Source organism: Cetorhinus maximus, unplaced genomic scaffold (genome assembly GCF_964194155.1).
Source record: "Cetorhinus maximus unplaced genomic scaffold, sCetMax3.hap1.1 HAP1_SCAFFOLD_1060, whole genome shotgun sequence".
Classification (NCBI taxonomy): domain Eukaryota; kingdom Metazoa; phylum Chordata; class Chondrichthyes; order Lamniformes; family Cetorhinidae; genus Cetorhinus; species Cetorhinus maximus.
Genome location: NW_027597002.1, coordinates 1 through 114,763, shown reverse-complemented (window position 1 = coordinate 114,763; position 114,763 = coordinate 1). Strand labels below are relative to the sequence as shown.

General features: G+C 44.7%; 2 protein-coding genes and 3 non-coding genes across 5 annotated transcripts; 2 read left to right on the top strand and 3 right to left on the bottom strand.

Moving 5' to 3' along the window:
* Window positions 1–24,205: 24,205 nt before the first annotated feature.
* Window positions 24,206–24,287, bottom strand: trnaf-aaa (transfer RNA phenylalanine (anticodon AAA)). Its single transcript has one exon. It is a non-coding gene; the product is annotated as a tRNA-Phe (tRNA).
* A 3,137-nt stretch (window positions 24,288–27,424) lies between these two features.
* On the top strand, window positions 27,425–27,496 carry trnae-cuc (transfer RNA glutamic acid (anticodon CUC)). The gene has a single exon. It is a non-coding gene; the product is annotated as a tRNA-Glu (tRNA).
* A 1,138-nt stretch (window positions 27,497–28,634) lies between these two features.
* On the bottom strand, window positions 28,635–28,707 carry trnak-cuu (transfer RNA lysine (anticodon CUU)). Its single transcript has one exon. It is a non-coding gene; the product is annotated as a tRNA-Lys (tRNA).
* Window positions 28,708–38,128: 9,421 nt separating this feature from the next.
* On the top strand, window positions 38,129–110,091 carry LOC144675623 (uncharacterized). Its single transcript, XM_078536269.1, has 6 exons — window positions 38,129–38,221; window positions 45,737–46,103; window positions 46,188–46,486; window positions 59,720–60,741; window positions 109,080–109,787; window positions 109,872–110,091. Exons 1-6 carry the CDS (start codon window positions 38,129–38,131, stop codon window positions 110,089–110,091), a joined length of 2,709 nt encoding a protein of 902 aa, XP_078392395.1.
* On the bottom strand, window positions 83,888–86,035 carry LOC144675622 (uncharacterized). Its single transcript, XM_078536268.1, has 2 exons — window positions 85,972–86,035; window positions 83,888–85,412 (listed from the first exon to the last, which is right to left on the bottom strand). Exon 2 carries the CDS (start codon window positions 85,307–85,309, stop codon window positions 83,930–83,932), a length of 1,380 nt encoding a protein of 459 aa, XP_078392394.1. The 5' UTR covers window positions 85,310–85,412; window positions 85,972–86,035; the 3' UTR covers window positions 83,888–83,929.
* Window positions 110,092–114,763: the final 4,672 nt, after the last annotated feature.

Below are 114,763 nucleotides of genomic sequence, written 5' to 3'. Positions count from 1 at the left end.
TTCCTTGCCTCACTCAATAGCCTGGGATACATGTCATCCGGGCCTGGAGATTTATCCACTTTTAAGCCTGCCAGACCACTTAGAGCCTCCTCCCTTTCTATGTTAATTTCTTTAATTATATCACAGTCCCTCCGCCTGATTTCCATATCAACGTCATCCCTCTCACTTGTGAACACCGACACAAAGTATTCAGTTAAAACCCTACCTACGTCTTCCGGCTCAACACACAAATTACCACTATGGTCCGTAATGGGCCCTAATGTTTCTCTAGTTATCCTCTTACTCTTAATGCACTTGTAAAATAACTTTGGATTTGCCTTTATTTTACCAGCCAATGTTCACTTATGCTCCTTTTTGCTCTCCTAATTTCCTTTTTAAGTCCCCCCTACACATTCTCTACTCCACTAGGGCTTCTTTTGTTTTGAGCCCTCGGTCTCTGCCATTAGACACCCTTTTTCGCTTTATCTAATCCCGTATATCCCTCAACATCCAGGGTACCCTGGATTTGTTCGTCCCAATCTTTGTCTTTACTGGAAGACGTTGGCCTGTTCTCTCCCTATTTCCTTCTTGAATGAGCCCCACTGCTCTGACGCAGACTTACCTAAAAGTAGCTGCTCCCAGTCCACTCTGGCCAAATCATACCTGACCTTATTAAAATCGGCCTTCCCCCAATTTAGAACTCTGCTTTCTGGCCTATCCTTGTCCTTTTCCATAACAACGTTGAATCTAACGGAGTTATGATTACAATCTGCAAAACGCTTCCTCACTGACACCTCTACCACTTGTCCAGCTTCATTCCCTAAAACTAAGTCCAGGACGGCTCCCTCTCTTACTGAGCTTTCTATGTACTGGCTTAAGAAGCTCTTCTGGATGCGTTTTCAGAATTGCGCTCCCTCTCATCCTATCACACTATCAGTAACCCAATTAATGGTGGTGAAGTTGAAATAACCCACTATTACCATCCTATTATTTTTACACTTCTCTGAAATATGCCAACATATCTGCTCTTCTATTTCTTTCTAGCCGATTGGCTGCCTAAAGTACACTCCCAGCAGTGTGATTGCTCCTTTTTTGTTTTTCAGTTCTACCCATATGGCTTCATCTGAGGAGCCTTCTAAGATGCCATCCTTCCTTACTGCTGTAATTGATTCCCTGATCAATTTTACGATGCCCCATCCACATTTGCTCCCTTCCCTGTCTCGCCTGAAGACCCTATATTCTGGAATATTGAACTGCCAATCCCGCCCCTCTTTCAACCATGTCTCTGTGACAGCAATGACACCACACTTCCATGTGTTAATTTTTGCCCTCAACTCATCTGCCTTATTTGTCAGGCTCCTTACACTAAAATAAAAACCATTCAACTTTGCCAAACTCCCTTATGCCTTAACTGGCCTATAAATTCTATGTCTTTCAGACTCACTTGCTCTCTATTCTAATTTTGGGTGTACACCTCCCCCCGCTGAACCACCTCTCAGGATCCCGTCCCCCTGCCAAGTTAATTTAAACCCGCCCAAACTGCACTAGCAAACATGCCCGCAAGGAAGTTGATCACATTCCGGTTCAGGTGCAACACGTCCGCCTTGTACAGATTCCACTGCCCCCAGAAACGGTCCCAATGTCCCAAAAATCTAATGCCTTCCCTCCTGCACCATCTCTCCAGCCACGCATTCATCTGGGCTAGCCTCCTATTTCTATATTCACTAGCGTGTGACACCGGAAGTAATCCAGAGATTACTACCTTTGAGGTGCTATTTTTCAATCTGCTTCCTAGCTCCCTAAATTCTGATTGCAGGACCTCATCCCTCTTTCTACCTGTCGTTGGTGCCAATATGCACCACCATCTCTTCCTGTTTGCCCTCCCCCTTTAGAATGCCCTGCAGCCATTCAGTGACATCATTGACTTTGACACCAGGGAGGCAACATACCTTCCCGGAGAGACGTCTCCGGCCACAGAAACGCCAATCTGTTTCCCTTATTATCGACTCTCTTACCCCTATTGCTCTTCCACTCTTTTTCCTCCCCCGCCCCCCCACCCCTCTCCCCCACCCCTCCCTCCCGTGAAGCTGAGCCACTCACAGCGCCATGAGCGTGGCTGCACTCCCCAGAGGACCGTCACTCTTACCGTTTTCCAACACAGAGAAACGGCTCTCGAGCGAGATGCAGCCTCGGGATTTCCTGACTACCTGCCTGACACCTTTCTTCTGACTGATGGTCACCCATTCCCTCTGTGTCTGCACTTCCATAAGCTGTGCTGTGACCACGTCTAAAAACGTGCGATCTACGAAATTCTCAGCCTCACGGATGTACCTCAGTGCCTCCAGCTGTCGCACAAGCTCCAAAACTCGGAGCTGAAGTAGCTGCAGCTGGTGGCACTTCCTGCACACCTGGCCGATCAGAGCGCAAGAAGCGTCGAGGACTTTCCACATTTTGCAGGCGATACATATCACGCGACTGAGCTGCCTTCCCATTCCTCTAGTTGAAAAAAACCCTTACTTTAAGTTAAATGCAGCAAAAAAAGTTAAATTATTTATGTATTTTAAATGAAAACTAGAACACTTACTTTTCGTTAGCTTAATCAATTTTAACCTGGAGAAGAAAAAAAACAGGAGAAAAACACTTACCCACTACTCACCAATCAACTCTCACCTTTGTGCTGACATCACTTTTTGAAATGACTGCTTCACCGTGATGCTGACTGCAGGACGCTCTTCCCAGACTGCTTCACCGCAATGCTGACTGCAGAACACTTCTCCAGCACTTTCCAGGGGAACTATGCTTCCATCTTTCTAAACATTTTTCCTGCTTGTTCCAATTCATACTCCTTCTTTAACAAATGCACATATTCCATATTGAACACCGCTTTGAGTAAGTATTGAGGGTGGCAATGGTGCAGAATGTATTCTGGGTGAGGGACGTAAATGTCCAACACCAAGGGGGGCTCGGTATCACCACTGTTGACCGATCTGGCCAAGTCCTAAAGGACATAGCTGCTAGACTGCGTCTGCAGCAGTTGGTGAGGGAACCAAGAAGAGGGAAAAACATACTTGTCCTCATCCTCACCAACCTTCCAGTTGCAGGTGCATCTGTCCATGACAGTATTATTAGGAGTAACCACTGCACAGTCGTTGTTGAGACGAAGTCCTGGCTTCACATTGAAGATACCCTCCATCGTGTTTGGGGACACTAACACCGTGCTAAATTGGACAACTTTCGAACAGGTCGAGCAACTAAAGACTGGGCATCCATGAGGCGCTGTGGACCAACAGAAAAAGCAGAATTGCACTCGAACATAATCTGTAACGTCATGGCCCGCCATAGCGCCCATTCTACTATGAACATCCAGCTAGCAGATCAACCCTGGTTCTATAAAGAGTGCAGGAGGGCATGCCAGGAGCAACAGCAGGCACAACTAAAAATCACGTGTCAAGCTGGTGAAGCTATACCTCAGGATTAGTTGCGTGCCAAACAGCATAAGCAGCAAGTGATGGGCAAATCTATGCGATCCCACAACCAATGGATCAGATCTATGCTTCACAGTCCTGCCACATCCAGTTGTGAATGGTGGCGGGCTATTAAACAACTCACTGGATGAGGAGGGTCCACAAATATCCCCTCCTCTATGATGGGGGAGCCCAGTGCATCAGTGCAAAAGATAAGGCTGAAGCATTTGCTAGCTTCTTCAGCCGGAAGTGACGATTGGATGGTCCAACTCGGCCTCCACCGATGTTCTCCAACGTCACAGATGTGAGTCTTCAACCAATTCGATTCACTCCGCGTGATATAAAGAAACAGATGAAGGCAATGCGATACTGCAAAAGCTATGGGCGCCGACAATATTCCAGCTGCAGTGCTGAAGACTTGTGCTCAAGAACTTGCCGTGCACCTAACCAAGTTGCTCCAGTACAGCGACAACACTGGCATCTACCCGGCTATGTGGAAAATTGCCCAGGTGTGTCCTGTACACAAAAATCAGGACAAATAAAATCTGACCAATTACTTCCCGATCAAGTACTCTCGGTCGTCAGTAAAGGAAGGGGTCATATACAGTGTTATTAAGCGGTGCTTGCTTAGCAACAACGGCGCACTGGCGCCCAATTTGTGTTCTGCCAGGGCCACTCAACTCCTGACTTCATTCCGGCCTTGGGTCATACATGGACAAAAAGAGCTGAACTCCCGAGGTGAGGTGAGAGTGACTGCCCTTAACATCAAGGCAGCATTCGAAAGAGTGTGGAATCAAGGACCACTTGCAAAACCGGAATCAAAGGGAATCAGGGGGGAAACTCGCCGCTGGTTGGAGTCACACCTGAGACAATGGAAAACGGTTGTGGTTGTTGGAGGCCAGTCAGCTCAGCTCCAGGACATCACTGCACGAGATCCTCAGGGTAGTGTCCTTGGCCCCACCATCTTCAGCTGCTTCATCAATAACCTTCCTTCCATCATAAGGTCAGAAGTGGGGATGTTGGCTGATGATTGCACAATGTTCAGCACCATTCACAACTCCTCAGATACTGAAGAAGTCTATGTCCAAATGCAGCAACGCCTGGGAAATACCCAGGCTTGGGCTGACAAGTGGAAAGTAACATTCGAACCACACATGTGTCAGGCAATGGCCATCTCCGTCAAGAGAGAACCTAACCATCGCCCCTTGATATTCAATATCATTACCATCAATGAATCCACCACTATCAATGTGCTGGGGATTACCATTGACCAGAAACTGGACTGGACCAGCCATATAAATACTGTGGTTACAAGAGCCAATCAGAGGCTAGGAATACTGCAACGAGAAATCCATCTTCTGGCTCCCCAAAACCTGTCCACCATCTGCAAGGCACAAGTCATGAATGTGATGGAATACTCCCCACTTGCCTGGATGAGTGCAGCCTCCACAAAATTCAAGAAGCTTGACACCATCCAGGACAAAGCAGCCCACTTGATTTACACCACATCCACAAACATTCACTTCTCCACCAATGACGCACAGTAGCAGCAGCGTGTACCACCTACAAAATGCACTGCCGGAATTCAACAATTCGCCTGAGACAGCAGCTTCCAAACGCATGACGACTACCATTTCGGGGGACAAGCGCAGATGTTAGATAGGAACACAAACATCCAGAAGTTCCCCTCCAAGTCCCTCACCATTCATATTTGGAAATATATCGCTGTTCCTTCACTGTCGCTGGGTCAAAATCCTGGAACCCCCTTCCTAACAGCACTGCGGGTGCACTTACAACACATGGACTGCAACGGTTCAAGAAGGCAACGAGTAATGGCCAAAAAATGCAGGCCCAGGCAGCGAAGTCTTAATCCCATGAATGATTAATATTTTTTTAAAAATCAGTTGTGACTGTGCTAATGTCAAACTGTCTCTCTTTCCTCCTCTCAACATGTCTGCAGCCTTTGACATGGCGACCACAATGAAATCTTAAGATTTTCATGCCCTGAATCTCCTCCTAAACATGTCGCCCTCGCCATAACCTTCTCTTCCTTTAAGAAATTTCTTAAAATGCATTTTTTCTGTTGTTCCACCTATTCCAGCATTCTTTGACCGGGTTTCCATTCCCTTCTTGCATGATTTATCTTTCTGTTGAAGCTGGTGCCTGAAGCCAGTTGCTGTGAAATTGATACTGACTATCATTAACCCGGATCTCTCGGTGCCAACAATAATGATTATTGAAATGTCCGCCGCTGTTTGCATCGGAACCAATCAGAAGTCATGACACAGGCGCTGGCGTGGTAATTAACCGAGATGTTGAAACTCCTGATGGGCGGATTTATGCTTCCCGGGCTCTCTGACAATGACTCCGACACTGACCTCAGTTTTAGACTCTTGGTCCTGTTGTGTGCCACTTACCCAAACACTTAGCCCAGTATTTACCTGCTGTTAATTTCGAACATGCGCCAGTGAATAACAGTCGAACACAGCCCATGGGCGCCCAACCCCACACACAGGCCTCCCACATTCAATCCACAACCAAGCACCCACAGTGCTCCCATCTACTCACCCCCAAATACCTGCTGTCCGACTGCCATCCTTTCGACCCACCTGAACACCCCTCTCCAGCCATCGCCCATCCACTCACTCCCCGACCCGACTGAAACCCATACTGTCTTCCCACCCAACCCCAACCCAACTATTCACCACCCCACCATCTACACACCTCACGCCCATCTCACCTCCCCCATCCACCTTCGCGCCTCACACGCATTAAAACGCATAAGCTCTTTGAATACTTACCTGTGGCATCTCTGCTGCTCCTCTTCACCCTTGTTCTTACTGAATGGCTGCACCCAGGAATCAATACTACAGCTGGGACAAGAGGAACCGGGTGTAAGGATGGGAAAAAGGCAGGGATGTAATTATCTTCACAATCAGCGCTGATCACCCCAGTGTCACCACTGATTGGGAGACCGGGGACATTATGTGTATGAATTACCTCAAGGATTACTTTACACACATTCCACTGTCCTGTGTTAATGTTGTAACCGTATTTTCAGTTTCCCTGAGAGGGTAACACAGACGTATTTCACTCTATCCTGATCCAACATTCCACGAAGTGAGAAACTGGTAAATATTGTAAATTTTCATAATTTGGATGCTTGGGTACACACACCAGAGGAAACTAACATGCAAGTCAACAGGATAATATATGGTACTGTTCCCTCTATTCGAGTAAGGAACTATTGATAGAATAATACAGGTGATTGGTGATAAAACATCTGGATTAATGTGTATAGTTTCGGTCTACTTGCCTAAGGAACATTATTTGACAAAATAATTAATCAATCAAATTAGACAAGCACCTTCTTAAATTTAGAGGGTGGGGTGGAGGCCTCATCAAATCGGATGAAATTATTAAAGGGCTTCACAAGGTAGATGCTGGGAGAATGTTTCCCCGAGACGGGGAGCCCAGAACTAGCGTCCACAACCTGAGAATAAAGGGTGGGCCATTTAGGATTGAGATGAGGAGAATCTTCTTCACTCAGACAGTGGTGAAACTTTATTATTATCAACTCTAGCGGGCTTTTGTACGAAATATATTCAAGAAAGCGATCAATTTATTTTTGGGGTCTAAGACAGTCAAGGAAAATAGGGATAGTGTTGGAAAGTAGAGGTCGAAGAATGGCTATGGTCTTATTGAACAGTAGAGTAGGCCAGAGGGAATATATGGCTTTCTCTTGCTCGTAGTTCTTGCATTTTTATTACATTTATTACATTTTAACACATTCAAGTCCTGTAAACTGGCTTATTCACTTCCTTATCCAAAACACACGACCCATCCATTGGTAAATTCCCTCCTGCTCTCTCAGCCTGATTTTTAGGGTGCCACTCACTCTGCTCTGTTCCTTTCCGTCGTCAGTATCCAGCTCCGATTGAGTCTCCATTTTATTTTCTTCAATTCAGCGGACCATTTCCTAACCTGTTCTTTTGACATGATAGAATGTCTGGTTGTCCCTGCCGTAAAGTCTAAAAGGTTTTGTGCTTTTGGCAACAACCACCATTATCAGGAAAGCGCTTCAGGATATTTTGATCTGAAAGGCAATTTATGAATACATATCTGTACTTGTTTGTTTCCACAACCTTCAAATCCCACTCAAATGACTTGTCAGAAAAATGAACGATTTCCCTTCGGTCCAAATCACAGCCCATCCTGAATATGGATTTCCAAGGCCCATGTGTGCAATTTGCAGCATGTTCATGGGGTGAATGATTTTCACTCCGAATTCAATGAATAATGTCAGGGAATGGCGCTGGGACCTGCTGCTGGTTTTGGTTTCCTGCTACAACAGCATGATGTTTAACTCGAAACCCTCCCTCCAGCGGCAAGTCCAGACACTGGTAATGTAATTAGATTCTGACCCTGGGTAACGCTGTACAAATTTTACCCTATCAGTCTGCAACTGTTGCTCTCAGTTAAACAATAAATTCCCGTCTTTCTCTTCCTTAAAGCAAATTACTGACGATTGTGACCCTGTCTCGGGGAAGGTGCGGTCTCTCAAAATGTGTTACCCGTTACCTGGTATCCATGGCAACCGCGGATCTATTGGTCGTTATCATTGACCTCATATTTAGGCAGATTCCTATTCGTTATTGGGATCAGTTTCAGTTCATGTGGAGGATTAAAGTCTGTAATATACATGCAGTCCTGCTTTATGCAGCCACAGATTGTTCTGTCTGGTTCACAGTCTCTTTCACTTTTGATCGATTCCTGGCCATTTGTTTCCAGAAGTTGAAAACAAAATATTGCACGGACCGTGCGGCGGCTGTGGTTCTCGGAACAGTGGGTCTGCTGTTCTGTGTGAAGAACACTTTCTGGTATTTTATGTATGAAGGTAGATATTGGATTTCCAATAATCCTTGGCTTTGCACATTAGTGCAGGATGCTGAACTTTCATCGATGTGGGCAGCAATCGAATTCTTTCATTATCTTTTAACCTCCTTTGTTCCAATTGTTTTTATTTTGGTGTTGAATGCTTTAATTGTCAGATATATTTTAGTGTTGAGCAGAGCCCGCAGGAGACTCCGGGCTCACTGCAGTGGGGAGAATCCCAGTGACCCAGAGATGGAGAAACGTAGGAAATCCATCATTTTACTGTTTGGTATATCAGGGAATTTTATCCTGTTGTGGGCGATCTTTCTGATATATTCTATTTGTAACAGGCTGTATCTATTAGGATTTTTTCCTCTATATCTTCCTACATTTGTACAGGAACTGGGATTTATGTTTCAGCTCCTGAGTTGTTGCACCAACACGGCTATTTATGCAGTGACCCAGACTAAATTCAGAGAGGAGCTGAAGAATGTGGTGAAATATCCCTTTTCTGTAATTGTTAAATTTATTAAACAGTGAGAAGAATTTCTATCATCAATACATGTTAATCTGGTGTTTTTCTCAACGCTTTCAGTTCGGTGATGTGCACAGGATGAGTCCAGTTCCCATCCTTCACCGCTAGGTTTTAGTGACTAACTGAACCGGTGAGGTTGGGAAGTAAGTGTACCTCAGTCCTGTTTGCTGCTGCAAGTTTTCGGGCCATTCTAGCTCTCTGGTGCGCCTTGGCTCTAGGATATGAAGCTCCCACCCACCAGGCTCGAGTCTCATGTCATTACAGAAAGGGAGCGCGGAGGAAAAGTTCATCCTGGCAGGTTATAGCCCAAGAGCGGAGGGGCTTCCGTCTCCACCATTAAGGGGGATCTTGTCTAAAAATCTCAGATGCAGATGTGAGGGGAGCTTTGAAAGGTACAACGGCCAGAGATTTCTGCCTTTCAAAATCTCTTCATGCATTTCTTGGAATGGTTTCAAATCCAACCTGGGAAGCGATGGGGAGTTGGGGAGGGTGTGAGGGAGGCGGGCTGGTGATGATGCCATTTTTACAATTTAAGGATTCTCCTGTCAGACGGATAATGGACCAGCGAAATTCATCTCATGAAATCTCTCTCTGAGATCAGCCGTAAAAAATAACTTCAGGGGATGTGTGGGAGCGGAGTCAGTGTTCTTGGAACAGAAATGAAACAAAAATTCCTGGAATATTCAGCAGGCTCGGCAACATTTGTGAAGCGAGAGACAGAGTTAAGTTTGAAGAGCTTTCATCAGTGTCCTGGCACCTTCAGATGATCCAAAGGCCTTCAGCCGCTTTCAGCAGGATCTGAAGCTTGTCATTCCACAGTTTTTAGGTGTGGGGTGAGAGGGGCTGGCGGGAAAGGAAAGGAATTTCAGATTGAAATATAAAACTTTAAAAATGGCGTGATCGGTTTGGATCTTTTAAAAAATTCTTTCATGGGATGTGGGTATCGCTGGCTCGGCGGGCACTTGTTCCCCATCCCTGATTATCCTTGAGAAGTTGGTTGGTGAGGCATCTTTTTGAACAGCTGCAGTCCACCTGCAGGGGTTTGGTCCAACTCTCTGAGTGGCTTGAGAAGCCATTTCCAAGGGCAATTAAAAAACACCCGCATTGCTGGCACAGATTTCATACATCTGAACAAGATGCTTTTACAGAAAACCAACAGTCTACAACTCAAAATGCATTAACCAAGATAATTTATCTCCAACCAGTTGCTGTGGTGAGATTTGAAGCTGTGTTGCCAGATTATGAGTGTTGGTCTTAATGGAGCAACGTAGGCACTTTGCCAGGGTTTCCCAGTCACCTGCCAGCGGGAACAGCTTTGCGGGACTGGGCAGAGAAACTTGCCAGGGATACCAGGAATCCACAAGGACACATATCAGGGAAGGATTGACAGGGCGCGTCGCTTATTTTCCTTGAACAAGAAGGTTCAAGGGGACCAAATAAAGATCCTTAAAGTGATGGAAGTTTCTCATCGAGTGAATGCAGAAATATTGTTTTGTAATGTGGGGCAGGGTGTGATTCTAGATCAGAAATATAAGACAGTCAGCAAGAAACCCAATCGGAAATTCAGATAAACATCTTCTTCACCCAGAGAGTGGTGGGAATGTGAGACCCGATTTCACAGGGAGTGGTTGAAGTGAATAGTACAGATACATTTAAGTAGAAACTAGGTAAGCATTTGAGGTGGAAGGGAATAGATAGTTACAATTGTAGATATAAATGAAGAAAGATTGGAGGAGGTTCAAGTGGAACATAAGCCGCGGAGCGGACTGGTTGGACCAAATTCCCATTTCTGTTTCCTCCATCTTGTGAGAATAATACCAGATTCTGCCCCTATCCCCGTGATTGAAACAGCTTACCCCTGACACTGTTCATGTGAATACTGCCTGTATCCTCTCCAAAGACTTGACATCTTTCCCAAAGTGTGAGGACAATATTTCAGCCCAGGTTCAATAAATGGTTTACAAAGATTCAGCATAATCAGTTTGCTTTTGAACTCCAAGCCTCCATTACTGAAGCCAAGGACCACATGAGCAAAAAGATCAGCCATGATCATATTGAATGGCGGAGCAGCCACGAGGGGCCAAATGATCTACTCCAGTTCCTTTTTCTTGAGTTCATATGTAATTACAGACCCGTATGACGGGCTCTGAATGATATTGAGGAATGGGTGGAGTTAATGCCTAAACTCTGTCTCTGACCAATCCCTGTCCCACCCCCAACGCCGCTCCCATTCCAGACACCCCGCTTCCCTAATCTGCATTGACCTTTAATCACCGCTGTTGTGCTTCCCGGTTTCTCTGTCCTTTCCCCAGGCTCTGAGAGGCGCACGGACCCTTTGAGTTGGTAAGGACTCACTCCCTCGGGGTCACAGCCCTGAGATAGGAGTCGCAGGCGGCACAAGCTTCACCACTGAGCGGAGGCTGGAGGCGGCTCCTAACAGTCACCCATTCCCCAATGCGCGTAACAACCAATCGTGCTGCAGTGACGTGAAAGAATTCTGCTGTCATCCAATGCAGCGCCAATAGGCGACTCCATGTTAGTGTGACGTCATATGCTGCTCATACCTGCCTTTTATCGTAAAGAGAAGTTCGACTGAAAAGAACTTCATTTCTCATGGAAACGTCCATTCAATGTCAACACTAGTTGGGCCATGAATCCGACAGTTCACTATCTTAGTCTCCCTTCCAAAACACACTCAAATTATGGAAAGGCCTTCGTCCCAAATACACCATAGTGTGCGTTACAGCGTTGTGACGCTTTGGCAGGTAGAAGAATAAAACAGAGTATTACTTAAATGGAGAACGGCTGCATAATTCAGCAGTGCAGAAGATTCTTGGTGTTCTAGTACATGAGTTAGAAAAAGTTAGGCTGCAGGTACAGCAAGCAATTAAGAAGGCTAATGGAGTGCTATCCTTTATTACGAGAGGGGTTGAACATAAAAGTAAAGAGTTATGCTTCAGTTGTACAGAGCATTTGTGAGTCCGTGTCTCGAATACTGTGCTCAGTTTTGGTCTCCTTATTTAAGGAAGGATGTAAATGCATTGGCGGCGGTTCAAATGAGGCTTAGCAGATTGATACCTGGAATGAGTGGGTTGTCTAATGAGGAAAGGTTGGACAGACTGGGCTTGTTTCCACTGCAGTTTAGAAGAGTGAGGGGTGATTTGGTTGAAATATAAAAGATCCTGAACACCCTTCACAAGTGTCAAAGTTTCCAGGAAAAAGGGCGAATTTCCGGCTTTTGAAACTTTGATCAGAGATGAAGTGCCCGAGGGCCATCTAGTGGAATCTTATCTGCGAAGCATCGACTGTAAATTAAATTATTTCCAAATATTGCGGCGTGATTTTTTTGGAGTGTTATTACAGCAGACTGATAGAATTAGTATTACTTTATTTGTTCTATTGATGTAGCTTTTGTGCTGAACAAACTTTGCTCTTGTGTTTTGCTTCTGTGATTATTTGTCTCAATTTTCTACAACAATACTAGTTGCATAAACTAGCCGGGTTTCAATTTAATAATTCGGTACTTTTGTAAGAATGAACCTTCTTGCAACAACTCTAATCACAAAGGGGAGCTTCAACAAAATTTAATCAGTCCATTAGGGCTAGATACACATGCAATCAACACGCCTCTAAATCGATCAAATTGGATACAACGCAGGGAAGATTTAAAACAAAGCTCCCTCTGCACTTCCCAGATTTCATGCTGCACTGTCCCATAATCCCTGCGAGGGCAGATACATTTTGAAGCAGCGAAAAAGGAAAGTTCACTTGAAATTGTACTTTCAAGGTTTTCTACGTTAGGTGCCGAATAGGATAAGATACAGATACGATTTGGATATATCTAGGAAATAGTGCGTATAAGTGTGAATATGCGTGTATATTGACTTACCTATCTTAACCACACTCATGTACCTAGGTATGTGAGAGGCAGAACTCTTCACCTTCCTAAAACGTATCCTGCATGTTCTGCATCTAAACATAGGAAATCCTAATTTATGATCCTGATTTTCCGGCCCAAATACACTATTTGAAGGCCACAATAGCACCACAACTTCCCGAGGGCCAACTTACAGTGGAAGGCGGAACTTGCATTTTACCAGAAATGGCTCCTTGTGAGCCCGCGCTGATGGTTCCGTTGGGGCCCGGCAGCGTGCAGACCTGGGTTACTTGCCGGATACTACACTCACTTTTTCACTGACTTATTTAAGGTTGTTCCTAGCAGGTGTACAGCCTGTTCCAGGAGCGCATCCCTTTAACTCAGTATCAGTGTCACAAACATAGGGCAGGACCTCCGGCACCTCAGCCCCCTTACATATGGCTCTGTTGACAATACCCATCCTTCCGGCATCCACGCACCTGGGCGGCTGCGGCACCGTGGTATTATCACTGCATTCGGTAATGCCCTGGAGACAAAGGTTCGCCATTGCAGATGGTGAAATTGGAATACAATATAAATATGTAATTTAAAAACCTGATGATGACCATGAAACCATTGTCGATTGTTGTAAAAACCCATCTGGTTCACTGACGTTCTTTCGGGAAGGAAATCTTCCGTCCTTACCTGGTTTGGCCTGCATGTGCCTCCAGACCAACGGCAATGTGTTTAACTCTTAAATTTCCCCTGAAAAAGGGCAAAAGGGGAAGGGAAATTAATGCTAGCCTAGCCAGCGACGCCGACATCCCATGAACGAATAAAAAAAAACATCCACGGATCCTCAGTCTGACTGATTTCACTGGGAATGAGGTGGGGCGGGGTGAGCAAAGACTGGGTAGAGAGGGAGCAGAGACAAACATTCAGGGGTCGAGGGCTGAATAGAATCCGGGTTGTGAGTGAGTGTGTGAGGGGTGGGTGAGGGTGGCCTGCAATTAAAAATTTGAATAAAGAAAACGTTCAAATAACGTCAACACATTTACTAGCGCGTGTAATCTCTTGCTAACACCTGTAAACATTGAAAACCCCTTTAAATGCACTAATGCAAACATTTGGATAAACTAGATACATTACAGCTCAGAGGAACATTTCTGAACACTGGCAAGCTCTTAAAATCATCTGCGTGCACCCGGGAGCACCTGAAACCACATTGAATATAACGACACTGGCCCGGACAAGTCGGCACTGAATGTAATCATGAAGAACCGGGTCTGTGCACAGTACCATCCCTGCTATGGCCTATGTAAATAACCCCAATATTACGATTCCAATACTGTCGAACGCTGAGGAGTTCGCCACTATTAATTAGTCGCAGCTGCCAACGTACCAACATGCACAGACTTAATGTGCAACAGGAATTTTCGGACGACAGGAATGTTCTCCTCCGAAGGTGGCCCTGCTGGGTCGCCTCAAAAGCGGCTGGAAATGTCATTAAACAATTCAAATTGATGGCTCAGCAGGTGCTAAATTTGAAGGACTGAGAGCTGAGATCAGCTAAAAGCCTGCTCAGGGGGGCAGCCACGAATAGGAAGCAGCCTTAGTAACCCCCACATTGATGGCTTCGACCGTCGTGTTGGAACTGCATTTTTAAAATCAACTTAACTATACATTTTCAGTGCAAATTTGAAACAAAAATGCAACTCTTTAAAATATTGAGGATTTCAGCTGAAAACGTGTTGCAAACTCCGTTTTAAAATCCACTTCTTACTTTTGTATTTACATCATTGGAAAAAATGTATAAGCACATTTGGAAATCAATTGTTATCCAGATTCGTGTTCCAGCAAAGTGGCGCACTAGCCACTTCTCCCATCGATGCAGAGAAGCCTTCATTCGGGGAGCCGTTACAAACTGAAGACACTCTTTCAGAGAATTCTTATGCATTAAAACAAATCACCCGGAGAGTCACACTGGTGCGGAAGGAAGGTTAAAACAAAAAATCTCATCAAAGATCGCGGTGCAGAGCTGGTTCACCCTATTGTAAACACAAGGCTATGAAAAGAAAACTCTGAAGCCGCGTGGCCTTTTTTGTGTGAAAATTGCGGTAAGGTAATGCAATTTTTTATTCGTTCACGGGATGTGGGCTTCGCTGGCTGGGCCAGCATTTATTTCCCATCCCTAATTGCACTTGAGAAGGTGGTTAATGCAATAGTCATTGAGAAGGTGGTTCATGCAATAGTCATTGAGAAGGTGGTTCATGCTATAGTCATTGAGAAGATGGTCAATGCAATAGTCATTGAGAAGGTGGTTAATGCAATAGTCATTGAGAAGGTGGTTAATGCAGTTCATACAGTGACTGCACAATGATCTTTAGGCTGCTGTAAATACTCGCATTACAATTTTTAACGTTAACCAAGCATATTAACATCGAATGTCACGTGATAATCCAGCAGCCTCCATAATCATTTCCTGTCCTGTTTGAAAATTCCTGCCTCGGGTCGTGTTCTACTTCTGCATCATTGACATTTAAAAGCATTTAAACGCTTTTATAAATATTTTTCAAATATTTGAAAAGTGTTTTCAAGTATTTAAAAATGTTTAAAAATCTTGGAAAGTTTTAAGGCGCTGAGAAGTATGTAAACTCGTATGAAAACCCACACCTGCCTTTCAGCTGAAAACGGAGCCCATGGGGCGAGCGTTCGTCTCGTGACATCATGAGGGCCGCGGCTTCACCGGAAACTCACGCCTCTGCTGCGTTTCACAGATCCTTTTGTCCCTGGGCCTGGCGGCAGCCAATGAACTAGTCAAATTCGCATTTCTCGGAGCAGTCTGTGTCAAGTTCCTGTGATTCACCCCTGACCAAAAAATCCATGACTGTGTCTTTCTTTATGGAAATCAACTTGTATCATGCTACAATCTCCTGTCAGTCCTGTCAGGCCCCTTGAAAAAAACATTATATTCCACAAACATGAACAGCAGTCCTGACGCAGCTGGTTTAATCTGTTTTTTTGCAACTAATGTAAAGGATCAAACCACCTAATTATTTCCCAGGAGCTTGATATCGGTTATAAATGTGAGGATCTTTCAGTGCATTGCAGAACGCGCTCTGAGCTCTCGCTGGAAATGCACGGATCACCGAAAGGCCTGGTGTTTGCCATTTATTACCCCGTCCTCGCAGCTATCGGGGTTCCAGGTAAAGTGTTGTAGTTAAATATTGGATACGGGAATCATTGCATCACTTCTATCATTTAAAAGTGCAGCATTTCCACGATGCACATATCCTTTCTCCCATTTAATGGAATGTTGTCCCCCTTCACCTGTGTAATTCAACCCATTAACGGGTCAATTTCCCTCTTTTAACTGGCATAACTTCTTCCCTTTTGCAGCATTTTTTTCGACTTTAACGGTTTAAAGCCCACATTTTATCTGCAGAATATGTTCTCTTCACTGGCAAATTTTCTACTTGTTAGTGGTATAATATTACAACGTTAAGTGTGTAATTTCTCTCTGTTGCTGGTATAATATTACCCTGTTAAGGGTCTAATTCCTCGCTGTTAGTTGTATAATGTTACCCTGTTGAAAGTGTAATTTCTCTTTATTAGTGGTATAACATTACCCTCTTAAGTGTGCAATTTCTCGTGCCTGGCGATATAATATGACCATGCAATTTTAATTTTACCATCACAGTTTCTTCACAGCAACTATATAACTTCTTCCATTTAACTGTATACTGTCATCATATAGTCCAATACCATTTTGTCCCTTTAATATTATAATTTCTTCCAGTTACCGCTAGCATATCATGGCATAGATGCAGTTCAATTGCGTTGTTGATATGATTACTGTGGGTCAATTGTCAAACTATTATCGCGGTGTAAATGTAGTTCTGTTGATTTATTGACACCGTTACCATGAGTGAGTTACCATACTGTTATCACAGTGCAAATGCATTCCTATTGTGTTCTCGGCATCGTTACCAGGGGCAAATCACGGTGTAAATGCAATCATTTTGTTACTGACGGCCTAACAGTGTTTGAGTTATCACACTGTCATCATGATGTAAATCTATTGCGTTCTTCATAAAGATAGCGCAGAATAATTTCCACAAATAGTTCATTAATCAAGAGAATTGAACAATTGATCAATTCCCGACTTTATTTACTGAAGGCATTTGTTGAAAGGACACCACGAGGCACTGGGTTTTGACAGATATATAAACACTGTAACAGAGGCCTTTTGAAGAATGCTTGGTATTTGCACCAAACTCACAGAGCAGTGTTTCTGCTCTCAGCCTGTTTCTCCTCTTCTACATGACCTACAGCTGACGTTCTACTTTGACCACTATTGACTCTGGAATTTCCGTCTGCACATTGCACCTAGCAATGGCCCAGACTGTTCCCGTCTTCACTATTTTCTCCACATTGAGTGAGGCTGCCTAATTCATGGAAACTCTCGCATCTGAGTCACAAAGATCTAATTAAAAATATCCACTAAAGGACAAAATTGGTCATTCTTTCATGCCAGCTCCATGACTCAGATCGACGCCCATCTTCCAGTGAGTAGTCAGTGAGGATCTGGGAGTTATCTTTATCTGTTCACCAACATTCCACCTGCAAATTCCGGAAACGCTCATTGTGTCTCCACTCCTCGCTGTTTGATGATATTTCTGAGCAAGTTGATGCTCAAAATTTCCAACAGTGAACGATATACAGTAATTAATTGGAAGAGAACGTTTTTGATCCTCAGCGTGATATAAGCTGTGTTCTTGTTAGTTTCCTCATTTCTTATTGGATGTATTGTTATAATGCAATCTAAATGTTTTCTGTAATGTTTCGCTGATGTGTTTCCCTTGTCTATTCAGCGCTGCTCTGTTTATTTCTCTGTTGTTTTGGTGCCTTTTTGTTCTCTGTTAGTTTGCATGATATTATTTTACATTCTCATATAATTGACCTGCCTTATTAATCTAGATGACCATTTTTAACACAAAAACAATTAACGTTAGAAATTGTCCAACTCGGAGCAACACCTGAAAAGCAAACATTTCATGCAGAATCCTGTAAAACTGCTAATTTTGTTTGGAGTTGGAGCTTTAAATTTCTTGCTCTTGTATCATCACAAATTCACGCACAGCCTCAGTCTCTATCCTGTCTCTCTCTCTGTTGCAGCTAACATGGTGGTGATTGTGATGCTGTCCCGGGAAAGATGTGGTCTCTCCAAATGTATAACTCATTACTTGGTATCGATGGCAGTGACAGATCTGTTGGTTATTATCACCGCTGTGTTATTGAACCGGATTTCCAGTATTTATTTCCCATTCAGTTTCCTCTCCATCACACCAGCATGTAGTGCCCGCATTGCACTAATATATTCAGCGATAGACAGTTCTGCCTGGTTAACTGTGGCTTTCACTTTTGATCGATTTATAGCCATTTGTTGCCAGAAAGTCAAATTAAAATATTGTTCCAAAAAAACGGCGACGCGGGTGATTGGTACTATCTGCACAATTAGCTGTCTTAAAAACACTTTCTTGTATTTTATATATGAACCTTTGTACATAATTAACAATGTACCCTGGTTCTGCGACATAAAGTTAATATTTTATACCTCACCTGCATGGATTGCATATGACTGGATTCATCACATTTTAACTCCTTGTCTCCCATTCGTTCTGATTTTACTGCTCAATGTCCTGACCGTCAGACACATTCTAGCCGCCAATAAAGCCCGCAGGAGACTACGGGCCCAGAACAATGGAGAGAATCAGCGTGACCCAGAGATGGAGAAGCGGAGAAAGTCCATTGTTTTACTCTTCTGTGTATCGGGAAGTTTTATTCTGCTATATTTATTACTTCTTGTGACTTTCCTCTATGTTCAAATTACGAACGTTACTTACTTCTCAGGTTCCGATATTGTTGAATCAACCTTTATTCTGGAGGAAAATGGATACATGCTTCAACTTTTGAGTTCCTGCATCAACCCGTTTATTTATGCAGTGACCCAGAGTAAATTCAGAGAAGAGTTAAAGAATGGGGCTAAATATCCATTGCATCTCATTGTTAAATTTGTTAAATGATAAAGGCATTAATATCCAGAATGAATTGTACCCCAGATTTTTCCTTTCCTCTTCTTGTCCATGTCATTCATGACCTTCCATCCTAGGTACACAGTCAAACAGTTTGAGGGCCATTTTCACTGTGTGAATTTAAGAATGTTTAAGGTGCAACATATCAGATCACAATAAAGTATAGAAAGCTGTTCTCAGCTAGTGTCCAGTCCAGAACTACTGAAATGAAGGCAGGATAACTAATGTGCACCAGACAACATGTTCATACGTTATCCAGAAAACAGAAGTTTCACTGCTGCAAAATGAACCCTGCCCCAGTGCCTCTTAACGGCCTTGCCAGCTTAATACCAGGCAATGTAATGTTGAGAAGCTCTGCTGTTGTAGACCATATGGAGGTACTTTGGCTTGTGTGTTTAGTGGTGGGGGCGGGGGGCGGTTGGCCTTATGATGAGTTTCTGAATTTCTCACAATGTCTTGCATCATCCTGCAGCTCCCTCCCTAACAGCACCCTGGGTGTAGATACACCACGTGGACTGCAGTTGTTCAAGAAGGCAGCTGACTACTATCTTCTCAAGGGCAATTAGGGATGGGCAATAAGTGCTGACATAGCCAGCGACGCCCACACCGAATGAATATTTTTTTCTAAATCCTCAGAGGAAGAGAATTGGACCAGGTGACATGTCCAAGGGAAAAATTGCAACAGGGCCAGTGGTTGCAATGCTTCTAGTCTGCACCACTACAGCTGAAGCAGGGAAACCTGCATAATGCATTCTGTGAAATTGGAGCCAGACTCCTTGACGGTGGCAGGAGTTGATTTTACTTTGCAGGGGTCAATATCAATTGTTTCCTTGTGTCTCTCCGAAATCTGCCCAAAAAATCGATCACTCAATGAATTATTGGCCAGGGTTTTGTGGTCTGAATGTTGCTGATTGCTGACAAGTTTAGGTGGGTCTCAATGGATTCCGGAGAATAGCAACATGACGGTGCTGCAATGTCGCTTTGTGATGCAGCAGAAACAATTTGGGAGAATTGGCCAGAAGTTGCGTTCGTGTCCATTTACACCTGTTACAAGCGGACTCAGATCCTGCTCAGGAGCTCGTTCGTCCTCATAACAAATTTGAAGAATTTATTTTTCGGGTTGCATCTTTTTAATTACATCAATTTAAGTATACATATTCATTTGAAAAGAAGATCACTTTTTTTTAGATTCTGCATTTCAAACTGGATTAAAGAATAATACATACAACAGGAAGCAATATTCATTTCCAAAGCAGTAATAAAAATATCTTTAAACTATGCAACATTTTTCACCTAAAAACATTTGATGTTAATTAAACACATTGACATTGGAAATCTCGCTATAATCCAGTAGCCTCCCTACAAATTCACTTCAGAGACATTTCCTGTGCTGTATGAAAATCATTGCTGCATTTTATCCAGTCAGCCTCACAGCGGCGCCATGTGAACGTCTAGTGAGCAAAATCAGGGCCAAATTTCATGGTGACTTGGAAATACATGGGCTCATGCATGACAGCCAACACAGGTTTATAAAAGACAAAACAGACAAATTTGATTAAGCACTACGAGGAAGTAGTAGAGAGGGTGGTAATAGCGGTTTACGGTTGTTTTTCTTAGTGGAATGAAGTGTACAGTGGTATTCCTCGAGTATAGGCATTAAGACCATTGCCAGTTGTGATATCTGTTTATTAATTGGACTCAGGAACACAGGTTAAGATTATGACTCACGTTTCATAAAACACTACTACCGAATTTCGGGGCCTTGGGCCGCTCGGCCACATACCTACGGGGCAAACCGAAGCACCGTAACCATCGCCTAGAGTGGTGTCAGCGCTGAATTAGATCATAACAAATAGGAGTAGGAATTGTGCCATTTTGCCCCTGGAGCCCCTCTTAATGTCACAGAATGAGAGCTAATGTTACACCACAGATAGAGGCCATTCGGCCGGGGTCATTGGAATATAGGATTTATCAGCAGGAGGAGGCCATTCGGCCCTTTGCGACTGCTCCACCATTCAATAAGCTCATGGCTGATCAGGTTGTTGGCTCAACTCCACTTTCCTGTCTGCGCCCAACCCCCATAACCCCTTCTCGATCAAAAATCTGTCTAATTCTGCCTTGAATAATTCAATGACCCAGCCTCCACTGCTTTCTGGGGAAAATAATTCCACAGATTAACCACCCTCGGCGGGAGAAAAAATCTCCTCATCTCCGTCTGAAAAGGGAGGCCTCTTACTCTTCTGGAAACTAACTCAATTGGTCCCACTCCCCCGCCTTTTCCCCGGAGACCTGCATTTTCTGTCCAATTCTCCTTTGAAATCCGCGATTGAATCTGCCTCTCGCACACTCTCAGGTAGTGAATTCCTGATTCTAACCACTTGCTGTGTAACAGAGAATTGTAGAATTGTACACTTTGTTTGATGTTGCCTCTCTTCATTTTTTCAAACAACATGAATCACTCAATGCTTCCTGACGTTAAATTCCAGGTTCGTTTTCACAGTTCACTAGAGGAATTCCTGTGCATTCTGACAGTTCATACAGCGGTAAGAAATAAGGTTTCCCCTGACTGGGAATTGAACCTGGGCTGCGGTGGTGAAAGCACGAAACCCTCTGCACAGAACTCTCCGACTTCCAGTGAAGCCGAGGGCAGTGTTCGCTCAGAAACCAGCGGCTGTGACATTAACAAAGTGGGATGGAAAGAGACTCAGTTTGAGCGGTGACACTGCCGGAGGAATGGAGAACTGGGGATCACCCATGAAAACAGAAAAGCTTTAAAAACAGGCAGCGCCCGAAGCCACCACCCTGAGATGTACAGTCTCATGCGCTATGGACTGAGATAGCCGGGTATAATGGCTCCCTATGCAAACATTCAGGGAGATAAATGTTGTTTTCCACCTGGACCCTCAGCTTGCTCTGAATTTCAAAGTGTAGATGGTGATCGACCTACAAAAGCCCCAAAGTTGTCATGCATTCCTCTCAATCATCAATAACATCATTCACATCTTCCTCTTCTTAGCTGCACCTCCTTCCAAAAATTGCGGACTCCACTTGCATCATTCATACTGATATTTTTCTCTTTGACATTTTAATATGAAGCTGCACATCTAATGTGAGTTAAGTTTGTGATGGTGAATATGTGTTGGCCCGTCGGGGAAATGAACCACATTGGCACACACAGAGATATACACTGAGACTGACAGAGGCCAGAGGGGAGTCAAACACCCAGAAAGCAAAGATGTCACCAACTTGGCCAATTATTGTTCCATTTCAGGGGCCAAATGTAGTGAATGTTTGCAGATGAACAGAAGTAAGAAACACCGGGGTATTTCGGTGATTTTCTTTTTCATTTGACTGATAATTTATTCTGCAGACAGTTTGTGTTAATCAAGATTGAGAAGAAGGTGAGTTGGCAGGATTCGAACCACGTGGAAAAACGCCTGAACCACTCGGCCAGGACAACTGGGTAAAGGCTGCATGTTGTTTGTTAAAAATAATAGAATGAATACAGGAAGTTCCAGTGAAAGAAGGCCTTCCAGTCCGTGCCATAGCCCCACCTTTTCCCAGTCTCCCTGGGATTTACACTGTCTCTCCTCATTCTTCCAACTGAAATACAACACCGCACAGCTTAGCTGCTCCTTCACCGCACGGAGAATCTTTTGGAAGCGCCTGAAATAACAAACCACCAGAAAGTTTGGCAGCGGCGGGAGTAAAGCCCAAATCACCAGAGAGATCGAAACCTGAACCAGCGGCTGATCCCGCTCGGCCTCACTACCACATTCAGATTAGACACAAACATTGTCTTCACCAACATTGACACTGAATTAGAATATAAAAAATTATGGTCAGGAATTGGCCATTCGGTCCCTCGAGCATTCCCAGCTACTTAATAAGATCATCTGAAAACTTCAATCATCCTCCACTTTGTAACATCCAGAAGTTTAGTTACTGAACAGTCTCCACTCAAAATAAAGAGAGAAATGTCCTGTTAACTGCTTTTTTTTTTGCTGATATGAAGTCAGAGAACTAACATGGATTATGATTGGGTGGTGAAAATGGGAAACTAAACCACATTGACACACACAGAAAATCACAAATATGCACTTTGTTAAGATTTGAAATTGTGCTTATTTTCACATTGTCTTTCAATGTGCAGAAAGTGGAGCTGTGATCAGCTTATAGCTCAGAAGATGTACAGCAAGAATGTACATAACAGGCTGATGCTCACGGTGCCTGTTTGGACTAGGTGAGCTGTATCTAATGATTGAGACCATTTAATTGTCGTTCAATGAGTCTGGTTCCAAATCCTGTGCTAGAAATGATAAGAAAACTCGATAAATTTGCCTATTGTCTTGAATTCAAAGCATCACATGGAAGATAAGAAAGTTCATCTTAACCGTGGTGTTAGGAAACATAAAATGACAGAAAGTTACAGCAACGAAAGAGGCCATTCGGCCATGTGTGCTGCTTCCAAAGAGCAGTGTGATTGGTTGATCTGAATATTCAAAGGTATTCGTCATTTAGGAAGAATGGGCAAAAATGGAAACGAGGCGGGGTCGCACTGTTAATAAGGAACGAGACCGGTACATTAGTGAGAGAGGATCTTAGATTGAAGGATCAAGATGCAGAATCAGTTTGGGTGGAGCTAAGAAACAGCAAGAGGCAGAAAACATTGGCGGGAGTTGTTGATAGGCCGCCAAACTGTAGTGGAGTTTACTTTTACAAACTTCACCAAAGACAAGTGGTCTTTTTGACCAAATGGTCTATGTCGTTTGAAAACGAGTGTCCTCTTCAGCCAATGAGAAGAACCATTGCTGTTCGCTGGAACATGAAATCGATATTTTTCTCCTTTGCGACAGTTCTTAAAGCCTCTCCCTTTGACCGAGCTTTTAGTCATCTGACCGAATATGTGGCTCAGTGTCACACTTTGTGATAAAATGCTCCTGGGGAACGCCTTGTGACGTTTCATTAGGAAAAATGAGCTTTATAAATATAAGTTGCTGTTGTAGTCCATACATAGAAAGAGACAAACTACTCTTGTCTCTTTCATCCTGATATTTTTCACTGTAACATTATAATGTGAACTTGCACCACTAATGTGAATACAGTTTGTGCTCGTAAAAATGTGTTCACCTCCTCAGGGAACTGAACCACATTGACCCACACAGAGGAACACAGACAGGTATACACCGAGACTGACAGAGGCCTAAGGAGAGACAAATGCCAGAGTGAAATCATGTCACCAAATTGGCTCCGTTTTGTTTTCCATTTCCGACTGGAGATTTGCAGAAGGCTGACAAATGAACGGAAACAAGAGAACACGGGTGTGTTTGGATCGCTTTCCCTCGATTCAAACGATAATTCGCTCTGTCTGTGCGACGATTAAACCCAAAATAATTAAAAACGTAGTTGGCAGGATTCGAACCTGCGCGGGGTAACCCCAATGAATTTTTAATCCATCGCCTCAACCACTTGGCCACTACTACAGAAGCCTGTTTCCTCCTACTATTATTTGTATGAAATCATGCAATGGTTACAGCGGAGAAAGCGGTCTTTCTGCCCGTCCTGTCACTGCCATTACCTGATCTTTTCCCTGGAACCCTGAAATTTACACTGTCTCTCCTCGTTCCCCCGATCAAACTGGGAAAGAAAGAGTGAGGATGATCCAACCCGGCCAATTACCGCTCCATCAGTCTCCTCTCCATCATCAGTAAAGTAATGGAAGGGGTCATCAATAGTGCTATCAAGTGGCACTGACTTAGCAATAACCTGTTCACTGATGCGCAGTCTGAGTTCCGTAAGGACCACTCAGCTCCTGACCTCATTGCAGCCTTGGTTCATATACAAACAAAAGAGCTGAACTCCCGAGATGAGGTGACATCAAGTCAGCATTTGATCGAGTGTGGTATCAAGGTGCCCGAACACAACTGGTGTCAATGGGAATCAGGGGGAAACTCTCCGCTTGTTGGTGTCATACCTAGCACAAAGGAAGATGGTTGTGGTTGCTGGAGGTCAGTCATCTTAGCTCCAGGACATCACTGCAGGAGTTCCTTAGGATAGTGTCCTCGGCCCGACCATCTTCAGCAATGAACTTCCATCCATCATAAGGTCAGAAGTGGCGAAGTTAGCTGATGATTGCACAATGTTCAGCACCATACCCGACTCCTCAGATACTGAAGCAGTCCATGTCCAAATGCAGCAAGATCTGGGCAATATCCAGGCTTGGGCTGACAAGTGGCAAGTAACAATTGCACCCCACAAGTGACAGGCAATGACCATCTCCAACACGAGAGAATCCAACCATCGCCTCTTGATGTTCAATGGCATCACCATCACTGAATCCCTCACTATCAACATCCTGGGGGTTCCCATTGATCAGGAACTGAACTGGACTATCCATATAAATACGGTGGCTACAAGAGCAGGTCAGAGGTTAGGAATCGTGCAACGTGTAACTCACCTCCTGACTCCCAAAATCCTGTCTCCCATCTACAAGGCACAAGTTAGGAGTGTAATAGAATACTCCTCACTTGCTTGGATGAGTGCAGCCCCCGCAACACTGAAGAAGCTGGACACCGTCCAGGGCAAAGCAGTCCACTTGGCTGGCACCACATCCACATTCACTCCCTTCACCACCGATGCACAGAAGCAGCAGTGTGCACCGTCTACAAGATGCACTGCAGCAATTCACCAAGGCTACTAAGACATTAGCGTCCAAACCCACTCCCATTCCGAGTTAGAAGGACAAGGGCAGCAGATAGATAGGAACACCATCACCTTCAATTCACTCACCATCCTGACTTGAAAATATATCGCCGTTCCTTCACTGTCACTGGGTCAAAATCCTGGACCTCCCTTCCTAACAGCACAGTGTAAGTACCTACACAACATGGACTGCAGCGGTTCAAGAAGGCAGACCACCTTCCCAAGGGCAATTAGGGATGGACAATAAATGCTGGCCCGGACAGCGAAGCCCACATCATGTGAATGAATAAAAAAACAAGATACAGGTTAGCCTACAAATTATATTGCCTTGAACTTCTGACCAAAGTAAAGCACTGCAAACGTCAGTCCCTGGAGCAAGGATGACGTATTTGCTCAGGTGAGGAACCAGCTGAAGCTTTTAATATTGGTTTTCTTAACATCGATTTCCAAATGGGAATTGTTCAATGGCTTGAAAGCGAAAAAAACAGGGCTAAGGAGAAAGAGAAGGAAATTGTCATTAATTATTAAGCTCTTTGTACAAAACTGACATAGACACGATGGGTGTAAGGGCCTCTTACTGAGCTGTGCCATTTGATGAGGACATTGTTGATCAGTCTGTCTCCAGCATTCCTAATGAGAACAGCCGAATTCCATTTCTTCAAAACAAAGACCCAAAGTGCTCCTGCATGACGTCACCGCTTAACATTCCAGACAGCTCCATTGGGATCTTTACAGCGCAGGGTTTATAGAGGCGAGTGGGATCATATTCGCATCACATATGATGAAGCTGCGGTTTGAAACCTGGCAAGAGCATTATCCTGGCTTGTTTATTCGAGTAAGTGAAAGTTCGATAATTTACGTTTGTTGTAAATATGAAAACGACGGTTGGCATCCTGCTGACTAAAGTTTTCACCATTTGTGATTTTAACCAAGTTAATTATCAATTAATTAGAAGGAAACCGATTCAAATATGTCCGTATTTTCTGATTTCCATTCATTTGTCAGCATTCAGGAAATTTGCTTTCGGAAATGGAACAAACACTGAGCCAAGTTGGTGACAGCCTTGCTTTCTGGGTGTGTGTCTCTCCTTAGGCCTCTGTCACTCTCGGTGTATATCTCTCTGTGTCTGTTCCTCTGCGATTGTCAATGTGGTTCAGTTCCCTGAGGGGGTTAAAACTTATTTTAACGTCGCAAACTTGATTCACATTAGCTCAAGTTAAAATGTCGATGAGAAAACTATCAGCGTCAAAGATAAAGCAGGAGACTGGCCCTTTCTATGTATATCCTATAACAGCAGCAATTTGTATGTATAAAGCACCTTTAACCTGTTGAAACGTCACAATGCGTTCCCCAGGATCATTATATAACAAAGTGTGACACCGAGCCACATATTCGTTCAGGTGACTAAAAGCTCGGTCAAAGGGGGAGGCTTTAAGAACTGTTTTAAAGGAGGAAAGTATCGATTTCATGTTCCAGCTAACAGCATTGGTTCTAATCATTGGTGAAGAAATCACTTGTGTTCAACCTAAACAGACCATTTGGTCGGAGAAAGTTGTCTCTGGTGAAGGAGATCGGGAATGAAAAAAAAAGGTCAAAAGTTGCCTCCATAATCCAAATGTCAAGCCTTAATGGCAGTTTCCCTGATGTCCAGTGACTCTGGATTGGGGCTTCCATTGGACGAACAGCGAATAGGGTGGAGGGTTTTGGAAATTGAAAGTTTCACATGGACAGCTTGTGGGACTATTTCACCTCACTGTCAATTTCATGTTCCAGCTCACAGCAACTGTTGTTTTCATTGGCTGAAGAAGTCGTTTATCTTGAACCTGAACAGGCAGTTTTGTGGTGAAAGAGATCGGAACTGAAAAACAATAGGCAAAAGCAGCGTAGATAAGCCGAATCGAAACAAACTAGTGCAACTTCCCTGGTGGTCTAGTGGTCAGGATTCGGCGCTCTCACCGCCGTGGCCCGGGTTCGATTCCCTGTCAGGGAATGTAGATTTATTGAATTTGTTGAAACGAGTGTTGATTACTCATTGATTAGAAACGTTTACAAACTCCACCAGAATCAAAGGAGTGAGAGTTTAAGTTTCGCCTCAGATCTGGAAAACATCATATTCTTGAGTGGCAGTGAAGGAAGAGGAGAGGAGAAGGGCTGGTTGCAAAGCACTGACTATAGAAATGTTGGTGTGAGGCAAAATATGGCTGGGAGAAGTAGAAATCTTGCTGCCTCCTGTTTGCACTGGCACAAATATCACTCCTGATGGATCAACCAATCACAACTGCTCTTTGAAAGCAGCACGCCCGGCCCAATGGCCACTTTCTGTGCTGTAACTTTCTATAATTTTATGTTTCCCAACAGCCATTTTCTAACCCACTCGAGCGAGATGCACTTTCTTACCTTGTATTCAGCTCTTTTGAAACCAAAACACGGAGCAAATTCAGTGAACTTTCTTGTCATTTCCAGCACGAGATTTGTCACGAAACTGATTGAGCGACACATTAATGGTGCCAATCCTTCCCTGGAGCTCACCGCATCCAAAGAGCACTGTTATCATCAGCCTGTTATGCACCTTCTTGCAGTATATCTGCTGAACAATATAAGCTTATCACAGCACTGCTTTCTTCACATTGAAATCCAGTGTGAAAATCAATTAAAAAGCTGAACAACTGGGAGGAGAGTGACTGTGGATAATAGGCACTGTGCACCTTCCTGTAATCAGCATCTGGGAGAATCAGGAAGATGAGATCCAGGTGTCTCTTTACCCACGAGTTTTACCCATTCCCACGAACTGGCTGTGTCTTCATCGAGCAGCTAATTGACCTGGGAGCTGGACGGGCAGAGGGAGCTGGCGGCGATACAGGGACAGAAGCAGGAAGAGATGCGACAATAAAGTGCTTTGAATTTGACATGTGTCAGTTGCTTTCCGTGATGAAAGTTTCACAGGAGCCGCAGTGATTGGTTGGTGTTTTTTTTAAAGCAACAAGATTTAGAAGTAAAAAGATAAAACAAATTACTGCAAATCTGAATCAAACACAGGAAATGCTGGAAAAACTCAGCAGCTGGAGGGAGAAACAGGGTCAATGTTTCCAGACCGTACGACTCTTAAACAGGTTTTTAAAATATTACATCGCCCAACGTGGGGCTCGAACCCACGACCCTGAGATTAAGAGTCTCGTGCTCTACCAACTGAGCTAGCCAGGAATGTGAAAGACTGCTTCGTATCCCAACATACATGGATAAACCTGTTGCTTTCCACCTGATACCTCAGCTTGGTCTGAATTTTAAAGTGTGGGATGTAATCGGCCTACAAAAGCCCCAAGGTTGCAATGCATTCCTCTCAATCATCAATAACATCATTCACATCTTCCACTTCTTAGCTGCACCTCCTTCCAAATACTGTGATCCATTTTCCTCAGGATTTTCTCCTGCATTTAATATTTACCTGCTTTCCACCCTCATTTTGAAATCAGGTTCATTTCATTATCCAACACAAATTGAATTGCAAACCTGACGGACAAACAATGGTAAACAAGTCACTCGTAACACAAATCCCACGGTGCTCATTTTCAGATTCACAACAGTCAGCTTTTCCATAAAATAAAGGAATTTTACAGTGAAAAGAATTAGAAAGTTTGTGTGACTTTTATTTGTGCCTCACGCACTCGGGTAATCTGTAAATGCTGCTCAGAGGTTTAGTGACCGGGATATATTGTACCTGCATTTTCCTGAGCCTGTGCTCGGTGTATTGGTAGGTGTGGCCCGGGTTGGAGTATCTCTCGTCCCAGGGATGGCCAGTAACCCGTTGACTGAAGCTGCAGTCGCTGCTTTCTGCTGGCAGCGGGTGATTGGACAGTGCGGGGCCGGAATATTTCTGCTTTTCCATGTCTCACTCACTGTGAAGCTGAAGAAGAGAGAATAATCGATGGGTTCGTTTGATTCCAACAATTTCATGAATTTCTGATGGGTTAAATGAAGGTACATAGTGGGTCCAAATCTTTTCTCATTGTATTTGACAGAAAACGTAATTTTAAAAAAGAAGCTGTTTTTGTGGGAGCTCACTGGACAACAAAAGACCTGCCACCGTTTTGGGGATATCCTGCAGCCCAAGTACCCAATGACAATCCGGAACTGTGTGACAATGATTGGTGAAGAGGGGGAAAAACAATAAAAATCTTCACCCCCTGGGTGGTCTTGAAAGACCAACCTTTCAGTTAACAGGCTAAACACGCTGACCCATTGCACCACAGACAATTACACAAACCCAACTGACATGGAATCCTAACCAGGGTGTCAGTGAGTCCAATCTTCAGATTGCCGCTACCCAGATAGCTATTGCGCTCTACCAGTTTTACTCTTCCAAAATAAAGGGTGGGACATTCATTCCAGATACATGGAAACAGTCTGATCCCACCCACTGCAGACACATCCATGTCACCGGGAACCAGCTCTCCTACAACCGGTGCCAATTCCCTTCGATCCTTTCATTGTCTTGTCTGATACCAAGCATTCTGATTGTCCCGAAGCCGATATTAGGTTCGAATTCCTGATGTGCAGTAACGAGAATCCTTTCAATGTCTCAAATCAGTTAATTTCACTGATAACATTAGACTCACTGTTCCAGCGTCTTAAAGAAGGGAAAGGTGCCTTGACTTTCTCTGGTCAGTAGGGCAGTTCACCCTTCATTCGCATTGGATTCCATTCCTCAAAAGGGATTTTCACTTCCTTCTTGAGTTCCCTTACTACATCTGGCAGCATCTTTGGTTTGAGAGGCATGATTAACATTTCAGATGCAGTACAATCTGATGAAAGGTTACAGACCTGAAATGAAAACTATGCCTCTCTCCACAGTCACTACCAGATCTGCTGAGAATTCCAGCATTTTCTGTTTTTATTTCAGATAACCAGCATCTGCAGTATTTTTGCTTTACTTTACCTGATCAGCGAAACATATAAGATCCTCGCGGTACTTGACAGGGCGGATTTGGAGAGGATGTTACCTCTTGGGAGCTAATCTAGAACTCAGAATCGCTGTTTAATAACAAGGGGTCACCCATTTAAAATGGAGATGAGGCGATTTTTTTTCTTTCAGAGGGTCGTGAAACTTTGGAACGCTGTTCCTGAAAAGGCTGTAGAAGCAAAGTTTTTGAATATTTTTAAGGCAGAGGTCGATATATCCTTGGGAAGCAAGGGGGTGATAGGTTATCAGTGATAGGTGGGATACAGATTTCAGGTGACTATCAGGTCAGCCATGATCTTATTAAACGGCGGAGCGGGCTTGAGTGGCCGAATGGCCTACTCCTCCTCCTTTTTCCTATGTAGTGGTAAGAATATGGAACCCATTACCAGTCGATTTCGAGATCCATTACTGAGCTGAAAATGTGTAGGTAAACTCACACTGTAAACAGATTGTTCACCAGTTAAAATTGGAAAGGGATTCACTCTCATCCCATTTACTGACACAGCAACACAGTCTTGCTGGTGGGAGACCATTCAGATACTTCACATGTGCAAAGGGCTTTATTCAGTTTGCCCACATGTTAACACTCCAACTTTAAAAGTTCAAAAAATTTGATCCACAATCAGAGTAGAGATGCTGGAAAGACACGGTTTAAATGTTCCATGTATCGGGGGAAATGTTACTAGCTCACACCATCTGCTGAGACTACACTGAGTTCAGGTCTAACTGTCGGGGTTTGTTCTGCATCCAGGCGAGAATTGCGGTGGACCCCGGAGCAATTTGGCCACTGCATCATTGATTCAACAATTTTATGTCTTTCCCTCTATGGCACTCATCGTATTCTGATTACAGGACAGAGGTTTCTGTTCTACAACGGGATCTTTCAATGGCGGAGTGGCCACCCAGCATTCCCTGCGGGGCAGAATATGCCCTATCTTCACAACAGCCTGCGCAGAGCTGAGTGGTGGGGCATGCGCATTGCGGTCGGATCCATCAGCAAGCGCAGTGCTGGTCTGTGACTGAAGCTGCTCAGAGCGGGTGAGAGAATGTCGAGTGGAGCAAACTAACAGAGTTAGTGGGTGTGTGAGGAGGAATGGAGCCAGCGGAGTGGGAAGAGAGACTTCATAAAGACAAAGTGCAGGCCGCAGACCCCAAATAACAAGGTACCGGTCTTGTGTTTGCAGAGAACGGGCCGAAAAATTCTGGATTTCTCCCTTCGCCAGGCCCGGGGTAACGTCCGCCATCTTTATAGGGGGCCATGTGCAGCAGGGCGCATGCGCGGTCATCCTGGTCCAGGTAGCAGGAGGAGAGAATATTGTGCATTTCTACCCTGGACTGACAGGGATGGATTTTGGAAACTCCTTTTGCAGGGCGTTAGAAGGGGATGATTTACACACAGCAAACTCAAACCAAGAGAAACGTTTGTTCTTTCTGAATTTCAATCCTGGATTGACCGTGATCGATTTTTTGAATTCCATTTACAGGATGTTAGAAGAGGAGGAACTCAAGGGATACTTGAGGGAGATGAGAAACTGAAACCAAACATCACGACAAAATCTGAAAGTCACTTGATTCACCAGGACCTGAATAGTACCAGCCTTTGAATGTAAGCATTGAGGTCATTTTCAGTTACTGGGTAAAAAATCTCTTCCTCATATTGTGGATCTTACCTAAAATCTTAAATCCCTGTCCCTTAATCCTTTCATAATCAGCTAATGGGAACAGCTTTAATTTAACTACCTTTCATAATCCTGTACACCTCTATCAAATCTCCCCTCAAGCTCCATTACTCCAAGGAGAACAACCTTAGTTTCTTGAATTTAATCTTACAATTAAAATCCCTCGACCCATTCTGATAAATCTCCTCTGCCCCCTCTCAAGGACCCTCACATCCTTCATAATGTGTGGTGATCACTGGTTTGCACAGACCCAGATGTTCTGTGTCTGTGACATCATCACACATCGACAATTACACTGTGACATCATCACACATCAACAATTACACGGTGACATCACCCCGCTCCCCGGGTATTTCCTCAACTGGGAGATTCTGTTGAAGGGTCCTGAGGACTCGAAACGTCAACTGTGCTCTACTCCGCCGGTGCTGCCAGACCTGCTGTTCTTAGTCTTTCAGGCAATCTTATCAGAGGGTCAAACTGGGTCTTTGTCAAAATATCTTTACTTTACCCCCACTGCATTGGTCTGCAGTAGTGGCCAGAATATCAAATACATCCACAAAACAGTTCATAAACAACGATACAAATATCTCCAGAAGGTATCAAGTTAAGAGCCTCCACTACACTTTCGATTCCCGAGAACGGACAGTGATACCAGCTTGATATATTCCATTCAACTACACCAAAGGTGAAGGAAAATAGGAAGTGTGGGAAATTGTGAAGAGGACTGTGAGTGATTCAGTGTGAACACACAGGTTAGTAAATGGGGCAGGTAGATGTCAGATTGAATTCAACACAGCCAAATGAACATTTTGTAAGTTACAGTAAAATAAAATATACACCATACAATGAGTACAGCAGCAGGACTGGGACATCCTGTCTCCAAACACATCCCACCCTGTTCACACTGAGAATTCCAGGGTGGAGAACTGGGACATCCTGTCTCCAAACACATCCCACCCTGTTGACACTGAGAATCCAAGGGTGGAGATCTGGGACATCCTGTCTCCAAACACATCCCACCCTATTCACACTGAGAATGCCAGGGTGGAGATCTGGGACATCCTGTCTCCAAACACATCCCACCCTATTCACACTGAGAATCCCAGGGTGGAGAACTGGGACATCCTGTCTCCAAACACATCCCACCCTGTTCACACTGAGAATCCCAGGGTGGAGAATTGGGACATCCTGTCTTCAAACACATCCCACCCTGTTGACACTGAGAATCCAAGGGTGGAGATCTGGGACATCCTGTCTCCAAACACATCCCACCCTATTCACACTGAGAATCCCAGGATGGAGATCTGGGACATCCTGTCTCCAAACACATCCCACCCTGTTCACACTGAGAATCGCAGTATTTGGGAGGTGACAGCATGTTGAAACAGTGTGGCGAGGAGAGGGAAGTTGGAGGTGGGGCAGTAATTTGCAAGGATGGTGGGGTCAAAGGTTTGTTTTTTGGCGGGGTGGGGTGGTGAGAATGACAGATTTTAAGTAGAGAGGGACAGTACCTGAGAGAAAGAACTGTTAACAATCTCAGTGAACATGGGGAAGTTGGGTGATCAGCAGTTTAGTGGGAATAGGGTCAATGGAGCAGGAGGTGGTTCTCATGGACAAGATGAACACTGAGAGAGCAGGAGGGGAGATGGGAGAGAAACTAAAGGAAGATGTGGGTTCAGGGCTCAGACAGTTTAGAGACTTGAGAGGAACTTTAGAGACAGTTTGTCCCGGTGGGTTAGTGGAAGGGAGGGAAGCAGCAGAGGCAGCAGATCGGATTGTCTCAATGTCAGTGACAAAGAAGCTCCATAAGCCCCTTACACTTGCTGTTGGAGATGAGGATGGAGGAGAGCGGGGAGTGGGGGAGAACTTCAAAAGGAACTAACTTGTTTTGGAGATAATACAAAGATTCGACAAACTGTGTGTTGAGCACAAAGCTGATTCATTTGACTTTTGTCCAAAATATGAACCCCTATAACTGGACTGGAGTTTATTAACATCAGCAGAAACAGACCCCAATGAACATGGCTCAGTCCTGGATGTGATTAACAACAAAATCCAATCACTGTAATTACTTGCGAACTCGCTGGTGTCTCAGCAGGGCAGATGACTGAGTGAATCCCTTGCCACACTTGGAGCAGGTGAATGGTCTCTCCGCAGTGTGAATACGCTCATGCCTCAGCAGATTGGATGATTGAGTAAATCTCTTTCCACACTCAGAGCAGGTGAACGGCCTCTCCCCAGTGTGAGTGCGCCGGTGTACAGTGAGTTCAGATGATGTTTTGAACCCAGTACCACAGTGAGAGCACCAGTACGGTCTCTCGTCAGTGTGAATATGTGGATGACGAATCAGGTTCCCAGAACTTTTAAAGCCCTTCCCGCAGTCTGGGCATTTATAAGGTCTCGCAACAGTGTGAACTCGCTGGTGTATCAGCAGCTGGGTTGAATCAGTAAATCCCTTCCCACACTCGGAGCAGGTGAATGGCCTCTCCCAAGTGTTACTGTGCTGATGAGCTTCCAGCTCACACGGGTAACGGAATCCCTTCCCACACTCTCCACATTTCCACGGTTTCTCCCCAGTGTGACTCTGCTTGTGTCTTGAAAGGCTAGATGGTTGACTGAAGCCTCGTCCACACACGGAACACGCGTATGGTTTCTCCCCAGTGTGACCGGTGCTTTTTCCTTTCATGTTCAAAATCCAGTGATATTCAGGTTACAATAAATTGGGTGACTCCATCAGATCCTGATGTAATGTTTGGTTTCGGTTTCCCGGCTGCAAATCCTCCCCTTCTAATGCCCTGTGAAATTGATTTAAAACAGAAAAAATTGAGTGAGAGAGAACCCACAAAAACACAAAGGCAGGTTGTGAAATTGAGCTGAATGAATCTGGGAATTTGTGGGGCTGGCACTAGGAATAAGTGACCATGAAAACTGCTGGATTGTCATAAAAACCCAACTGGTTCACTCGTGTCCTTCAGGGAAGGGCTTGAGGGAATAATGGTCAAATAATATGGAAGTAATACAGGAATCTTTTGTTGAAGGTTACTCTGGGTAAATTCACAGTGAAACATAATTTAACAGAGGTCAAAACTAGTTCGTAAAAGTAGCGAGGTTAAATCCCCTCACAACAAAGGTGAGTTTACTGATGAGAAATATACACACCTAAAAAAATGGGATTTCATGGTTCTTGCTATGACACTGACACAAGCTAAAATACTGGCTCTGATAATTAAAACCCCAAAACAGAGAAATGAAATACTCAGCCCCAATTTTCATTATCTCAATACCTTGACTCAGCAACATTGACCAACAAGACTTTTACAGGAAGTCCAGTTTTCAGGAATTATTTCAAAATAACATTTCCTAGAAATTGAATGGGCACCCTCATTATAATAGGTGGTCCTTTCACCAAATATAGAATACTAATTAGAGGTGGTCTGTTAGTGATCAAATGGGCATCTTATATCATTAACTATACAACCCCAAAATTCATTATAAATATCTCAACCCAAACTTGAATCTTTAGATTTGTCAGGGGGATTCATCAGGTTCTCGTCGATTGACTTCAGAACTGTTCTGAACGGAGTGAATCTCACATTCTGGAGGTTAAGGAAATATTACTTTCATTTTTGATGGATATCCTTACTGACTGTAGAATTCTTATATCCATAACAAGGAAATTTTAAACTTTGGATTCTCATATAGAGATCAGAACGAGTTATCTTTTTGGGATTTATTTAGCTTTGCAAATTATACTCTTTATATACTCACAAGATCGCATGTTTTCTTATAATAACAGCCGTTTCATCAATGACCTTCCTTCCATCATAAGGTCAGAAGTGGGGATGTTCGCTGATGATTGCACAATGTTCAGCACCATTCGTAACTCCTCAGATACTGAAGCAGCCCATGTCCAAATGCAACAAGACCTGGGCAATATCCAGGCTTGGGCTGACAAGTGGCAAGTTACATTTGCACCACACAAGTGTCAGGCAATGACCATCTCCAACTCGAGAGAATCCAACCATCGCTTGACATTCAATGGCATTACCATCACTGAATCCCCGACTATCAACATCCTGGGGGTTACCATTGACCAGAAACTGAACTGGACTAGCCATATAAATACTGTGGCTACAAGAGCAGATCAGAGGCTAGGAATCACGCGATGAGCAACTCACCTCCTGACTCCCCAAAGCCTGTCCACCATCCTCAAGGTACAAGTCAGGAGTGTGTTGGAATATTCTCCACTTGCCTGAATGAGTGCAGTTCCCATAACACTCAAGAAGCTTGACACCATTCCAGACAAAGCAGCCTGCTTGATTGGCACCACATCCACAAACATTCACTCCCTCTACCACCTTCGCACAGTAGCAGAAGTGTGTACCATCTGCTAGATGCACTGCAGGAATTCAACGAAGCTCCTTAGACAGCAACTTTCACACCCACGACCACTACCATCTAGAAGGACAAGAGCAGCAGATAGATGGGAACACCACCGCCTGGAAATTCCCCTCCAATTCACTCACCACCCTGACTTGGAGACATATCACCATTCCTTTACTGTTGCTGGGCCAAAATCCTGGAACTCCCTTCCTAAGTGCACTGTGGGTGTACCTACACCACATGGACTGCAGTGGTTCAAGAAGGCAGCTCACCAACAGCTTCTCAAGTGCAACTGGGGATGGGCAAGAAATGCTGGCCCAGCCAGTGAAGCCCACATCCATCCCACTGCAGGATCCATCGTTCCCTCCTAAACGAATAAAAAAAAAGAGAGATACAGAGAGAGAGAGAGAGAAAGATGGAAGGGGAAACATTTCAAACATCTGCAACACAACCAGAGCATTGACAGAATCTCCCAAACCTTCAACCTCTACCCCTGAGAAGGACCAGGGTAGCAGGTGTATGTGAACACCATCACCTCCAAGTTGCTCTCCAAGTCACATACCGTCCTGACTTGTCTGACATCCAGTACTGGATGAACAGTAATTTCCTGCAGTTAAATGTTGGGAAGACTGAAGCCATTGTCTTCAGTCCCCACTACAAACTCCACTCCCGATCCACTGACTCCATCCCTCTCCCTGACAACTGTCTGAGACTGAACCAGACTGTTCACAACCATGGTGAAATATTTCACCCCAAGATGAGCTTCCAGCTACATATCCACATCATCACCAAGACCACCTATTTCCACCTCAGTAACATCTGCTGACTCCACCCCAGTATCAGCTCATCTGCTGCTGAAACTCTCATCCATTTCTTTGTTACCTCTAGACTTTACTATCCTAATGCACTCCTGGCCGGCTGGCCTCCTACATTCAATCTCCCTGTAATCTTCAAGTCATCCAAAACTCTGCTGCCCATGTGCTTACTTGCACCAAGTCTTGTTCACCAATCACCTCTGTGCTCACTGACCTACAAAGATCCCTGTTTTAGAAGCACCTTTTCGAATTCTCATCCTTGTTTTCCTCCATGGCTGTAATCATCTCTATCTCTGTAACCCCCTCCAGCCACACACTCCTCCGAGATATCGACACTTATCTAATTCCAGCCTCTTGAACATACCTGATTTTAATCGCTCCACCATTGGTGACCGTTCTTTAATTTGTCTAGGCCTCAAGCTCTGGAATTTCTTCTTTAAACTTCTCCACCTCACTTTCTCCCCTTTAAGATACTCCTTAAAACCTACCTCTCTGACCAAGCCTTTGGTCACCTGCCCTAATATCTCCTTATGTGGCTCAGTGTCAACATTTCTGTGAAATGCCTTGTGAAGTTTTATTATGTTACAGGCACATTGTAAATTATTGTTACTGACTTGGACATATACCGTTGTTCCGCCTCAACAATAAGACATTGTAACTCAAAGCGTGAAGCAGTTTGATGGACAAGTTGTTCTCATTGTGTCATCATTGAAAAGATTCCAAAAACATTGCCCCCTACAAAGATGGCGGCCGCGCATGCGCCCTGATGTACATTGCCTCCAACAAAGATGGCGACCACCTGCCCCGCGTCGGTAACTGTGAAAAAGCTGCGGCCTCGCTCGCTACAAACAGGTGACGGTCTCCCTGTCATCATTCTCGGGGTTTGCTGCTTATACAACATATTTGCGAAGCCTCTCCGCCCACCTGGCGGACCCATCGCTCCCTCCGCCCCGCCATTCACCCACTCACAGCTTGTGGTTCACAGAAAGATCCATCTCTCAATCGCCATTACTCATACTGCGCATGCTTCACTCCCAGCCCGGCCCCGCCCCTCATTCACTCCGATTGGTTGGAGGACCAGCCGCTCCCATTCGGTCCTCCGGCTCTTTCTATTGGTCCGGAGCTTCCTTCAATCAGCCGGGCATTGTGACGGTTTCAAATGGTGAGAGCGGCCGCAGACTCAGCCTGACTTGCTGATTCTTGGCAGCATTTTCTGTTTGGGAATTAGAGCTAGAGATGGATGGTCAGTTCCCCTCTGTCCGGGGGGGATTCACACTCATTTCCCTAGTGCACTGATTATCACCTTTACTTTACATGAGAAAGTCCCCGGTTCAATCCCAGCTGGAAGCTTTGTGTTTACAATTGTTACGGAGGAGGAATTAACAGTGAGTTTAGTTTCATGTCGAACAGGGGGACAGTTATTGTCTCATTCTTCAAAAGCTCCTTCTTCACCTCTAAACAGGGAACGATAATTCAGAAAACTGATCCACTGTGATCCAAAAAGAAGATACTGCAGATACTGGAAATCCGACCTCAAAACAGAAAACATTGGAAACACTCAGCAGGGCAACAGCTTCTATGGAGATAGAAACAGAGTGAATGTTTCAGGCTGGTGACATTTTAACCAAACTGGAAGAATTTAGAGATTCAATAGTTTACAAACAAATACAGAGTCAGTAAAAAGAAAGAGCGAGAGGGGGAAAGAACAAACGGTCTTGTGATAGGATGGAAGGCTGGGGCGATTAAATGACAAACGGGAGGATAATGCAAGGCAACATCAGAGACAAGGAAATCGACTAATGGGACAAGAGGAGAAACAAAAAATAGGCCCAGAGGAAGTACAAATGGTGACAGCAGAATCATCACCAGCACCTACTGTATGAAAAAAATGGGAGTGGTAGTTATGATCTGAAATTGTTGAAATGAATGTTGAGCCTGGAAGGTTGTAAAGTCTCTAATCAAAGATGAGCTGCTGTTCCACCAGCTTCCATTAAGATTCATTGGAATAATGCAGGAGGCTGAGGACAGAGAGGTCAGATAGGGAGTGGGTGGAGAATGTAACTGGTAAATGGCTTGAAGCTCAGGATCCATAGAGCAGTCACCCAATCGGTATTTGGTCTCCACAGTGTAGAGTAGGTCACATCGTGAGCAGTGAGTACGTATCACTAGATACCAAGAAGTACAAGAAAATCACTTTGCCACCTGGAAAGTGTGTTTGGGGACATGGAATGTTGGTAGGGAGGAGGTGAAAGGGTGGGTGCTGAATCGGCCGTGCTTGATTGGAAATGATTCACAGTGTTGATCAAAAGAACACCAGAAATAAGAGCAGGGGTAGACAGTCCATCCCCTTGAGCCTGCTCCAACATTGAATGATCTTCCACCTCTACTCTACTTCCCCTCCCCCACCCCCCTCCCGTTCCATATCCATTGATTCGCTGAAAGTCCAAATATTAATGGATTTCCATCTTGAATACGCTTATGATGGAGAACAATAAATTCAACTGAATTTTAATCTGGAAAATGTACAAACAAGGTGCTCTTGAATTGCAAATTCACTTCCTCACTCCTTGGCAATCATGTTAACTGTACTTTCCACTGGCCCCGTGCAGAAATCTAGTCATTCTCTGACTTTTTAAAAATAAGAGGTCGCCTATTTAAACAGAGGTGAGGCTGAGTTGTTTTCTCTCAAAGGATGGTGAGTCTTTGGAACTCTCTTCCTGAAAAGGTGGTGAAAGCAGAGTCTTTGAATACTTTTAAGGCAGAGGTGGATGGATTCATCATAAGCAAAGAGGTGATAGGTTATTAGATGCAGATCTGCGTTTACTATCAGATCAGCCATGGTCTTATTAAATGATGGATCAGGCTCGAGGGGCCGAATTGCTTACTCCTGCTCCTTGTTCGGATGTTACTGACAAGACAGAGTTTAAATGTTCTGTGTATGGAAAGAAAAATCATTTGTTCACATCGCCTGCTGAAACTCCAGTGAGTTCACCTCTAACTATAGGGAGTCATTCTGCAGTTATTTACACCCAGGACAGAACTATGGCAGAGGGCGTGTTCACTTTGTTTGTCACATCAATTTACTTCATGATGTTATATCTTGGCTCTGGGCTTCAATCGTCATCGGGTCACAAAACACAATTTTCAGTTCATAAAACTGGCTTTTCAGTGGCGGCGCAACTACCCAGCATTCAAATGGGAGCAGAATGTGCCCTATCCTCACTTTAGCAGCTCCCTGTACATGCGCATCAGAGTGAGAGCGCAATGCGCATGCGCCTTCCGTCCAGATACATGAGCATGCGTAGTGCTGGTCTGTGGCCGAAGGTGCTCAGAGCGAGTGAGACAATTTCGAGTGGAGGAAACGAACAGAGTTAGTGAGTGTGTGAGGAGGAATGGAGCCAGCGGAGTGGGCAGGGAGGCTTCATAAAAACACAGTGCAGGCCGCAGACCCCAAATAACAAGGTTCCGGTCTTGTGTTTGCAGAAAACGGGCCGCAGAATTCTGGATTTCTCCCTTCGCGTGGCCCGGGGTAACGGCCGCCATCTTTATAGGGGACAATGTGCAGCAGGGCGCATGCGCGGCTATCCTGGTCCAAGTAGCAGGAGGAGAGAATGTTGTTGATTTCCAAGATAAAAGCAAAATACTGCGGATGCTGGAAATCTAGAACAAAAACAAAAATACCTGGAAAAACTCAGCAGGTCTGACAGCATCTGCAGAGAGGAATACAGTTAACGTTTTGAGTCTGAATGAGTCTTCATCAGAACTAAGGAAAAATAGTCAAGAGGTGAAATATCAGCTGGTTTAAGGGGGGTGCGTGGGACAGCTAGAGCTGGATACAGGGCCAGTGATAGGTGGAGATTGCCAAAAGATGTCATAGACAAATGGACAAAGGTGTTGAGGGTGGTGATATTAGCTAAGAAATGTGATCATGGGGACATTAAGGGTAGAAAGCAGGACGAGCAAGGGACAGATAGTCCTAGTGGGGGTGGGGTGTGGTGGGGGGAAGGGATCGAAATAGGCTAAAAGGTAGAGATAAAACAACACCTGCCCCTTTACTTCCCCCTCCTCACCGTCCAAAGGCCCAAACACTCCTTTCAAGTGAAGCAGCATTTCACTTGCACTTCCCTCAATTTAGTTTACTGCATTCGCTGCTCCCAATGCGGTTTCCTCTACATTGGAGAAACCAAACACAGACTGGGTGTACGCTTTGCCAAACACCTTCGGTCTGTCCGCAAGCATGACCCAGACCTCCCTGTTGCTTGCCATTTCGACACACCACCCTGCTCATGCCCACATGTCTGTCCTTGGCCTGCTGCATTGTTCCAGTGAAGCTCAATGCAAACTGGAGGAACAACACCTCATCTTCCGACTAGGCACTTTACAGCCTTCTGGACGGAATATTGAGTTCAACAATTTTAGATCATGAACTCTCTCCTCCATTCCCACCCCCTTTCCAATCCCCCTTTTTTTCCAATAATTTATATAGATTTTTCTTTTCCCAACTATTTCCATTATTTTTAAATGTATTTCCATTCATTGTTTTATCTCTACCTTTTAGCCCATTTCGATCCCTTCCCTTCACCCCAACCCACCCCCACTAGGGCTATCTGTACCATGCTTGTCCTGCATTCTACCCTTAATTAGCACATTCCTTAGATAATATCACAACCTTCAACACCTCTTTGACTTTTGTCTATGACATTTTGCAGCAATCTCCACCTATCACTGGCCCACTATCCAGCTCTACCTGTCCCCCCCGCCGCCGCCCCCCCCCCCCCCCCCCCCCCCCCCCGCCTTAAACCAGCTTATATTTCACCTCTTTTCTATTTTTTACTTAGTTCTGTTGAAGAGTCATACGGACTCAAAACGTTAACTGTGTTCCTCTCCGCAGATGCTGCCAGACCTGCTGAGTTTTTCCAGGTATTTTTATATTTGTTTTGGATTTCCAGCATCCACAGTTTTTTGCTTTTATCTGTAATAATGGCGGCTGATCCTACCCAGGATGTTCCGCGGGTTCGAATACGGTCTATCTCCATCAGCAGGGACACAACCCGCATTAGCTCCACTGTTTTGAATCTAATTTTCAATTTATCCGTGAAGTCTGCAAATCTGTTGTCTTCCTGTTTATGCCTGCAGTTCTTCACCTCCTTAACTCTCTCTGCGCCATTGTTGCCACCTGCACATTGCGACAACTGATCTTCAATAAGAAAATTAACAACTTTTCGATAGAGCGTTTTCTGGGGCGCATGGCATTGTGGGAGAGCTGGCCGCCATTACTCATCTGCTGTCGCTGAGAGTTTTCATGCAATCCGAAGGCCAATCTTAATCTGTTTCTTAATCGGGTAATGCCGCCTGACCTGCTAGGTATTTAAAGTATTTTATCTCTTAATTTCAGACCCAGCCTTGAAGAGTTTTGCTTTCATTTTATTGATTTTTTAGAACCGAGCCAAAAACGCAGACAGACCAATTCGGAGCTGGTTTGAATTTGGTGGGTGTTGGATGGGGGTCTTTATTTGTTGCATCAGTTTGGGCTGGAATGTATTTCACCCCGAGGATTTTGGAACACAGTCAATTTCCAACGTGAGACTGTCAAGGGAGGTAGATTCTGGGGGAGATTCGGTTGCTAAACAGACACTATCAATTCATTTAAGAACATTCTCTTAGTAACAAATATTTCTACGGTGCCTTTTGATCCGAGATTTTTTTGTTAACTCCATTCTTGGTATTTGGGTAACAAGACGAGCAAATGTTGTCAATTCCCAGTTGTCTGTTGGTCAGATGTTGGTGGGCCATCTTCCTGAACAGCTGCAGCCACTGTGGTTAAGGTGCTGTTTGGTAAGAGTTACATAATTTTCACTCAGTGATGATATATGTCCAAACCAACAACAACAAGTTGTATTTATATAGCACGCTGGATATTATAAAATATTCCAAAGTATTTCACAGGAATATTACATTCCAATAATTGACACTGAGGGACATAAGGAGACGTCAGGGCAGATGATCAGAAGTTTGGTCAAAGGGATAGTTTTATGGAGAGTCTTAAAGGATGAGAGAGAGGCAGAGAGGTCTAAGGAGTGAATTCCAGAGCTTCTGGCCTGGGCAGCTGAAGGCACGGTCACCAATGGTGGGTCAGTTAAAATCAGGGATGCTCAATAGGCCAGAATCGGATGACCACAGATATCTTGGAGCGATGTAGGATATTATTGAAATAGTGAGGGGCGAGGTCCTTGATGGATTTGAAAACAAGGATGAGAATTTAAACATTTCAGGTTCTGCTTAACCAGGAGCCTATGTAGCTCAGTGAGCACAGGGGTGTTGGATGAACGAGAATTAGTGTGAGTAAGGCCACGGGAAGCAAAGTTTTAAATCACTCCATCTTTATGTGGGCAGCTAGGAATAGTCCGGTTTAGAGGGAACAAAGGAATGGATGAGTTTCAGCAGTAGATGAGCCAAGGTAGGCAATGTTCCTTCACTCACACCTTTACCTTTACAGATGTATACAGATTTTTAAGGATAACTCAAGTCACAAAAGCTATCTTATACTTTAATGTACACAGTAAATACCTAGTCCATATAAACCTATAGCACCGTGTAGTCAGACACACCACACTCTGACCTCAAATGACAGATGTCACCTCAACCAGATGCTATGGATCTCTCCTCAACTTCCCCCAGACGCTTGTCTCACCGTGAGGCAACCAGTTTCACTGAATTCTGTCCTTCACACGAGAGTTTCCACTCTCCACTTTCCAAAACCTTGCCTTGGAATCTTCTCCCAAACTGACCTTTTCTCTCAGACACCTTCCACAAGGGTTCACCTCCAGGGTTTCGAACTCTCCTTCTGATGTTCTTCTTCCCTGGGTAACCATATTCATTCGAGTTGTCTTCCATGCACTCTCTCTCACCAACTCAGCCATCAACAGTACACCACTGCTTCACATGCCCATAGCAAAGATACAGACCTTCAGTTGGCTCTTTAAACCTTCTTGCTTCTTGCAAACTTTCCTCACTTAAAAACTGAAGCTTGGAGACTTTCTCTCTGCCCCTCACTCTTAACTTCACTTAACAGGATGTTTTCCCAGGTTCCTGTCCTTCCTTTGTCCAGAAGATCTTCTTTGGACTTCCCCCTCTTCCATTCTCCTGGATTTTTAGGGGTTTTCTTCAGTTTGGAACTTCTATCTGTCCACTTTGCTCCAGTCTCGCTGGCAGCAACTTCAAAACCAGCTGAACTCCAACAGGTTCCAAATAAAACTGCTGCCTTTCGTCTGTGTGTGTGTCTGAGGGAGGAACCTGCCTATCTGTACACCCGCCTCCCTCCCCCCCACCCCAGGTGCTAGGCAACAGCAATGTTGTTTCTCCTCTTGCGTATTAACTTTTACTTTATATGGATTGTAAATGTCTCATTAGAAATGCAACAGCCTTTTAAGATGAAACGAAAACATTTGATCTTTCTTAACACACAGATACAGAAAAACAAAACAAACCTAAACTTTAAAGCTAAGACTCATTCCTAATGCCTACAAAAATAAAGATAACATAATTAAACTAACTCTATATCCTAACAGGACTGAAGACAATGACTTAAGTCTTCCCAATATTTAAATGGAGGAAATTTGTGTTCATCCAGGACCAGATGTCAGACAGTCATGTCTATGTGTGACTTGGAGGGGAACTTGGAGGTGATGGTTTTCACATACACCTGCTACCCTGGTCCTTCTAGCTAGTGGAGTTTGAGGGATTGGGAGATTCTGTCAAAGTTCTGGTCGAGTTGTAGACATATAAAATCCTTCTCCTTCACCCTTTGCCTCTCTCATCTCCCTCTCTCTTTCATCTCATAGATGCTGGACTTTTGTATTGGTTCTGGCCAGTTGGCAGGTTCCCTGTCCTGATGTGCATTAGTGAACGAGCTGGGTCCAGCAGCTTTGATGGTCAATTTTCCCAGTGCCGGCCCCACAGGTTACCAGTTTCATTCAGCTCAATTTCACAACCTGCCTTTGTGTTTTTGTGGGTTCTCTCTCACTCCCTTTTTTGCTGTTTTGAATCAATTTCACAGGGGGTAAGAAGGAGAGGATTTACAGTCGGGAAACTGAAACCAAACATCACACCAAGATCTCACAGAGTCACCCAATTTATCGTAATCTGAATAAAATCGGATTTTGAACATGGAAGGAAAAAGCACTGTTCACAGTGGGGAGAAACCGCACATCTGTTCTGTGTCTGGACGCGGCTTCAGCCGATTATCTGGTCTGTCGAGACACAAGCGCAGTCACAATGGGGAGATATCGTGTAAATGTGGGGATTGTGGGAAAGAATGCAATTTCCTGTCTAAGCTGGAAACTCATCAGCGCAGCCACACTGGAGAGAAACCATTCACCTGCTCTGAGTGTGGAAAGGGATTCACTCTGTCATCTGATCTGCTGAGACACTGGCGGGTTCACACTGGGGAGAGACCATTCACCTGCTCCGTGTGTGGGAAGGGATTCACTCTGTCATCTGATCTGCTGAGACACTGGCGGGTTCACACTGGGGAGAGACCATTCACCTGCTCCATGTGTGGGAAGGGATTCACTAGGTCATCCAACTTACAAAGACACCACAGAAGTCACACTGGGGAAAGGCCATTCACCTGCTCTGAGTGTGGAAAGGGATTCACTCAGTCATCGAACCTGCGGACACATCAGCGAGTTCACTCTGACGAGAAACCTTTTAAATGTCCAGACTGTGGGAAGTGCTATAAAAGTTCCGGGGACCTGATTCGTCATCAATGGGTTCACACTGATGAGAGGCCATTCAGGTGCTCTCAGTGTGGGGCTGGGTTCAGGAGGTTATTTCACCTCACTGCACACCAGCGCACTCACACTGGGGAGTGGCCGTTCACCTGCTCAAAGTGTGGGAAAGGATTCATTACCTCATCCCATTGGCTGAGTCACCAGCGAGTTCACACTGACAAGAGACCTTTTAAATGCCCAGACTGCGGGAAGTGCTATAAATGTTCTGGGGACCTAATATCCCATCAACGTGTACACACTGACGAGAGACCGTTCAGGTGCTCTCACTGTGGGACTGGATTCAAGTGGTCATCTCAACTCACTGTACACCAGCGAATTCACACTGGAGAGAGGCCTTTCACCTGCTCCAAGTGTGGGAAGGGATTCATTGACTCATCTAACCTGCTGAAACACCAGCGAGTTCACAAGTAACTATAGTGATTGGATTTTGGTGTTAATCACGTTGAGCACTGAACCATGTTCATTGGGGTCTGTTTGTGCTGATATTAATAAACCCCAGCCCAGTTATAAGTGTTAATATTCTGGATAAAAGTGAAATAAATCAGGTTGTGTTGAACACACGGTGTTGAGTCTTTTAATATCTCGAACACAAGGCAGTTTCTCTCCCTCCCACATCTTCAGCCACATTGGCACCAGTTTTGTGTTCACCAGTTTCTTAACCTTATGCTCCCATTTATTTACATTTGAAACTTTAATTCCTAAAACTAAAAGTTATATTCTAAAACATATGAATTATATTCACGACAGCTCTTAGTTCGTATGTTTGTATGTCCCTCTCCCTTGTTTCCTCCATCTTCACACCCAGCAACACGTGTGAGGAACTCATGGAGCTTCTTTCTCACTAAGATTGAGACAATATGATCAGCTGCATCTACTGCTTCTCTCCCTTCCAGTAGCCCACCGAGACAAACATCCCCCTTGTCTGAGCCCTAACTAATCTCTTTGTCCATGCAACCTCCATACACACATATGAGTGAATTCATACTGGAGAGAGGGGGTTTAATACTTAGATTGTACCAAGAGCTTTAAAAACCTACAGTCACTGATGTTTCACCAGTGCATTCACTCTGGTTCCACTCCATTCATCTGCTCTCACTGCAGGAAGAGGTTCAGGCGATTGTCCATCCTGCTACAACACTAGTGAGTTCACACCGGGGAGCGGTCATTCATCTGCCCCATGTGTGAGGAGGGATTCACTGTTGGCATATCAGTGATTTCACACCGATGGAAGATATTTTAAATGCCTGGATCACAGGAAGTGTTATAAAAGTTCTGTGGAGCTGATGTGCCAACAACAGTGACAAAAGACCATACGTGATCTCTCACTGTGGGACTGGGTTCAGGCGATCATGTGAACTCAGGGTCCACCAGCGCACTGACACTAGGGAGAGACCGTACGCCTGCTCCCTGTTTGAGAAGAGTTATCCCACCTCAATACACATCAACTTGTTCACACTGATAAGGAATCTTTTCAAACTTCTGTCCATGAGCAGCGATTTCAAAGCAAAATGGATTTGCTGACACACAAACACATTCACACTGGGGAGAGGCTGTTCACCTGCTCTGTGTGTGGGAAGAGATTCACTCAGTCATCTCAGCTGCTGACACAGGAGTGACTGCTGAGGTTAGATTCTACTGTTGTTGCTTCTGTTAATCACATCCAGGGCTGAATTTTGTTAGTGTTATTAACCCCTGTGACTGGCCTGAAGTTTAATATTCTGGACAAAATGTCAAACAAATCAGCTTTGATTTAACACATTGTTGTAGATTTCTGTCTTTCCCACTTGGGTGTTTAACATCACCTGGCTGGAGCTCAGAAAGGACAATCTGGGTCGTGGATCATACAGCAGGAACAGAACTTCAACCTGGACACAGTCCCTCAGGGTCACACTGAGAGGGACAAACAGCACTTTGGTCTTTCTTATCTCTCTTCACTGACAGCAAAGCCCCCGTGTGGGTTAATCCTGAAGTGTGTAAGAAATGTGTCCCAGCCGCTCTCTTCCATGGTTCAGATCTCCTGGACATGGAACAGAAGGCTCATTTCCAACTGAGACAGGAAGAACAACGGTAAATGCTGCAACCGTGCTGTCAAGTCAGAAATTTGTGTAAAACTGTGATCTGTTCCTGACTGAAAGTGAAACAGCAGGTTTAAGTTGAAAAGATAAATTGGTAACCAGGGTTTCCCAAAGACTCACTTGACAGGTCAACTCAGGTTCAGCCCTCAAGCCCTGGGATTTGTTACAGAACTCGCTGCTCTCTTGGTCCTCTGACCTCTGAGCTCTCTTCCTTTTGGTTTCCAGAACCATCAACAATCACTCGCCAACATTATATTGGGAGATGGAGTTCAGGGGGTGGGAGAAAGAAGCAAATTGTGGCCATGAATCTGAGTTTGGAATTAAAATTAGATAAACATAATTACATATTGAAAGAGAACATTTAAAATAATACAATGAATCACTTTAGTTTTCAATGATTATGATACTTTATCCTTCACACCCTTGAATGCATAAATGGTGATCCCTATTACCCACAATGTTAAGTGTGCGTTAATACAGCCTATCTCCATCAGAAGGGCACAAAGTACATGGAAAGGCTCTGCCCTGTGCGCTGGCCTCCCTGCAGGGAGCATGCGTTTTGCTGCTTCAGGAAGCTAGGGGGCGCAAGCTTAGCCTCAGTAACAGTCAATAAATAATTATAAACCTGTGGGGACTTCCAATGGTGGCTATTCTACCCAGCATTCCCCGCGATGCTAAATGTCCCCTATCCCCACCGGTACGCATGCGCCTTGCCACCCAGTGTTCCAAACATGCGCAGGGTGGGTGGTGATGATGGGGAGATGCTTGTTCACAGAATCACAGAAATGGTATGGTGCAGAAGGAGGTCAATCGGTCCATCGTGTCTACACCGGCTCTCTGAGCTTTCTAACTTAGTGCCAATGTCCTACCTTTCCCCCATAAACCTGCACATTGTTTCTATTTGAATAATCACCCAATGCCCTCTTGAATGCCTCAATTGAACCTGCCTCCACCACACTTCCAGGCAGTGCAGTCCAAACCCTGATTACTCACTGTGTGAAAGTTTTTTCTCATCTCACATTTGGATCTTTTGCAAAACACTTAAAAACGTTCTCGGTCCATTTATGAGTGGGAACAATTTCTCCCGATATGCTCTGTCCAGACCTCTCATGATTTTGAAAACTTCTATCAAGTCTCCTCTTAACCCTCTACTTTCCAAGGAAAACATATCCAATTTCTCCAATCTTTGCTCATAACTGAAGTGTTTCATCCCTGGAACCATCTCGTAAACCTCTTCTGCATTCTCTGCAATGTGTTCACTTCCTTCTTATAGTGTGGTGCTCAAAACTGCACACAATACTCTAGCTGAGGTCCAACCAGTGCCCTGTATAAATTCATTATAACCTCCCTGCTCTTGTACCCTATGCCCCTCTTAATGAAGCCTAGGATACTGTATGCTTTAGAAACAGCTCTATCTACTTGTCCTGCCACATTTAATGACTTCTGCACATATACACCCAGAACTCTCTGCTCCTACACACCTTTATTTTATACAGTCTCTCCATGTTCGTAGCACCAAGGTGTATCACCTCACACTTCTCCACATTGAACTTCATCTGCCATCTATCTGCCCTCTCCACCAATGTGTCAATGCCCTTTTGAAGTTATACATTGCCTTCCTCACAGTTTACAGTTCATGTTTTGTGTCATCCGCAAACTTTGAAATTTTCCCCTGCATACTAAGGTCTAGATCATTTATATATATTAGAAAAGCAAGGGTCTCAATATCGACCCCTGAGGAACTCCACTACAAACCTTCTTCCAGCCCGAAATATACCCATTAACCATTACTCTCTGTTTCCTATCCCTCAGCCAATTTTTAATCCACATTATACCGTCCCTTTTATTCCATGAAAGGAGACAGAGTCTCTGTTGAGAAGATCTTGCTCTGTGCAAAGAGGGGAACACTCTGAAGGCGAGTCGTATGGACTCGAAATGTTAACTTTGTTTCTCTCTCCATAGATGCTGCTATACCTGCTGGGTTTTTCCAGCATTTTCTGTGTTTGTTGTAGTGAACCTTCACTGGTGCCCTTGTCCTTCTAGATGGCACAAATCGTGGATTTGGAAGGTGCTGTCGAATGAGCCTTGGTGAATTCCTGCAGTGCAGCTTGTAGATGATACACACTTCTGCAACTGTGCATCAGTGGTGGAGGGAGTGAATGTTTGTGGATAGGGTGCCAATCAGGCAGGCTGCTCTGTCCTGGATGGTGCCAAACTCCTTGAGTTTTGGGGGAGCTGCACTCATCCAGGCAAGTGGGGAATATTCTATCACATTCCTGACTTGTGCTTGTTGATGGTGAGCAGGCTTTGGGGTCTCAAGAGATGAGTTACTCATCGCAGGATTCCTAGCCTCTAGCCTGCCCTTGTAGTGAAAGCATTGTGAACTGGCTAGTCCTGTTTATTTCTGTGAATGCTTACGGATGACCAGGAAAGAAGGAACACAGAAGTGAAACAGGAAAAACAGATGGGAGTGTTTGGAAGGTTCTGACTCCATTTAGCCAATAATTAATTCTGGAGGCACCAAAAGGAAGGAACACTGAGCAGCGCAATCGGCAGGATGCAAACCTGCGGGGGCAGATCCCAGTGGAGTTCGAATCCATCACCTTAATCACTCAGCCATGACTGGAGACCTCACACTGGTGTAAATGTTGTTCATGTAAAATCATGGAATGGTTACAGCAGAGAATGAGAGCATTCAGTCCCGCCTATTCCCAGTCACCCTACAATTCCTACAGCCTCCCTTGTTCTTCCTACCAAGACAAACCACGTCATAGGTCAAATGCCCCGAGCCTATCCTAAGGGATTTGATGAAACGTCTGAAAGGATGAACCAACAGAAACTTTGGCAGTGATGAGATTCAAATCCACGACTCAATAGAGGCTGCAGCCTAAATCCAGCGCCTTTGACCACTCAAACACGCCACTGCTGGCAATATGATAGCAACTATTGCCTTGAGTGGTATTGGTGCTGAATAAAAACATAACAAACAGCAGCAGAAATAGACCATTTTGTCGCTCGAGCCCCTCACAGTTCCATAAAATCAGAGCCAAGAACAACACATAGAGACCACTCAGCCCGGGTCAGAGGAACAGAGGCCATTCAGCTCTTTGATCCTGCTCCACCATTCAATAAGGTCATGGCTGATCTTGTGGTCTCAACTCCACTTTCCTGTCTGTCCGTTCTGCCCCCTCCCCCCGCAACACCCACCCCCACCCCCCCCAACCCCTCGCCACCCCCCGCGACCCCCCGCGACCCATGGCCCTGGGCTCGCTTGTCTATCAAAACTCTGTTTAATACTGCCTTGAATAAATTCAATGACCCAGCCTCCGCTACTTTCTGGAGAAAATTCGTCAGACTAACGACCCTCTGAAAAATCTAAACAAGTTCTCTTCATCTCCATCTGAAAAGGGAGACCTCTTACTCTTCTGGAATTAACTCACCTGGTCCCTCTCCCCCACCTTTTCCCTGGACATGCTGCTGTTTTTGGTCCAATTCCCTATTGAGTTCCACGACTTAATCTGCCATCCCCACACTCTCAATTTAACCCAGCTGCCAGATCCATCCCTCCCAGGTCGCCATGTGGAAATGCATGGTGACCCTGCACTGAAGAACAGGTCCCAGACATACTCAGCTACTTAACAACAGAACAACATGAAGTGATTATTGTGAAAATTGAATGAGACATTTTAAATCATCAAGACATTAACACACACTCCATAGAGAAACTGACTGTCAAACTATCAGGATAGAATTAAACACACCAGTACCTATCAGAGGGAGTAAAATTAAAGTGAAGAGGGAAATAGAATCTGGATGTAGAAAATATCCACAAGGTGGATGCAGGTGAACAGAGAGCTGGAGAATCTTTAAAGTTCATGCATGAACTTTTGTTTGAGCCAGATGTATTTACGACATGCCAATAATTTAAAATTGTGTGTGATGATCTGCAGGTGGGGAGGACGAATCTCAGTCGATAGTTATCACATTTAGTGGATAAAGTTTTCACATTTATTCTTGGTGGTAGCTCAATGGTTTGTGTTGCTGATTCTGATCATTCTAGTATCTTTAGTATGTTATCTACGGTTTGTCATCAAGAAATTAGGCAAACAGCTGGTAGCTGAGAAATAGTGAAGTTGGTCAGAAATCAGTTGCGAGAAGTCAATAAGGACATTCCCTTACAAAAACAAAAATACCTGGAGAAACTCAGCATATATGACAGCATCTGTGGAGAGGAATACAGCTAATGGTTCGAGTCCATATGACTCTGCATTCCCTTCTCAGGGTGGAGAGATCTGTAAGAAATCACTGTCTAATAACCCTAAAAAATCTTCAGAAACGTATTGAATATTATAGGAATGGCTCTCCCTCCTCTCTCTATCACTTCGGATCAAAGATTCCTGGCTTGACAAACATAGGACAACATATCCCAATGTTACTTCATAGGGATGGGCTCGGGAGTTAGGGAATGGACTTTGTACTGGTGACTGAAGACAATGGTTTTGATTTTCTCAATTCTTAAAAGGAGCAAATTTCTGCTCATTCAGTACTGGATGCAGGATAAGCAGTTTGATAATTTAGTAACGGTGGAGGAATGGAGAGGGATGGTGGTGAGGTAGAGCTGGGCATTGTTAGTGTCCATGTGAAAACTAACACGGTGCTTTTGGATGATGTCACCTCGTGGTAGCATGTAGATGAGAAATAGGAGGGATCAAGGATAGATCCTTTTTTTGGGATGGATGATGATGGTGGATTTAAAGGTGTGAGGAACAGTACCAGAAGAGAGAGAAAAAAACATCATATCAGCATCATATCAAAATAATATCAGCAAACATGGAGAAGTTGAATGGTCAGCAATTCAGTGGGAATAGGGTCACTGGAGCAGAAGGCGAGTCTCATGGGCAAGATGAGCACTGAGGGGCTATGAAGGGAAATAGGAAACTGGAGAAAGATCTGAGTTCAGAGCTCAGACATGGGGGGAGCTTTCGAGACAGTTGACCCGGTGGGCTAGGGGAAGGGAGGGAAGCAGCTGATCGGATTGACTCAATCTTAGTGACAAAGAAGCTCCATGAGCTCCTCACACTTGCTGTTGGAGGTGAGAATGGAACAGACAGTGGAGAGGGAGAGCATTTCTGTAGAGATATGAAAAAGACTCGACACACATTGTGTTTTGCACAAAGCTGATTTATTTGACTTTTATCCAGTATTTTAATCCCTATAACTGGGTGGAGTTCATTAACATCAGCAGAAACAGACCATTGAACATGGTTCATTCCAAAATGTGATTAACAGCTCAATCCAATCATTGTAGTTACTTGTCAACTTGAGTTAATGTTTTGAGTCCATGTGACTTTAAAAGGCCTCATCAGTATGAACTCGCTAGTGTCTGCAGATGGGGCAACTGAGTGAATCTCTTTCCACACTTAGAGCAGCTGAATGGTTTCTCCCCAGTGTGACTGCCTGAACCCAGTCCCACAGTAAGAACATCTGAATGGTCTCTGGTCAGTGTGGGAATGTTGATGGGGTATCAGTTTCCCACACCTTTTAAAGCACTTATCACACTCTGGGCATTAAAAAAGTCTCTCATCAGTGTGAATGCGCTGGTATCTCAGCAAGTGGAATGATGTCCTGGACATCTTACCACACTGTGAGCAGATGAACAGCCTCTCCCCAGTGTGAATTCACTGTTTCAGCAGGTCAGCCCAGGATAGAAATTAAGAGACAGACACATCTCTTGGTTTGAGTTTGCTGTGTGCAAATCCTCCCTTTCTTAAAAGGAGTTTCCAAACACCCGGTGTAAATTCGGCTCTGGGAGTTTTTAAGATAAAGGCAAAATACTGCGGATGCTGGAAATCTGAAACAAAAACAAAAATGCTGGAGAAACTCAGCAGGTCTGACAGCATCTGTGGAAACAAAGACAGAGTTTCTAATCCGGGTTTGGAGTCCTACACCGAGTGTTTGTGAACCCTCCTAGTCCACTCCCCGGTTCCATTCCTCTCCTGCACTCGCGTCTTTCTCACCAGCTGCATTTTCAATCCTTCATCCCGGCTCCTACACTCACACTGCGCATGCTTCACACTCACTCCGCTCCGCCCCCTCATTCAATCCGATTGGTTGGAGGACCAGCCTCTCCCGCACCGCCCGTCACCCCTCCCTCTTCCTATTGGTCCGATGAAGCCGTCAATCACTGAGTTGGAGCATGCGCAGCCGGTGGAGGCAGACGGGTAGACAGCTCCAGCGAGCGGATTTAAAATGCGGATTTTAGAAAAACGAATGCGGACCCAGTGCCGAACACAAACCCGTGAACATAGAGGGGGCTGGCAGGTGAGTTGGGAAGCTTCATAAACTCACTGTGTTGGCCCCAAACTCTCAAAAAGGTGCCTTCGGTCTCGCGTTTGCTCGGCGCTGCGGGGATAAGGCCTGAATTAACGGCCGCCATCTTTATAGGGTCAATATAGCGATGGACGCATGCGCAACCGCCATCTTTCTAGCGGCAAGTGCAACAATGCGCATGTGCGCACCATTCCAAGGAGGGGTGTACAATTTGCTACAGGGCGCATGCGTTGTATAAAGTGACAACACGGCCTGAGGGAGACATTCATCAAATGTGCGGTCGCCGGGACTTTTAGATCAGCAACAATAGAATTGTAAACCCATAGTCACTCATTCGTACAGAATTTAAGCATTTCTTAAAAAAGAGACATGCTGTTGAAGGTTTTCATATTGCACTCATCTGGACAGATGCAAGAAAACCAAATTTCAAAGTGAACAACAATTTATACTGCACGAGGAAAGGGTGATGATTGGTTTGGCCAGTCAGCTCTGATTGGTTAAGGCGTTGCCATGGAGAATACACCAGGGAGCGATCATTCCCCCCCTCCCCCCGCCCCCCCCTCCCCCCCCGTGCTTTTGTTTAATTCAACCAAAGGCCCCAAGCCTGGACATGTTCCTTCTGTCTGCAGAGGACAGGTCCTTGTGCATGAATATATGTACCTTCTAGCAAGGGGAAGTGAGACGCATCACGAGGCTGACTGACTGAAATTTGGTATTCTTGATTTCCTGTTGTGTACAAGATTAAAAAGTTTTGACAGAATGTCTATTTTTTAATCAATACTCGAGTGTTTTAAAGGAGGAAAGTGTGGTAGACAGATGGAGAGATGGAGGAAGAGATTTTCAGAGCTTGCGGTCGAGGGAACTGAAGGCACGGACACTAATGGTGGAACATTTAAAATAGAGAATGTACAAGACCAGAGTTAGAGCAGTGCAGATATCTCAGAGGGTAATGGGGCTGGAGGAGATTTCAGAGATAGGGAGGGGCATGGCCATGGAGGGATTTGAAAACAAGGATGAGAATTTTAAAATCAAGTTGTTGCTTCACCGGGAGCCAAGGCAGGTCAGCAAGCAGAGGGTGTTAGGGCAATGGGCCTCGCTGCCAGTGAAGACACCAACAGCAATGGTGCCAAGTTTGCGGAGCATTGAATGTGGGAGACCAGCCAGGAGTGTGTTGGAATAATCAAGTCTGGAGGTAACAACAGCAGTGATGAGGGTTTCAGCAGCAAACGCACTGAGACAGGGTGAGGTTGTGTGATGTTACGGAGGTGGAAACAGATGATGATGGCACAGATATGAGGTCAGAAACTCATCTCGAGATCAAATGTAACACTGAGGTTGTGAACAGACTGGTTTAATCACAGACTGTTCCCAAGGCGAGGGATGGAGTTGGCATCTGAGAAATGGAGATTTTTGCAGGGACTGAAAACAGTGTCTTCAGTCTTCTCAGTGTTTAATTGGAGTTAATTAGTCATCAGGAAGAGAAGCAGGAACCGGAATGGGCCATGAGACTGATCCCAGGTTTAACTTAGTTAGAGAGGGAGAGAAGGAAGGAAGGAAACCCTGGGAGGTTTGGAGAAACCATCTTCATGATCACTCATTAAATCTCCACACTGTGAGTTTTGAACACAAGATTAACGTCTGCTATCCTGTATGGTCGATCAGTGGGTTTCAGATTAATGACTTGTCACGAGTAATGACTGAAGTGAATGATCAGACATATTGTTATCTCCAGTTGTACTAATTTTTTAAAAAGATACTGAAAGAGTTGTCCAAAACTCTCACTGGATTTCAGCACAGGGAGGAGGGAGAGTTTGTGGGACATGGATTAAAGGCTTTGGGGGAACAAGAGAGGAAAAATGTTCCATAGTATCTAGAATTGTTTGTTCTGAGTTTCTATCCTGTCCTGACAGTGATGGCTTTTGTAACTCCTTTTACAGAGAATTAGAAGACCATAAGACAGAGGAGCAGAAATTAGGCAATTCGGCCCATCGAGTCTGCTCCGCCATTCAATCATGGCTGATAAGTTTCTCAACCCCATTCTCCCACCTTCTCCCCGTTACCTTTTATCCCCTTACCAATCAAGAACCTATCTATATCAGTCTTAAATGCACTCAATGACCTGGCCTCCACAGCCTTCTGTGGCAATGAATTCCATAGATTCACCACTCTCTGGCTAAAGAAGTTTCTCCTCATCCCTGGGCAATTTTTCACATAGCCAGGTAGGGTAGATGCCAGCGTTGTAGCTGTGCTGGAACAGCTTGGCTAGGTGTGCGGAAGGTTCCGGTGCACAAGTCTTCAGTACTATTGCCGGAATATTGTCAGGGCCCATAACCTTTTCAGTACCCAGTGCCTTCAAGCCATTTCTTGATATCACGTGGAGTGAATCTAATTGGCTGAAGACTGGCATTTGTGAATCGATCATTCACTCGGCACTTCTGGTTGAAGATTGTAGCAAATGCTTCAGTCTTATCTTTTGCACTGATGTGCTGAGCTCCTCCATCATTGAGGATAGGTATATTTGTGGAGCCTGCTCCTCGAGTGAGTTGTTTAATTATCCACCACCATTCACGACTGGATCCGATCCGTTGGTGTGGGATCACTTAGCTCTGCCTATCACTTGCTACTTATGCTGTTTGGCTTGCAAGTAGTCCTGTGTTGTAGCTTCACCAGGTTGACACCTCAGTTTTAGGTATGCCTGGTGCTGCTCCTGGCATGCCCTCCTGCACTCTTCATTGAACCAGGGTTGATCCTCTGGCTTGATGATAATGGTCGAGTGGGGGATATGCCGGGCCATGTGGTCACAGATTATGTTCGAGTACAATTCTGCTGCTACTGATGGCCCGCAGCACCTATTGGATGCCCAGTTTTAAGTTGCTAGATCTGTTCGAAACCTATCTCATTTTGCACAGTGGTTGTGCCACACAGCACAATGGAGGGTATCCTCAATGTGAAGGAAGGACTTCGTCTCCACAACAACTGTGCAGTGGTCACTCCTACTGATGCTGTCATGGACAGATGTAGCTGTGACAGGCAGGTTGGTGAGGATGAGGTCAAGTATGTTTTTCCCTCTTGTTGGTTCCCTCACCGCCTATGTTATTTAGGACTCAGCCAGCTCGGTCAGTAGTGGTGCTACCGAGCCACTCTTGGTGATGGACATTGATGTCCCTCACCCAGAGTACTTTCTGTGTCCTTTCCACCTTCAGTGCTTCCTCCAAGTAGTGTTCAACATGGAGGAGCACTGATTCATCAGGTGAGGGAGGGCAGTATGTGGAAATCGGCAGGAGGTTACCTTGCCCATGTTTGACCTGATGCCATGAGACTTCGTCAGGTCCGGAGTCGATGCTGAGGACCCCCAGGGCAACTCCCTCCTGACTGTATACCACTTTTCTGCCAACTCTGCTGGATCTGACCTGCCGGTGGGACAGGACATACCCAGGGATGGTGATGGTGGAGTCTGGGACATTATCTGTAAGATATGATTCCGTGAGGATGACTACATTGGGCTGTTGCTTGACTAGCCTGTGAGACAGCTCTTTCGGCACTCACCCCCAGATGTTAGTAAGGAGGACTTTGCAGGGTCTACAGGGCCTAGGTCGATGCTGGGTGGTCTGTCCAGTTTCATTCCTTTTTTGTGACTCAGTGGTGGTTTGATACAATTGAGTGTCTCGCTTGGCCATTTCAGAGTCAACCACATTGCTGTGGCTCTGGAGTCACATCTAGGCCGGACCAGGTAAGGACAGCAGATTTCCTTCCCTGAAGGGCATGAGCGAACCAGACGGGTTTTTACAACAATAGTTTCATGGTCATCATTGGACTTTGAATTAGGTTTTTATTAAATTCAAATTCCAACATCTGCTGTGGGATTTGAACCTGGGCCTCTGGATTACTCGTGTAGTGACAATGCCATTAATCCATCACCTCCTCCCTACTGGGGGTGATGTGCAGCAGTGTGCATGTGTGTCCGCCATCTTTTTAGGGGAAATGTGCAGCTGTTGCGATCAAATCTGGAGCAATTAAAATTTCAAGTCAGGATTATGGAATGAGAGGAAGTGAAGATATCTCAGAGGGTTGTGAGGCTGGAGGAGATAACAGAGATAGGGAGGGGTGAGACCATGGAGGGATTTGAAAGGATCAGAAGTTTATGATTTAGGTTCTCCTTAACCCCGACCCTTTATAGGTCAGTGAGCACATGGGTGATGGGTGAACAAGACTTGGTGCGAGTAAGCACACGAGCAGCACAGTTTTGGATGACCTCAAGATTACAGGGAGGTTGAATGTGGGAGGCCAACCGGGAGTGCGTTAGGATTGTTAAGTCTAGAGGTAACAAAGGAATGGATGAGAGTTTCAGCAGCAGATGAGCTGAGACTGGGCTGGAGTTGGGCGATGTTACTGAGGTGGAAATAGGCGGTCTTGGTAATGATGTGGATCTGTGGTTGGAAGCTCATCTTGGGGTGAAATATTTCACCATGGTTGTGAACAGTCTGGTTCAGTCTCAGACAATTGTCAGGGAGAGGGATGGAGCAGGTGCCTAGGGAGTGGAGTTTGTAGCGGGGACTAAGGACAATGGCTTCAATCTGCCCAATATTTAAATGGAGGAAATTTCTGCTCATTTAGTACTGGATGTCAGATGAGTCAGGACAGTGTGTGACTTGAAGGGGAACTTGGAGGTGATGGTGTTCACATACACCTGCTACCCTGGTCCTGCTAGGTGGTGGAGGTTGAGGGTTTGGGAAATTCTGTCAAAGTTCTGGTCAAGTTTCAGCTTTATAAAATCCCTCTGCTTTACCCAGTACCTCTCCCACCTCTATCTCTCTCTCTCTTTCTCTCTTCCCATAGAAGCCAGTGTTTTGCTTATACCCAGACTGGGTGGCAGGTTCTTTTCCCTGAAGGACATTAGTGAACCAGTTGGGTTTTTATGACAATCCAGCAGCTTTAACGGTCCCTTTTCCCTGTGCCGGCCCCACAAATTACCTGATTCATTCAGCTCAATTTCACGACCTGCCTTTGTGTTTTTGTGGGTTCTCTCTCACTCCTCTTTTCTGTTTTAAATCAATTTCACAGGGTGTTAGAAGGCGAGGATTTGCAGTCGGGAAACTCAATCCAAACATCACATCAGGATCTGAAGCAGTCGCCCAATTTATCGTAACCTGAATGTCGTTGGATTTTGAACATGGAAGGAAAAAGCACCGTTCGCAGTGGGGAGAAACCGTACACGTGTTCTGTGTGTGGACGAGGCTTCAGCCGATCATCTGGCCTGTCAGAACATAAATGCAGTTACAATGGGGAGAAACCATGGAAATGTGGAGACTGTGGAAAAGGATTCAATTATCCATCTGACCTGGAGAGACATCGGCGCAGTCACACTGGGGAGAGACCGTTCACCTGCCCTAAGTGTGGGAAGGGATTCATTACCTCCTCCCACCTGCTGAAACACCAGCGAGTTCACACTGGGGAGAGGCCATTCACCTGCCCTGACTGTGGGAAGGGATTCATTGATTCATCCAACCTGCGGAATCACCTGGAAATTCACACTAGACAGAGGCTGTTCACCTGCTCCGAGTGTGGAAAGAGATTCATTCAGTCATCCCACTTGCTGAAACATCAGCGAACTCACAGTGGGGAGAGACCTTTTAAATGTCCAGACTGCGGGAAGTGCTATAAAAGCTCCAGAGACCTGATATCCCATCAGCTTCTTCACACTGACGAGAGACCTTTTAAATGCTCAGACTGTGGGAAGTGTTTTAAAAGTTCTGGGGAAGTGATGTTCCACCAACGTGTTCACACTGATGAGAGACCATTCAGGTGTTCTCACTGTGGGGTTGGGTTCAGGCGATCATCTAACCTCACTGTACATCAGCGAGTTCACACTGGGGAGAGACCGTTCACCTGTTCTGAGTGTGAGAAGAGATTCACTCAGTCATTCCATCTGCTGACACACCAGCGCGTTCACACGGGGGAGAAACCGTTCACCTGCTCCGAGTGTGGGAAGGGATTCACTCAGTCATCCTACCTGCTGACACATCAGCGAGTTCACACTGGGGAGAGGCCGTTCACCTGCTCCAAGTGTGGGAAGGGATTCGCTATCTCATCCACCCTGCTGAGGCACCAGCGAATTCATACCGGGGAGAGACCATTCACCTGCTCCAAATGTGGGAAGGGATTCACTCAGTCATCCCACCTGCTGACACACCAGCGAGTTCACAAGTAACTGCAGTGATTGGATTTTGCTGTTAATCATATCCAGGACCGAATCATGTTCACTGGGGTCTGTTTCTGCTGATAATAAACTCAACCCAGTTATAAGGGTTAATATTGTGAACATAAGTCAAATAAATTAGCTCTGTATCAAACGTGCTATATTAAACATATTAATTAAGAGCAGGAGTAGGCCATTTGACCCCTTGAGCCTGCTCAGCCAATCAATAAGATCGTGGCTGATCTGATTGTGGCTTCAACTCCACAAGGAGCCTACCCCCGATAACCTTTACTCCCTTAGCAGTAACTGGAAAGTGCTGTGTAAGCAGGCTAAGTTCTTGTTTTCTTGCAGTTTAGACAGGGTAAATTCACTCTGTTGTGAGAGCTGAGTAGTTAATTCGCTAATTGGTTGAATCTGGTTACTCTAGCCCCTGTTTAGTTGGCTATAAATACAGGCCTCTTCAGAGCAGCTAAGGCAAACAAATGCATACTTGGAGTTTGGTGAGAGGGGGAGTTCGGTGAAGTGGAGGACTGTTGAAATTGGTTCTTCCTCTACTACAGGGAAAGGAGCTAGCTGTTTGGTGAGTAACTGGTGTGTGGTTAAGGCCTATTCCATTCTTAAGGTTTAAAATAGTATTCAAATTGGAGGTAAAGTTAATAAATATATTAGAAAGCATTATAAATAGGTGATTAATATAATTGAGTAATAATTTAAAACACATTAAGGATGGCAGGACAGGTGATGTGTCAATCACAGAATCACAGAATTATTACGGCACAGAAGCCGCAGATGCTACAAACCTTCCTCAAGCCCGAAAAATATCCATTGGCCATTACCCTCTGTTTCCTATTACTCATCCAATTTTGTATCCACGTTGCCACTGTCCCTTTTATTCCATGAGCAATAAGTTTTCTTACAAGTCTGTTGTGTGGCACTGTATCAAATGCCTTTTGAAAGTCCATGTGCACCACATCAACAGCATTAACCTTATCAACCCTCTCTGTTACCTCTTCAAAAAACTCCAGCAAGTTAGTTAAACATGATTTCCCCTTTTGAAATCCATGCTGGCTCTGCCTAATCAACCCACATTTTTCCATGTGACCGCTAATTCTATCCCGTATAATTATCTCTAGAAGCTTCCCAAGCACTGAAGTTAAACTGATTGGTCTGTAATTGCTGGGCTTATCCTTACAACCTTTTTTGAACAAGGGCATAATGTTTGCAATTCTCCAGTCCGCTGGAACCTCCTCTGAGCCTAGGGAAGACTGAAAGTTTATGGCCAATGCCCTTGTAATTTCCACTCTTACTTCCTTCAATATCTTTGGTTGCATCTCATCCGGTCCCGGTGCCTTGACAACCTTAAGTACTGACAGTTTATCCAACACTTCCTCCTTATCAATTTTGAATCCTTTTAGTGACAAAGTTTCCTCCTCTATCACCGTGGCCTTGGTAGCATCTGCTTCCTTGGTAAAGACAGATGCAAAGTATTCATTTAACACCTCAGCCATGCTTATTGCTTCCCTGTGCAAATCCCCTTTTTAGTCCCTGATCAGTCCTATTTTCCTTTGACCATCCTCTTACTATTTTTGTCTCAATAGAAGACTTTGGGATTCCCCTTTATGTTGGCTGCCAGTCTTTTCCCATGATCCCTCTTTGTTTCTCTTATTTGCTTTCTCATCTCCCCTCTGAACCTTCTGTATTCAGCTTTGTTCTTTATTGTATTTTTTACCTGACACCTGTCATAAGCACACTTTTTCTACTTAATCTTGATTTCTATTTCCTTTTTCATCCAGCGAGCTCTGGATTTGCTTGCCCTACCTTTCCCTTTGGAGGAATTATACCTTGACTGTGCATGAACCATTTCTTCTTTGAAGGTAGCCCATTGTTCAGCTGCAGCTTTTCCCACCAGCCTTTGGTTCTAGTCTATCCATCCCAGCTCCGTTCTTGCCTCATTGAAGTCTGATCTCCCCCAGTTAATAATTCCTACTCTGAATAGCACATTGTCCTTTTCTAACATCATCCTAAATCTTACTATACAATGATCACTGTCTCCACTGACACTTGATCCACTTGGCCCACCTCATTTCCAAGAATCAGGCCCACGTCATTTCCAAGAATCAGGCCCAACAGTGCATCCTTTCTTGTTGCACTGGACACACACTGCTGTAGAAAATTCTCCTGAATACACTCTAGGAAATCTTGGTCCTCTCCACCCTTGACACGACCATTGTCCCAGTCTATATTCGGGTAATTAAAGTCCCCCATTATAATTAGTCTATGATGTCTGCATCTCTAATTTCCCTGAAGATTTGTTCCTCTGCATGCTTCCCAGTGGTCTATCGACACCAAAGAACGTAATTGCACATTATTTGTTCCTTAGCTCTAGCCAAATTGATTCTGTCCTTGAACCCTCTGGGACATCCTCTTTCTCCAGCATTGCAACGCTCTCCTTAAACAATACTGCCAGCCTTCCACCTTTTCTTCCTTTTCTATCTTTTCTGAACATCTTTTACCCGGGAATATTTAACACCCTGTCCTGCCCTTCCATGAGGCAGGTTTCTGTTATCGCCACAACATCATATTTCCACATGGCAATCTGCGCTTGTAACTCCCCAATCTTATTTACTATATTCCATGCATTCACAAACATGCACACTAACCCTGATTTATTCTTTATGACTTTCCCCCTTACTCCGACTCCAACTATTAACTGTTGATTCTATTTTCTCATGCTATCGGTCTCTCCCCGTATTTTGTGCACCCTGGTATTCCTCTCTAATACTCTCTCCTGGTTCCCACACCCCTGCCAAGTTAGTTTAAAGCCCCCGCCCCAATGGCACTAGCAAAACACCCTGCAACAAGCTCAGTCCCGGCTCTGTTCACGTGCAACCCGTCCGGCTTGTACAGGTGCTATTTTCACCAGAGCCAGTCACAGTGTCCCAGGAATCTAAAGCCCTCCCTCCTGCATCATCTTTCCAGCCACACATTCATCTGTCTTATCCTCCTATTTCTGTACTTATTTGCACGTGGCACTGGGAATAATCCAGAGATGACTACATTTGAAGTCCTGCTTGTTAGTTTTTGACCTAATTTTCTACCCTCCATACATTGAGTTCATCCAAGACTGCTGCCCGTGTCTTAACTCATGGCAAGTACCAATCCTCTATCTCCCACGTACTTGCTGACCCATTTTGGCTTCGTGTCAAGAAATGTCTTTATTTTAAAATTCTCATCCTTGTGTTCAAATCCCTACATGCCCTCACCCTCCCTATCTCTGTGTCCTTCTCAAACCCCACAATATCTCTGCTCCTCTAATTCTGGCCCCTTGTACATTCCCAATCAGAATGGCTCCACCATTGGTGATCGTGGTTTCAGTAACTGAGGTCCCAAGCTCTCGAATTCCCTCCCTAAACCTCTCCGCCTCGATCTCACTTTCCTCCTTCAAGACCCTTCTTAAAACCTACCTCTTTGACCAAGTTTTTGGTCATCTGACCTAATCTCTCCTTATGTGGGTCAGTGTCATATTTTGTTACATAATTCTCCTGTGCGATGTTTATGTTGAACTGCTATATAAATATAAGTTGTTGTTGTAGTAGTCCATACATGGAAAGAGACAAACTCCTCTTGTATATTTCACCCTGATATTTTTTTCTCTGGAACATTTTATTATGAAGCTACACAACTGATGTGAATTAAATTTGTGATGGTAAAAATATATTCACCCCGTCAGGGAACTGAACTGCGTTGACCCACACAGAGGAACACACAACAGACATATACACTGAAAGTGACAGAGTCCTAAGGAGAGACAAACAGCCAGAAAACAAGGATGTCACCAACCTGGCCAATTATTGTTCCATTTCAGACTGCAAATTTAATGAACGTTTGGGATGAATGGAAATAAGAAACACAGGGAATTTGGAGGGTTTTTATTCCATTTAACCGATAACTAATTCTGCGATTGGTTATAATGATGAGAAGAGGAGTTGACAGGTTTCCAACCTGCGTGAGGAGAACCCACTGGATTTCAAACCCATCGCCTTAACCACTCGGCCGCAACTACTTGGGAAGGATGATAGAATGGATACGGAGTGTTACAGAGAAAAACGGTATTCGGTCAATCCAGTCTGTGCCCTTCCCCCACCCTTTCCTGGTCACCTGTAATTTACTGTCTCTGTCTCTCCTCATTCTCCCAACCAGAATGAAACACTGTACAGCTCAGCTGCCCCTTGCCCACATGATGAACTTTCTGGAACAACCTAGCAGAGCAAACCACCCAAAACTTTAGTAGTGGTGGGATTCAAACCCACACCTCCAAAGAGACAAGATCCTCACTCCAGTACCATACACTGCTCGGCCACATGACCACGTTCACATCTGGAACATTCAAAATGAGTAATAAAATCATGAAAGATGTTTTGTTGTTGTGAGCTGTGTTATTTGGTAGAATTAGAGCGAAGTGTGGGATTGAGCCAGAGCTTAAGTCACCCACTTAAAGGACTGGAAGAGGGGGAATCTTGTCACGAATGTAGAGTTGTGATGTGGTAGATTTTGTAAAAACAAGCTAATATTTCTTTTAAATGGGCGCAAGGAACCTTAAAAATAGCTGCTAAAGGTCACCTGACCTTTTACAACTGCAATATTTGCCAAGCTTCTAGAAGGCTTCAAGTAAATTGAAAAGGGACCTACCCAGATATGTGACAACATTTGAAATCCAAGGCGCGTTTCCACAAGAGGAAACTCATTGACAGTGGTTTCCCTGGAGGTGTGAATAGCTCTTTCCCATCTCACCAAACCTCCCAAAATGGGAATCATTCAAGTTAATGAAAATATTAACTTTTGTATTAACACTTTTTCTTTAATTTAAGCCTTTTTGGTGACATTTTTACTAAATTTGGAATCCACTGTCCCTCTTTGCTCTTCCTTTGCAATGTAAACCAATGTGGATTTGTTTCCAGTCTTGTCATTTCAAAAGGGTCCGGTCCATATTCAATAAAATGTTTGTTGCTGGCTTCCTGTTCTTTCTTCCTCCTAATGTCACGATGTGAGTCTAGTTCTTAATCTGTTCCTTGTCTCTCCCATGTATCAGATTTTGCAATGTTTACATCGGATTACATAAACAGCATTGTTGTTCACATTTTTGATTCTGTAGTTTATAGAGGTGTTTTCCCTGTGTTGAATTTTTGTCTTGTTTTCAGGACTTTTAAGTGCTTAAATGTTATACAGTTTCTATTCCCACAATTTGTTGTGGTTTGTGTGCTCACCTTGCTGCTAACAAAAAGATCCTTTTGGTTTTTATTCCTTCTAAAGGCTGTTATTATATTGGTTTAGTGAGTTGATTCCTTCATTTAAGTTTCCAAAATTATTTTTAATTACTTTCTTTACACGTAGGGTCTTATTGCAATATCCCATAATAAGTGGTATTTTTGGGGCCTAATCTATTTAATCTTGGAGGGTTGTCTAATTCTTTCCAAAAATTGGATTTGATATGTTTAAGGAAACTTTTGGCATATCCCCTCTACCACAACGCAGTGAATAAGGTATTGACTACACTGTGAAATCTACCTGTTCTGTACAAATACCATGGAATCGCAGCAGTTATGAAATCACTAATCCATGGAAGGTGTGTTTAACATGGTGTCTTTTGAATATAGTAGGGTGCGCGTGTCTGTTGGTTTGAAGAAAACCTTTGTTGCCAATGTGTTTTGTGTTATCTTCTTGTGTTAGTTTGAACTCTTTGGTGTCTAAGAAATTCATTTTATTTCTGTATTTATTGTTTCAATCTGGTTAGGGACCAGTAACTTTTTGTTTAAAGTAGACAATATTTGAAATCTCAAGGACTAACTAAGAGAATAAAATTACAAGCTTCCATGGTTTTAAACAAACAAGTTAAACTTTATTATACAAAGTCAGAAAAATAAAACAATTGGCAATATGTATCTTATACTCTAACATTCAGAATTAACATGAGAAAAATATGAAGTAACAGGCAACTGTGGTCAAACATAATGTACTGCACATTAAACAGCAGACAACCAAGACAGATCCCACAGATTTCTCAGCAACCCACCCAGATGTCAGTGTTCACTGGGAGTCACACAATCTCGTCAAAACTCCGTCTCCCTCACAAGGGTCTCCACATTCAAGAATCTAGCCTCTCACATCCCTCAAAGCTGCTCTGACTCAGATTGCCTCAACAACTGCAAACCTCCAAATGGTTCAATCTCTTCTCCTCAGCCCACACTGCCTGTCCCACTCTGGACACGTGCTGGAACTCACAGGGAATGCTGGGACTCCACGTCCTCAGTCTCCAGCCAGAAAACATCCCAGAGAGACAGATAAGTTCACGTTTCTTAACATTGCTGTAACTTTGATTTTGATAGTCTGCTAGTGATTGTTTGTACAGATTCCTCCAGTTCTGTATCTGTGTGGGACCAAACTCCTCACGTATCATCTAGAAATCTGTAATAACATAATGGTAGCTTGGAACATTCTTTGAAAACACTCTCTTCCCATTCCCCCACACATTTATATATTAACATGGGGGGAGGGGCAGGGGTGTGCAAATTTTTTGCGAGTGGCTATATCTTTAATTTGAAGATTGTATTCTCCATCTGAATTCAAAGTTGTTTTTTGTTAGTCCCAGATATAATAATCAGATTATGGCTTTGCCTGGTCTATGAGATTGTGGAAATTTATTCAAGATGTTTTGGATGACTGGAATCCCTCTGTTTCTATGTTGCTTTCCAAACTCTCAATTTCCATTGTGAAGAGTGTGCTGTCGGGAGGGTGCGGTGAGGGATTTTTCTGAGCGGTAAGTATCCTTAATGTAATTGGGGTAATATTGAGCTGGGGGGTGGGGTTCAAAAATGAATCAGTGTGTTCTGCCATTCTGTATGATTCACTGCCACAGCCTGTAATGATTGAAATTTGGAGGATTTCTCATGATACCATCAGGTGTCCAGGTGCTTATGTATTTTGTAAAATGTCCTTGGTTGTGGCTGCTGTCCCTTTAGGTATTCCATCTGTTTTCGATTCATGTAGTTGGAATCTTTAAGTTCTGTTAGTCTGTCCTTAACTTATTTTTGTCTCTGTTGATACATGGACTTAGTTCACTTGGTGCAGTAATCTGTCTTGTTGAGTTGTCTGTTTGCTTCAATAAGGTTTTGTTGTCTGTCCATATCTATGTTACTGCCTTTGTCTGCTGGTTTTATGACAATATCTGTATTGACTTTTAATTCTCTGATCGCTTGTCATTCTCTCCTCATGAGGTTTTGTTTATCCTTTACATCAGGGATTCTCTCGATTCCTGAGTTGCTTTGATGAAGTTAGATATTTCAGTGTTCATTTCATTCTCTGGAGGAATCCAATCTGATCTGTGCGGTGGAGGTGGCCTATCTGAAATTGAGTAATCAGAAAAGTCGTCTTGTGTGATTTTTCTATGGAATTTCTCTCAGTTTGTCCGGATTTGTTATTTCACACGACTAAAAAATGCAGCCTCTGTTTCGGAACTTATCTGGTATTATTGTGGGTTTAAATGATTTGGCAATGTGAATAATTGTTTGATTCAGATTAAGGCACTCCTTTTCTATGGCTTGGACACTTTCTAGTTTAAATATTTCATCCACCCAGTGATTACAGAGTAATGATTGGTTTTGTGTGGTTAAGTTTCCAGATTCTGTTTTTCTGGCTTGTACTGAGGGGTCTTGTGATTGTTCAATTCCCCTCTTTCTTGGGTAGGTCTCCACCCGGGTGTTGTGGTTGGTGAGCTGGACGATCCATATTGGCATTTGCATTTCTCTGTCACCCAGAACCCGGAGTCTTGACCCACACAGGACCAGTTTGTTGTTTGTGTTTCTCTGTCACCCTGTACCCGGAGTCTTGACCCACACAGGCCCAGTTTGTTGTTTGTGTTTCTCTGTCACCCTGTACCCGGAGTCTTGACCCACACAGGCCCAGTTTGTTGTTTGTGTTTCTCTGTCACTCTGAACCCGGAGTCTTGACCCACACAGGACCAGTTTGTTGTTAGTGTTTCTCTGTCACCCTGTACCCGGAGTCTTGACCCACACAGGACCAGTTTGTTGTTTGTGTTTCTCTGTCACCCTGTACCCGGAGTCTTGACCCACACAGGCCCAGTTTGTTGTTTGTGTTTCTCTGTCATTCTGAACCTGGAGTCTTGACCCACACAGGACCAGTTTGTTGTTAGTGTTTCTCTGTCACCCTGTACCCGGAGTCTTGACCCACACAGGACCAGTTTGTTGTTTGTGTTTCTCTGTCACCCTGTACCCGGAGTCTTGACCCACACACGACCAATTCGTTGTTGGTGTCGGGGTCTTCATGGCCTCGCACGGCTTATTTTTGCTTTTCCGGGGATCAAAACCATGAGACACGAACTCTTCGCCAGTCCCATTGTGGTCTGTGAGAGGGGAAACTCCTCGCCAGTCCCTTTTGGGGGTCTGCTGTTTGGGATTAATCACTGTTGGGTGACGTGTTCTGTCCAGCGACCTCGTGGATCCCATTGAGACACCCAGGGCGGTGCCATCAGAACCTCGTCTTTGTGGCTGGGGTGGATTTCCTGCAAGATGAGAGACTCCATGGTATGGACCAAGCTCACGGCTGGTCCGACATGCATTTCCCACATTACAGAGGGACTACACTTCAAAAAGACTTCACTGCCTGTAAAGCACTTTGGAACATCCTGAAGCTGTGAAAGGTGCGATATAAATGCACATCTTCCATTAACAAAGGAGAGAAGGACCAAGGCCAGAAAAGTCATTAACAGAACATCAATCAGTCTCCTCTTTTCTTAGAGAAATCATGGACTCGAGCACTGTGTATTTGACGCTAAGCTGATTTATTTAACCTTTATCCAGAATATTAAACTCCAGCCCAGTTACCGGGATTATTAACATCAGCAAAAACAAACCCCAACTGTCAGAATGAACATGGTGCAGTCCTGGATGTGATTAACAGCAGAATCCAACCCCTGCAGTCACTTGTGAATACACTGGTGTGTCTGCAGGGTGGATGAATGACTGAATCCCTTCCCACACACGGAGCAGGTGAACGGCCTCTCTCCAATGTGAACTCGCTGGTGTTTCAGCCAGAGGGATGGATGAATGAATCCCATCCCACACATGGAACACGTGAATGGCCATTCTCCAGTGTGAACTCGCTGGTGTGTCAGCAGATCCACTTTACTTTTATAGCTTTTCACACAGTAAGAACATCTAAAAGGTCTCTTTTCAGAGTGAACACGCTGATGTGAAGTGAGCTGGGTTAGTTGAGTGAATCGCTTCCCACACTTGGAGCAGGTGAATGGTTTCTCCCCAGTGTGAATTCTCTGGTGTATCAACAGAATCTTTCTGCTTTTAAAGCAATTTTCACAGTCAGAACATTTAAAAGGTCTCATGTCAGAGTGAACAAGTTGATGTGAAGTGAGGGTACTTAACTGAGTGAATCCCTTCCCACACTTGGAGCAGGTGAACGGCCTCTCTCCGGTGTGAACTTTCTGGTGTCGCAGCAGGTTGGATAACTGAGCGAATCCCTTCCCACAGTCAAAGCAGGTGAATGGCCTCTCCCCAGTGTGAACTCGCTGGTGTATTAGCAGATTCTTTTTGCTTTTAAAGCTCTTCTCACAGTCACAACATTTAAAAGGTCTCATGCCTGAATGAACAAGTTGGTGTGAAGTGAGGTTAGTTAGTCGAGCGAATCCCTTCCCACAATCGCAACAGATAAACGGTCTCTCCCCAGTGTGAATGCGTCGATGAGTTTCCAGCTCAGAGGGGGATCTGAATCTCTTCCCACAATCCCCGCAGTTCCACGGTTTCTCCATGGTGTCGATGTTCCTGTGCCTCTCCAGGTTGGATAATCAGTTGAGTTCTTGTCCACACACAGTACACTTGCACAGTTTCTCCCTGCTGTGCATGGTGAAATCTTTGTTTCAGGTGGTGTAACAGGTTCAAGCTCCTTCTACAGTCAGTTCACTGGAACACACTCAGTGTGTGTGTGCGCGCGTGTCTCGGTGCTTTTCCAGTCACACTGATGTTTCAAATCTTTACCCACAGACAGAACAGACAAATATATCTCCTTTCACAGTCAATGTCCAATGATATTTAAGTCTTGATGAATCGAGTGATGTGGTCAGATCTTGATGTGATGTTTGGTTTGAGCTTCCCGTCCGCAAATCATCTCCCTCTTCTCCCCTGTAAAAGGAGTTTACAAAAACCATCACTGTAAGTACAGGATAAAAATTCAAAACAGACAATTCAAGTTTCTTTGGGACATTCTTTCCCCAAACATGTGGTCCAATCAATCTAAAAGAAGCTCAAATCAGCAACAAAGTCCCAATAAAAGCAAAGGGAACCTTCAGAACTAAAGCAGAATGTTTTTTCCAGTGTCTATGAGACAATCTGTACCCTGAGGTGCCCAATGGTTGTGGGAGGTATCAAGCGTACCGATGGACACCGCATGTTCCCTCTCCAGGGGGCACCTGGGCATGGACAAGACCACAGAAGAGACGTCGGCAGGCAGTGTGACCACCCCCATATGTGTCACCCATCCTGGATCTACAAATTCATGTTTTAACCTGGCCCATGAACAGTTTCAGGAGAAGATTCTCTGACTTACCCACTCCCCCTCCACACTGGTCAGACAAAGGTTCAAAGAATGGGACAGCAGTGTTACCAAAGACTGAGGATCATCCCCTTCAGGTAACTATACAGGGGCTGCAACCTCTCGCTCTGAATATATACAAGGCCCGTGAACTCCTCTCCGCTTCAAACATCACCTGCAGCCTGAAAGTGGGTAAAGCTGCTGAAAAACCTGTTGCCCAAGTTTGGTATTGACCGGGCACTTGGACCCGGTTGGGAACAGGAACGCTGAAGCCCCGCCCACTGTGGCGTCATCAAGCCCTCCGCCCATGCGCCCTGCTCTCCTCTGAAACAAGATGGCGGCCGTTAATCTGGGTCTAGTCTCGGTTAAAAGACCCGGAGCTGCAAACCCAGGACCTGCAGGTCTCTGTTCGGGGTTTAAGGCCTTCACCAGGTGTTTAGAAACCTTCCCGACCAACGGCCCTGCTCCATTGCTCCCGTCGCGTATCCACATCCTCACCGGCTGCAGAGCAGACCGAGTAGCTTCTCTCCCAATCGCCATCACTGACACTGCGCATGCTCCAAACACTGTCCGGTACTGCGCCTGCGCACCGCTCGATAGCGGTCTGGAAAGAGCACATTCACCATCGCGTGGAATGCTGGGAACAGGCATCGCCATTGCTGCCCAATGAGAAATGGTCATTTTGTGCTACGATGTGGAGATTGGGGCAGTAAATTAAAATTTGGGGCGCTCAATAAAATTAGCAATCAAATTATACAGTAACCTGAATGTATAGACCACCTATGCACCCAAAAGAAGGGAAGTGGGAATTGTCCATTTAAGTGCCATCGATACTTAATGAGGAGGACATTATTCTCTGTGTCTTTAATGAACATTAACATGCAAAGGGAGAAATGAATGACCTTTAAACACCTCGTCCAATTGGCACAGAACTGTCTGAAACTCATATTAGGAACCACATGAAACAAAATAATGACAAATATTAAACTATTTACAAAATAATTTAAAAATATATATATATTGGGGGGGCGTTGGCATCGTGACGATGTCACTAAACCAGTAATCCAGAAGGCCAGCTAATACTCTAGGGTCTTGGGTTCAAGTCGCACCACAGCAGCTGGTTCAATATAAATTCAATTAATAAATCTGGAATTTAAAGCTAGCCTCAGTAACGGTGACAACGAAACCATTGTCGGTTATCATTTTAAAAAAAAACATCTGGTTCACTAATGCCTTTTAGAGAAGGAAATCTGCCATCCTTACATGGTCTGGCCTACATGTGACTCCAGATCCACCGAAATGTGTTTGACTCTGAATGGCCCTCTGAAATGGTGTGGCAAGCCACTTGCTTCAAGGGCAGTTGGGGATGGGCAGCAAATGCTGGCCTTGCCCAAATGCCATGAAAGAAAGTTTTTAACACCCCCGCCACTGAATGACTACAATTTCAGAAGGAAGTGAAGACAGAAGATCCAGAAAATATGCAAGACAACGGTTCCCCTTCCAAGGAAAACAAACCCAACTTCACCGAACCTAATTGAAGTTCCTCATGTCTCGTGAATCTTTTCTGCACACTCTCTAATGCCTCACATTCTTCCTGTGGTGAGGTGCTCAGAATTGGACCCAATCCTGTGCCTGGTGCCAAGCCAGTGTTTTATTGAAGTTTATTCTAACTTGGTTGTTTTTATACTTAATTCCTCTATTCATAAAGCCCATGATTCTGCGTGATTTATTCACTGCTTTCTCAGCCTGCCCTGTTACCTTCAATGATTTGTGCACATAAAGCCCCAGGTTCAACTGCTCCTGCACCATTTTACACTTATATCCTTTATTTTCTATTGTCTCTCCTCGTTATTCCTCCCAAAATGAAGCACTTCACGCCTCTCTGAATTAAATTTTATTTGCCACTTGTCTGCCCATTCCACCATCTTCTCTATGTCCTCTTAAAGTTTCTCACTATCCTCCTCACTGTGAACACAACTTGAAAATTTGGTTTCGTTTTCAAATTTTGAAATTTTGCCCTGCAGACACAAGTCTAGGTCATTCACATATATCAAGAAATCAGTGGTCTTAACACTGACTCCTTGTGATCCCACTGTCTACTTTTCCTCAATCTGAAAAAACAATCATTCTCCATGCGTGTTGTTTCCTGCCACTCAGCCAATGCTGCCTCTGCCCCGTGGTCTTTAACTTTATTGACAAGCCTGTTACTTGGTACTGTATCAAATGCCTTTTAGAAGTTCATGTGCACATCAATTATGTTACCCTCATCAACATTCTCTGTTGCCTCATCAATAAAACTCAAGCAATTTAGTTCAACACGATTTATCCTGAACAAATCCGTGCTGGCTTTAATTAACCCACAATTGTACAAATAACTTAATTTTGGACTGAATTGCTGCTTCCAAATGCTTTCCCAAGTCGAGGTGAAACTGACTGATCTGTCGGTGCTGGGGTGATCCTTCCATTTAAGATTAGTAAGGATTTAATATTGGTGTGAGGAAAAAGCGAGAAATGATGAAATTGTAACAACATTTGAAGACACTGATAAATAGCTCAATAATTAATCAGATTTCAAGACATAAAGTACTGATAAAAAATCTAAAATATGATTAAATGAATTGAATTAAATCAATTCAGAGTGCTCGGAATGGAGAAACGAACAGTACTGAATGCTTAAAATATGAAATGGAAACAGTAAAAACTGGAAACACTCACCAGGTCTGGAAGAATCTCTGGAGCGAGAAACAGAATTGACGTTTCAGGTCTGAGAGCAAGTGAAAGCGGGGAGGTGGAAAGAACAGAAGGAAAGGTCTCTGACAGGCTGCAGGGCGAGAGAGATTAGGTTTCATGATGCAAGGTCAAAGGGAGTGGTAATGGGACAAGTGAAAACACAAAAGATGTGTCGATATGAGGCGTGAATGGCACCATCACAACCGTCTGATTGCAAAGTAAAGAAAATAAGAGAAATGAGAAAGGAAAACAAGGACGCAAAGAAACAAGAAACAAAATGAGGGCAGAGATTATGATAGAAAATTGTTGAACTCCATTTTGGTTCTCCAAGTCTGTAAAATGTCTCCTTTTGATCTGGTAATGAACTGTTACATTTCTACCCATGTGCTGTTCAGATGAAAGGCCACAGAGTTATCACATTAACTCTGGTTCTCTCTCCACAGATGCAAATCTGCTGAGGATTTCCAGCATTCTCAGTTTCATGACGGGATTGTAGACTGTGAGAGTTTGTAAAGGTAGAGATTGTCCCAAAGTAATTTGTCACATCGACAACAAATGTTTGGGTCTCATGACACTCCAGTCTCACTACTTTACTTTATATTTGGGTTTGGGGGGAGAACGTTCACCGTTTTGTATTCAGTCTAGGGTGAGAACGTTAATTGTTTTATATTCGGGTCCTGTGAGCATCAAAAGAAGAAACTTGAGGACAGTAACTGCATTTTTGGTCTGACTTTATACAAAATAAACTATCCTGGTGTGAGGACCAAACATTATCAGATTTGCTGCAGTCATTGAAGGCGAGTTTGAAGCTAAAACCTGCAATTCTATAACTTATAACTAAAATTATAAAATTATAAAATTCTATAACTAAAAGCAGACAAGCAGAAAGCTGCTGATGGTTAAAGGGGCCGGGGTGGAGGTGGGAGGAGGTGTCCGGAGGAAGTCTGACACACACTGCACAGGGTGAGCAGAGGAAATGGGAGGAATTACTTGGTTAAACAGGGTGCCAGGGACAATATCAGAAGGTGGGAATCACTGGGAATGGAGCAGCGGAATAGACACATCAGAGAATCATAGAATGTTGCAGCACAAAAGGGGGCCACTCGGTTGTTCGTGTCTGTGTTAGCCCCCTGAAGGAACAATTTACCTAATGCCACGTCCCTGCCTTTGCCCTGTATCCCTGCAATTAAACAAGATTAAACAAGTCTTAAACAAAACTTGTATGAAACAAGATGTTTACGCAAAGAGGGAGCAGAAAGAAAGAAAAGCAACTTGTTGACTTGGCGAAATTTGGGGGAGGGGGGTGTGGGGGGAGTTGGGGAGGGGATGTGCAGGATAATGTACCTGTGCAGTTTAGTGAGGATCCCCAAAGTCCATCAGCCGTCTGCATGCAGTGTTTATAGGGCCCTGGGGGAGGGGAGGAAGAGTCCATTTGGGACACAGCACAGGGCGGGAGATCACCCCTCTCCCACTCTCCTGGTGACACAAACGACTCACCTGGGACTGTCCCGCACCTGGGCCGGGCGGGGTCAAGGTGCAGGAAGCTGCAAGCTGATAGGTTGAGATGTGAACTGGGCGGAGTTGGGGATTTGAGTGACAGGTCTGGGGCTATATTAGAGCAGGCACAGTCACTGCTCCCCCTTTCCTCGTGGGTGTTTCACTGGAGTCGTGTTGGTGAGTGTTTCTAAACTCTGTCCCACTATCCCAGGAATGGAGGTGGTTTGGAGGTTGTTGTGAGTGTGATATTATATTGTTTCTCCTCATTCTTCCCGCTTCTCCCACTCCCAGTTCCAGGCTGCAGGTTCCGATGATTCAGGATGTGGGAAGGTTGTTAGTCTCGGCAACAAAAGCAGAAAATGTTGGAAAAACTCAGCAAGTCTATCAGCATCTGTGGAGAGAAAGACAGAGTTAACGTTTCGTGTCCGTATGACTCTTCTTCAGAGTTATTTTGTTCGTCTCGGCATTGGTATGGGTGTGCAAGCGCAGAAACGCGGCTTAATTCTTCTGTAATAATGGCGGGTCATCCTACCTTGAATGCACCGCGGGATCGAATACGGTCTATCTCCATCAGCAGGGACCCAACCGCCTTCATTTCACTATTTTGAATTTAATTTTCCATTTCTCCGTGTAGTCTGCAAGTCTGTTGAAGTATTCCTGTAATTTGCTGCAGTTCTTCACCTTCTTACCTCTCACTGCGCCATTGTTACCACCCGCAGATTGCGACAACCGACCTTCAATAAGAAAATAAACAACTTTTAGATAGAGCGGTTTCTGGGCCCATAGCATTGTGGGAACTTTGGCCGCCATTACTTATCGGCTGCTGCTGAGCGTTTTCGTGCAGTCTGAAGGCAAGTCAGTGACCTGAGCCCCTAACTCTGTTTCTTAATCGGTTTATGCTGCCTGACCAGCTGAATATTTGAAGTCTTTTATATTTTCATTTCAGATCCAACATTGTAGAGTTTTGCTTTTGTTTCATTGTTTTACAGGATTGAGTTTAGAAACACAGGCAGACCAATTCGGATAAAAGCAAAATATTGGGGATGCTGGAAGTCTGAAATCAAAACAGAAAATGCTGGAAAAAAAAACTCACCTGGTCTGACAGCAACTGTGGAGAGAGAAACAACCGAGGTTTTTTGTTAACTCCATTCTTGGTATTTGGGCGTCACTAACAAGACCAGCAGATATTGTCAATCCCCAGTTGTTTGTTGGTCAGGTGTTGGTGGGCCTTCTTCCTGAACCGCTGCAGTCACTGTGGTGAAGGTGCTCCCACAATGCTGTTTGGTAAGGAGTTACAGGGTTTCCACTCAGCGATGATATATATCCAAATCATCAAGGACAAGTTGTATTTATGTAGCACCCTGGATAGAATAAAACCTTCCAATGTGTTTCACAGGAATATTATGTTGCAATATTTAACACTAAGTCACATAAGCAGGCATAAGGGCAGATGATCAGAGGCTTGGTCAAAGAAGTAGGTTATAAGGAGTGTCTTAAAGGATGAGAGGGAGGCAGAGAGGTCTAAGGAGAATATTTCAGAGTTTTTGGCCTGGGCAGCTGAAGGCTCGGTCACCAATGGTGGATCAATTGAAATCAGGGATCCTCAGAAGGCCTGAATTAAATGACTCCAGTTTTTTTGGCGGGATGTAGATTGGAGGATATTATAGAGATAGTGAGGGTGAGGCCACGGAAGGATTTTAGAACAAGGATGAGAATTTGAACATTGTGGAGCTGCCTAACGAGAAGCCGATGTAGCTTAGTGAACACAGGGGTGTTGGATGAACGAGTCTTAGTGCGAGTAAGGATAAGGGAAGCGGAGTTTTAAATGACCCCATCTTTATGTGGGTAGCTAGTAATAGTCCAGTTTAACGGGAACAAGGAAAAGGATGAGTTTTAGCAGCAGATGAGCTGAGGCAGTTGTGAAGTTTGGCAAAGTTACTGAGGTGCAAATAGAGGCTCAGCTTGGGGCGAAATATGACACCAAGATAGTGAATAGTCTGAAACAAAAATAAAAATACCTGGAAAAACTCAGCAGGTCTGGCAGCATCTGCGGAGAGGAACACAGTTAACGTTTTGAGTCTGTATGACTCTTCAAAAGAACTAAGTAAAAATAGAAAAGAGGTGAAATATAAGCTGGTTTAATGGGGCGGAGGGTGGGGGGTGGAGTGGGACAGGTAGAGCTGGATAGAGGGCGAGTGATAGATGAAGATTTCCAAAAGATGTCATAGACAAAAGGACAAAGAGATGTTGAAGGTGGCGATATTATCTAAGGAATGTGCTAATTAACGGTAGAAAACAGAACAAGCAAGGTACAGATATGCCCTCGGGGGGGTGGGGTGGGGTGAAGGGAAGGGATCGAAATAGTCTAAAAGGTAGAGATAAAACAATGGATGGAAATACATTTCAAAATAATGGAAATAGGTGGGAAAGGAAAAATCTATATAAATTATTGGAAAATATAAGAGGGATCGGAAAGGGGGTGGGGATGGAGGAGTGAGTTCACGATCTAAAATTGATTGTTGAATAGTCTGGTTCAGTCTCAAATTTGTCAGAGAGATGGATGGCATTGATGGTTAGTGAGTGGAGATTGTAGCTGGGACTGAAGACAATGGCTTCAGTCTTCCCAATATTTAAATGGAGGAAATTTCTGTTCATCCAGTACTAAATGTCAGTCAAGTCAGGACCGTGTGTGACTTGGAGGTGATTATGTTCACAGACACCTGCTACCCTGGTCCTTCTAGCTGGTAGAGGTTGCGGGTTTGGGAGATTCTGCCAAAGCTCTGGTAGAGTTGCAGATGTGTAACATCCCTCTCCTTCACGCCCTGGCTCTCCCATCTCCCTCTCTTTCCTCCCCTAGATTTTGGAGTTTTGTATAGGCCCAGTCCAGTCGTTGGGTTCCCTTTCCTAATAGGCATTGATGAATCCATTGTGTCTGAAAGCTTTCATTGTCACTTTTTCCTCATGCCAGTCCCAAAAATGACCAGATTCATTCAGCTCAATTTCGTAACCTGCCTTTGTGTTTTTATGGATTCTCTCTCACTCCCTTTGGCCTGTTTTAAACTACTTTCACAGGGCTTGCAGTCCGGAATCTCAAACCTAACATCACATCAGGATCTGATGGTGTCGCCCAATTTATCGTAACCCACATATCATCGAATTTTGAACATGGAAGTTAAAAGCCTTGTTCACAGTGGGGAGAAACCGTATACATGCTCTGTGTGTGGACGAGGCTGCAGCCGAACAAATGACCTGTCGAACCACAGCCACAGTCACACTGGAGAGAATCCATGGAAATGTGGGAACTGTGCGAAGGGATTCAGTTACCCATCCCAGCTGGAAATTCATTGAAGCACTCACATTGGAGAGAGGCTGTTCACCTGCTCTGAGTGTGGGAAGGGATTCACTCAGTCATCCCATGTGCAGACACACCAGTGAGTTCACACTGGGGAGAGGCCGTTTACCAGCACTGTGTGTAAAAAGGGGTTTGCTGATTCATCCAACCTACTGAAACACCAGTGAGTTCAAAGTCAGGGGTGGCCGTTCACCTGTTTTGAGTATGGGAAGGGATTCATTCGGTCATCCCACCTGCTGAGACACCAGCGAGTTCACAAGTAACTGCTTGGGTTGTATTTAGTTCCTAATGATATTGTTGTCTGAAGCATATTCATTGGAGTGTGTTTCTGCTGATGTTAATAAACTCCAGCCCAGTTACAGATTCTGGATAAAATTCAAATAAATCAGCTTTGCGTTAAACACAGTGTGTTGAGTCTTTTTAATATCTTTAACACAAGTTTGTTCCTTTTGAAGGGCTCTCCCTCTCGCTTGTCTCCTCCATCTTCACCTCCAGCAACAATGTGAGGATCTCATGGAGCTTCTTTGTTTCTAAGATTGAGACAATCCGATCAGCTGCCTCTGCTGCTTCCCTCCCTTCCACTGGCCCAACGGGACAAACTGTGTCTGAAGATCCCACTTGCCCAAGCCCTGAACACACATTTTTCACGGGTTTCTCTCCTGTCTCCCCTTATGCCCTCTCAGTGCTCTCTCTGTGCACAACCTGCTCCATCGACCCTATTCCCACTAAACTATTGACCAAACAACCTCCCCATGCCTACTGACATTCACAACAGTTCTCTCTTTTCAAGTACTGTCCCGCTCTCCTTTAAATCTTCCATCATTACCACTGTCGTTAAAATAACAAACTCTTCACTTCTGCATCTTTGCATGCTGCCGCCTCATTCCCTGCCTCAATTTCCTTTGAAAAATACTTAAACATTTTGTAATCTCCCAAATCCATGTCCATCTTTCTCTGAACTCCAGGTTTGAATCTCTCCAATCAGGTTTCTGCCCCGCCACAATTCCAGAACAGTTATTTTGAAAGCTATATGACTGTGACAAAGGTAAACTTTCCATTCTGGTCTTTCTCGACCTGTCTGCGGTGGGCCCCTCTCTCACAGGCCTTGATTTCCGTCTATTGTTCTGAATGATTAACAGCATTAACCTTCTCCCTAAACTGTCCAAACCATTTATTGAAACTAGGGAACCTTCTTGTTCTAATGGTGTCATTCCATGTCTGCATTCATGCCCTGAAGTCAGCCCTTGAATTGTGTGTGTATTGTTTCATCATGTCCGCTCATTTCAGTAACAAATGTTGAAATGTCTACTCCACATCCACAGGGTTTCATCTGTTTAAACTCACAAAAAGAAAGGTCCAGCTTTCTTCTGGAGTTTGAGAGAAATTAGCTTTCAGAATGATGCAGAGTTTCAGCCAATGAGGGAGAGCCGGGCTCAGCACCGCCCCTCATTCACTCCGATTGGTTGGAGGACCAGCCTCTCCTACGCGACTATCCTGCCCCAACCCCTCTTCCTATTGGCCCGCAGCTGCCATCAATCAGCCGGGCATTGGGAGCTGTCAGGTGAGAGGTCAGTGTCGGGGGGCGGGGTTTACAAATCCCGAGGGCGGCCCCAGAGCCGAATCTGAACCAATGAACATTCTTCACTTTCTTCCGGCTTCTCTCCGGCACCAACCTCAAGCAGAGAGCGGGAGACTCCGAGCATGCGCCGTTCACCCGGACAACCCGCACCAGATAGAGCGGTTTCTGAGGCGCACCGGATTGTGGGTAATTTCGGCCGCCATTAGAAACAGTGTCTCAGTTAATCTTTGTCTGAACCCGGGGAATTGAGGGTAGGGTTTCTGTTAGCATAGGGGCTGAAGAATAATAAATACCATGTTCGAGCTCCAAAGCTTCAGACCAGGGTTGATATGGGGCAAAAAGGGAATTTACACAAGGGGGCAGACATATAGCTGAGGTATTAAATGAATACTTTGCACCTGTCTTTAGCAAGGAAGAAGATGCTACCCAGACCATGGTAAAAATGTGAAGTAATTCGGACACTAGATGGGTTTAAAAGCGGGAAAGAGGAAGTATTGAATATCCTATCTGTACTTAAAGTTGTTAAGTCGCCAGGACCAGATGTGATGCATCCATGGATACTGCAAGATGTGAGTTGAAATTGCGGAGGAACTGGACATAATTTTTCAGTCTTCTGTAGACTCAAGGGTAGACCCCAAGGACTAAAGATTGCAAACTTTACACTCTTGATCAAAAAAGGGCGTAAAGATATGCCCAGCGACTACAGACCAATTAGGTTAACTCCTAGAAACAATAATTCTGGACAAAGTTAATCATCACATTGACAAATGCAGGTTGATTATGGAAAGCCAGCATGGATTTCTTAAAGGAAAATCATGTTTAACTAATTTGATGGAGTTTCTTGAAGAGGTAACAGAGAAGGTTCATGAGGGCAATGCTGTCACTATGGTGTACATGGACTTCCAAAAGGCGTTTGTTTAAGTACTGCACAAAAGATTTGTGAGAAAAGTTAAAGCTCAGGTTACAAAAGGGACAGTAGAAACATGGATAAGGAATTGGCTGCATAACAGGAAACAGAGAGTAGCAGTTAGTGGATATTTTTTGCACTGGAGGAAGGTTTGTAATGGAGTTCCACAGCGGTATGGTTATGGGACCATTGCTTTTCCTGCCATACATTAATGACCTAGATCTTGGGGCAAAGGCAACATTTCAAAATCTGTGGATAATACAAAACTCAGAAAAATCACAAACTGTGAGGAGGATATTGTAGAACTTCAAAAGTTCATAGACAAGCTGGTGGAATGGGTGGAGAGGTGGCAGCTGAAGTTCAATCCAGAGAAATGTGAGACGATAAGTTTTGGCAGGAAGACAGTATAAATTAGGGGGTACAACTCTAAAGGGGGGTGCAGGAGCTGAGGGACCTGTGTGTATATGTGCCTAAGTCATTGTGGCAGGGCAGGTTGAGAGAATGGTTAATAAGTGATTCAGTTTCCTGGATTTTTTGAATAGGGGCACAGAGTACAAGAGCAAGGAGGTTATGCTGAGCTTGTATAAGACACTAGTTAGACCTCAGCTGGATTATTGCTTACAGTTCTCGACACTGAATTTTAGGAAGGATGTGAAGGCATTGGAGAGAGTATAGAAGAGATTTACGTGAATGGTTCCAGAGTTGAGAAACTTGAGTTATGAAGATAGATTGGAAAGGTTAGCATTGGTGGCATGAGAGAAAAGATGCTCAGAGGAGATTTGATGGAGGCATTCAGAATCATGAGGCGTCTGGACAGAGTCTATAGGAAGAAACTGTTCTGACTCGTGAAAGGATCAAGAACGAGAGGGCACAGATTTAAAGAAGTTATTCAAAGAAGCAAAAGCGATATGTGGAGAAACTTCTTATGCAGCATTGCAATTAAATTTTGGAATGCACAGGTTGAGAGTGTGGCGGAGGCAGGTTCAACTGAAGCTTTCAGGAAGGAATTAGACTGTTATCAGAAACGGGAGGACGTAAAGGGTAAGGTGGGAGAATGGGACTAGGTGAGTTGCTCTTTGGGAGAGCCAGTGCAAACACGATGGACCAAATGGCCTCCTTCTGCGTCATACCAATTGTGTGATGTGGTAAAAATTGTTGGTTAATCCTGACTGTCAATCTCTATCTCTATGTCTGTAAGAGACCAATAGACCATTGTTCTCCCAGTTTACATTCTAACAAGAAGTTCCAAATGTTTGTAGCACTGTGATCTTGTTGTGTGTCAATCTTGTGCAGAAGGGCTGATGAGGGTAGAATAACTTGGCCTGCAAGATACAGTCTGTGTGAGAGTGATTAGAATATGATTGTGTCATAGTTCAGTGAGACCTGATCGCTTACTGAGTGAGTGAGCCTGTATAAATATAACTCAGGTAAACACAGCTTGTCACAGTCCAGTGAGTTCTGATCACTGACTGTGTGAGCGAGTCTGTATAAATTAGTGATTTTCTGCTAACATAGGGATTGCAAAATAAGAATGATTAATATCCAACTCCTACCATCTCCATCCTGCAAGAATGGAGCTGTTGGCCAATGTTCAGTAATTAATCTTTTTCAGTAAAGTCTGTCATACATCAACACAAAATTGTTCTGCTATGCTCTATTTTTTAACATGAATTAGCAAACATTTTTTACCTCTATGAGTTTGGGTTGTGAACTGGAACGTCTTCACGCTTCTCTGTTGATCTTATCCAGAAGGGCTAATCTGGAAAGAAGGGCTTGGTCTGTAAGATACGGTCACTCTGAGAGTGAAAATGGGACATTTTTATATCAAAGTTCAGTGACATCTGATCACTTACCGGGTGAGTCAGTCTGTGAAAATGTAACTCAGGTAATCACAGCTCCTGTAGGTGATTCTCTGGTTACAATGAGATCGATAAGAAAGGAATCAGGAGCTTGCAGTCCCACCCAGCAGGGCACCAGTGGAGAGGCATTGGAGGAGGATGGTTTGGTCAATAGTGTCAAAGACTGTGGACAGGCCGAGAAGGACTGTGAGGGAGAGTTTACCTTTGTCACATTCACATCAGATCTAATATGTGACTTTGAGAAGAGCTGTTTCGATACTGTGACAGGGGCAGGAATCTTATTGCACGGATTGAAACATAGAGTTCCAAGTCTGATGGGCATGGATTTGGATGGTGACAAGGGTTTGGTAGAGGGAAGGGTGGAAAGAAATGGAGAGGTAGTTTACAAGGACATTGGGGTCAAGGGTTGGTTTTATTGAGGAGAGAGCGATGATGGCAGATTTGAAGGAGAGGGAGAGCCCTTCAAAGGAATTAACGTGTGTTTGAGATATTAAAGAGACTCAAAACAGTGTGTTTAACACAAAACTGATTAATTTAATTTTTATTCAGAGTGAGAACCACGATGACAGGGCTGGTGTTTATTAACATCAGCAGAAACAGGTCCGAATGAACATGGCTCAGTCTGGTTGTGATTAACAGCAAAATCCAATCACTGCAGTTATTTGTGAACTCGCTGGTGTTTCAGCAGGTTAGCAGACTGAGTGAATCCCTTCCCACACTTGCAGCAGGTGAATGGCCTCTCCCCAGTGTGAACTCGCTGGTGTGTCAGCAGGTGGGATGACTGAGTGAATCCCTTCCCACACGTGGTGCAGGTGAAGTGCCTCTCCCCTGTGTGAGTGCGCTTGTGTGTCTGCAGGTGGGATGACTGAGTGAATCCCTTCCCACACTCGGAGCAGGTGAACGGCCTCTCCCCAGTGTGAGTTCGCTGATGTAAAATGAGTTGAGATGATCGCCTGAACCCAGTCCCACAGTGAGAGCACCTGAACGGTCTCTCATCAGTATGAACAAGTTGATGGGACATCAGTTCCCCGGAACTTTTAAAGCACTTCCCACAGTCTGGGCATTTAAACGGTCTCTCATCAGTGTGAATTCGTTGATGTGTCTGTAGGTGGGATGACTGAGCAAATCTCTTCCCACACTCAGAGCAGGTGAACAACTTCTCCCCAGTGTGAACCTGCTGGTGTCTCACCAGGTTGTTTGAATGGGCGAATCCTTTCCCACACTCAGAGCAGCTGAATGGCCTCCCCTCAGTGTGAGTTTGTTCATGTCTCAGCAGGCTGGATAACTGAGTGAATCCCTTCCCACACTGTGTACAGGTGAACGGTCTCTCCCCAGTGTGAATTCGCTGGTGCCTCAGCAGGGTGGATGAATCAGTGAATCCCTTCCCACACTCCGTACAGGTGAATGGCCTCTCCCCAGTGTGAGTGTGCTGGTGTATGGTGAGTTCAGATGCTCGCCTGAACCCAGTCCCACAGTGAGAGCACCTGAACGGTCTCTCGTCAGTGTGAACACGCTGGTGTGCCAGCAGGTTGGATGAGTCAGTGAATCCCCTCCCACACTCGGAGCATGTGAACGGCTTTTCCCCAGTGTGAACCCGTTGGTGCATCACCAAGCTGGATGACTGAGTGAATCCTTTCCCACACTTGGAGCAAGTGAACGGTCTCTCACTCGTGTGAACTCTCTGGTGCCTCAGCAGATTGGATGAATTAATGAATCCCTTCCCACACTCAGGGCAGGTGAACGGTCTCTCCCCAGTGTGAACTCGTTGGTGTGTAAGCAGGTTGGATGAATTAACAAATTTCTTCCCACAATCTGAGCAGGTGAACAGCCTCTTCCTGGTGTGACTGTCCCGCTGAGTTTCCAGCTGAACTGTATCAGTGAATCCCTTCCTACAATCTGCACATTTCCATGGCTTCTCCCCATTTTGACTGCATTTATGTTTTGATGGGTCTGATGATCGGCTGAAGCCTCGTCCACACACAGAACATGTGTACGGTTTCTCCCCACTGTGAACGGTGCTTTTTCCTTCCATGTCCATAAACCGATGATATTCAGATCTCGATAAATTGGGCGATTCTATCAGATCCTGTTGTGATGTTTGGTTTGAGTTTTCCGACTGCAAATCTTCCCCTTCTAATCCCCTGTGAAATTGATTTAAAACAAGAAAAAGGGAGTTAGAGAGAACCCACAGAAACACAAAGGCAGGATGGCGTCTCCTCAGGGGCGCAGGTTTCTGCCCTGGGTCTTCATAGGACTGAAAAGACCCACAGATCTTTGGACACAGGGGGCAGGACGTGGCACGAGGTAGCAGAATTCGGGAAGCAGAATTTGCTTCCTTTTCCTTCTTTCCCTGTCGCCGCTCTGCCTCAGCAATAAGACATTGGGACTCAAAGGGTATTGCAAATTGATGGACAAATTGTCTCCATTCTGAACAATGGGAAACAAGCTCCTCCCACTCATTCAAAACCTTGCCCCCTACAAAGATGGCGGCCCCGCATGCGCCCTGCTGCACATTGACCCCAATAAAGATGGCGGCCGATAACTGGGCCCGATTTATGGGGTTTGCGGCCCCCGCTCCGTGCAAGCGGGCGACCGCAAAGCTCAATTTTGGGGTTTCCTGATTGCACAACAAGTTTCTCAATCCGCTCCACCCACCCGCCCAATCGACCGCTCCCTCCGCCCAACTATTCTCTTCCTTACCGATTACGGGTCCGAGAAGCGTCTCTCCATCGCCATTACTCACACTGCGCATGCTTCACTCCCAGCCCGGTCCCGCCCCTCATTCACTCCGATTGGTTGGAGGACCAGCCGCTCCCGCTCGGTCCTCCGTTTCCGCCCCCTCTTCCTATTGGTCCGGACCTGCCGTCAATCAGCCGGGCATTGTGACGGTTTCAGATGGTGAGAGCGGCCACAGACTCAGCCTGACTTGCTGATTCTTGGCAGCATTTTCTGTTTGGGAATTAGAGCTAGAGATGGATGGTCAGTTCCCCTCTGTCCGGGGGGGATTCACACTCATTTCCCTAGTGCACTGATTATCACTTTTACTTTACATGAGAAAGTCCCCGGTTCAATCCCGGCTGGAAGCTTTGTGTTTACAATTGTTACTGAGGAGGAATTAACAGTGAGTTTAGTTTCATGTCGAACAGGGGGACAGTTATTGTCTCATTCTTTAAAAACTCCTTCTTCACCTTTGAACAGGGAACGATAAGTCAGAGAAAACTGATCCACTGTGACCCTGAAACAAGATACTGCAGATGCTGGAAATCCGACCTCAAAACAGAAAATGTTGGAAACTCTCAGCAGGTCAAACAGCTTCTGTGGAGAGGGAAACAGTGAATGTTTCAGGTCAGTGACCTTTTATCCAAACTGGAAGGACTTAAAGATAGGGGACACCGTGTCGGGAGACGGGGGCCGCGTGTCGGGAGACGGGGAATGTATACTGTACACGTTGTTCACCTTCGTAATTCACAACAATATTCCTGATGTTCATGAGTTGCCTCACTTTCTTTCCCATTAATTCCATTTGCTGACCTATCAGTCTTGCTGCCATCTCGAACAAAACTGTTTTCACCACTAAGGCTCCGCTGGTATTTAATAGTCTTCATGACATCATCGCACTGGGACTGGATGACATCATCGCACTGGGACTGGATGACATCATAAGAGTCCATTGTTTCTTAATGACCCACATCAATAACAAGAAATGGCTGCAATTTCAGAAGGAATTGAAGTCAGAGGGCCCAGGAAAGATGCAAGAGAACGGTTCCCCTTCCAAGGAAAACAAACCCAACTTCACCTAACTGAAGTTCATCATCTCTCGTGAATCTTTTTTGCACACTCTCGAATGCCTCACATGCATCCTGAAGTGAGGGGCTCAGAATTGGACACAATACTGCAGTTGGGGCTAAGCCAGTGTTTTATTCAGGTTTATTCTAACTTGTTGATTTTCTACTTTATTCCCGATTCCACATGCTTTATTCACTGCTTTCTTAGTCTGCCCTGCCATCTTCAATGATTTGTGTACATATAGCCCCAGATTACGCTGCTCTAGCACCCTTTTACAATTGTACCCTTTATTTTATTTTGTCTCTCCTCGTCCTCCCTACCAAAATAAATCACTTCACACCTCTCTGAATTATATTCTACCTGTTTACATGTCTACCCATTCCTTCATCCTGTCTATGTCTTCTTGAGGTTTATCACTATGCTCCTCACTGTAAACGCAACTTGAAAATTTGGCTTCATTTGCAAATTTTGCCCTGCACACACAAGTCTAGGTCTTTAATATATATCAAGAAAACAGTGGTCTTAACACCGACTCCTTGTGATCCCACTCTATATTTTTCTTCAATCTGAAAAAACAACCGTTTACCATGCGTGCTGTTTCCTGTCACGCATCCAATGCTGCCTCTGGCCCCATGGGCTTTAACTTTGCTGACAAGCCTGTTACTTGGCGCTGTATCAAATGCTGTTTAGCAATTCATGTTCACATCAACCGTTTTAATCTCATCAACATTCTCTGTTGCCTTAACAAATAACTCAAGAAATTTAGTTCAACACGATTTGGCCTGAACAGGCTTTAATGAAACCACAATTGTACAAATGACTTTATTTTGACCTAGATTCCAGCTTCTAAATGCTTTCCCACACAGAGGTTAAACTAATCAGGTAGAGTGCTTGGAATGGAAAAACGAACAATACTGCGATGCTTCAAATATGAACTAAGCAGTAAAAACTGGAAACACTCCAGCAGGTCTGGAAGAACCTATGGAGAGAGAAACAGAATTGACATTTCAGGTCCGTGAGCCAGTGAAATGGGGGAGGTGGGAAGAGGAACAGAAGGAAAGGTCTCTGAAAGGCTGCAGGGTGGGACAGATTAACTGACAAAAGATTTCATGATGTAAGGTCAAAAGAAGTGGTAATGGCCCCATTAAAAAAACAAAAGACGTGTCTAGATGAGATGCGAATGACACGATAACAGCAGTCTGAAACAATGTGGAGAAAATGATAGAGAAATGAGAAAGGAAAACAAATACTTAAAGAAACAAGAAACAAATGGAGGCAGAGATTATGATAGAAAATTGTTGAAGTCAATTTGATTCCAGAAGTCTGTGAAGTGTCTTCTTTTGACCTGGTAATGAACTGTTACATTTCTATATATTCTCAGGTCAGATAAAAGGTCACAAAGCTGTCATGTTAACTCTGTTTCTCTCTCCACAGATGAAGGCCTGACCTGCTGAGGAATTCCAGCACTTTCAGATTCATGTCAGGATTGTAGACTCAGAATTTTTAAAGGTATTGTCCCAAATTAATTTACCACATCGACAACAAAAGTCTCGGCCTCATGAAACTCCAGTCTCATTGTTTTATATTCGGGTCTAGGGATAACGTTCATTGTTTTATATTCGGGTCTGGGGGATAATGTTCACTGTTTTATATTCGGGGCTGGGGATAATGTTCACTGTTTTATATTCGGGTCTGGGGGATAATGTGCACTGTTTTATATTCGGGTCTGGGGGGATAATGTTCACTGTTTTATATTCGGGTCTGGGGGATAATGTTCACTGTTTTATATTCGGGTCTGGGGGATAATGTTCACTGTTTTATATTCGGGTCTGTGGGATAATGTTCACTGTTTTATATTCGGGTCTGGGGGATAATGTTCACTGTTTTATATTCGGGTCTGGGCGATAATGTTCACTGTTTTATATTCGAGTCTGGGGATAATGTTCACTGTTTTATATTCGGGTCTGGGGGATAATGTTCACTGTTTTATATTCGGGTCTGGGGGATATTGTTCACTGTTTTATATTCGGGTCTGGGGAATAATGTTCACTATTTTATATTCGGGTCTGGGGATAATGTTCACTGTTTTATATTTGGGTCTGGGGGATAATATTCACTGTTTTATATTCGGGTCCGGGTGATAATGTTCATTGTTTTATATTCGGGTCTGGGGGATAACGTTCACTGTTTTATATTCGGGTCTAGGGGATAATGTTCACTGTTTTATATTCGGGTCTGGGGGATAATGTTCACTGATTTATATTCGGGTCTGGGGGATAATGTTCACTGTTTTATATTCGGGTCTGGGGGATAATGTTCACTGTTTTATATTCGGGTCTGGGGGATAATGTTCACTGTTTTATATTCGGGTCTGGGGGACAATGTTCGTTCTTTTATATTCGGGTCTGGTGCGGATTAAAATGAGGAGCCTCTTCAATTGAGGACAGTAACTGCATTTTTGGTATGACTTTAAACAAAATGAACTATCCAGGTGTGAGGGACAAACATTTTCCGATTTAGAGCAGTCAGTTTAGGCGAGCTTGAATCTAAATCCTTCAATTCTGTAAATTTAAACTAAGACCAGACAAACAGGAAGCTGCTGATGGTTAAAGGGGCCGGGATGGTGTTGCGGGGAGGTGTACAGAGGAAGCCTGACACACGCACTGCACAGGGTGAGTAGAGGAAAGGGAGGAATTACTTGATTAAACAGGGAGCCAGGGACAATAGCGGAAGGCGGGAATCACTGGGAATGGAGCAGCGGGATAAAGACACCTCAGACAATTATTGAATGGTTACAGCACAGATGGAGGCCGTTCGGCCCGTCCTTTCTGTGTTGTTCACTGAAGGAACCATTTTCCTAGTGCCACCTCAGGGCTATGGGCCAAGTGCTGGAAAGTGGGATTGTAATAGATAGGTGTTGATGGCCGGCACGGACACGATGGGATGAAGGGCCTGTTTCTGTGTTGTACAACTCTGATTCTATGACTTCCCTCCCTTTGCCCCGTAGCCCTGGGATTAAACAAGTCTTAAGCAAGACTTGTGTGAAACAAAGTGTTTAGGCGATGGGTAGAAGCAATAAAGAATAACAACCTTTTCACACAGTGAATCGGGGACGGGGTGCAGGATAATGTAACTGTGCAGGTCACTGAGGATCCCCAAAGCCCATCAGCCGTCTGTATGCTGTATATAGAGGGCCCTGAGGGAGGGGGGAATGGAACCATTTGGGACACCGCACAAGGCGGGATGTCACCCCTCCTCCACTCCCCTGGTTACACAAATGACTCACCTTGGACTGTCCCACACCTGGGCCGGGCGGGGTCAAGGTGCAGGAAGCTGCAAGCTGGTAGATTGAGCTGTGAACTGGGTGGAGTTGAGGGGTTTGAGTGACAGGTCTGGGGCTATATCAGTATGTGTTCATAGTGACAACAGACCATTTAGATGCTCTCTCTGTTGGACTGGGTTCAGGCAATCACTTAATCTCACTGTGCACCAGCGAATTCACACTGGGGAGAGGCCATTCACCTGCTCCAAGTGTGGAAGTCGATTCGCTAGTTCTTCCACCCTGCTGAAACACCTGTTTAGGCTGTGACAAGAGCTTTAAAAACCCACATTCATTGATGGTTCACCAGTGCATTCACTCCGGTTCCACTCCATTCATCTGCTCTCACTGCAGGAAGAGGTTCAGGTGATTGTCCATCCTGCTGCAACACCAGTGAGTTCACACCGGGGAGAGGTCATTCACCGGCTCCATGTGTGGGGAGAGATTCTCACTGATGGAAGATCTTTTAAATGGGAAAGAGTTATGAAAGTTCTGTGGAGCTGATGTTCCATCAACGTGTTCACACGGACCAGAGCCTGTTCAAGTGCTGTCACTATGGGACTGGGTTCAAGTGATCATGTGAACTCAGTGTTCACCAGCGCACTCGCACTGGGGAGGAGAGCATTCATCTGTTCTGTGTGGGAGAGATTCACTCCGTCATCCCACCTCAATACACATTAGTTGTGAAGAGGAGTAATACCGACTTGAAACGTTAACTCTGTTTCTCTCTCCACAGATGCTGCCAGACCTGCTGAGCTTTTCCAGCATTTTCTGTTTCTAATTTTAGATTTCCAACATGTGCAGTATTTTGCTTTCATCTATACACATCGACTTGTTTACATGGGTCAGAAACCTTTTCAAAGTTCTGACCATGAGCCGAGATTTAAAAGCAAAATGGGTGCTGAGACACAAACACATTCACACTGGGGAGAGGCTGTTCACCTGCTATGTGTGTGGGAGGAGATTCACTCTGTCATCTCACCTATTGACACACCAGCGAGTTCACAAGCGGCTGCAGGAATTGGATTCTGCTGTTATTGCTGCTGTTAACCACATCCAGGACTGAACCATTCTGACAGCTGGAGTTTGTTTCTGCTGATGTTCATAATCCCTGTAACTGGACTGAAGTTTAATATTCTGGATAAATGTGAAATAAATCAGGTTTATTTTAAACACGTTGTGGATTTTTGCCTTTCCCACCTGGGTGTTTAACATCACCTGGCTGGAGCTCAGGAAGGACAATCTGGGTCGTGGATCATACAGCAGGAACAGAATTTCAGCCTGGACACAGTCCCTCGGGGTCACACTGAGAAGGACAAACAGCACTTTGCTCTTTCTCCTCTCTCTTCACTGACAGCAAAGCCCCCGTGTGGGTTAATCCTGAGGTGTGTAAGAAATGTGTCCCAGCCGCTCTGTTCCATGGTTCGGACCTCCTGGACCCAGAACAGCAGGCTCCTATACAACTGTGTTTAGAGTCAGGAGGAACAACGGTGAATGCTGGAAACGTGCTGTCAAATCAGAGGTTGGTGTAAAACTGTGATCTGTTTCTGACTGAAAGGGAAAATCAGGTTTAAATTTCCAGTCTGAAAATTACTTTGCTAATTATTCTATGAAGATTTACTGTGTTTGTGACAGACTAAAATCGATTACTTTAAGGCAGAATTAAACCCATTTGAAATAAATTTGCAAAATTCTGTATTAAAATAGCAGGTAGATGATTTCAGAGGTACCTGTTAACTGCTGGGAGAATTATACAACAGATAAAGAAAGACCTGCAGCACATTTCCTGGAGTTCCCTATTTTATTGATATGTGTTAGACACCAGGATAACTAAAAATACTCAACCCTGAACATCCATGTGGTTGCAACCCTCAAAGTTACTCTGGGATCACTCCCGCTGTGTAGCTCCAGCACTGATCCTGCTGCAGGTTGGAGGCTCGGGGAGTGGGCCCTCCAGGAGTGGATTGGGAGAAAGCAGTGTTTCAGTATCCTAACTAATATACGGTGAGGAACCAGAGGAATCCTTACTGAGGAATTGTTTGGGGCTTTACCTCTCAGTGTAGGTCTAGGGGTGAATGATTCCTGACTCCCTGAACTGTCTGACACTGAACCCAGTTTGGAACAAGATGAATTCAGTGTCCAGGAGAACTGGGACAAATATCACCCACAATTGAGGGAGAGAAAAGCAGCCATTAGAGAAGAGATCTTTGGGAAAGAAGATGGTGAACAATTGTGGAAATAACAGCAAAGCTTTCCCAGCTCCATCAGGAGTGGGAAGATGGTTAAACGTAATTTTGAAACACTGAAAAACAGTTGAGGACAGATTGAATCAGATTGCCAGGCTATGACAGAACTGTTAAATGACTGTTTCACATCAGTCTGCATTCCTGTGGATGATGCTCAAATTCCAGCTGTGGGATGTGCTGTCGTCAATAACATCATCAATATTAAAATAGAAAGGGATTGTCACCCTGGAGAAAATAGGGAATATCAAACTAGATGGTGCTACAGGTCCAGATGATGTCCACCCAAGGGGGTTTAAAGAGATGGAATTGGTGCCCTGTGAGCCTCTTTTCCGTATCTTCAACAGCTCAATAGAGTCAGCGATTGTTCTCTGAGATCGGAAAGTAGCTCATGGTGTTCCCACTTTCCAAATCAGGGAAAAATCAGAGCCAGGGAATGACAGGCCCATCAGTGTGGCCACGATCACAGGGAAGATGCTTGAAGGTTTCTGATTCTGTTTCTGATCACTGGGGGAGAGAAGAATCCATTCGAGATCCTCAACATGGATTCCGGGAAAGAATGTCATGCCTTAGAAACCTGTTTGTGTTTTGTGAAGAAGTTGCTGTGCTGGTGGATGAGGGGAATCAGGTTGACATTGTCTATCTCAGGGTGTAATCCAACACCAGCATCTTGTATTTACACAGAGGGTTGTGGGGCTGGAGGAGGTTACAGAGATACTGAGGATCCGTTTGACATTGTCTATCTCAGAGGTGTCAAACTCCTTTTCCATGGTGGCTCTGCCAATATCCTGGCACTGGGTGAGGGCCACATTCAGCAGAAGTTATTAAAATGAAACAAGATACTGATAAACTTTATTAGTATTCACTGACATCTCGATTTTATTCACTGCTCCTGCTGCTCCTGATACCTGGCACCTCTTCACTTGAACCATCACATCAATACTTGGAGCAAATGACTGGGCTGAGGTCTGTCTCGGATAAAAACATGAGGACCTCTTGTCAGCACAGAATCAGAGAAATTATAGCACAGAGGAGGCCATTCAGCCCATCATGTCTGTACTGGCTGAAAATGAGCTGTCCAGTCCAATCCCACTTTCCAGCTCTTGGTCTGTAGTCCTGTAGGTTACAGCACGACTGGTGCATAACCCAGTACTTTTTAAATGTGAGTATTTCTGCCTCTACCACCCTTTCAGATAGTGACTTAAAATTCCCCAGCACCCTCTAAGTGAAAACATTACTCAACTCCCCTCTAATCCTCCCACCAATTACTTTAAACCTCAGCCCCCTGGTTACTGGCCTCTCTGTTAATGAAATAGGTCCTTCCTACCCAATCTATCTGGGACCCTCATCATTTTATACACGTCAATTAAATCTCCCCTCAGCATCCTCTATTCCAAAGAAAACAACACCCGCCTCTCCAAATCCTCCTCAGGGTTAAAATTCACCAGTCCTGGCATCATCCAGATAAATCTTTTCTGTGCCCTCTCCAGTGTGATCACATCCTTCCTGTAAAGTGCTGACCAGAACTGGACTGTGCTCTAACTAGTGTTTTTTATATTTCTAGAATAACCGTTCTCTCACCTTCTTTAACTTCAATGTGATGGAAACTCACAGCTGGAACCTGTCAGCATTTGAAAGATATTTACAAATTTTCGAGGGTTCCTTACAGTTGGGATCTTCCTCTGTTCTGTCCACTCGAGGTGTTAGATAACAGACTTTCTCCTGGGAATATCGAGCTGGGGTTTTGGGCCATGAGGTGTTTCCTTGTTCATCTTGTTGACTCTAAATATTGAATTGTGTGGTTAGAGACACCAGGTAATCAAGCTGACAACAGATTATCTCACACTGACTTTATTAACAGCACTGCAATCATACAGATAGAGTATAGTTCCCCAATCAGAATAGGGATAATCACAGAATCTTTACAGTGCAGTAGGCAATTCGGCCCATTGAGTCTGCACTGGCTCCCTGAAAGAGCATTCCACCTAGTCCCACTCCCCTGCCTTATCCCGTAACCTTGGACATTCTCTCTTTTCAGGTAGCAATCCAGCTCCCTTCTGAATCCCTCAATCGAACCTGCCTCTACTGCCCTTTCAGGAAGTTAGTTCGAGACTCCAACCACCTTGTGGGTGAAAAAATGTTCCCTCACATCACATTTAGGGAGGGAACTTAAAAGCTTCACATCAAGGCAGGGCCGCCAATGATGGAGTAATTATAATCTTGGGTGTTCGAGAGGGCAGAATGAGAGGAGCGCAGAGGGTCATGTGACTGGAGATTACAGAGATAGGGAGTGATGAGGTCATGGAGGGATTTGAAACTGAGGATACAAGTTTTAAAATTGAGGCAAAATTGACCAGGAGCCAATGTCGGTCAATGAGCACAGGGGTGATGAGTGAATGGAACTTGATGTGAGAAAGCTCAAGGTCAGCAGAGTTTGGATGATCTCATGTTTCCGTGTGGGGATGGGGTGAATGTGAGAGGCCGGCCCGGAATGTACTGGAACTATCACGTCTAAAGGTAACATGGATGAGGGTTCGAGCAGCAGATGAGCTGGGGGTGGGGTGGAGACAGGCGACGTTATGGAGATTGAAATATCTGGTATTAGTGATGGTGTGGATATGTGGTCAGAAACTCATCTTGGAGTCAAATATGACACCAAGAATGTGAACAGTGTCGTTCAGCCTCAGACAGTTCCCAGGGAGAGGGATGGACTCGGTACTTATGGAACGGAATTTGTAGTGGTGACCGAAGACAATGGCTTTGGTCTTCCTGATTTTTAATTGAGGAAATTTCTGCTCATCCAGTACTGGATGTGAGATAAGCAGTTTGATAATTTAGTAACAGTTGGATGATGTCACCTAGTGGCAGCCTGTAGATGATAAATAGGAGTGGCCAAGGATAGATCCTTGGAGGACACCAAGTACAAGGACTTTGGAGAGGAAAGGGAGGTTGGAAATGGGGTGGTAGTTTACAACGACAATTGTGGAAAAAGTTTTTTTTTAGGATGGGTGATGATGGTGGATTTAAAGGTGAGGGGAACAGTACCAGGAGAGAGACAGAACCATTAGCTGATATTGTTGAGATGGAGAAGTTGGATGGTCAACAGTTTAATGTGAATAGGGTTATGGGAACAGAGGTGGGTCTCATGGACAAGATGAGCACTGAGAGGGCATGAGGGGAGATGGGAGAGAAACTGGAGAAAGATGTGGGTTCAGGGCTCGGACAAGGGGACTTTAGAGACAGTTTGTCCCGGTGGGCTAGTGGAAGGGAGGGAAGCAGCAGAGGCAGCTGATCGGATTGTCTCAATCTCAGTGACAAAGAAGCTCTATGAGCTCCTCACACTTGTTGTTGGAGGTGAGGATGGAGGAGACAGGAGAGAGGGAGAGTCCTTCAGAAGGAACTAATTTGTGTTTGAGATATTAACAAGATTCACCAGACAGTGTGTTTTACACAAAGCTGATTTATTTGACTTTTATCCAGAATATTAACACCTATAACTGGGCTGGAATTTATTAGCATCCGCAGAAATACTCCCCAGTGAAAATCGTTCAGTCCCGGGTGGTGTTAACAGGAAAATCCCATCATTGTATTTAAAAAGACTCAATATTGTGTGTGTAATACAAAGCTGATTTATTTGACTTTTGTCCAGAACATTAATGCCTAGAACTTAACATCAGAGAAACAGACCCTAATAAACATCGTTCACTCCTGAATATAATTAACAGTAAAATCCAATCACTGTCTTTATGTGTGAACTCGCTGGTGTGTCAGCAGGTTAAATGAATGAGTGAATCCCTTCCCACACTGGGAGCAGGTGAATGGTCTCTCCCCAGTGTGAACTCGCTGGTGTGTCAACAGGTGTGATAACTGAGTGAATCCCTTCCCACACTGGGAGCAGGTGAATGGCCTCTCCCCAGTGTGAGTTCGCTGGTGTACAGTGAGTTGAGATGCTCGCCTGAACCCAGTTCCACAGTGAGAGCACCTGAACGGTCTCTCGTCAGTGTGAACATGTTGATGGGACACGAGTTCCCCAGAACTTTTAAAGCACGTCCCACAGTCTGAGCATTTATAAGGTCTCTCGTCAGTGTGAACTCGCTGGAGTTTCAGCAGGTTGGATGACTGAGTGAATCCTTTTCCACATTCAGAGCAGGTGAACGGCCTCTCCCCCTTGTGAACTCGCTGGTGTTGTTGCAGCCCTGTTGATCGAGTGAATCTCTTCCCACACACGGAAAATGTGAACGGCCTCTTCCCAGTATGAACTTGCTGGTGTTGCAGCAGGTTGGATGACTGAGTGAATCCCTTCCCACACTCAGAGCAGGTGAACAGTCTCTCCGTCGTGTGAACTCGTTGGTGTTGCAACAGGTCGGATGAGTGAATGAATCCCTTCCCACATTCGGAGCAGGTGAATGGTCTCTCCCCAGTGTGAATTCGCTGGTGTCTCAGCAGGTTGGACGATCGAATGAATCCCTTCCCACATTCGGAGCAGGTGAACGGTCTCTCCCCAGTGTGAGAGCGCCAATGAGTTTCCAGCTCAGATGGGCATCTGAATCCCTCTTCACAGCCTCCACATTTCCATGGTTTCTCCCCACTGTGAACAGTGCTTTTTCCCTTCATGTTCAAAATCAGTTCACGATAAATTGAGCGACTCCTTCAGATCCAGATGTGATGTTTGGTTTCAGTTTCCCGACTGAAAATCCTCCCCTTCTAATACCCTGTGAAATTGATTTAAAACAGAAAAAAGGGAGTGAGAGAGAACCCACAAAAACACAAAGGCAGGTTGTGAAATTGAGCTGAATGAATCTGGGAATTTGTGGGGCCGGCACGAGGAAAAAGTGACCATGAAAACTGCTGGATTGTCATAAAAACCCAACTGGTTTACTAATGTCCTTCAGGGAAGGGAACCTGCCACTCGGTCTGGGCCTACACAAGACTCTGGTCTCCTTAAGATAACAGATAGGAACCGGAATAAACCATACGGTTCATTGAGCTGCTCCACCATTCGAAATGAGCATGGCTGATCACGGGCTTCAACTCCACTGTCTGAGAGAGAAAGAAAAGAAGAGAAGGGGGTAGTAGAAGCGGGGATAAAGAAGACGGACTTAATAGAGCTACATCTCACTGCATAAGTGTGAGCTTATCCATTCTGGTCGGAAGAATGAAAAGGCAACATTATTTAAATGGAGAGAAACTTCAGAATGCATCAGTGCAGAGGGATCTGGGTGTCCTCGTGCATGAATCGCTGAAAGCTAGTATGCAGGTACTGCAGGCAATAAGGAAGGCAATTGGAATTTTGTAACTTATTGCTAAAGGAATAAAGTATGAAAATAGGGAAGTTGCTGCAACGGTACAAGGCATTGGTGAGAACACACCTGGAGTACTGTGCACAGTTTTGGTTCCCTTACTTGAGGAAGGATGTAGTTGCATTGGAGGAGGCTCAGAGGAGGTTCACTAGATTGATTCCAGAGATGTGGGGCTTGTTTAATGAGGAGAGATTCAGCAGTTTATGCCCATCCTCGCTAAAGTTTAGAAGTATGAGAGGAGATCTAATTGAGGTATATAAGGTGCTAAAGGAGACAGACAAAGTAGACGTGGAGCGGATGTTTCCCCTTGTGGGGTATTCTAGAATGAGAGGCCATAGTTTTAGGCTATGGGGTGGTAGATTTAAATCAGAGATGAGGAGGAATTGCTTTTCTCAAAATCTGTGGAATTCACTACCTCAGAGTGCAGTGGATAAACTTAAGGAGGAGATAGATAGATTTTTAATTCGTAACGGTTTGAAAGGTTATGGGGAGATGTTGGGAAATTGGAGTTGAGACCGAAATGATATCAGCCATGATCGTAATGAATGGCGGGGCAGGCCCGAGGGGCTGAATTGCCTACTTCTGCTCCTAGTTCTTATGTTCTTATTCAAGAGTCAAGCCTGGTACAGAATTTTTTTTTCTAATTATTTGATGGTATATGGTGGTATATGGCTTGGTCAGCATTTATTACCCATCTCTATTTGCCCCTGAGAAGGTGGTGTTGAGCTGCCTTCTTGAACCACTGGCAGCTCAGCCTCACCTTCTCAATGCACATTGTCCTCGGGGAGTCAGGTATTCCCCAGTCACGTGCTCAGCCCTGGCTCCCCACTCTCATTCTCTTCCGCCTTTGTCATCCAGCCCAAGCCCCGCCCACTCCATGACGTCACCAATATGGCCGCACATGCGCCCTGCTCCCCGCTGAAACAAGATGGTGGCCATTAAACCGGTCCCGGGGAAACAGCGGCTCCGGAGATTCGCAGCACCGGACAGAAACGGTTCGGGAGTTTCTTGTTCGCGGCTTGTGGCCTACACCGGGGGTTTCTGAAGCCTTCCCGCCCACCCACTGTCGGTAACGCTGCCTCCGCTTCGGAAAAGAGGTAAAATATAAGCTGGTTTCAGGTGGGGGGGTGGGGAGGGGTGGAGACAGGTAGAGCTGGATAGAGGGCCAGTGATAGGTGGAGATAACCAAAATATGTCATAGACAAAGGGACAAAGAGGTGTTGACGGTGGTGATATTAGCTAAGGAATGTGATAATAGGTGACATTAAGGGTAGAAAGCAGGATGAGCAAGGTACAGATAGGGTTATCTGTGGGGGTGGGGTCGGGGGGGAAGGGATCGAAATAGGCTAAAAGGTAGAAATAAAACAATAGATGGAAATACATTTAAAAATAATGGAAACAGGTGGGAAAATAAAAATTTATATAAATTATTGGGAAAAGGGGGGATCGGAAAGGGGGTGGGGATGGAGGAGAGAGTTCATGATCTAAAATTGTTGAACTCAATATTCAGTCCGGAAGGCTGTAAAGTGCCTAGTCGGAAGATGAGGTGCTGTTCCTCCAGTTTGCGTTGAGCTTCACTGGAACAATGCAGCAGGCCAAGGACAGACATGTGGGCATGAAAGCAGGGTGGAGTGTTGAAAAGGCAAGCAACAGGGAGGTCTGGGTATTGCTTGCGGACAGACCTAAGGTGTTTCGCAAAGTGGTCACCCAGTCTGCATTTGGTCTCTCCAATGTAGAGGAAACAGCATTGGGAGCAACGAATGCAGTAGACTAAATTGAGGTAAGTCCAATTGAAGCACTGCTTCACTTGAAAGGATTATTTGGGCCCTTGGACGGTGAGCAGGGGGGAATTAAAGGGGCAGGTCTTGTTTTATCTCTACCTTTTAGCCTATTTCGATCCCCCCCCTGCACCCCACTCCCACAAGGGCTATCTGTACTTAGCTCGTCCTGCTTTCTACCCTTAATGTCCCCATTATCACATTTATCAGCTAATATCACCATCGTCAACACCTCTTTGTCCTTTTGTCTATGACATCTTTTGACTATCTCCACCTATCACTGGCCCTCTATCCAGCTCTACCTGTCACACCACCCCTTAAACCAGCTTATATTTTCTATTTTTCCTTAGTTCTGATGAAGAGTCATTCGGACTCGAAACGTTAGCTGTATTCCTCTCCGCAGCTGCTGTCGGACCGGCTGAGTTTTTCCAGGTATTTTTGTTTTTGTTCTAGAAACTCACAACATTCTCTCCTCCTGCCACCTGGACCAGGATGACCGCGCATGCGCCCTGCTGCACATTGCCCCTATAAAGATGGCGGCCGTTACCCCGGGCCTGGCGAAGGGAGAAATCCAGAATTTCTCGGCCCGTTCTCTGTAAACACAAGACCGGTACCTTGTTATTTGGGGTCTGCGGCCTGCACTGTGTCTTTATGAAGCCTCCCTGCCCACTCCACCGACTCCATTCCTCCTCACACACCCACTAACTCTGTTAGTTTGCTCCACTCGACATTCCCTCACCCGCTCTGAGCAGTTTCAGTGCCAGACCAGCACTGCGCATGCTCGTGAAAAATACCGCAATGTGCATGCTCCAAGCACACACCGTCCTGCGCATGTGCGGGGAGCTGCTGTAATGAGAATAGGGCACATTCTGCACCGCAGTGAATGCTGGGTGACCACTCCGCCATTGAAGGGTCACGTTGTAGAATGAAACTGCAGTCCAGTAATCAGAATACAATGGGTGCCATCGGGACAAGGTATAAAGTCTTCGAATCAATTGATACAGCAACTAAAATGCTCTGGGCTGTACCCTAATTCCCTCCTAGATGTTATGAAGAGCAGAACAAATACCCTGCAGTTAGATCCGAACTCGATGGAGTCTCAGCATATGGATTATTTTTCACTATACATGGTTCATTTTAACCCTGCCAACAGGAATGCTCTGACGGTGGATTAAATCCTTTGAATTTTAAAGTTGGTGTGTTTACTGCTTTGCAAACTGAATAAATCCCTTCGCACATGTGAAATATCTGGATGGTCTCTGGATGTGACTGTGTTCCTGTGTCAGTAATTGGGTCAATGGTGTGAACCATTTGCATTTTCAGCTTGTGCACGTGAGCTTACTTAGACATTTTTAGCTGAAAAATGGATCTCAAACCTTATGGCTTCCACATTCTTAGCACTAATTAGTTAAAGAAAATCAAAATGCTGCAGATGCTGGCTTACTGAAATAAAAAAAAGCAGAAAATGCTGGAATTCTCTGCAGGTCTGGTCGTGCCTCTCGAGAGAAAAACATAGCTTTTAGCGGATTAGCGGGTCTGTGAGATTAGGACTAATTCTTTTGTGGATTCTCAACATAGACTTGTTGGAGGTGACAGTCTGTTTCTGTTTGGTAATATTTCTGAAACTTTTGGATGTCAAAAACGCATCAATGGATAAATGGCAGCATGAAATATTGGGTACAGTCGATGAAGCTTCACTAATAAATTGGCCTCCCACTATTGTGAGAACCTATTTATCATTCACATGGATTGGGACAGACTTTGGTAAACTGAGATGTCATGGGAATGTGTTAATTATTAATATCACCTATGGCGATTCCAGGTTAAATTACCACCAGGAAATCAGTTACATAGCGCATTTAAAAAAAAAATATTTTACTTATCTTATTTATTGTTATTTATCAGTCATATGTAGGCCAGACCAGATGAGGATGGCAAATTTCCTTCCCTAAAGACATGGGTAATAAGATGTGTTTTTACGAAAACTGATGGTGGTCTCATTGCTTGTGATTGCAGATTTATTAATTGAATTTAAATTCCACCAGCTGCCGTGGTGGGATTTGAACCTGTGTCCTCAGAGCATGAGCCACCCTCTGGATTACTCATACAGATGTCCCGGCTTTAGAAAGACAGCTTATCCTGAAAACAGCCCCAACTTTGCATTCAAAATAAGAAAACGAACACTAGGTGGTTATTGCACCAATCATTATAAAACAGACCAGCATTTAACTTTACAAATATGTATAAAGTAATGGAGCCAGAGTCCATAAGTTACACGTCAAACATCACACAAAAAATGTCACAATGTGTTACTCATACAAAATCTTTAAAAAAAACCAATTCCAGCTACTGACCTGATATTTACAAACAGTTACAACTATCATCTTAGTTGGATTTCTCTATTTAGAGCAGTGATCTAAACTCAGAGTTTAACAGTTAAATGTTACAAATGTGCCGCAGCCTTCAGAGGACACGTGCGCAATAATTAAGAATATCCAGTTAAGATGGGATGGAAGTCACTTCCATTTAATAAAATGTCTTCCTTTGGATTGTATGAAGTCTGCTTAGCACAAAAAATCACCTAATGCTGAAAGGGGGTGAATATAAAGTTCGAGGTTGCTGAAATAATTTAATTGCTTTCTTTGCTCGGCTGGAGTCTTCAAAAGATGGGTTGGAAAACACAGGTGGAGCAGCACACAGCAGGTTAATAAATCAATTAAATAGATGCGTATTATATCAGCACATGAATAAATATTGTGTTTCAGTATCTTTTAAGTGAACATTTTGCTTTCATTTCTCCACTTAATATATTTGAGCCAAGTTTAATTATTGGCTCTGAAAGATTGTATCATAATTAAGTCCTCTCTAACAGCATTGCGGGTGTTCCTACACCACAAGGACTGCAGCCGTTCAAGAAGGCAGCTCACTACGACCTTCTCAAGGGCAAGTAGGGATTGGCAATAAATGCTGTCTCACATTCTGTGCATGGATACACAAAACTGAAAAACTACTAATCACAAATTGAAAACAAGCCTAGGATCAATTGAAATACAGATCTGTAAAAATAATAATTGCAGAAGATGAATCTTGAAATTTAAAAGTAAAAAAACAAAGCTGGAAGCACTCAGCAGCAGAGGCTGCATGATTCATCAGAACTGCTCTGTCGAGTTCCCAACAATGTATCAACATGAAGCAGGAAACTCTCTTCTCTCTGCTCCCACTGCCCCGCACTGAGCCTGAACTGGGTACAATGTATCAACATGAAGCAGAAAACTCTCTCCTCCCTGCTCCCACTGCCCCTCACTGAGTCTGAACTGGGTATAATGTGTCAACATGAAGCAGGAAACTGTTCTCTCTGCTCCCACTCCCCCTCACTGAGTCTGAACTGGGTACAATGCACAAGGAGCCATTACTGTGTCCAGAGCTTTCTAAAATTATTATTTATAAATAACGTTCAAAGTAGTGTTACTATTAGTTATGTTGGAGTGGGTTAACACAACCGTTTAAACTACCCTCTGGGAAGCTTGGACACGTGCTCCCTGCAGACAGGGCATCATTTCACTTCACAAGGTATCAGAGGGAGGATTAGCATTCTCCCATCCCATCAGCCTTTCCTTCTCATTTCAACATTCCAGCAGATAAATAATGTTTCAATCTGCTAATATAATTGTAGAAAATAAGCTATAACTGTTAAACTCAATCCCAGACGAGAGTGTGCAATGCGCTGGAATCAATTCATTTTGCTCACCACAAGTGTGAACAGTTTGCTAAAAACAAAAAGCTAAAAGCTACTGCGGATGCTGGAAATCCAAAACAAAAACAGAATTACCTGGAAAAACTCAGCAGGTCTGACAGCATCGGCAGAGAAGAAATCAGTTAACGTTTCGAGCCTTCATGGCCCTTCGGCAGAACTGAAGCATAGTTAGAAGAAGGGAGAAATATAAATTGGTTTAAGGTGGGGGTGGGGAGAGAGAGAGACATTGAGGGTGTGGTGATTGTGGAGATGAGCAGATAATCAAAAGATGTCACAGACAAAAGGGTCAAAGAGGTGTTTTGTCTGAGAAAAGTGCTAATTAAGAATGGAGGACAGGATATTCAAAGTACAGCTCTAGTGGGGGTGGGGTGGAAAGGCTAACAAGGTTTTAGTTTTAGATTTAAAAATAATGGAAATAGGTGGGGAAAGAAGAATCTATATAAATTATTGAAAAAAAAGCGGGGGGGTGGGGAGGGAAAGAAACGGGGTGGGGATGGGGGGAGGGGGAGTTTAAGATCTAAAGTTGTTGAATTCAATATTCAGCCCGGAAGGCTGTAAAGTGCCTAGTCGGAAGATGAGGTGCTGTTCCTCCAGTTTGCATTGGGCTTCACTGGAACAATGCAGCAAGCCAAGGACAGACATGTGGGCAAGAGAACAGGGTGGAGTGTTAAAATGGCAAGCGACAGGGAGGTTTCGGTCTTTCTTGCGGAAAGACCGCAGGTGTTCCGCAAAACGGTCGCCCAGTTTGCGTTTGGTCTCTCCAATGTAGGGGAGACCGCATTGGGAGCAACGAATGCAGTAGACTAAGTTAGGGGAAATGCAAGTGAAATGCTGCTTCACTTGAAAGGAGTGTTTGGGCCCTTGGACGGTGAGGAGAGAGGAAGTGAAGGGGCAGGTGTTGCATCTTCTGCGTGGGCATGGGGAGGTGCCATAAGTGGGGGTTGAGGAGTAGGGGGTGATGGAGGAGTGGACCAGGGTGTCCCGGAGGGAACGATCCCTACGGAATGCCGTCAGGGGGGGTGAAGGGAAGATGTGTTTGGTGGTGGCATCATGCTGGAGTTGGATCAAAGGATCATCCTCCGCCATTTCCGCCAACTCCAGCATGATGCCACCACCAAACACATCTTCCCTTCACCCCCCCTGACGGCATTCCGTAGGGATCGTTCCCTCCGCGACACCCTGGTCCACTCCTCCATCACCCCCTACTCCTCAACCCCCACTTATGGCACCTCCCCATGCCCACGCAGAAGATGCAACACCTGCCCCTTCACTTCCTCTCTCCTCACCGTCCAAGGGCCCAAACACTCCTTTCAAGTGAAGCAGCATTTCACTTGCATTTCCCCTAACTTAGTCTACTGCATTCGTTGCTCCCAATGCGGTCTCCTCTACATTGGAGAGACCAAACGCAAACTGGGCGACCATTTTGCGGAACACCTGCGGTCTGTCCACAAGAAAGACCCAAACCTCCCTGTCGCTTGCCATTTTAACACTCCACCCTGTTCTCTTGCCCACATGTCTGTCCTTGGCTTGCTGCATTGTTCCAGTGAAGCCCAATGCAAACTGGAGGAACAGCACCTCATCTTCCGACTAGGCACTTAACAGCCTTCCGGGCTGAATATTGAATTCAACAACTTTAGATCTTAAACTCCCCCTCCCCCCATCCCCACCCCGTTTCTTTCCCTCCCCACCCCCCCACTTTTTTTTCAATAATTTATATAGATTCTTCTTTCCCCACCTATTTCCATTATTTTTAAATCTAAAACTAAAACCTTGTTAGCCTTTCCACCCCACCCGCACTAGAGCTGTACTTTGAATATCCTGTCCTCCATTCTTAATTAGCACTTTTCTCAGACAAAACACCTCTTTGACCCTTTTTTCTGTGACATCTTTTGATTATCTGCTCATCTCCACAATCACCACACCCTCAATGTCTCTCTCTCCCCCCACCACCACCACCCCCACACCCACCTTAAACCAATTTATATTTCTCCCTTCTTCTAACTATGCTTCAGTTCTGCCGAAGGGCCATGAAGGCTCGAAACGCTAACTGATTTCTTCTCCGCCGATGCTGTCAGACCTGCTGAGTTTTTCCAGGTAATTCTGTTTTTGTGAACAGTTTGCGTTTGCTAGACCACCGCTTGTCTGGGGAAACTCCATTAGCTTTGCGCAGTAGCATTATTGTAATAAATAAGGTTTAACTGAGGTGTCACTTTAATAGTTGACACAGCAGCAGTCACATCTGATGAAGAAAACTCTGCGAAGGGATTTTCTCAGTTTGGCCACCTGTTAACAATCCAGCTTTAAAAGTTCCAAGGATTTAATTCGCAACAGTCACGTTCTGAATGACAAAGCAGAGTTTAAATGCTCGGCGTATGGAAGGAAAAATCACTTCTTCACCCGGACTGCTGAGAATCCAGTGAATTCACCTCTAACTGTTGGGGTTTGTTCCATTGTTAATTACACCCAGGACAGAACTATGGTACTTTGTACTATGGCCCGTGTACTTTGACTGTTCAATTAATCGAATTAATAATTTTAAATTTTCTCTCCAAGCGTCCGATCATCATCGGAACATGAAACATAATTTTACATGCAAGAATATCGGTCTCCAATGGCGGACCTATCACCCAGCATTCAGAGCGGGACAGATGGTGTTCTACCCAGAACGCCAAGGCCTTGCGCATGCGCACAGCGAAGAGTAATTGGCACCCGCGCATTGCAGTCTCCTATCTGAGCATGCGCAGTGCTGTCCCGTGACCGGAGCCGGCGACCTGGTGGGAAAATGGCGACTGCAGCAGAATAACAGAGTTAGTAGGTGTTGCGGGAGGAATGGAGCCAGCGGAGTGGGCAGGGAGGTTTCATAAACACTTGGTGCAGGCCGCAGAGCCTTAATATAAAACTACTGGTCCCGCGTTTGCGGTGAACAGACCGGAAATGGCTGGGTCTCTCCCTCTGCTCGGCCCGGGGGCAGCGGCTGTGCAGCAGGGCGCATGCGCGGTCATCCTCGTCCAGGTAGGAGGAGGAGAGAATATTGTGAATCCTGGACTGACAGGGATGGATTTTGGAAACTCCTGTTACAGTTAGAAGGGGAGGATTTACACACAGCAAACGCAAACAAAGAGAAATATTTGTCTCTTCGCAATTTCTATCCTAGACTGACAGTGACAGAGTTTTTTAATAATCTTTTTACAGGATGTTCAATGGGATGGATTTGTAGACGGGAAACTCAAACCAAACATCACATCAAGAGCTGACAGAGTCACTTGATTCATCAGGACCTGAATATTATCGGCCTCTGAGTGTAAGCACTGAGTTCCGGATCACTCAATCACTCACTGTGTAAAGTTTTTTCCTCACATCCCCCTTATAGATCTTGCCTCAAATCTTAAGTCTGTATCCGTAAACCTTTTGTGATCAACTAATGTGAACATCTTCATGTTTCTTATCTCAACCTATCATAAACTTATACATCTCCATCAAATCTCCCCTCAATCCACTTTACTCCAAGGAGAACAACCCCAGTTTCTCCAAACTAACCTTACAACTAAAATCCCTCATCCCTGACCCTGGTAAATCTCCTCTGCACTTTCTCAAGGACCCTCACGTCTTTCACAATGTGTGGTGATCACTGGTTTGCACAGACCCGGATGTTCTGTGTTCGTGTCTATGACATCATCACACACCGACAATTACACTGTGACATCATCACACATCGACAATTACACGGTGACATCACTCCGCTCCCCGGGTATTTCCTCAACTGGGAGATTTTTCTCTGACTCCAGTGCTTCTGATATCTTTCCAGCTGCGGGATCCAGCAGGAGATTTTAAATTTAAAAACTGTAATTATTTCAGAGTTGAGTATTTTTGATTATTCATCAACAGTTTAGGGCTTTTAGTGCTGTTCTCTGTTATCTATGAGAGATTTCATGGCTCTGGGGCTGGCGTGACTCCTTTACTGTGGATCTGAATCCATGTCCATCTATTGCTCTGTTTCATCCTCTGCTCTCCCTGATCACCTCTCTGCCATTGACTAACTTCCTCTGTCTCTAATAATGGATGTATTTTAACTATGTTTAGGATTTTAATGTTCCTTCTGCCAAATGTGTCTAAATGAGGTTTCCACTGCTGCCCATCCCCTGACCATGTGCTGCTGGCTCCCCAGCTTTATCTTCCCACAGTATCTTTCAGGAGTTGTTTATCCTGCGCTATAGTCCATCTCTCTTCCACTTTAGTGCCTAAGTTGACCAACAGATTCTGCCCACCCTAAAATGGTAATGAATTAATTCTATTGTGTAATGGAATGTACCAAGGTGTTTCACAGGAGTGTTAGAAAGCAACATTTGACACTGAGCCACCTGAAGAGATATCAGGGCAGATGCACAAAAATTCACTGAAAGATGTAGGTTTTATGGATTATCTTAAAGGAGGAAAGTGAGGTAGAGAGGTTTAAGGGGGAAATTCCAGAGCTTGTGGCCTTGGCAGCTGCTGGGGGAGACACAAAAGGTGGAGCAGTTAAAATCAGGAACTCTGAGCAGGTCGGAATTAGAGAAGTGTAGATATCTCAGAGGGCTGTGAGGCTGGAGGAGATTACAGAGGTAGGGAGTGAGAGACCATGGACGGATTTGAAAACGAGTATGTGAAATTTCAAATTGAGGTCCTCCATAACCCAGAGGCTTTGTAAGTCGGTTAATAAAGGGGTGATGGGTGAACAAGGCTTGGTGTGAGTAAGCAGAGTTTTGTATTACAGGGAGGCTGAATGTGGGAAGCCGGCCGGGTGTGTGTTCGGAGAGTTAAGTCTAGACGGAACAAAGGAATGGTTGACAGGTTGAGCAATTACATACAGGGATATATGGAGGGTGTGGAAAAGGACTTTGATCAGATTGAATGTTGGAGCAGGCTCAACGGTCTGAATGGCCTATTCCTGCTCCTATGTCCCTATAAATGTCTGATTCAGCCTCAGACAGTTGTCAGGGCGAGGGATGGAGCCAGTGGTCAGGGAGTGGAGTTTGTAGTGGGGATTGAAGACAATGGCTTCAGTCTTCCCAATATTGAAATGGAGGAAATTTCTGTTCATCCAGACGAGTCAGGATAGTGTGTGACTTTGAGGGGATCTTGGAGGTGATGGTGTTCACATACACCTTCTACCCTGGTGCTTTCGGTGGTGGAGGTTGAGGTTTCTGGAGACTTTGTCAAAGTTCTTGTTGTGTTGTAGGTATCCCTTCACACCGTGCCTCTCCCACCTCTCTCTCCCTCTCCTCCCTTGTGGGTCAGAGTCTTGTGTAGACCCAGACTGGGTGGCAGGTTCCCTTTCCTGAAGGACATTAGTGAACCAGTTGGGTTTTTATGACAATCCAGCAGTTTTCATGGTCACTTTTTCCTAGTGCCGGCCCCACAAATTCCCAGATTCATTCAGCTCAATTTCACAACCTGCCTTTGTGTTTTTGTGGGTTCTCTCTCACTCCCTTTTTTCTGTTTTAAATCAGTTTCACTGGTTTTTAGAAGAGGAGAATTTGCAGTCGGGAAACTGAAACTAAACATCACATCAGCATCTGACGGTGTCGCCCAATTTACGTAACATGAATATCATCGGATTTTGAACATGGAAGGAAAAGGCACCGCTCAGAGTGGGGAGAAACCGTGGAAATGTGGGGATTGTGGAATGGGATTCAGATTCCCGTCTGATCTGGAAACTCATCGCCGCAGTCACACTGGGGAGAGGCCGTTCACCTGCTCCGAGTGTGGGAAAGGATTCAGTCAGTCATCCAGCCTGAAGACACACCAGCGAGTTCACATTGATAAGAGGCCTTTTAAATGCTCAGACTGTGGGAAGTGCTGTAAAAGTTCTGAGGAACTAATGTGCCATCAACGTGTTCACACTGACAAGAGACCGTTCAGGTGCTCTCACTGTGGGACTGGGTTCAGGCGATCGTCTCAACTCACTGTACACCAGCGAATTCACACTGGGGAGAGACCGTTCAACTGCTCCCAGTGTGGGAAGGGCTTCATTACTTCATCCAATCTACTGATACACCAGCGAGTTCACACTGGGGAGAGGCCTTTTCAATGTCCAGAGTGCGGAAAATGCTATAAAAGTTCCGGGGAACTGATGTCCCATCAACATGTTCACACTGACCAGAGACCGTTCAGGTGCTCTCACTGTGGGACTGGGTTCAGGCGATCATCTCAACTCACTAAACACCAGCGAATTCACACTGGGGAGAGACCGTTCATCTGCTTTGAGTGTGGGAAGGGATTCACCACCTCATTCAACCTGCTGAGACACCAGCGAGTTCACACTGGCAAGCAACCCTTTAAATGCCCAGACTGCGGGAAATGCTATAAAAGTTCCGGGGAACCGATGTCCCATCAACGTGTTCACACTGATGAGAGACTGTTCAGGTGCTCTCAGTGCGGGACTGGGTTCAGGCGATCATCTCAACTCACTGTACACCAGCGAGTTCACACTGGGGAGAGACCATTCACCTGCTCTGAGTGTGGGAAGGGATTCACTCAGTCATCCTACCTCCTGACACACCAGCGAGTTCACACTGGGGAGAGGCCGTTCACCTGTTCAGGGTGTGGGAAAGGATTCACTCGCTTATACCATTTACAGAGACACCAGCAAGTTCACAAGTAACTACAGTGATTGGATGTTGTTGTGAAATCACATCCAGGACTGAACCATGTTCATTGGGGTCTCTTTCTGCTAATGTTAATAAACTCCAGGTCAGTTATAGGGAGTAATATCCTGGATAAAAGTCCAATAAATCAGCTTTGTGTTAAACTCACCCTGTGTCAAGTGTTTTCAATCTCTCAAACACAAGTTAGTTCCTTTTGAAGGGCTCTTCCTCACCCCCGTCTCCTCCATCCTCACCTCCAACAACAAGTGTGAGGAGCTCATGGGGCAGAAAATTACGCTCGGTGGGCGAGCGTCCCGACGTCATCACGCAGTCCCGCAATATTTCACCAACAATTAAGAAGCCTGTAAGGCCACTAAGAAGTTAATTAAATTCAAATTTACGCTGCCCATCGAACCTAATGGTTGGTGGGCGGGCGAAAAGGCCAAGCGGCCTTTACCTTTTTCAGGAAACCTCATCCACGGGCGGGACGAGGTCGCCTGAAGCAAATCAAATTTTACACTTGAATTAAAAACATGAAACAAAAATGGAAAATGCTGGAAAAATTTAGCAGGTCTGATAGCATTTCTGGAGAGACAAACAGAGTTTTGCTTTTTTGCAAAAGTATTTTGCCATATTTTGCTTTTATCTTATTTAATTCACTGCCACTTCTCTTCCAGGAATGCCTGTCTTGAAGAAGTACGGCCCTGCAGTATTTTGCTTTTACCTTATTAATTAAAAACATCTCCCTGCTCATGTGACATATGATATGAGGGGACATGTTTCATAACCTGTATAAAATCTTTAATTTCTTTTTCAAATCAATCCATCTCCCGGAGACAGCTCTCTGCCTCAGGGAGATTATATCGCTCACTCTCGCGTGCATGCACAAAGGTCACACTCACCCATCTCGCACTCCTCCCCCCGCCCGCACAGGCAGGGCTGAGCACTGCTGTTCACGTTTCACACAGCGCAGGCCTTAATTGGCCCCCAGTATGAAATTGCCTTCCGGGCCTGATTGCAGGCAGCGGTCAGCTTCCCGACTGCCCCACTCGCCCCCGCCGAGCCCGCACGCCAAGGGCAAAATTCTGCCCATGGAGCTTCTTTGTCACTAAGATTGAGAAAATCCGATCAGCTGCCTCTGCTGCTTCCCTCCCTTCCACTAGCCCACTGGGACAAACTGTCTGAACCCTGAACCCACATTTTCTCCAGTTTCTCTCCCATCTCCCCTCATGTCCTCTCAGTGCTCATCTTGTCCACGAGACTCACTTTCTGCTGTACTGACCCCACTCTCACTGATCTACTGATAACCCAACTTCTCCATGTTAGCTGATATTATTCACAGTTTTGTCTCACTCTCTTCTGGTACTGTCCCTCTCACCTTTTAATCCACCATCCTGACCCATCCTAAAAACAGGATCTATCTTTGGTCCCTCCTATTTCTCATCTACATGCTGCCACTCGGTGACATCATCCAAAAGCACCGTGTTAGTTTTCACATGTACACTGACAACGCCCAGCTCTACCTCACCACCATCCCTCGCCATTCCTCCACTGTCCCTAAATGATCAAACTGCTAATCCCACATCCAGTACTGGATGAGCAGAAATTTCCTCCAATTAAAAATTGAAGACAAAAGCCAATGTCTTCAATCACTACTACAAATCCCATCCCATAACTACTGAGACCATCCCGATGAGTTATCATAAGGGTACGTTGTCCTATGTTTATCAACCCAGGATTCTTTCTTCCTAAAGGAAGAGAGAGAGAAAACTATTTCTGTAATGTTTATTAAATTTCTGAAGATTTTATAAGGTTAATTAGACAGTTATTTCTCACAGATCTCCCCAGCTTGAGAAGGGAATATCCTTTCTGACTTCTCACAACTGATTTCTGACTAACCTCACTATTTCTAAGCTACGAGCTTGTTTTCCTAATTTCTTGATGACAAACTGTAGATAACATACTAAAGCTACTAGAATGATCAGAATCAGCAACACAAGCCCTTGAGCTGCTACCAAGAATAAATGTCAAAACTTTTCCACTAAAATGTGATAACTATCGACTTAGATTCATCCTCCCCATCTGCTGATCATCCCACACAATTCTAAATTATTGACATGTTGTAATTACATCTGGTTCAAACAAAAGTTTATGCACAGACTTTAAAGATTCTTCAGCTCTCTGTTAACCTACATCCTCTTCGTGGATATTTTCTAAATCCAGATTCTATTTCCTTCTTCAAATTAATTTGACTCACTTTGATATGTTCAAGGTGTTTAATTCTTTCCTGAATGTTTGAGAGACAATTTTTATCTGGAATAGGTCTTACTGTATTGATAATTTAAAACGTTGTTTCATTCTACTGGCCACAATAATCACTCATGCCCTGTTTTTTCTTCTTCATTCATGGGATATGGGCATCGCTGGCTGGGCCAGCATTTATTGCCCACCGCTAGTTCCGCTTGAGAAGGTGGTGATGAGCTGCCTTCTTGAACCACTGCAGTCCATGTGGTGTAGCTACACCCACAATGCTGTTAGGAAGGGACTTCTAGGATTTTGAACCAACGACAGTGAAGGAATGGCAATATATTTCCCTTTCAGGATGATGAGTGACTTGGAGGGGAATTTCCAGGTGGTGGTGTTCCCATCTATCTGCTGCCCTGATCCTTCTAGATGGTAGTGATCATGGGTTTGGATTCTGCTGTCGAAGGAGCCTTGGTGAATTCCTGCAGTGGTCATCATCAAAGCCCATCTACTCTCATCCATTTTTCACCACTTGGCCCGTAGTCCTGTAAGCTGTGGTGTTTCAAGTGTTCATCTAAATACTTCTTAACTGTTGTGAGGTTTCCTGCCTCTACCACTCCCTCAGGCACTGAGTCCCACATTTCACCTGGGCCTGGGGATTTATCCACTTTTAAGGCCGCCATTAGAGACTGAGTCTCAGTTAATCATTGTCTGAATCTGGGGAAGGGAGGGGGAGATTCTGTTAGCAAATGGATTGAAAAATAACAAAGACCAAGTTCCAGCTCATACCTTTCGCACCTTATGATAACATAGTTATGGGATAATCTTGAAGATGGATAGAGTTGTATTAGAAGCATTTCAGGGAAGGTTCACTCAGTTGATTTCTGGGATGAAAGCGTTGTCGTTCTTTTAAAATTCATTCATGGGTTGTAAGCTTTGCTGGCAGGTTCCAGATAGCCCACACGCTCTGGGTGAAAAGAAAATCCTCAAATCCCCTCTAAACCTTCTGCCCCTTACCTTAAATCTATACCCCCCTGAGTATTGACCCCTCCACTAAAGAGAAAAATTTCTTCCAATCCACCCTATCTATGCCCCTCATAATTCTGTACACCTCTATCAGGTACCCCCTCAGCCTTCTCCGCTCTGAGGAAAACAACCCCAGCCTATCTAATCTCTCTTCATAGCTGAAACTCTCCAGCCCAGGCAACATCCTGAGTGAATCTCCTCTGCACCCTCTCCAGTGCAATCACATCCTTCCTATAGTGCAGCAAACAGCACTGCACAGAGTACTCCAAATGTGGCCTAACTAATGCTTTATACTGCCCCATCATAACGTCCCTGCTCTTGCATTCAATGCTTCGACTAATATGTCGACAATGTCTGACACAAAGCTGATTTATTTAACCTTTATCCAGAATACTACTCTCCAGCCCAGTTACAGGGATTATTAACATCAGCAGAAACAAAGCCCAGCTGTCGGAAAGAGCATTGTTCAGTCCTGGATGTGATTAACAGCAGCAATAACAGCAGAGTCCAACCCTGGGAGTCACTTGTGAAGACACTGGTGTGTCTGCAGGGTGGATGAATGACTGAATCCCTTCCCACACATGGAGCAGGTGAACAGTCTCTCTCCAGTGTGAACTTGCTGATGTTTCATCCGGAGGGATGGGTGAATGAACCCCTTCCCACACACGGAGCAGGTCAATGGCCTTTCTCCAGTGTGAACTCACTGGTGTGTCAGCAGATCCATTTTGCTTTTACAGCTTTTCACACACTCGGCACATTTAAAAGTTCTCTTTTCAGAGTGAACACGTTGATGTGAAGTGAGCTGGGTTAGTTGAGTCAATCTTTTCCCACACTTGGAGCAGTTGAATGGTTTCTGCCCAGTGTGAACTCGCTGATATGTCAGCAGAATCTTTCTGCTATTAAAGCAATTTTCACAGTCAGAACATTTAAAAGGTCTCTTGTCAGAGTGAACAAGTTGATGTGAAGTGAGGGTACTTATCTGAGTGAATCCCTTCCCACAGTCAGTGCAGGTGAAAGGCCTCTCCCCAGTGTGAATGCGCTGATGAGTTTCCAGCTCAGATGGGGATCTGAATCCTAACCCACAGTCCCCACATTTCCACGGTCTCTCCATGGTGTCGGTGTCCCCATGTCTCTCCATGTTGGACGATCAGTTGAATCCTTGTCCACAGACAGAACACTTGCACAGTTTCTCCCCGCTGTGAATGGTGAGATTTTTTTTCAGATGGTGTAACAGGTTAAAGCTCCTTCCACAGTCAGTTCACTGGAGCACTTTCACTTGGGTGTGTCTGTGTCTCGGTGCTTTTCCAGTCACACTGATGTTTGAAATCTTTTCCCACAGACAGGGCAGACAAACATTTCTCCTTCCACAGTCAAAGATCAATGTTATTCAGTCCAATGTCGGGAATTATAGACCAGTCA

Excerpts from the sequence above, each read along its gene's own strand:
- LOC144675623 (XM_078536269.1), top strand. The coding sequence starts at position 38,129 with ATGGCGACCACCTGCCCCGCGTCGGTAACTGTGAAAAAGCTGCGGCCT. Across the intron at positions 46,487-59,719 it reads CTTTCACCTGCTCCAAGTGT|AGCACCGTTCGCAGTGGGGA; the intron begins GGGAAGGGATTC and ends ATGGAAGGAAAA. Across the intron at positions 60,742-109,079 it reads ACACACCAGCGAGTTCACAA|TGGGGAGAAACCGTGGAAAT; the intron begins GTAACTGCAGTG and ends CACCGCTCAGAG.
- LOC144675622 (XM_078536268.1), bottom strand. The coding sequence starts at position 85,309 with ATGGACATGGAAGGAAAAAGCACCGTTCACAGTGGGGAGAAACCGTAC.